Raw genomic sequence first — 118,669 nt, forward strand, 5'->3', positions numbered from 1 at the left:
CGGCAGAAGGTCCGGATCAAGTTTCTAATGCTGAGGAGTTATAAGGGATTGATCATGAACGTTCGCCTCAACATGCTACTGGGGGAGAAACGTTGGATACTGATGCAATATCAGCACAAAAGGAAAATGAGCGGAAAAAATTTAGTAATGGAGAATGTTATAAAGGTGGAGAGGTTTAAGCAGGATGTCTCGGGCGGGCTCGGCTATACCTAAACGTGGCAGGGGGCGGCCTCCTAAAAATGATCAAAATGCACGCAACCACAACAAGGTTCTTCTTCTTCAGCAAGAGAGTATTAAAAATCGCCTTCGGAAGGCAGTTGACGCAGGGCATCAGCCACGTGATTACATTGTTGATTATCAGGAGTCGGATAGCTTGCAGGCTGTGGACAACGTTGGGATAAGGAAGCGGAACTGGGGTCTTTTCAGTCCAGAATAAACATGTAATTCTCATGAATTTTTTAGATTGGAACGTTCGCGGTTTGTCGGACGAATCTAAATGTCTTCTTAAGGAGCATTGTCACTCCTTCTCGTCTTTAGCTGTGGGCATTATTGAGCCCAAGAAAAGCCTTCATAAAGTTCGCCAGAGCTATTAGAGGTCGATTAATATGATTCCTCGCCATCAGAATTGTTGGCAGCCTCGGAGGTCGAATATTTGGTTGCTTGCTAGTCCCTTTGTTCAGACGGTCATTTTACTTTCTCCAGATCAAGTTATTATTGCTGATTGTGTTTGGCAAACTTACAATTTTAGGGTCGCTATTGTGCATGGTGCTAATGATCACGTTTCTAGGCGCGCCTTGTGGATTGATCTTCTTTCTTTTGTTGATGGAAACACTATTTTTATCGGGGATTTCAATACCATAAAGGGCGCGCATGAGCGTCGTAGTTCGTTGGCGCCTCTGAGAAGTGCGTGCCGTGAGTTTTGTGATTTTATTAAGGTTTCGGCCATGATTGAGTCGCCTTCTTCGGGTATCCGGTTTACGTGGTCTGGTCAGAGATTCCTTCCTCGGCATGTGGAATCTCGATTGGACAGGGCTTTCTTTTTCATTGGTTTCGCAAATCTATGGGTTTCTATTAATACACATGCGCTACCGAGACTCACCTCAGATTATTCTCCTTTGGTCTTCCAATGCAATGCCGATATGGTTAATGAGAGACGTTTCAAGATTTTAAATATGTGGGTTTCTCATCCTAATTTCCAAGAGCGGGTTGCTTCTTCTTGGGACGCGGCTTAGCTAATCTGCGAGATTGAGAAAAGAGATGTATGAATATGGTTGCCTAGACACTTTTAAGAAAGTGTTTATAAATCAAGACAACCGATTTTTACAACAGCGTTTACTCTCTTCTTCGATTCAAGTTTGATTGCTAAGTAAGTGACTGACTCGATATTTTGGCAGAGCTTCAGCGTAAGTCTTTGAATCGGTGAGGTTGAAGGTTGTTCCTTGAGCTCTATTTATAAGCGGAGGATGAAGAATAGATCCGTTGGAGGATATACTTCTTCAAATACTGCCATTGACACTTGATTTGATTTATGTTCAGGGTCTTCGTCCTCTATCTTCTTTTTCGCCGAAAAGGGTATGGTCTTCAGGCATGGGGAGATGGTGTTACAGTGTAAAGGAACATGGATAAAGTAACTCTGCTCGGTGAAGGACGATTTTTCATATCCCAGCATTTAATGCATTGTCATTTGCATTTAATGTGGCGTGTACCAGAAGATATCATTTGTCTTTATTCGTCTAAGTGATATGTACTTGAATGCATCTTCAGTCCGTCTTTTAGTAGCTTCAGTCCGCTGTTTTCTTTTGATCCTTAAACAAGTCTTCAGAGAATGTTTCGACTAAAGATTGCTTGTATATTCCTGTACTAGTCCTTCATTTATAACCGCAATAACTTCAGGTGATCTTCAATTGGTCAATCTTCCAAACTTCAGTCCACGTTCTTCAGTCAACTCTTCATCAGTCTTCAGGTCTTCAAGCTTTTCTGCTTCAGTTTAACTAGAAAACGAACTCTAACACTTGAGTTCGAAAAGATTCTAGTCTAGAAAAATAAAATCTAAGATCATCAAAACAAGTTTAGGATATTTCTTCTATTTTCCAACAATGGTCAAGCCTTGAATGCCATAGTTTTGATTCATCTGCAACATTCACTTCGACTTCTCCCACCATAGTTTTTGCATCTAGATAATACAATTTGTTCTCTCTAATTCCCTTCATTACAGTGACTGGGCCTTTGTTTACTAGTAGTACTCCATTTTTAGAACTGAAAGTGTAACCCTTGGATTCCAGCATTCCTAGAGAAATGAGATTGAGCTTGAGAGATGGAATGTACCTAACACCCTGCAGAATTCTTGTTACTCCATCGTGCATCTTCAACTTAACGTTGCTTATACCTTTTACTGGACAAAGATGATCATGTCTTGGAATTATTGATCCTACTCATTCAGATTGTAAATCTAGGAACCACTTCTTATATGGACACATGTGGAAAGAGAAGGCTGAATCCATAATCCACCTATTACCAGCATGATGATTCACCACATTGAGCATTTCAGCATCTTCCACATGTTCTGTAACTTCTGTAGATTCTTGCTTATTTTTCAATTCTTTTTGCTTCTTCCATGAGAAATAATTCTTCTCTAAGCACCTTATCCATGAGGCATAAAATGATCACAAAATGCATTTTCTCGTACATCTCCGTTCTATCCATTTTTTTGCTATTATTGTTGCTACTTTCAGACTTCTCCGGCTTCAATGCGCCGGCAAGCCCCTGTTGCGTCAAAATAGCCCTGATTTTGATTTGCCATAAGCGAAAATCATTTTTCTCGGTGAACTTCTCGGATTCAAACTTTGTCATCGCCATAGCCGTCGCAATCCGATTCACTTATTCCCACATATGGCGCCAATTGTTAATCTTATTCCATAAGATTATCAATTGAATTAGACTTTGACGAACTACAAACAAAGAACACAAACAGAGCAATTATGTGGTTCGATTCACGAATGAATCTGCGTTCACGGGGGTCAACTGGAAGTGTACTATTAGATCAGGATGAAGAATACAAGAGTACATAATTTGGGCAAGAACACATACACAAAACCATGCTACACCAGTGGCCTCTCTTAGCTCTCGACTTGCTCACTCTCTTATACAACCCAACAATTGAAAATGAACAACTCACTAAAAGTGTAACCACTAATCTACATATATCCCTCACATCTCAGCTCAGCTCCATCCTCACCATCAGTAGTCAACAGATGTAGATTAGACGAGCCATATGCATGCTCTAGATGCATAAAGAACTTAAAAGACTTATTTGCAAATAAGCCATTTGATGTAATTGCCTTTTCACTTAAGCCCTTAACTGAAAATGTGTTTATGTAGATCACGATTATAACAATTGTTATATTTTTTATATTATTTATAATTTTTCCGATTTCTTACTTAATTTTGGGTTATTTAAATATGAACTTTTAATAATAATATAATTTAAACTTTTAAGAGCCCAAAATTATTATATTAAATGACGGCTATTAATTTTGTTATATTGATGATTTAGTGTTATTTGCTTAATCAGTGATATTGACTTAAATTATTTGATTTTATAATATATAAATTTAATTATTATTATTGGACATATTCAATCAGTATACAATAATCACTGAATTTAATATTATACTTATTAAGTTGATAACATTGTTATTACAAACTATTTTAAATCAAATACTAATATTTAAATTAACATAGTTTTTTTTATTATTAATTAATCAAACTCATAAGTAATTATATTTTGATATTTTTACATAATTTAAAATTTTAAAAACAAATTAATATTTGTGGCTAGTGCATCTCCCGTGAAGGTGTACTAATTGACATTGTAAAATAGAGTTAAGAAGGTCGATACACTAGTAGCTTCTTCAATTAAATAAGAGAATTTAAAATCGTAAACGCCCCAACAAGTTATTGAACATTGTAAATTAGAGTCAAGAAGAAGCTCAATATATTACTCTTCTTCAATCATCTAAGCCAATTTAAATTCATAATCTCTCTCTCTCTCTCTCTCTCTCTCTCTCTCTCTCTCACACACACACACACACACACATTATGAAATACAGTTAAGAAGAGAGAAGCTCAATATATCAATAGTCTCTCTCTCTCTCTCTCTCTCTCTCTAAAAATGGTGATAATTTCCAACTCAATATATAAATGGTGATAATTTGAAGACATGAAAATTCAAACTGTTATTCTGCAGCATAGAGAAGTAAAAGAAAGAATGGCAATATGTCTAAAATGTATGACTGCTTGCTGATTCCCTCGTCACAACAAAGCACAACTTAAATCAGCAAAAATTGTGCGTTTTAGATTTAGAGTGTAGAATTTTCTTTACAAACCTAGTTGAAAATGGGAGCCTAAAGCAATCAACTTTACATACAAAAATTAGCTTGAATGTATAACACAATTAGAAGAAACTCTAGTCACAGTAGAATAACCAACGACGAATTGGATGTAAGTACCTCAACTGCGCGACGCTTTGTCAGCTGGAGCTTCAGACACAGCAGCTCCCATAGTCTACGACCTCAGTGCTCGAACGTCAGTACAAGATTCTGATTTCCACGAGCAGAGAAAGACTGGTGATCGACATTAGCATTTAGTATTTGGTTGGCACGAATGTTTCAAGTCGAGATCAAGAATCCTTGTCTTCAGCAGATGGGGCGGCATTTTCTACTTGATCCGAGGCAGGAACGTCTATAATCATTTGCTCTGTTGTTTGCACTTGATTCGCGAGGGCAGAATCCGCTTGAGGTTCGGTTGCTCTCGAAGTATCCATTTCATCGGTAGCCTGCAGAGTATGATCAGCTGGTTCGACAAGATTCTCTCGAGTGGCCACTGCTGGATCAGAATCTTTTTTGTCTACTGTAGGAGGGTTGGAATCCCTTACATCTTTTGTGGCCTGGGATGGTGCAGACAGCGGATTCTTCTGCTCAGAGCTCGTCTCCATGGAGTCATATTCAGATAGGAGATCCATGAACTCGTTGAGTAGCCGTTGGACTTTCCTGTTGGATGCCATAGCAGGAAGAATGTCTTCGCGGAGGAGCTTGTGCTTATTCATTCCCTGTCAAACCAATTACAGGAAAGTAAATCAAAAGACCATACAGCTCCGAGGTAAGCATCTTGCATCTTGTGCACAAGCACGGTAGCAGATCATGACGATATGGCAGATAGTAAATATGAAACAAACATAGGTCACAAATCTGAATCAATAGTAGAGTACATCATGATCTGGAAAAATAGTGTCACATTGATCTTCTTTTGCATGCCCAGAATTCATCGAATTTCATATATCAGAGAAGAACATTTACTCATCACACCAAAGAAACTGATAAAAGTCAGTATGGCCAAAAATTACGATATTTTCAGTAGCCACATCAAAAAAGAAACAAATGAGAAATCTCAAGGCATCCGCTGGCTGTATTCAGAGGAAAACCGTGTTGAAAATAATCAATATTAAGAAAAAATTAAGAAAAAGGCCTTACAAGAATAGAAGGGTCCCATGATGGTGATTTCACATCCGATCCAGATTCAGCCATTCCGATGGGAGGTCCAAGAAAGGTCTCACAAACTTCTCTTAAACGGGACTCATCCGCCTCCCTGCAATTACAGTAAACAGTAAGGCTATGAAATGTCTGCAAGCATAAAATAATGCACAGCGGGTGAACAAGAAGAATAGTTAGTAATTGGCATTATCCTAGCATTTCTACTACTCATGAAAGTTCTCTATTTTAGGTATCAATAGCTGGAAACTCAACGATATAATTCTTGTGAATATTTTTTCTCTGTTTTGCTTACCATTATCCATATTATTATGCTTCCTTTGTTATTCTTTTTAATTTCCTTCTATCCACTCCATACAAGTACATATACGGAGATGGAAAATGAGAATACATAAATCTTTATCCTGATACTTATCAATCGACTACCACAGGCAAGATCTTACAGGTAGTGTGGACAAATAGGAAGAGCACAGCATACCTTGCTAAAAAGCGAACGTAAGACAGAAGACATTGGCGATATTCATTAGGAGAATTCAAAGCCAAAGCAGATGCCAGCTGAGCTTCCAAATGAGCACGTGTTTGCATTCCGTCGTCTGTCACTCTGCATTACAATAACATCCCAAGGTGAATGATATCCAAAACATAACAAGGTTCAAATGAATATATATATATATATATATATATATATATATATATATATATGAAACTATGAAACCTGACTTGCTAATAACTAAAGGCCAGAACCTTAGCTGTAAATGGAAAAATCCAAAAACTACAATAAATAACAGGTCAATAAAAGTTATAATTCATGCACAATTTTCAAAAAAAATTCCGACAATACACAAAGTCGGATATTTCTCTTCAGTGAAAGGCATACACATTTTCATGGAAAACAGTTTAAAGAAAGAAACAATGCGTACAAACCTGCTCCAACCTGGTTTCCGTGCCAGATATTTCCTGACATCAACCTGTAACGCGGCCAGCTCACCGCCAAGTGCCGAACCTAGGGTCCAGGAGCTAGAGAAATTTGATGCAGGAAAACAATCATCTACCACTCTCAGCCAACACTTAAGACTCATGTCAAATAGATATGCATGGCGTGTAGCCAAGACAACAAGGGGAGAGCCAGACTTGGATAATTTTGCAGATATAACTTTGACCGTACCTGGATGAGTGAAAAGAAGAGAAACATTACAAGTATATTGTTATATGATTAACAAAATTGCACAGCTATAGTTCATCTGTACAGTAAAAAATCAAATTTTGTGGCTTACCCGCATTGGAGTTGAGGTCTGTTGTTACCAGTGAAGCTAAGGAATCCTGAAGTAGACACGTCTTATTGAAAAGATCCCAAACATACAAGGACGCCTTCCTTGTGACAACTAACAATTTCCAGAATTCATCACAATCAATAAAGACTGCCGCAGAACCCATCATCAGGGTTGGCATGGCACGCCTCCCACATCTTGTGTAAACCTTCCCAATGATGAATATTTGCAATCAATAAATAGAACTAATATTTATCACATCATTCATGTGGAGAAAATAAAGTGTGCACAACAAAATAAGCTCACATGGGTCGTGGACACTAAATTATGGCAGAAACAGAAACCATATTGACAAATAAAAGAATAGCACAAATGACTACCATTCTGTATAAAATATTATTTCAGTACTTTTTTTGTAGCAACATACTGACCGTCCGAAAAAACATGATTCTTAATACCTAACAGCACGTAATTACATCAAATCATCAGCCATTAAAATATGAACTTTGGTGTTAAATAAAAGAATGAGGGGCAGACAATTAACCATATAGAACGCATAATAAATTTTCTAAGTAATGCGAAATTGGGAACTGAAGTTATAAACCTGGAGTGATCCATCTTCACCACCAACAGCCCAGAAGTTAGAATTTCCAGACAAGACAGTGACCTTCCCCGAGATCCTATCAGACCAAAGATTATGAGATCCTCGTGAACAAGAAAGTTCTGTTTCTTTGATCATTAAAGTGTTTCCTGCTCCCACCATGTCATTAACTGCATGCTCTCTCGGACGAGCTTCCAAGCAAATTGTATCTTCCCCTTGTTTCTTATCAAATACTCGTATTGAAAGAATACTATTAGAAGGTAGTTGACCAATCTGCTCGACATTAATACTTGTTTCTTTACTCCCAGAAGCTGGAGCCTTCTCAATAATCAAGTTCTCACTAATAGATGCTCTAGCCGTGACACCAGAACGCTCTCTTAGATCGGCACTCCCACCTACAACTTTTCTTATTGATCCTTCTCGAGAACCATTACCAGTATGTATCGCTCCGTTATTATCCTTGTTATGATCTAAAGATTTCACAGCTAAGTCAAGACCTTCAGAGTGATCACCAATAGACGTTCTCTCCTGATGGGCAGTGACACCAACTGCTTCTGGTATTATCCTTTTCCGACCATCAGGGCGTCTATATTCTTTCTGCTTTACAGGACTTGACATCCGAGCAGAGACCACCTTGTTTGACACCTCACTGATAGCATCATCAGTTTTCTTTCCATCATTTACAACAGTCTTATTAATTTTTGTAGTAACCCCTAAATCTTTAGAAGGTTTCAAAGATGCCCGACTCTCTGCAACAACTGCATGCGTCTTTTTACTCAGAATTTGCTTTGCAGAAGCTGCTTCAAGCAATAACTGTGCTGGAGTCTCAGCTAAGTTTCCCTGCCGACCTCTGACATCACCATAGCGATTTCTCTTCAAATCATCTAGTTCAGCATCAGTTAGTTTATATCCAATTTCACTCACATCAAAATGGAACGTCGCCACTGTCCCATCCAAGGAACAAGCAAATACCGAGTACCCATCAGGGCTCCTGCAATTACAGCAAAATTTGAAAAACTGATAAGTGCAGGTAAGACCAGAAAGATGCAAATTTAAGGATGTAGTAACAAAGGCACCATAGCATTGACAAATAAGAAAATGCACTGAATTTAAGTTACCAGGTGAGGTCCACCACGCTTTGAGTGAAGAAATGTTTAGCCACAAAAAGAGGTCTAGGGCTAGCTGTCGTCCATACAGTTATGGTGCGGTCCTGACTTCCTATTGCAATAACATTATATGGCTGTAAATCTTTTCCTTCAACCTTTGAAGAACCATTGCTCCAACCAACCAATGAAGTTTTTAAGTCCTCGGAATTGGAGGGAGTCCTCCTAAACATTGAATGATTGAACTTAGCAACAATGATTGGTGCATTATGTCCTAAGAAGTCAAATGTGGCAGACCATTCCCCTCTCTCAAGGACAGGTGCAGAATGCCTGGGCTTCTGAAAACCATGAGTCGTAGTTATAAAATGACCGCACGGTGACCAGTCAAGCCGTCTGAAGAAGGTGGAGCCAAGCTGAAAATGATAATTCAAAATATAGCATGTAAATGGCAGGTAGAAGGAAAATGAACAAGTATATGTTTTACTTCCATTTGTTAACTTACAGATTTAGCCCAGTGACCATCAGTTCTATGAGCAAGGCTCCAGTCACTAGTTCGCCAAATTATGACAGTCTTGTCGTCCGATTGACTAGCTATAAATGACCCAATAGGATCCCAAGCTACACCCTTTACGAGACTAGAATGACCACGAAGAACTGCAGTGCAGATTCCGTTACTCATGTCCCAAACATGAATGGTATTATCCAAACTCCCACTGGCCAATGTCGAGTCATCAGGAGACCAATTAAGATCCACCTACTTTAAGCATATAAGAAAATCAAAAAATTGATTAGAGCACACACCAAACTATAACAAACAAAAGGTGCCAATCCCTATGAGATTTTAGCTACCAACAAAAAACAAGGAAAAATAGAAATCGCAGACCAAAATATATCTTTATGGAACTTGTATTACCACATCAGCAGTGTGCCCTCTCAAAGTCATGGCAACTTTCCAGTTCTCAACATCAGGCGGCTCTCCGCTGCCAAATTCTGTGGTTCCCGAGCCAGGCTTCCGCTCATGAACAAGAATAACTTGATCATCAGATCCAGATGCAATATACCGCCCATGCTTAGCCCACCTAACGCAGTTAACAGAACCAAAATGGTCCCGCAGAGTTGCCAGAAGCTTTGAAGCTGAATCATCAGTTTGCATCTCTCTGCCAACAGATTTTGTGTTCCAGATGCGAACCTGAAAATTTAGCAGATTACACTATGAAGATAACTCCAACGGAATTTCAGTAGAATAATAAACTAATACACACTTATAATATAATGCATTAAGATGTCAGAAGTTAATTCCAAATTCGAACACAATAACCGGAAGCATTGAAAAGATTAACCACGGATTCATCTGTGATTTTGACATTGCTGATTATAAGTCAAACACATCTCAGCCCTGTAGATATGTCTAAAATCATCATAGTTTATAGTTGTAATCCACAGAATGTCGCTCTGTCTAAGCTTTCTTGATCTTCTTCATAACTACATCAATTCGAATACATCGTAAAACAGGTCACACTGCTCAAGAATCGATAAAGTGAACATCAAATGCCATTTTCAAAAATACATTAACACTGTGAATGTCTCTCAATGAGTGCACTTCTCGAGTTAGTGTCATCAAAATCTCGCATTACGCAGTCAACAAAAACATATGACAAGCTAAATAGTATGCTGAAATTGCAATTTGAAGTTCTGAAGATAAAGAATGCATTAGAGAGGACGTGACATTACCTTATGATCACCACCACCAGTGGCAAACCTGAGGCCACCAGGCTGAATATCAATGGAGAAAATCTGAGTGCCACCATGCTTAATCCAACTGGGTTTCTCTGCTATCATCTTTAACCACTCCAATAAAACTTTGCCTCAGAAACCTAATTAATTTTGTAGGAAGAAAATGGAGAATTAAATAGGGTTTTTCTCTCAGTTAAAACCCTGAAAACCCATCCAAGTTCATGCCTTGCAACTCAAACAGACCCTAATGAGTACAAAAAAGCAGTAGAAAACGGCCCAAAAATCCCTAAATTGGGAACTCCCTCAGACCCAGAAATTCAAGACTCGAACAAATTCATGAAAGCATGAAATTCGAAATTGGTATTAGGCGGAACATTCATAGCCAATTTCAGTTTAGCGGAAAAAAAAAGTAGAAAGGAAAAAAAAAGTAAACGTTTTCGAGTAATTAGCAATTAAAGAAAATATTAGTGTATAAAAAAGAAAATGAAAAAGAAAATCTTGAGATTGGGAAATTGGGTAAAGGGTTGAAATTTCGGTGACCAGCTTGAGAAAAACCCTAGTAAGAATTTGTGTCGGTAAAGTAAATCAGTGCAAGAATTTTCTACGAAGAACAGGCATAGAGGGAAAAAAATTCAATGAGTTGAGAGCAATAAAAATGATTTCTTTATTGCTAATATGGAGTATTTCCTTTTAACGGTCCAATCTTTGATGGAAGATTGAGAGTGAAGCAACACACTGAAAAGGGTTCAGTTATTGAAGAGAGAATCGATTCATCCAAAGAAAGAAAAGAAAAGTAAGAACCACCGATTTTTATATTTTGTGACAAATAAATGATAAATATAGATATATGTATTTATTTATTTTATTCTAATAATTTTGTTTTATATATCTCCAACACGTGCTAATTTATTGATTCCAATTCCAATATTTAATTATAGCAAAGCTGAATTTAAGTAGTGTAGATGAGATCCTTGAAATGTCATATAGATATAGGTCCGTCCAAAACTATAACCTCTTTCACTTCACAAACTTTAAAACATAAAAGTATATTTTATTTTATTGATATCAATTATGTTAGTCATAAAATTTAAGTCTATACTATCACATCACCATTCAAATCAAATTGATAATTTCTTGTATATGTCGTTATCTTTTATTATGGTGCATTGGTGGGGCATTTTCAAATATAAATTCTATCCGGATTCCCAATTTAAAAATAATAATAATAAATAAAATACAATGAATTATACATGCAAGGAAAGCTTTTATTTAGTTTCTAAAATGTCTCAAACGAAATTAGGTTTTCCAATTTCGGTAGGAAAATCCGAAATTCAAAAAGGAAAGAGAGTTCATAAAATCATTTTATGGGCAGAAGAGAGAAATAACAAAAATTGAGGAGGGCAAAATTGGGTTTTCACACTGAACCTCGCGTAAGCATTCATATTTGGCCCCAAATTTTGAAAATTAGTTCAACAGAATTCTTGACTTCCGAGTTCCAGCTACATTAACGATTTTGAGATGTGTTCCGACATAGTCTACCACACCAATCTCTACGTTAATGTCTGCTAGTTGTTACTCTTCTCTTTTGTGAATTCAAATTTTGAGTTAGATTTTTTGGGGATAATATATATCAAACTGCCATGATAATTCATAGGCCAAGTTCAAGGAACCTCAAGCCTCTTTCCAAATTTTCCTGCACATTTCGATCGTTTGATGTATTCCGCTCTTCTTCAGTTGAAGTGAGTCCAGAAAAATGCGGTGGGCTGTCGAAATTTTCAAATTTCAAGAATGCGCAGAACCCGTTTGATGAACCTCCGCAGAGAGATGTCTCGTATTACAACCATTTGCTGTTCGAGTACTCTCGCGATGGCCTAAATCAAGAAGTGTTGAAAACGTACGCGTTTATGAATCGCGCGGGTGTTTTGGTTGACGGGAGCAGCCTATCTTGCATCTTAAAGGCTTCTACGAGATTGCAAGATTATGCTTTTGGTAGGCAGATACATTGCCACAGTCTTAAAAATGGGTTCTTTGAGGATGTCAGTGTCGGAACCTCGCTTGTCGACATGCATGTCAAGAATGGGAATTTGGATGACGGGAAGAGAGTGTTTGATGAGATCAGAGTGAAGAACGTGGTGACTTGGACGTCGTTGCTCACGGGGTATGCTATCAAAAGGATGATCCAAAAGGTCGTAGAAGTTTTCAGTTTGATGAAGTCTGAGGGAGTTGAGCCAAATCCTTTCACGTTTGCAACTGTTCTTGGAGCTTTGGCAGGTGAAGGTGCAGTAGGGATTGGAGCTCAGTTGCATGGTATGACTGTGAAGAACGGGCTTGATTCGACCCGGGAGGTGGGGAATGCTTTGGTTAGTCTGTATTCAAAGTCTGGGATGAGTAGAGAGGCTAGGTATGTGTTTGATGGAACTGACTGCAGGGATGCAGTCTCTTGGAATGGGATGATTGCAGGTCTTATGATGAACGGGTTTGACTTGGATGCTATCGGGCTGTTCTATAGAATGAGGGTTGCTGGCATAGAGTTCACAGAAACAACTTTTGCCACTGCTCTTAAGCTGTGTTCTAACCTTAAAGAATTGGGTTTTGCCTGGCAACTCCACTGCCAGGTCGTGAGGCGTGGGTTTGGTAGTTTTGACAATGTTAGAACGGCTCTTATGATGTGCTACATGAAAGGTTCTCAGATGGATGATGCATTGAAGATGTTCTCACTGATGGATACAGTTCAAAGTGTGGTGTCATGGACAGCAATTATTGGAGGATACATGAAAAATGGTCGAACATTAGAAGCAACCAATATATTTCTCCAGATGCGGAGAGAATCTGTGAGGCCTAATCACTACACTTATTCTACAATTCTTGCAGCTCTTCCAACTAATTCTTTGTTTCAAGTGCATGCCGAGATCATCAAAACCAATTATGAAAACTCAACTTCAGTAGGAACAGCATTGGTTAACGCTTATATTAAAATGGGCAAGACTGATAATGCAGCGAAAGTTTTTAGGCAAATAGAAGAGAAGGACATTGTTGCTTGGTCTGCAATGTTAGTTGCGTATGCTCAGCAAGACGATACTGAGGGAGCTGTAAAGTTTTATGGTCAGTTAGCCAAGGAAGGTGTCTGGCCAAATAACTTCACTTACTCTATTATAATAAATGCATGTGCGACACACTCGGCTGCTACAGATCAAGGAAAGCAGTTTCATGCAAGCTCAATCAAATCTGGTTATAACAACACTCTAATTGTAAGCAGTTCCCTTGTTACTATGTATGCAAAGAAAGGGGATATTGAGAGTGCCAATGAGGTCTTCAAGAGGCAGAAGGAAAGAGACTTAGTTTCTTGGAACTCGATGATCTCGGGGTATGCACAACATGGTTATGGTGAAAAGGCCCTCGGTGTGTTTAAGGAAATGCAAAAGAGAAATTTAGAGATGGATGAGATTACATTTATCGGTGTAATATCTGCCTGCACCCACACAGGATTGGTAAATGAAGGTGAAGTGTATTTCGACATGATGGTGAACAAACTTCAAATTTCTCCCACCATGGAGATATATTCATGCATGGTTGATCTGTACAGCAGAGCTGGGATGTTAGACAAAGCTATGGCGCTTATTGATGGAATGTTGTTTCCTGCTGGTGCAACTATTTGGCGTACTCTCTTGGCTGCATGCCGAGTTCATCGAAATATAGAGATTGGAAAATTCGCAGCTGAAAAACTTATTTCCTGTCAGCCACAGGATTCATCTGCTTATGTTTTGTTAGCTAATTTATATGCTGCCACAGGAAACTGGGAAGATAGGACAAAAGTGAGAAAACTGATGGATGAGAGAAAAGTTAGAAAAGAAACTGGCTATAGCTGGATTGAAGTGAAGAAAAAGACGTACACTTTTATGGCTAGCGATGTTTTACATCCACTATCTGATCAAATTTATAGGAAACTTGGAGAATTAAGTATTCGTTTGAAGGATGAAGGATATCAGCCAGATACAAATTATGTACTTCATGATATTGAAGAGGAACAGAAAGAAGCCATCCTTTCTCGGCACAGTGAAAGGCTGGCTATTGCCTTTGGGTTGATTTCACTATCTCATGGCATTCCGATACGGATCATAAAGAATCTCAGGGTCTGTGGTGACTGCCATATGGTGATTAAGCTGATTTCAAAAATAGAAGGGAGAGAAATTATTGTAAGGGATTCAAATAGATTCCACCACTTTAGCAAAGGCTTATGCTCTTGTGGAGATTACTGGTAACACTTTTATAAGTTACAAGAAGTAAGGAATTTGTGATTTTGGGGAAGCATGAATAGATTTTGGGGAGAGCTTTAGATCTGCAGTTAAGTATACCTCTGCTGTGTTGACTTTTTATGCCCGGTTCTGCTTTAGGAAAAGATGTATACTAGATTCCCTCTTTTTTGTGTTTCTGTTTTTATGCCGAGTATCCTTTCAAGTAGAAAACACAAATGACATACTGATTTATATTACAAACTTGGTTACATTTTGATGAGGTGGAATTCAATGATAAATACATGAACATCTATCTACAATACCAATAGCTGTTTGATTGGGTTATAACAGTATCTTATACTTGCAACCTTCAGGAAAAGAAAGTGGTGTTACTCATTCATGGAAAGATGACTTGTCTCACTCACACACTTCTTAGAGAGAGTATGTTAAGACCAATCGGGCTCCTGACGACATGCATTCCATCAGTCCATGTTAAAGCTCCAAACACAAAGTTCTCTTCACTGGTTTTATAGGGTGTGAAATTTATCATGAAAGACATCTTTTCCCCCATCTTTTTGAAGCTGAGTTTGTTAGGAGTGACTGAGACATATACACCAGCTGGAGAGTCGACTTCTGCCTTGTAAACAGCAGGCCCTTCCCCATAATACGTAACTGTCCTATGCACTGATATATTTCCTTTCAGGTTCGAGATTCCAATTGATGGATAATTGAAATCGTATGAGGATGTTTTGGTGTTTCTGCAATATGTGGTCTCACCGGTGAGGTTTTTCAGCTGAGCAGGGCTTGCACCAGTGCTGCACAGAAAACCAATGATGTCGCTGCTATCAAAATCATAAACTAATCCGGGATCAACTGCTGCAGCTGGATTGACATGCCCGGATCCATAATCGAAAGGTGAGGTTTGAGTTCCATTTGGATGTCTTCTAATGAAGCTCCTAACGTTATCTTGAGTTGTTGCTGTTTCAAAACAACAACAAAAATGGCCAGAGTAAAAACAGTGAGCAAACGTCGTAGTTTTCAGCTAGTGTTTATATTAGTTAAACGTTACCTGTTGTCATTATTGCAGACTTGATCGCTGCAGGGCTCCATGAAGGATGGACTGATTTGACTATAGCAGCTATAGCAGAAACATGTGGGCAGGACATTGAAGTGCCCGAGATTATGTTGTAGTCGATTGATCTTCCAGCAGTGTTAGCAGTAGCCGATGGAGACCATGCTGCCAGGACGTTCACGCCTGGTGCTGTTATATCCGGCTGAAATCAATAGGTGAAAAACATGAGTTTTACACATCATTCGAAACTTCTTGCTTGTGAAATAGCAAAAGTCTCAATTGGATTCATCTCTTCTCCACTTGTATGTTTCTGAAAACTTCCAAACACGTACTTTAATTAAATCCGGGCTGATGACATTAGGACCCGCGGATGAGAACATTGCCATTTCAGGTGCTGGTTTAGTCGGCAGAACCGCCATTGTCCGGGATATTCTAGCCACCGGGTTTCTGTTACAACAGAAAAGGTATAGTTACTAATTGACAGATTGATGATGTTTACATGCATGAAAGTTGAAACTTGAACTTACTGTTGTGAAACCATGTGTGCTTGAAGCTTTTCTGCTTCCTGAATGCTGATTAATGCGCCCGGTATTTCAAACTGAAACCCGATGTCTTTGGCTAGTGGATCAACAAGTATTATCCCCACACCGCCAGCTTGTTTTACAGCAGCAGCCTTTTCATTTCGGTGATCAAGAATTATTTCAAGTGTGCAGACAACAATCTTTCCCTTAACCAGAGCTGGATCTAGGGTGTTGCTCTTACAAAAGCTGACAGATAAAGCAGATTCAAAGAGTCGAAGATTCAAGAGCGAATAGGTAAGTACATGAGCTGCAGATAAGCAAAGTACCTTGCGTTTTCAGAGGAAACCCCGAGGGCTGCTGCTGCACTTCCGGCCACTAAACTGTAAAAGTTGTTCATCTGAAATGGGTTTATACTAAAACCCTTCAAAGAAATAAAACTCCATATCAGAATCATGAAGATTGATAGGTGATGTCTTGTTAAGAGGAGGCCTTACCTTTATAATTTGTGAATTTCCTAGATATATATTAGTTTGAATCTCACGATCCATGGTGCTTGCTGCAACTGTGAGAATCCAAGGAGCAACGTTCGCTACAGTTCCGGGGAGAAAGCTGTTGCCTGCTGATGCAGAAACGACTACTCCTTTCTGGAATGCGTGAAAACTTCCAATTGAGATTGCATCACTGAAGTAGATAGGCTGGGGTGGATCTGGTCCAAGGGACATTGATATGACATCCACACCATCACTAACTGCATCATCTATGGCGGAAAGGATGTCTGCATCACTACAGAAGTCAAACCAACAAGCCTTATAGATTGCCAGTCGAGATCCTGGTGCACCTCCTCTTGCAGTGCCTTTCCCTATTCCGTACAAGCTAATGTCGGGAACCACTGAGCCAGCAATAGTGGATGCAGTGTGGGTTCCGTGACCATCAGCATCTCTGGCTGAGAGGAAAAATGTCTCGTTGAATGACTCAAGAGGCCCAGATTCTGCTATGAATCCTTTATAGTAAAATCTGGCTCCTACTATTTTTCTGCAAATAGGGATCAGAATGCATCATCAACAATCTAGAAGAAAACTGTGAGTTTGGACGTGCTTATATTGCAAATCAGTTGACTATTTGAGTTAATCTGTGCAGTACCTGTTGCAGTTTGACAGAGTGAAGTTTTCACCAGTTGAGCATACACCCTTGAATTTGGCGGGCACGGGACCAAGCCCGTAATCATTGAAGCTCTTAGATTCGGGCCATACTCCTAAACGTAAGATTATTCATGTTTTTTTTTCTATAGTTAGTTAATATATAAACAGAATTTCTAGGGGAGAGAGTTCAAAGGATGTGTTGCTAGAAACGTCTACCCGAATCAATAACTCCAATGATCGTGTCAGATGTTGAATCCATCAATGCTTGATGGCTTTTTTCCAAGTTGCTTATACCCAAAAAATCCCACGAGTGTGTTGTGTGGATGTGGTTTGTCTTGCTCTCAAACACAGATACTACTGAATCACTCACTGCAGTCAAGGGAAACAATTGTCAGTTTTATCTGTGGTTTATTTCATGATTTGGTTTAGCAAATTCGATATCTCAGCAAGTTGAGATATGCACAGAAAGAATTGCATGTGTAGAGAACAGAAAGAAAAACTGCAAGTTCACGGCTGTTCAGTGTGTGGCTGCATGTGTGTTTTGTGTATCTGATTTGCACATTTAAGAACACACGGATGATTCTTTGTAACGATTATTGCATTTAGAATCAGACGAACCTTGGAGTTCTCTTGCTTGATCCAAGGTGAGCATTGCAGAGAAACCTCTGAAGGTTTTCGTATAATGGTGGACCGCTGCACCCTGTGCCCCCTCATGACTGAAAAACCAATCAGGAAAAGAAATGTTTAATCCAGTATACAGTGAGCTTCTGATCCACATTTCTCGACTTCTGCTCACAGGTGGAAGAAGCTCAAGCAGCATGGACTGCAGTCAAAAAACTGATGGTGCAAAGCATACCTTCCCATTACTGAGGTAAGCATCTCATGGTTAGCTGTGATTACTGATTCTGAGTCCTTGTATGAGTGCTCCCCCATGTAAACTACATAATGCTGCATGATTCAAGAAGTATAAATAAAAATAAAAATGAAGGTAGCAATAGCATCGATCATCAAATTACAATTCCATAATCTTTTTTTATACTAAAGTAATGATCTATTCATTGTTTAGTAATGTGGCATTCTCACTCATAGTGTAGACATGAATCTTGAAAGAGAAAACATGAGTTTGCCTAGTGAGCACTGAGCGCAAACATGAAGTTGTAATGCTGCATGTACGAGCTCTAGTAATACGAGTTTATGCATTTTGTTACCTTTCTATTAGATGCATCTCCATTAGCTAATGCAAATCTGAACAAGAGAAGTAAGCTAAACAGTTTCACCACATCCATGCTGCTGGAATGTAGTGAACAATTGATTTTGATTTTGAGAAAAAGAATGATTATGCTTTGGGAATTTATACACCATAATTTTATGTGTTTTAAGCCGGCTTGGTTGGCAGAGTAGAAAACATCAAATAGATTGTTCAGAAACTCGATGAAGCATCTTAGTATGGGTCCAAATGGAATTCTGAAGCCGGCTTCTGTTAGTATCCTTTCCGATTATGTGAATTATATATCATCAGAATTTTGTAGAGACATCCATTTGGAGCAGCATATATCATTGCTGCCTTCTGTTTATCGCATTTGCAGAAAACAAAAGTTTACAGATTGGTGAAGGACCAATTCTGGTTTTGCTGCTTCAAATCACATCACAGAGAGAGCGAGAGAGTCGGAACCAAATAAAATATTGGTTTCAATGGTTTTACACTTTTACTTGGTCAATAGCTGGTTTATATTAATCCAATAATTTGTCCCCTGATTTTAATTGAATCTATTATATATAACAGTAGCAGAGTAAATGAATAGGCTTCGTGGCTTCCTCTAAATACATGAAAAATGAGGACGATGTTGAACCTTTGCAGGCGATAAGAGCACAGTCTCATCTCCATCACATTAGATATTCCAGAAATCACGTTTGCTGCTAGAATGATATCAACTGCACCAGAAAAAAGAAAATGCCACCTGCAGCTTTTGCTCAATCGGGCTGTCTGAGGGAAAATTCTACGCTACCATATGCTAAAAACCAAACAAGTAATCGATAAAATAAGCCTTTCATGTAATGCCACTGCATTTAGTTGCCTCACATGAACACACAATATTGACAACGTTTCTTGGAGTAGTTTTAATGTTTGTAAATAACAATAAGTACAGCAATTTGAGAAGTGTCGCCTCATTTCCTGGCCAAATATGCTGGAGGAAAATGCAAAGTCGTCTAACCTTCCCGTTTGATGGGCTAATATCTGAATGCAGTAAAAAAACATAATATACAGAAGGTCACCGGATACACACATCGCAGCAGGGTAAAGCGCCTCAAGTTTGTCAGCCTTCCTCGCCAAATTCCTTTGTGAATCTCTCATGCACATCGAGATCAGATTTGCTCACAGTTGGTCTTTGCCTAGCAAGCACCTTGTCAAAGTCTGATTTTGATATAGGAGGTGGGTTGATCTACAGAAGCATCATGGCATAGAGATCATTTAGTTGCTAATGAGGAGAAAGAGACTCACAGAAATACATACATCTAAATAGATTTCTGTTAACAGATTACAACTGTACTGACATGCATTTACTCACATTTTAACATCAGTATGTTTTACACAAATTACAATATACACATGTGCTTCAACTAAAGTTAATACCTGTGCGGCAAGTCCTTTTGCAGCAAGCTCCTGCATGGTTATCTGGATGGCACCTGGTTGCTTGGGTCCACATGGCACCCATGCGCCATTAGGTGTCTTAATGAAGAACATTGCATCTTGTGTTTTGCGTACAGGTTCAAACAAGACATCTTTAACCTATTAAAGTCATTCGCATCAATTCTAAGGCATAAAAAGATATGTGCAGGTTCTAATGCAGCAGTCCAAATTTACTATAGAGCCTTATCAAAACATCATTTACAAATAAACAGTTGCAGACTTACACAAACAGCAATATCTGAACCAGAAAAACCTTCTGTTTTACGAGCTAGGCTTTCAAAGTCGCTTTCATTCAAGTTATGAGGAGTATCTCCAAGATGCACCTGTAAGCGTAACAAGCCACAATAGATTATATTAATCTGTAATTAATAATTCTGGTTCCAATTCCATTAGTGAGATGAAAAATGCTTCTTACCTTGAACATGTGCTGCCGTGCCTTCACATCTGGTAGAGGTATATAAATGCGCTTGTCAAACCTCCGCCTTATAGCCTATAGGAAATAATCATACAACAAAGAAATAATGAAGTTGGATGAAAAGTACCCATTTTCTACCATCAGTGTGCAACTAACTATTACCTGATCAAGAGCATAAGGAGTATTTGTGGCAGCAAGAACAAGAACTTTGTCATCATTGTGTCCCACCCCCTGATGTACATAAGATAACAATAGAACTGGAAAATGTCAAAAGTTCATTTCAAATGATACAGGCTGGCAAACCAAAACCACCACAGACAAATATCAATGGTACAGGACAGAGACGAGAATCCTAGGAATCTAAAATTAATTATCATCCTAATGCATTGTAAACTGAACATCACATAAAATAATTTTACAGTTTGAGATACAATCCACATTTATTATGTAGTGTTTCTTGCTCAAATGTATTATGATTATTATCTACAGTTAATATTGGAGTCGGATGTTCAATATCAAATAATATTGTCCGAAGTGAACTGCATGAGAAGAATATAAACTTTTCTCAAACAATGTTTGTAACAACAGAAACCAACAAGAAATCCAGGATAACAGTGAAGGAAAAATTCCATACAAAACCTCCCTATATTTGGTTCGAATAACCCATAATAATTGAATCTACAACATAAACCCAACTTGCAATCCATTTCCAAAGATCTCAAATGTAGCAACAATTAGAAAAGTCAAAATGTACAAAAATAAAAAATGATTTCGAAGAATAGAGGGCTGAAACCAATCAACGGGTCCAAAAGTCATATCCAGATGAAGCAGCAAGTTCGAGAGGTGAAATTTTGCAGCCCTCATTAAGATGAAGAGTTCTAGATGCAGGGTATCCATGTCCATGAATGGTAGAAATTCTACTAAGACATCTTTTTAAGAGATGCAAAAGAAATTGCTAGGCGTGATTTCAATCATTTGGACCTTGAACTACAATTACCTGCATCTGCACAAGCAATTCTGTTTTAATTCGTCTAGATGCTTCACTTTCATTTCCTTCTCCACGTGTTCCACAGAGGGAATCTATTTCATCAATAAATATGATCGAGGGGGAACTTTCACGTGCCATTTGGAAGAGATTAGAGACTAGCTTTTCACTTTCACCCATCCATTTTGAAACCAAGTCTGAAGAAGAAACACTGAAAGAAAACAGCAGATGCCACTTACCAACTTTGCAACTTGATCATTGTTCATTGAAAATGAAGAAAGGAAAGTTTGAAGATGTGCACGCCTTTTTCACAGACAAAACAGGATAATGGTTTTTTCAAGTAACATTGAAAGCTCACAACCATTCATCTATGAACGACAAGCAGAAATTACATATATCGAGGAAGATAAATAACCTGAAAAATGTTGAGTCAGCCTCAGTGGCAACAGCCTTGGCCAAGTATGACTTTCCCGTTCCAGGAGGACCATACAAAAGAAAAGCCCTCCAAGGGCGCCTCTTACCTAAAAAACAAAGAGAAAGCACATTAAACGTAACAATCTAGGCTAGGCATACAACTAAAGAACCATGCTCCAAACTGAATGTGCTTCCTCTATTTATACATGGTACAGAGTAGGAACTCTTTTAGTTAAGTACCCAAAAGTATTACTAAATCTCTAATCATAATATGAACAACAGGCTAAATGTCTCTTCGACAAACATAACCCTTTTTTATGATCTAAATCTTCCACATACCATTATCCATTGTAAGGATGAAAATAACATACGATGAACTACGTTCCACACCACAAAAAATAATGAAATCAATTTGAACTCACAAGTCACAACCATAGCATCTTTCTCAATGTCTGCTCAAAGTCTCTTAACCTTAATCTACATGCCCTTAAAATCATGATTCCGACAACATTTTCTTAAAACAAACGCATGTTCACAGTTCAAAACCACCACGAGCTTACTACAAGAAAACAGGATAAGCGAATAACCACGTAAATCAAAACACAATCGCAAAATTGTACCAGTAAAGAACTGTGGGAACTTCACGGGGAGAATCACGGCCTCCTGCAGCGCCTGCTTTGCGCTCTCCAATCCAGCCACATCATTCCACTTAACATTGGGCTTCTCTCTAACAATCGCGGAGTTGAGACCGGCCCGGAGCTTCTCCTTATCGCCATCCTCCCCTTCCCCGTCCTTCCCGTCCTTGGGCTTGGTCTTGGGGCGGGTCGCCACGGCCGCGTCCCCGTTGGCGGCGGGGCCCGATCCTCCTTCGTCGAGCACGGCACGGATCTCCTCGGCCCGGCGCAAGTACTCGGTGAACTTCTGCGTGATCGCCTCCTTGATCTTAGGGTTCTTCTCGTACTTGAGGTGCGTCCTGAAATACTCTAGCGCGTTCATGTAGAGCGGGAAGGCCTTGGCATAGTTTCCGGCGTTGTCCTCGGCGACGGCCTGCCGTACGTACTCGATCGCTTGCTCCTTGAAATTGCTATACATCGTCGCCGATCATAAATAATTGAGCTTCTTCCGGAGGTCGGATTGGTCGATTCAGCTCGATTTCGCGTGGGATTTTGGGGCGCTGAATCGGAAAATGATGAAGAATTGGAAAATTAAAAAATTGGGGTTTCCTTGGATTGAAGTTTGGGAGATTTTGGGGTTAGGGGGAATGGCTTGGCTGCGAGAATTACACGCCTGTTGACTTCAAAATGAAATCGCGTTATAGCAGACGCGTTTTATTGGGCTTTCCTCTTCAAAATTTATTTGGGCTTAAGCAATTGCCTAATTTGGGCCAAGATATGAATATAGGCACATAGCTGGCGAGGAAGGGTGACGAAGGGTGATGCACTGATTCTATTCATATTCCTCATTTTACTCTTTATAGTTTTTATTTAAAATAATAATTGAAAATTTCTCATTTTAGGTTATACTTCCTAACTTTAAATTAAATTAAATTAAATTTATAATAAATTAATAATTTAATTTATTTAAGTAAATTGAATGAATAAACACGTATAATTTTCAATTTATAGTCTCTTATCATAATATGATAATATATATATATATATATATATATATACACTCCCTTCGTCCACAGACGGCGCCAGTTGTTGTGCCCAAAAATAACACCTATAAAAGAAGCAATAAGAACACAGAGATTTATATGGTTCGATCATAAGATCTACGCCCACGTAGTTTTTTGGGAGGTTTTCACTATGTTTTGGGGAGAGATTACATTGTACAGAGAGAGATCGTTTGGGACCGATCGGATGCCCTAAATAATGAAAATACATGCCTTATTTATAAGTAAAATACTAAGAAACCTACTTAGAAAATGACTCTATTTAGACTTAGAATATAATTCTAATTCCTCATATTTATCATTTTTTCCATGATAATCTCCTTCTTTATCAAGAACTTGATAGTCTTCAAGATAGCTTCAAATCCCGGGAAATCAGGGCTGTTAAACCGTGAACAGCGTTGTTATCGTTGGCTCGGCCTTAATCTCCTGGTTATGGAGGGATGCATATTTTTGTCCTCATCACTCCCATTTGCCCTTAAATTTCTATCCACCAAATAAACTCATATTCTGCTTTTTGGACATATATGTCCTCCCTTCTTTTTTAGTTTTACTACCTATACCCTTAATTTATTTTAACCACACTTAATTAAATCCTACCAACCCTTAATTAATTACTCTACCTACCCACCCTATTCTTTACTTATTCGATCTTTACTATCCTAGGGGTTCCTATGTGATTTATTCCCTTTTTGGGAAAACATAACGTCTCTCGGCCTTTACTCTTCGTCGTTCTTCACTTCCTCTATCGATTTTCCTTCGATCTTCTTCTTCTTCGTTTCCGTTTCACTGATCTTCTTCTTCGTTTCCTATGCCGCCTTCCATGGGTGTGTGGTGCCGGAATCCAATTCTCTGGAAGAGGAAACCGAGTCGATGGTGCCTAAAACCGAGTCTATGGTGCCGGAATCCAAATTCTTCCACATGCAAAGCGATTCTCTTGATGAGTCGCAACCGCCGATGCCCACTCTTGAAGCTAGCGTTACGCCGCCTCGATCTACTCTTCATTTGGTCTTGGTGACAAGATCTACCATGGATCGGGTCCCGGTGATGCGAACTCTTCAAGCTAGGGTTTCGGAACCTAAATCTCTGGAAAAGGTAGAGTTCTATAATTTCACCCAATTTGAGAGTGCAAAATACACTCAATGAGTGGGCATCTCTGAGGCAGTAATCCTCGATGATGGTGGGTACGACGCTTTGCTTGCTAGCGGTGGCCGGAGCGTTGATGAACCGCCGCCGCCGCCCTTTGTACGAAATGAGCCAGAGTCCTCTGTCCGTGCTCGGAGGCTACAAACCCTAGGATTTTACTATCCTAGTGTCCTATCTCTGCCATAAACAGGTGAAATAGTTCTTTGTGGATTTTTTGAGGATTTTTGTGAATAATTGTTGCTATGAATACTTCCCATGTCTATATGTGATTTTTCATTGTATTTGGGGGTTGAAGATGCCATTTGTTGGTTATATATGGTGAATGTGGGCTGGTGATGCCATTTTTTGTTATTGAACTGATATTGGTACAATGATACTGCACTTAGCCTTGAGGAAACCCTATGATGATTGTTTTCTGAGGGTTTTTGTCAATAATTGTTGTTGTGATTACTTCCCCTGTCTATATGTGATTTTTCATTGTGTTTGGGGGCTGGTGATGCCATTTGTTGGTTATATGTGGTGAATGTGGGCTGGTGATGTCATTTTACTATGTGTGGGGGCTGGTGGTGCCATTAATTGGGTATTAAATTGATTACGAACAATGTTACTGAAATAAGCAAAATAAAAAGCCCGATGTTGAGTGTTTTCTGAGGGCTGATATATATTATACACTTGAATGAGCCACCACTAGGTTGTAAGCCTAGTTTTGGAGGTACATTAGGTGTATAGAAACTAAGTAATCATGATTTACATTCCAAACAAGTCAAAACAGAGATTAGCATCAGTTTGGGTTTGTAAACCTTAACAAAAAATAACTAAACCTACTATCCTAAGTGATTACCACCTGTTGTAGCCTTTGCCTTAGTAGATCCATGCTGCCTTATCCTGGATCTTCGATTGCCTGCGAAATTATGAACTGAATTGACTCATGTACTGGTTGTTCCTCAACAGCTAGTACATCTGGTAGAATATGCAGCCTGCTTAATCTTTCCTTGTTCATGTGGGGGATCTTGTAGTTGTTGCCCTCTTGTCTTTGATGATTTCATGGTAGCAACTTTGTAGTGTGAGGAATACATGATTAAGCTTCTTTGGAGGGTACTCTTCGTAAGCATCTTGCACATTTTTTAATAGTTCTTCCACATTTTTGGCTTGTTTCTGGTCTTTCAGTGTCTGAATCGCTCTAAAAAAGCCAAGGTCATTCACGTTAATGTCCGAGGAATTAGCAGGTTGGCAGGCAAGTTGGATATTAAGTCCATCTTGTCTTGCAACTGCTACAAACTCTGGGTCATTAGGCTTTATATGTGGCTTTGCATTGTCTTGTTGGATAAATATGTCCTTGCTTGCAAATTCAGGCCATTTAGCCTTATAGTGTGGAACCATCTGTCAATAAGAGAAAAATAAGCTACATGATGAACTCATAATGCGAAATTTGATAGCAAAGGATAAATAGCCGAACCTTAGAGATCATGCAGTCCCTAATTTTCTTTTTGGTTATGTTTGTAATTGAGTTTTACTTCCAATGTGCCTTTCACCCTGTTTTTTGAATTCCTCTGTGATGCCTTCTCTATTATGAAGGGATAAATCCATAGTTTACCATAAAAAATAATGTTTCCTTGTGCATATAAGATTGGCCTTGCCACAACACACATAAACATTATTTTTGGGATAAACCTCTTTGATTTGCAGCACCTATAAGGCTCTTTTCCGCCCGGTAACAGGTAGTATATGTCCTTATTCTTTGTCAAGTAAAACCACTTTTCATCAATGTGCATAGTATTGTACATTGACTAAAATTTAATGAACCCGTCTTCATTTACTGCACTAAGCTGATTCAGGCTCCATTTAAGCTTACATAGCTTATTTTCAACAGTCAAGAAAGGCTTGATTGCATTAGTATGAGGTTTAAGATTCTTTTTTCTTTCACCCATACATGAAAAAGTGATTTACTAACTGCTAGGTTATCTGTCATGACTCTTAGGGACGATTTTTCTAACACCGATAATTTCTTCACTTTTTCAATATCAATCTTCCACTTATCCTTCATGTTTTTTAACTGAATAGGTAATCCGAGTGCCTGTTGCACGGTAGCAGATGTCTAGATCACCCAAACTGTCCTCACATCGATGTGGAACATCTCGGCAGCCTCTTTCTTCGCACCATGACGAAGCTTTCTGTTCGTGTTGTGTTGGAGTAGTTATTATGCGATGGAGTTCTTTTCTTCATTAGTTAACTTAGGCCTAGCTCTTAAATTTTGAGTAAATGGTGAAGTTAATGATCCTATTTATTGTTGTTTTCAAGGTTAGTGAGAGGTAAAAGTATTCCCTCCAAAATTTTGGGTGGGATAAATTTATAAATTGACTTTTAGCACTTGAAGAAACTGCCGCCACTTTTCTGCCTCCAATATCAGTTTTTTTTTTTCAGATAAAAAATTGGCATTTATGCCATTTATTGAAACCTTACAGTTTCCGATGATGCCATTTTTTAATTGCAAGATTTACACGTTATTTATTAATTTCAGTAAAAAGAAACTAGATTAAAAAAAATACTTTGGGGTTAAAGAAAAATAAAAATGTCTGCCCTTCATTTTAATTAAATGAAATAATAATAATAATAATAATAATAATAATAATAATAATAATAATAATAATAATAATAATAAAAGAATCAATACTTTCAATACCTTTATGTAAATTGGATTAACAAAAGTAATCAAAAGTCATTAGCACTACCCTTTATTCCACTCAATACACCTTTATCAGTTTTTCTTAGTTTTCGTGCCGAATCCCATATGGGAGTTTATTTCATGGACGGAGGGAGTATGTTTCTGCAAATATAAACCCTACAGAGAATTGTACATCCTTCAACTTAAAATTTTGAGAATTCAATAAAAAGAACTATCGATAAATTAAATTTTTTGAGTGCACAAATTGAAGCCTATTTTGATTATGATTTTGGTTCATATCGTATTGGGCGTGGCGACTATCATGAATGACGGCATGCGCCTCCCAATTTTGGTGGCCTACAATCTTTGTGATAGGTTCGAGAAGAAAATTGAATCTAAAACACGAAGAAAATGTGAAAGATTGTGAAGAAGAATTGATTTTCTCTTTTTGTATTTATTTTTTAATGAAGAATGATTAATGTCTTTACATTTGATTTTTTTATACTATTTATAGATTAACTCATAAACCTAATCCTAAAACCTAATGCGAATGGCCCATTAATGAAGGTCCCTTGGCCCAATACTCGTTAAAACCTTTTACTATGAAAATCCAGTGAAAAAAACACCAATAAAGGAAAAAAAAAAGTATCCTGTCTAAATAAGAGAACTAAAATTACATATATTTTTATCTTTCAGATCTGACGATGATGGTAGATATTTTTTAGTCAGATTTGGTCAATCTTCGTGTCTGCTCGATATATTTGTATCTTCTTTAAATTATATTGTCAGCTCTGCCGAACCTGAATTTATAGTAGCTCTAGATCTGACAAGCGTGGTTTTAAACATGCGGCAATATCAAAGTGATACAAATATAATTACATGAATTTATAATGACCTATAAATACATGAACTCACTCACTTTTTTGGTATTTAAGCTCAAGTTTGGTTTGTTTAGTATCGAATCGAATCTCGAACTTTATTTACCGAATACTTTGAGGCTCGCGAGCGGCTCACGAGCCTAATCAAACCTATACGAACTTTCTAAATTTATATTTATATGCAAAATATTGATTATTTTATTTAAAATAATAAATATATTAATTATTTTCTTATGACAAATAAAATTAATTAGAGATTTAATACAACTATTATTAATTTTAGTGGATAAATATAAGTTGTATATACTAATAATTTATATTTTTCAAGCTGAATCACTTGACGAACATGTTCACGAGCTAACGAGCCGAATACTACTAAGCTCAAGTTTGGTTTGTTTATTATCGAGCTTCTCTAAACGAACTTGAACGAGCTTTTTTCGAGCCGAGCTCCGAATAGTTTGCGAGCAGCTTGATTTGTTTACACCCTATTGTAAAGATATAATTTTAAATTCATATAAAAAACATAATTTAATGAAATTTATGTATTTAGGTGAAATTGTCTTGACAATAAACCTCATTCCTTTCAAATGAAACGAAAGTAGTTTTTCTCTTTTGTTTATGCTTTTAAAGGGAAGGAAAAAGGGGACGGGTTAGTTATAATTTATAACATGAAATTTCAGTGAATTTCCATTTACAGTTTCAACTTTTTTTTTATGCTGCAGTGTCAACTTTGATATGTTGTTTATATAGCATGAACTTTGAAAATTTATTTAATTCTAATTACAATTGCATCAAAATTATAGCAATAGCTTTTATTTATCAAAATAGTACTTAAAACGATGATCAATGTATTATATATTAAAGGAGATTTCTAATAGTGTGTGGGTCATCGTTAATAGGCCAACAGTTTGATCGGAACAAAGCCTGAAAATTCGGTGTAATCGAAATCAAAAATTCGTTAATAGACCAACAGTTTGATCGGAACAAAGCCTGAAAATTCGGTGTAATCGAAATCAAAAATTAAAGATAGCGTTGTTGCACTAATTTTTAGGCGTGATTATGATCACATCGGTTGTCCGATAATGATAGGCTACCCACCATTTTATTTTGATAAATTAACATTATTAAATAATGAAATTTAAAAGTCGAGTCATAGAGTATTCGAACCCAAGATCTTTGGCCTCAGACATTAACCTCTTACCGCTTAGCCAACACACGCACACACAGGCTACCCACAATTAAAAATCCCTTTTAGTATAGATCACATTATATGCTATAGTTTCGTGACGATTGATCATCATTCAAGTATAATTTTGATTAAAAAAAATTATAGTTATAATTTTAGTGTAATTATGATTATAATTAAACAATTTTCCAAAATTCAAGCTCTATAAAAAATAAATTAAAATTTGTTAATTTTTCTTTTTTGTTAAAACTAATAAAGTTGTTAATTATGGTCGCTCTATAATTAACCCAAATTGAAATACTAATAAAACTTACCAAAGCGGCAAAGCCTAAACTGATAGAGTGGAAACTAACTCGGAAGTATAAAATCAGTCCGAGCTGCCCACCGCCGCCTCTCCAACCGGAAATGGGAAAACACGGCAAGAAGCAAAGCCTCAACCACCGCCGAGGAAAAAAATCATCCTACGCTCTTCAAGACAACGAAGAAGAAGAGACTAATGGTTACCCGTTAAACCCTTCTTCCGCTCTCTCCGATTCCGACCAAGAATCGCAGGAAGAAGATGAAGAAAATCAAGAAAAAGATAAGGGTTCCGAGACTAGTGCAGGAATCGACAGTGGGCTACCCTCAAAATTCTCTCTTTATCAACAGTCCGTGCAGGTGCGCTGAAACGTTCGAACCTTTACTTTCTTGAAATGCATTGTTTTTGTTATCTGTTATGTTTTAATGACTCTCGCATTGAATGGAATTATATGCCTTACTTGAATTGCAGTCGCCAAAAGGGGATATAAGCTATCTGCAGAAGTTCTTTTTGATGTATGTGGGTGGGAGGGCGCCCCTCCATTTACAAGAGGACTTTTGTGGCACTGCTCTTTTGAGGTATATTGAACACTGCCCTCAGTCTTGATTTTTTTTTTTGGTAATTGATTGATTATGTTCTATGCATTTGTTTGATGTGTGATGATCATGGAGGGCGTTTGACCTGAAAATAGAACGAATTATAATTTGATTGTTGCTAATTTTATAATAATACAATGCTTTGCGTATTGGCTGGTTATATTGCTAAATATTCGCTTTGACATTGTTTTTGAATAGATGATCTGAAGTCAGTCTAACTGGCTAAGATGATTTCGTGTTTACTTGTATATTCACTCTTGCGTCTTCTTTGGAAGGTTTCTTGTAGATTTTTGATAATTTTGCATCTGGTCATGCGCTTTCATTTTATTGTTGTAGTTACTATAACAGAGAAGCATTGCTGCATGTATAAGTTAGCTCGTGTATGGGAGCGTACACTTCTACTACTGCTATACTTGTCTAACAGGCCATTATCATGTAGTTTAGTTGCTGCTAAATCAGTTTCCTATCAACTAATATACCAATCTGTCAATATAGGAATCTGTTCGTGTTTATTGGTTCCAAATTAAGTACTAATTTCTTGATCATGTAGTTTAGTTGCCACTAGTGTATTCAATCTGCCAATTTAGGAAGCTTTTCGTGTTTATTGCTTCCAAAATTAAGTAATTTCTTGATCATACTACTTGATGCTAAGTAATTTCTTGTTCATGTATTTTACTTGCCGCGAAACCTGGTTTCTATCAAATAATGTTCTAATCTGTCAATTTAGGAAGCTTTTCGTGTTTATTGGCTCCAAAATTAAGTGATTTCTTGATCATATACGACATAATGCTGCGTGGTAACTGCTAATACTAAATTTATTATAAGTTAGATATTGAATATGGAACCATTGGGTCTTAGAAGAGAAATAATGTATGTGTGATTATGGATTTAAACAATTCTTGGATGCATGCATGATTTCTCTGCATTCGTTATACTTCCGAATTTCTTTTTCAAAAAGGACCAAAATACTTTGATTTCTTGTGTTTTTGCAACCAAATCATACCTTAGCCATCTCAAACTTATTAATTTGAACTTATTTCTAAATATTCAGTTTTCCACTGATACAATGAAAACTATTTATTCAACAAGTTTGATTGGTTAATACGAGTTGATTTGTTTGTCACATGTGGTTGCAATTACAAGGATGTAATCCTTCCAATCTTATGCATTTCCCCAGTGTAGAATGGCTTCACGGTGATGCTAGGAGAACTGCCATAGGCTTAGATTTAGATGTCGAGGCACTCAACTGGTGTCTGGAGAATAATGTCAACAGAATCGGGCCTGATGTCTGCTCCAGAATATCCCTGCTTCATGGAAATGTCTTGCAACCTCTCGAATCAAAATTGGTTAACTTTAGCCCTGACGAGATTTTGCAGAAAATGACTTTAGAAGATGATGAAGGTGATTCAATGGATGGCACAACGAGTTCTGGTGTACAGGATAGCGCTGAGGCCGGCCAAAATGCTAATTCCTTAAACGACGTTCAGTTGCCTCCTAGAGACATAGTGTGTGCTTTCAACTACAGTTGCTGCTGTCTGCACAATCGTAAAGAGCTGATTTTGTATTTCAAGCACGCACTCAATACCCTAAGCCGGAAAGGTGGTATATTTGTGATGGATTTGTACGGAGGCACATCTTCAGAGGGTGTGCTGCGGCTTCAGAGGAAATTTCCTAATTTTACAGTAAGGCACTCCTAATCCTGAAAATGTTATGCTCGTGATCTACTGATCATAGGTCTTATTTTACCTTGATTGAAGAATCTCCAACTCTTCCAGAACGATTATGATTTCACCCATATCGTGTTTCTATCTGTTACAGTATGTCTGGGAGCAAGCTGAATTCGACATAATTCAGAGGAAAACGAGAATCAGTCTACACTACAACCTCCACAAGCAGCAAAGGAAGATTCGACATGCATTTAGCTACAGCTGGAGACTGTAAGCTTGCTTGGTTTTATCCTTTAACGTGATTCATATGCTACATGCCGTCATAGCTAAACTCCCTGCTTTCCTAGATGGTCGTTGCCCGAAGTTAAAGATTGCTTGGAAGAGGCCGGATTTCGCTCAGTTCACTTTTGGATACGTAATATGCCCGACAGCGAGCAAATTAGGCGCACGGATGGGTTATCAGCTGGGCGAGATATAAAGTACGAAGAGGCTACGAGCTTCCAACAGCAGGATTCTTGGAACGCTTACGTCGTGGCTGTTGCATAGTCAGGTGAGCAATGCCTTGCCTTAGTTGGTTGTTTGAAGATGGAGAAAGACATGCACATGGCTTCTTCATTTGCTTTTTGAATATTTCCCTAAGTGTGGGGATCGACATATGATAAGGTTGTGGATAACTTTGTTTTCACCAAATTGGGTGTAACAGTATGCATGGAATTATTTGAGCTAATCATGGGGCAAAAAGAGTATGATGGTTTTTGATGGCGCATGACACTTGACCACCATAATAATATAGGTAGGAAGGGAACATGATTTGAATGTTGTATTTGTAACAATAAAAATATAAAATTGTATTTCATCTTCTATGAGTGTTACATTAAGCATGATTCTAGTGCTGCCTGTATGCAATCTTCACTTATTATATGAGATTGTTTCCCGTAGGGGTGTATACTTCTTGGAGAAAAGATAAAATATAATAAAGGATTCAAGTCAAACACCAATAATTAGATTTGAATTTGTGATTATATTCTTGCTAAACTTAGTGGTTGAATTCGTAATATGATGCATTTTGCGTGCATAATGCCATTATTGTTTTACTTGAGTTATTTGTGATTGTCGCTTTAATCTGTCTACGACGTCAAATGAGCCAATATTTACCTTTTCTCCTAATGCATCATATAATTTTTTTTAATATATTAATTCCTTGATATCTTTTTTAAAGTGAGACTACGCAAATCAAAATATTCTATCAGAGGCCAGAGCATTGCCACTTATGGGAATAGATTTTGAAATTAATTTGGATGAGAATAGATTTTGAAATTAGTCCCTTCATCCCATTTTTTAATATTCATCTTTCTTGTTTTGATTATCTTATATTTTAGTATTTATTTTTATTTTTAACAAAAGTGGTGGAATCCTTACTCCATTTTAATTATTTTAACATTCACATAAAAAGTTGACCATTATTTCATTCACAATACATCCAATCATTTTATTAAAATAAGTGCATTTATCAAATGAATACTAAAAGTTAAGACGGAGGAATACTGCTCTACTTATATTGGAATAGCCGAGTAGATAACAAAAGAAATGCATCGAAAGATGTGGATGTATTTGATTATTTATTTCTATTTTGAGAGCATATTAATTGAGGGAAAGATGTTAAATTCATGGTTGCACTTTCCGAAGGACTTCAGTGACTCCGACATGACAATTGACAATAAATTCCATCCCATAAATCTTGAGTCATTTTTTTATATGGTAAAAAAAAATCTCTTTATTAATTTTCGTGCCAAAAAGAATTGCCTCAAGATTCACGGGACAAAGAGCGTAATATTTTTCCTAGAGTCCTAAATGTTGGGTTCTTTCTCTATTATTTTAAATTTAAATACTCGTAGTATATTAATCTTAGACTAAAAATCTTTAAGTTGCATCATACATATTGGAACAAAAAATTAAATACATGAGTTTTATAGTTTTTTGAGATATCATGGGTAGACAACTTTTCCCAAATAACAAATATATTAGCGGCCTTCACTAGGTAAACCTTGTTTAAGAAACACCAAACAATTAATTATTACATTATTGAATCATAAACCAACATGATCTGAGCCGCGGCAGAAAGTGACAACTAAAATTTAAATTCTTATAGAAAAGGTAAAATTTTCGTAAATCACAATTAAGTTCTTTTGACTTATTTGGTGCATGGGAAGAAACGAATTTTTGCAATTAATCAAGTTAGGTTACAAGAAAAGGTAGATCAACCCCTTTGTTTATACTCCCTCCGTCCCAACTTTTAGTATCCAACTTTCCTTTTTTGGTCGTCCCATATTTTAGTATCCATTTCTATTTTTGGTAAAAGTAAGTGGGGCCCTTACTCCACTTTAATTATTTTAACTCTCACATAAAATGTGGGACCCTTATTCCATTCACAACATATCAATCACTTTATTAAAAGTGGGAATTGACATTTGTAGCCTAAAGCACATAGTTTATGACTTTTTTAGCCACCTCTTTTAAAAAATGACTTTTCTAGCCAAAATCCTATTTAAAGACAATTGCGCCCCTAGGTCGACTGTGCACGTTGTGATTCAACTGTGTACAAGTATTGAAAAATGGCTTAATTATAGTGCTGATCCCCCGCTTCTCAAAATGCTATCAGAGCGGGTTTTTAATGAGGAATTATATCATGTTTAATTTATTTTATAGTTAACCTAAGTGGATTAACCTATGTGGGAGGAGACTCCATTGAATTGGTATGGATCCGGACGAATGTCCGAGATGTCTTGTATACAGGATATCTTTCCAAATTTTGGAAAGAGAAGCTAGGCACCTAATGGGTGTATTACGATGGTGTTGGAGAGCACTCATGCTCAACCTCACCGAGGACGAGGAAACTGTTCGTGAGATCATTACGGACATGAAGGAGCATCTTGATGCCCTACTGGAGAATGCCGTGGCCAAAGCGGCAAACAGACAAGCCAGAGACAACCTCCATCAACAATATCATATTTGATGGAACACAAGGACAAGGCGGGAGTAGCTTATCCAAGCTACCACAAGATCGAGCCAAACTCTTCCGACAACGCTAACTTGCGGGAGATTCAAAGAACGGTGGAATATTTTGGCGTTAAGCTGTATGATCTACCGATGGAGTTAAGCAGAATATCACTCAAACAAGAGGAAATCCTAACCCTCTTGCGTGATATCCAGAAGAAGGTGGAGGAAATAGAACGGAGAAAACCATGTTCCGGAATGATTCGGAATAAATGGTCTAAAGACCCGACGTATCCACTACCGATCAAATCCGAGCCCAAGGATTTAAGCCCGGAGGACATAATCCGAATCATGAAAGGCAAATCTCATGAATAGCCTTGATCGAATCGGATTGGAGGATCTACAAGAATTAGCATAATCATTTGCTAATTTAAATATGGTAGATCTAAAGATGAACCAAGGAGAAATGCCTAAACAGGAGTATCAACCCGAAGGATCATCCAGAGGAGATAGGGTTCGTGAGGAAGTAATTCATCAACAGCGAACCAGAAAAAGGAGATGGCCCAAAATGCAGGATACACCTGTAGGAAAGGTCACACTAGAACCAATCCACCCCTATGGATTGATTCTCAACCTTGATGAAGCCAGTTTTAAAGATTGGGAAATTCTCATCGACGACTGGACTTCAGCTATGAAGATTGTGATTGCCACGATGGAGTATGATAAAGAAGAATTTGTCAAAATCTTCGAGGCAAGTTTTTCCGGAATGGTAAAACAATTCTGGGAAACAGCGTCAACTGAGGCAAAGAACGAGCTATTCAAAAAGAATCAGCTCTGGAAATCCTCAATGTTGCTTCACACCAGGTGAAAATCCATTTCCTTGGAATGGGTTTCTTCGAAGCGGCAGGAGACGAAAAGTGCAAGAAGTATCAAAAGGCACTTTACAATCTAAGATTGGTGGTGCTCGAGCCAAAAGCTCTTGATCAATTTCTGCGTCTTTACACCCTATATACTCATATGGGGTCAGTTGATGATCAAATCGCCAGGGACCTCTTTTTCACAAAGTTTCCGAGTCCATGGAGGGAAATGCTCATCAACGAATTATCCACTGGATAGTACATCAAGGCGGATGTCCTATGTTCACAAGAAGCTGTCCGAATGGTGCCAAAAGGCGGCGGACCAGAGAAACCTCAAGAAATTGAGGAAGCTCAATAAAGACTCTCCATTGATGTGCGACAATCTTGATCTTCCGACAGAGATTGGAGCCGAATTGCTGTATCAACGGAGGAGCAGAAAGAAACATAGGTATCAACCCTATGAAAGAAAATCAAGGAGGAGTTCTTGGAAGCCAAGAACTATGTGGACCAGACAGAAGGCACGCTCCTACAAATCAGGCCAACGGAGCGGTCCATCAAGAAGCCGATTTTCATCCCAAAAGCGAATTCCGGCAAGGAAAACTTTCAGGCGTACCCAAGCCAAAACAAATGAAAGTTTTAAGGATTGCAACTGCTGGACATGCGGTGCAAAAGGGCATATTTCAACTAATTGCCCAGACAACGAGAAAAGGAAGATAAGAAGATTCGAATCCACACCGGATATCGAAGACGCTATCTACCACCAAGAATTGATACCCGTATATCAGTTCGAAGATATATCCTCTGATGAGAGTATATACGAGCAGGAAGAAGTCTTTAGTTCTGAAGATTCGGAGATGACCGATGGATTAACCGGAGACGAGTCAGACTAAAGAAGAACACGAGGTCTACCACACCCAGAAGGAGGATCAGAATGGATTCACTAGACATTTTATGATTCCACAAGAAGAAGTGGTGAAGAAGCTCGTGAAAAAACTCAAGAAGGAAACCGAGGCGGTACAAACATACCAAGGGTTTTCTAATGGGCGATTGAATCAAGTATTACACAACTTGAGCCCATTCAAACGGAAGCACCATGTCTATTTTGGCGTTACCAGTCAAGAATTGGCGCTTCCAATTGAGATGACAAGCAACCAGGTGGAGATCCAACTTGTTTCAGCCGGAGATATACGGAGGGATCTTCAAAGAATGAAGCCAGAAGTCGCGAATACGATGAAATGGATTCATATTGGAGCAATTCAGTTGGTAATCAAATCTTCCCTCTTCCCAGGGACAGACCAACCGATTGATGTTGCACTCTGCGACAAGAGGATAAGGGGTGCCAGAGAATCAGTTCTTGGAGCTTTTTCGGGCAATCTTTATGCTAAGAAGATTATAACCGAATTCTACCCACAAATCGCTTATAATCTACAGGATTCATCCTTCAGTCGAGCCCTGACACTCTATCAGGACTACAAAAGGAAGGAGCTTATGACGGGAGGAAATAGGCCATACTCACTGACTTATCAAGTCTCGTATGCCTTATCAAATTCCCATCACACGGAATTATTTCTGGGAAAAGAATTTATTGAAATTCCAGAAATATTCAAGGAGGTAGCCAAGGCAGTCAATCCAAACCGAGTGGAGATTCCCCAGATCAAGGAAATCGACATCGACGTTGGAGACAAGCAGGTGCTAAGCCACGATCAGAGTCTCAGATTGGGAGCACCAAGGCTATCATTCCAGGGAAATAGGCTAACTTCAGGGCCTATTACAAGAAGCTTCTCTCATTCGTATGAAAGAAGGGCGATTCAGGAAACACCAGTACAGGACATGAGAATCAAGCTCAAATGTCCCGAAGAATGGAGAAAGGTTTCCACAAGATTCGATACAACCGAAAGGAAAAATCAATTTCCTTGCGATACGTTGTATTATCTGGTAAATCCAGAAAGCAACCGATATATCGGAATTCTGGAGGTCGGAGGCTTTGAAATCCAAGTCGAAGGCCAAGCCGGACAAGAAGCTGACGTCCTGATTTTAGGACGAGATTTCCTTGACAAATATCCGCCATGGTCATGGAAAGCAGGAGGAATGGAGATCACAATCGGACGCAGAAGATTGATGATCCAATGACAAGTCCATTCTCGATATACATCTCTGTAGGGATGATATACGAGAAATTCAAACCAGAATATTTTGCTGCTTATGTGGATTCAGGAGCAGGAATCTGTACAGCAAAACGAGGAGTTTTTCCAGCAGAAGTTGAAGAAGAACTGCCTCGCATTGCGGGAAGGGATTTCTCCAAAAAGATTTTACTCCTATCAAAAGGAGTAAAACAGACGGAAATACTGATCGGCGGTGCAGGACAGACACCTTGGTACAAGGTCAAGACTCCACCGATATATTTCCATGATACCGGAGCAGATATATTATTTGGAAATAATTTTCTGCAAACCTTCAAGCGGTACACACAGGACAATGAGGCCAGGAGGCTGGTGTTCACAACCAATTGTGACCACAAGATCATTGTGCAGAGGCTCAACGGAGCTTTTAATCGCTCGATGCCAATCAAATTCCGCAGCAAGCGTGGTGATGATGGCAGACTCCGACGACCACAAATGAAGGATCAACGGAGATTCGGAGAAGTTTTGCTCAAATGCAGAACTGAGGGATTCCCAGATCTCTCCGAGGAAGAAACTCAAATCCTCAAAGTCTCCCTGATATCACACAAAGATATCAAGGAAGAAGAACAGGTGTCCATAGCCGACGTCAAAAGGAGGATTCAGAGGTGTTACCATGAAAATCCTTTGGCATGGTGGGACAAGAACCAGCTCAAAGCTACTTTGAAAGTTAAAACTGGAAAGGAGCATGAGTTCGTTAGGTTCAGACCTATCCTGATGAACCCTCAAGATCAACAGGATATGATGAGTATAATCAAGGAACACCTTGATTTAAAGCTGATCAAAGAAGGAAGATCACCCTACAGTAGTCCTGGATTTCTGGTGAGAAATCATGGGGAGATCAAGCGAGGAAAGCCAAGATTGGTCATTAATTACAAAGGGATTAATGATATTCTTGAGTTTGACAGATATTTCATCCCGAGTAGAGAACACCTTATCAACTGCATCAGAAGTGCAAGGGTATTCTCAAAGTTCGATTGCAAGTCAGGTTTCTACCAGATTCGCATGGAGGAAGGGAGTAAGAAATTCACAGCCTTCTCAACTCCACAAGGACATTATGTCTGGAATGTCATGCCAATGGGGTTAGCCAACGCGCCTCAGATATTCCAAAGGAAGATGGATAATCTCTTCAAGGATTATTCTTCGTTTATGTTTGTTTATATTGATGACATTCTTATTGCATCAAAGAACATTCATGAACATGTCAGGCATCTGGAGATCTTTGCGGATGTTTGTCAACAAGAAGGACTAGTGCTGTCTGAAAAGAAGGCAGTCATAGCCACCCAGAAGATGGAGTTTCTGGGAATTGAGATCGATGAATCTGGAATAATTCTACAAGACCATATTGTGGAAAAAGTCCAGAATTTCCCGGAGGATCTCAAGGAAAAGAAACAGCTCCAAAGTTTTCTCGGAGTTGTCAATTTTGCAGGGATGTTTATCAAAAACCTTGCAGAACAAAGAAAAGTCTTCAGTCCATTACTGAAGAAAGATGTTCCATTCATATGGAAGGAGGAGCATCGGGAGGGTATGAAGAAGTTGAAAGAGATTTGTAAAAATCTCCCGAAACTTTCAATACCACAAGACGAGGATGACTTGGTCCTCTACACCGACGCGAGTGATTTCTGGTGGGCAGCTGTGCTCACAAAGATCACCCCTTATGGAGAAGAACCTTGCAGATACTGTAGCGGTCTTTTCTCCGACAACGAGGCTGTGCGATGGCACATAAACGAGAAAGAATTTTATGCAGTCAGAAAGGCGTTTAAAAAATGGCCGCTTTTCTTACTTGCTAAGAAATTCGTTTTGAAAGTTGATAACACTAATGTTAAAGCTTTCTTAACAAAAAAGATAGAATCTAAACCTGAAAAGGCTAGATTACTTAGATGGCAAGCAGAATGCCAATATTATGATTATGATATTGTCATCTTGAAATCTGATCAAAATGTTCTTGCAGATTTCCTAACAAGGGATGGAGCTCCCTGAGGTGGAGGCCATCGAAGCAAAACAGGCGCAACTCTTTGAAAGTTTAGAGTTGCTACAACAGGAATGGCAAAAGTGTGTTCTACACACCAAACAAGCAGGGAAGATACAAGCGGCTGACGAAGCTCAAGTATCTAACCAAATTGATGCATGCTTCATGAAGATGTTCAATCTTCAAGAAGTAATCAACAAGCCGCTCTTGCGCGTTATCCGAGATAATCGGATTAAAGCAATGCTTTCCGTACAGGGCGGATTACCTATAGCAGGGGATTCAAGTACCCCTAGCCCAAGTCCTAAGGCAATGGCTTCACAGCCGGACCCTCAAGGAGAAGATGTTGTTAAGGGGTCACACCCTGAATCAACATGTCAACCCTCCACCTCTGGGGTAAAAGAGGAAGAGATCAATCTTAGGCCAATGACAGGCCAAGTTAAGGTTGATACTGATTTTATTGAAATTTCTCCTTCTTGGCAGATGTACCAGGACAGGTGGGAGAAACTTCTCACAAGAAAGGGCATTAATCCGGGAAATTGCCGGGTTGATGTTGGAGGAAAATATCCTCGGGTTTGGACGACTCCAGGAGCCAATCCAAACGACGTTAAAGAATGGTATGAGTTCGGGGCGTTAGCCTCAGTTTATACCACCTCTCCAGCCTTCACCGAGATCAAGGGTCTACCCAAATGGATCCAAAAAACGGTGTTTGATGCATGGGAGAACAACGAGTCCCTCAAACGGGGAGATGTTCTGGAATTGTACTTTTTCAGTGCAGCGCCAGAGCCAGTTGGAAAAGGAATCCATGAAGCTTTCCACTTCATCAAGCTTCGGAGACCTGACACGGGAGCCCTAAACCGGATCAAAGTTCCCGATTTCCAGGCCGCAATCGTCTCAACATTCAAGGAGGATCAAATCTCCACTAGACGAGCATGGGGTCTATGGGTCTGTCTCACAGAGATGGATAAAATGAAGTCCAGATTCAAGTTCTACCAAAGTTCAGATCTGGGAACGTTCCTGGTTAACACAATGACAGGAATTACGACCCCTTTTGCCGAAAAATCTTTCGAGAAAAAACGGCAAATGTTGTGGGAAAACAAGATAGCGGGGAGCAAAGAGACTCGTCGCAAATTTTGCAACATGGCTCATCTGGGCCATTGGATTGAGAAAATCTGCGATCAATGTTCAACGCAGAAGGAGCCGGAATTCGGCAAAGGATTCTTCCCAAAGCTGACAGAAGGAGGTTCCGGTCTGATGAACATGATGAGCATCAGACTCCAAAGGGAAGAAACCCTCGGGCACCAAAAAAGTAGGTGGCCAACAAAGTAAAGTGAATCATGTGATTCACAGCAAGGAAGGCACCCACAAAGAAACGACAAAAGTGGGTGAAAGACATGACGAATCAACTATCCACTAGCAAGAGTGGGTAATTCTACAGGAACTCCACTCACCAAAAGCAGAAAACAAGGTTGGGTGGAAAATAAAGAAGCTGGACCACACCAACCATTATCACAAAAGGATAAAGGAAGGTTCAACTCCATGTGAAGGCACTAACTAGTGTCGGCAATCAGGGCCGACAAAAGATGGTAGACGTCACATTCAAGATAGCTGGCCACGAAGAAAGAATCAAGGCCAACTGCCAAGCAATAATGGAGGGGATCAAACCTCTATATAAACTCAAGCTCTGGAGAGAAGAAGACATCCGAAAATTCACAACCATTTCACACAACACACACTCTCTCTAGAAAAATTATCCTTGTATTTTAATTTTTGTTTTCAAAGTTTTTCAGTTTTAAGTTTTGTATTTCTTTTATTTTATGTATACAAGAATTAGCTACTATGAGTAGCTAAAACAAGTTAGTCTCCTCCCTTAGGGAGATTATTATGAAATAAAATAAGTATTTTATAATTCCTCTTTTAACGCTTTGTTTTAGCCCAATTTCCGATTTAGTAAAAATATTTTCTTTTCATTTATCAACAAAAGTATTGGACGTCGAAACACAGTGAAGGAGGAAGGTTGCAACCATCTCTTGCGAGTGCGTGGTTGGACGAAGGCCGAGGAGGCAAAAGGTCTGTAAAACGCGACGTGAACTGACTCCTGAAGGTGACCATTCGGCGGAAGGTATACTGTTGATTTATGTCTAGAATTATTTTGAAGTGTTACGGAAGCATGTTGGGCCTGGTATTACTGTTTGCATGTACTAATTAAGCATGAATTGTAGACGAAGGGCTATTTGGTCATTTGATTGGCTTTTGGTTACTAAAGTCTTGCTTTAAACCTTGTGGCTATATAAGTATCTAACTATGTGAGTTTGGCTAAATGTGTCTTTTTCCCTTATTAAAACCTGTGTCGTTCTCAACTGGATACCAAAAGCCGGGACGGAGGGAGTACTATTTACTACTACTATTTTCTTGTATTTTTAACGAGGACATATTTTTGAAGACATGCAATTCATCTTTGCCAATACAATAAAATACTATTATATCAGTAACGTGAAATGATGAATTCTTGATCGTAGTCTTAAGTTCAGATTCTTTTTTTTTTGTGCATTTTTTTGTTTAACTCTAAAATTGTTTTCTTAAAAATGAACACCCCACCAAACATAGACTGCACCAAAGATTTGGATAGCTCTCAATCAACAAACACTTCATAATCAAGAAGCCTATGCCTACCTATATCATCAACCTCAACCTCGAATTGATTGGTTTCTATTCAAAAAGTAAATAAGAATGAACAAATAAAAAAATAGTTAAAAAATTGGTTCCACCATTCCATAGGTAATAATGGCAAAAATACAATTATATTAGGTCGTAATAAAGTAACATGACCCCCTAAAGAGAGAGAGTATGTAATAAGTAGGGTTAAGTACCAAATACCCCCCAACGTTGGGCCCCTATCGCGTATAGAACCCTATAGTCAGGGTCCGTGCTGTTTACTACCTCAACGTGGCTAAATCTAAGCAAATCCCCCCCTCAAATACCAAATACCCCCCCTGCATTAAGTCACCGTTGGGGGGGGGGGTATTTGGTACTTAATACCTGACTATAGGGTCCTATACGCGATAGGGGCCCAACGTTGGGGGAGAGGGGGGATTTGCTTAGGTTTAGCCACGTTGAGTTAGTAAACAGCGCGGACCCTGGCTATAGGGTCCTATACGCGATAGGGGCCCCAACATTGGGGGGTATTTGGTACTTAACCCTAATAAGTAAATAGCAACCAAAACCCAGTCACGCATTCTCATTTGCTCCGGATTCGGACAATTAAAAATATTATTATTATATAATAATTCTACTCCTGCCGTCCACGAAATGAGTACCCATATTTCCTTTTTCGTCCGTCCACGAAATGAGTATCTATTTTCCTTTTTGGCAAGTGTACCCCACAAAACTTTTTAATTAATACACTAAAAAAGGTGGGACCCTTATTCTATTTACACTACATTCAATACATTTCTTAAAACCCGTGCCGTCCACAAATGGGTACTCATTTCGTGGACGGAGGGAGTATTTAATATTTATCAGTAAAAATTGAAATTAAAAAAATATATATATATCCTAACTTTGAATTAATTAACCCAAATAAATCATTATTAATTCAAATAAATATAAAAAAATAATTATAAATCCTAATTATATGAGTGAACCTTGTTAATTATCTTTAAATTGTATTAAAACATACTCCCTCCGTCCATGATGTAGTTTCCACTTTATGGACGACACATACTTTAAGAAAGTGGTGGATAGTAATTGATAGTAGTGGATAATGTGGTAAGTGGAGTTTATGGACCTTATTGCTATAAATAAAAGTGAAAACGATATTATGAACGGATCAAAATAATAAAGTGAAAACGATATCGTATATAAATAGAGTAATAAATTAAGATTGAAGAAAATAAAATTATAACAAATTGAGAGTGGGACATATTTTACAACAAATTGAGAGTGGGACACAGTAAATGTAAAATAAGAGATCCCATCTGCTTGCAAGTTCGTGTATTTAAAAATCAATAACCCATCTTTTTTTGATACATTTTGCAAAACAGTCACCACCACTCAATCTATCAATGCTCATCTCAATATGATACATTTTGCCAAACAGTCACCACCACTCAATCTGTCAATGCTCATCTCTAAATGCTAAGGTACAAATCTAACATAACATTTATAAATTTACAAAGAAAATGAAAAGAAACTGTTATAAGACTACTTTTGACTTTGTCACCAAATTTATGAAAAAGGATAAAAGTTAAGAATTACAAAATAAATATAAATTGCACTCATTTGTGTGATATTGAGTGGCCATTCGCCCCAAGGTCATGACTCATGAGAAAGGTCTTAGGTTAATTAATTATTATTTTTGGGATTTAAATCCGCAACATTAAAGATGATAGACAAAAAAACATACTATTAGACTAACAAGTCTTATTTGTAGATGATCGGATAATCTTTATTTATGATGTTCTCACTCGCGACATTAGAGATGCTAGGCGAAGAAGTGTACCATTAGACTAATAGGTCTTATTTGTAGAAGTTCAGATAAGACATATCGAACCCACGATATTGAAATGGTTGGCGAAGAAGCTTACCATTGAGCTAACATCGCATATTTTTTATTTATAGTCCCCTGATGAGAATTGGTCTCATTCAATGAGACAGGAGACGAGACTGACTCCTTTATAAATTAAGTGCAAATGTTTTATAGTTTGCATTTTAAAAGAAATTTTTATTTGATCAAACCCATATATTGTACTCTCTCCGTCCACCAATTCGTGTCCTAGGGAATGGGGGCACGAGTTTTAAAAAAAATGTATTGTTTATTTGTTGAGTGTAGAAGGAAACACGACTTTTAAGAAAAAATGATTTATTTGTTAATGAAATAGTTACTAAAAATGGATAGGACACGAATTGGTGGACGGAGGGAGTAATGTACAATTATATTTATAAAACCAAACCATTTATAGACATATATTGGGTTATTGGTGTATAAATACACCAACTTTGACTCGATTCAGATTTTTTACATGAACTTTTAAAAATGTCAAAAAATATACCAACTTATTGATTGTAGTAATTTTAACACGAATTATATTTTTTTTGAAAAAAAATATAATTCGTGTTAAAATTACTACAATCCGATTTGTCCATATCCCAGCATGTTAAGTAAGTTATAATATGGTCGAAAATAAAATTTGTGTTAAAAATACTATAATTAATAAGTTGATGTATTTTTTTGAACACTTTTTAAACTTCATGTTAAAAACCAAATTAATTAAAAATTAATGTATGTATATGCCAATAACATATATATATATTTATATTACACGGACATACAAAGTTTGATTTAAATCATAAGAAGCTTCAGTTAGAAGCCACTTTAATATATCGTCAAATAAATTACACTCAATTTCGTTGCTCGATATATTTCGAATTAACTTTAGAGGGTGTTTGGCTGAACTTATTTTAAAGAGCTTATAAGCTCTTGGAGTTTATAAGATGTTTCAAGAGCTTATAAGATGTATTTTTTAAGAGCTTATAAATTGTCAAAATGTTTGGATAATTGAGCTTATAAGCTAGAGAGAGAATTTTTTGTTAGAGAGAGAATATTTTTTTAGAGAGTGAAAATCGAAGAAAAATGAACTTGAATGATATATAATAAAAATAATAAATTATAGTTGAAAAATATTTGTAAAATGATTGTTGCATATGAGATTATACAAAAATAAGTTGGGGTAGAAGAACTTATTTTTTGGGGAGCTTATAAGCTGTTTGAGAGCTTATTTTGCCAAACACTTTGAAGGAGCTTATAAGCTTCTAAACAACTTATAAGCTGTTTTGAGGAGCTTATAAGCTCAGCCAAACACCCTCTTAATCCAATCTTAACATCAAGGCCAAGCAAGATCAACTTATATTTAATTAACATAATACAACTTATATTTAATTAACTCCGCACATTATGAGATTATTAAGCCTCGATATCGTGAAACATTGTCATCGATGTTTTTAAATTGCACAGGAAATCAATAATCTATAACAATTTCAAGTTCAAAGCAACTCTAAAAAACTAAAGGCCAAATCTAGGGTACACCCAGGTGCACGGTGCACCCGGGTCGTACCCTGACCCACTTAACCCGTATCTAAACTCAAAAACAAGCAATTTATACATTAAAAGCATGAATTAACTAAACTTCCGTCTACTAGCTTAGTTGGCTGGGCATTCATTGCCCTTCTTAAAGGGGTGGCAGTTCGAATCCCCTTAGCTTCACCCCCTGCCAGCCCATTTTTCACTTTCTTCTTCTTTTCTAAGTTTCTTTTCCTTCTTTACATAGTTTCTTTTTTCACTTTCTTCTTCTTTTCTCAGTTTCTTTTCCTTCTTTACATAGTTTCTTTCTTCCCCTTCAGCGCATTTCCACTTTCTTCTTCTTTTCTTAGTTTCTTTTCCTTGTTTACATAGTTTCTTTCTTAATTCAGTGCATTTCAACTTCCTATTTTTCTTTTCTTAGTTTCTTTTCCTTCTTTTCTTAGTTTCTTTCTTAATTTTTTTTATTTTCAATTTTTTTTATTAAATGATACTATTATATTTTTATTTGAATTACACTTTTATTTTCAATTTTTTTATTAAATGATACTATTATATTTTTATTTGAATTACACTTTTAATTATGTATAACAATACTAATTCTATTATTAAATTATACTATTTAATCCTATAATGATACTATTGTTGTCAATAAATTACACTATCTATATTATTAAATGATACTATTATATTTTTATTTGACTTACACTTTTAATTATGTATAACAATACTAATTCTATTATTAAATTCTACTATCTACATTAATTATTGATACTATATTTATATATGAATGACACTTTTAATATATCTAAATAATATTAATAAATAATACTATATTTATATTTATATTTAAATGATACTTTTAATATATGTATATAAATGACACTACTACGACATACAAATGACATTATAAGATTTTAAATGATACTATAACATTTAAAATGACACCTTAATATTTCGAATAACACTACTCCTTAAAAATGCCACCATTTTTCTTAGTAAATGAATCTATTTAGGTTTAGGATTTAGGGTTTAGGTTTAGGGTTTAGGTTTCAGGTTTAGGGTTTAGGTTTCAAGTTTAAGGTTTAGGTTTCAGGTTCAGGGTTTAGGATTTAGGGTTTCTGATTTAGGGTTCAGGATTTAGGGTTTAGGTTTAGGGTTTAGGTTTCAGGTTTAGGGTTTAGGATTGAAGGTTTCAGGTTTAGGGTTTAGGGTTTAGGGTTTCAAGTTTAAGGTTTAGGTTTCAGGTTTAGGGTTTAGGATTTATGGTTTCAAGTTTAGGGTTTAGGATTTAGGGTTTAGAAAAGTTGAAGTGTCATTTGAATTTCTTGAGTGTCATTTGAATTTCAGGTTTAGGGTTTATGGTTTCAGGTTTAGGGTTTAAGATTTCAAATAACACTTTAAAATTTTATAGTGTCATTCGAAATGTTTGAAATCTTGTAGTGTCATTCGAAATCTCATAGTGTCATTCAAAACGTTATAGTGTCATTCAAAATGTTATAGTGACTTTCGAAATTTCATAGTGTCATTCGCAATGTTAAAGTGTCGTTCATTCGAAATGTTATAGTGTCATTCGAAATCATGTAGTGTCGTTCGGAATGTTAAAGTGTCGTTCCAAATATTATAGTGTTATTTGAAATGTTAAAGTTTCATTCGAAATCTTAAAGTGTCATCCGAAATGTTAAAGTGTCTTTCAAAGTGTTATAGTGTCATTCAAAATATTATAGTGTCATTTTGTTCTTAAACGTGTCATTTCAAATCTCATAGTGTCATTTTGAAATGTTAAAATTCCGTTACTAATCTTATATTGTTGTTTGAAATCTTAAAGTGTCATTCCAAATTTTTTAGTGCCATTTGAAATATTATAGTGTCATTTCAAATAATGTAGTGTCATTCGAAATCTCATAGTGTCATTTGAAACGTTATAGTGTCATTCGAAAGGTTATAGTGTCATTTCAAATCTTATAGTGTCATTCGAAATCATGTAGTTTCATTCCAAATGTTATAGTGTCATTCGAAATATTATAGTGACATTCAAAATCTTATAGTGTCATTTGAAACGCCATAGTGTCATTCGAAATGTTATAGTGTCGTTCCAAATCTTATAGTGTCATTTGTATGTCGGAGTAGTGTCATTTGAAATACTGAAGTGTCATTTGAAATATTAAAGTGTCATTTAAAATATTGTAGTGTCATTCGAAATGTTAAAGTGTCATTTGTATATTAGAGTAGTGTCACTTGAAATCTTGTATTGTCATTTGTATGTCGGAGTAGTGTCATTTGAAATATTAAAGTGTCATTTAAAATATTGTAGTGTCATTCAAAATGTTAAAGTGTCATTTGTATATCGGAGTAGTGTCATTTGAAATGTTATAGTGTCATTTGAAATCTTGTTGTGTCATTCAAATGTTAAAGTGTCATTTGTATATCGGAGTAGTGTTATTCGAAATGTTATAGTGTCATTTGTATATCGGAGTAGTGTCATTTGAAATGTTATAGTGTCATTTGAAATCTTGTTGTGTCATTCGAAATGTTAAAGTGTCATTTGTATATCGGAGTAGTGTCATTTGAAATTGGAGATTGAAATTTGTATAATAAACCAGGGGGCTTAGCCCACTGGCCACCGGGTCCTCACTTAAGTGAAGTGACCCGGGTTCGATCCCTCTTGGGAGCGAATTGGAGATTGGAGATATAAGGTGGATTTGGTGAATGGAGAGATAAGGTGGTTCTTGGAGTGGATGGAGAACTAATTACTAACATCTAACATGACTTTGCCCGATCAAAAAAAAAAAAAGTAGTGTCATTTGAAATGTTATAGTGTCATTTGAAATCTTGTTGTGTCATTCCAAATGTTAAAGTGTCATTTGAAATCTTGTTGTGTCATTCAAAATGTTAAAGCGTCATTTGAAATCTTGTAGTGTCATTCGTATGTCGGAGTAGTGTCATTTGTAGAATAGAAAAGTGTTTTTTATAATAATGTTAGTGTCATTTTTTATATTGTGTTATTTGTAGAACACGATAGTATTATTTATATAACATGATAGTGTTAGTGTCATTTCCATATAGTGTTATTGTCATTTGTATAACATAAAAGTGTTCTTTATAATAGTGTTAGTGTCATTTTCAGATAATATCATTTGTTCAACATAATAGTGTTATTTATATAACATGATAGTGTCATTTGTAGAACAAAATGATGTCATTTAGTGTCATTTCCATATAGTGTTATTTGTAGAACAAAATAATATCATTCAGATACTATGAATCAATTCATTATAGTGTCATTTGTAGAACTATATAGTGTTATTTATATAATATGATAATGTCATTTAAATATAAATGTAATATAATTTATTAATGCATGTAGTGTTATTTACTAAGAAAAATAGTGTCATTCAAATATATTAAAAGTGTCATTTGATAAGAAAAATAATGTCATTTTTAAATATATTAAAAATGTCATTTATTAAGAAAAATAGTGTTATTTAATATGAAAAAAAGAAGTTATTTTTAGATATATTAAAAGTGTCATTATAATATAAAACTAAGAGAATAAGAAAAAAATCAATTTAAACTAAAAAAAGAGTCCAAAAAGAAAAGGTTAAAACCAAAAATATAATTTAATAAAATGAAAAAAGAAGAAAAAAACGAGAAATCAAATAAGAAAGAAGAAACAAATGATTTAAAACAGTTAAAAAAAAAAGATAGCAAAATTGAAAAAAAAACGAAAAAGAAAGAAAAAAAAAGGTTTAAAACAGTTAAAAAACGAAGAAACGGAAAAACAAAAAAGAGAGAATAAAAAAAAATTGAAAACAGTAGAAAAAGAAAGTAAATTGCGAGAAATGAGGTTTGAACCTGTGACCTTCAAGAAATATGGTATGGGTTCAAACCAACTGAGCTACCCATTCCACTTGAAATTGTTCTACGCAATTAATATATATACCCTCTTTACTCTGGATCCGGGTCAAATATGGATCTTGGGTAACCCGGGTGTACGGTACACCTGGGTGTACCCAAGATCAGCCCAAAACTAAATATATATGTTGCCAAAAAGAAGTTTGTGTGGAAATGAAATTAAAATATGAAGAGATACATAAAAGCGCAAATATAAAAAGTAAGTTGAACCTCCTCCCCAAAATCCCCATCATTTAAAAAAGTAAACTAAAAAGTTAGGAAACTCAAACTCACAAACATAAGCACACTTCATTAAATTAAACACCTTAATTTGTCTCACTCTCTCTCTCTCCCTATGCAATTGCAATTGCAATTTGCAACCCCATCTTCTCACTATAAAATTCAATACACAATCCCCTGCCGACACTCACCATTTCTGCGAGCTCAAAGCCAATGCCTCTACGCTCCTCTCCATCATCATGAATCACAACAGATCCCTCCTCATCTCCTCCAAATTCCTCCACATAATCTGCTCGGAGATTTAGTGCTTTCGTCATTCGTCTAGAATGTACCACTCGATGAAGCGCACTCTGCGGCCGCTCTACACCGTCATGCTGCTCCTCGTCCTCGCCGGAACCCTAACCCTCAGAGTCGTGCTTCATCAGAATGGATCCTTCTACCTCAGATACGAAATCGCATCTGCTCCTCCCACCCCTAAGATTCCGCCATTCAACCAGACCTTATTGAGATTCGCCGCCCTCGACGTCGCCGAGGCCAAATTGAAGAAGGAAATCGAGGATCTATTGGAGGGGAATTTCGCCAGCCGCGGCCGGCAGCGCTCGTTCCTCTCGTCGGGGAAGTACCACATCGACGTCAGGCTGCGGACGTCGCGGGGGATGCCGCTGCAGCTCCGGTCGCCGGAGTTCCGCCGCCTCTGGCAGAGCTTCCGCCGCCAGTTGAGTGATTGGTCGAGGAACCGCAGGTTTTTCTACCCGGATATAATGTCGGAGCTGGCGAACGAGATCAAAGCTTCGATCGATGAATTCAATGGCGTGAAAGGATCTAGGCCCAAGTATAGAAGCTGCGCCGTAGTCGGAAACAGTGGGATTTTACTGAAATCCGATTACGGCGGGAAAATTGACAGCCACGAAGCCGTGATCCGGTTGAACAACGCTCGAATTAGGGGTTTCGAGCGCAATGTAGGTTCGAAAACAAACATCTCCTTCGCCAACAGCAACATCTTGCATCTCTGCGCCCGCAGAGAGGGCTGCTTCTGCCACCCTTACGGCATGAACGTCGCCATGGTCATGTACATATGCCAGCCCGCGCATTTCCTGGACTATCTAGTCTGCAACGCCTCCCACAAGTCCCCATTGATCGTCACGGATCCGCGATTCGACGCGCTGTGCGCAAGAATCGTGAAGTACTACTCGTTGAAGAGGTTTGTGACGATGACCGGGAAGGATGCGGCGGAGTGGGCGGCGTTCCACGACGCCGACAACTTCCACTACTCGTCCGGGATGCAGGCGGTGATGCTGGCGCTAGGAGTGTGTGAGAGGGTGAGCGTCTTCGGGTTCGGGAAATCGAAGGCGGCGAGGCATCACTACCACACTAACCAGAAGGCGGAGCTGTCGCTGCATGATTATGAGGCGGAGTATGAGTTGTATGGAGATTTGATGGAGGGATCGGGGGCGGTGGTGCCGTATGTCTCAGATAAGTTCAACTTCCCTCCTCTTGTAATGTACCATTGATGTGCTTGTTTTGAATAGTGTAGCTTTTTGTGAAATTGGTTCATTGTTTTGTTGGGATATGAAGATGAGGCTGTTGTTGTCTTGCTTTTGCTGCTCAATTGTAAAGTCAGATTAAAGATTATTTACCCGTCTTGTAATTTTATCATCACTTCTTCTAGTTTCTGTAGTAATATCCAACTGCTTCGTGAATAGACATCTTCGGTGCTTGATCATATATTTATTGTGCAAAATAGACATCCAAGTTGCGAAACAGAAGACACTAGAAATAGAGTATATCAATAAAGAAACAGAACAACAGCATTGATGATCCATTCAAACTGACACAGTCTCATACCAAAGCATACTTGTCAATTTTCTCACGGAGACAAGGCAGAAACAAATTATCAAACACGCAACACTTGGAAGAAAAGAACATTAAAGGTAACCTTGAAGCATCAATGCAGTTTCCCACATAAGAAATTATTATTCCATTTAAAGGGTGTAGCAAGAGAGAGCTTCAAGGAAACTTAAGAGCAGAAAAAGATGATAGTTAAACATACTACATCCAAATATTATATCTACATGGCTCGTACAACAAGCCATTCTAGGTAATGGCATCTATAAACAAGCAAAGCAATGCCATCACCTCAACCTTGTCCAAACTTATCACACCCAAAATGTACCCTCTCCTCCTCCTCATCTAAAAGGGAACGAAAACATTTACTTATATATTTAGGAAAGGCTAGCCCTACTCGTGCCGTCAGGGCGAGGCAGTATCATACTCGACATCCTTCTCCTCAAACTTCACAGCCACCAGGAACTTTATACTCACCTGTTCTGGATCGTAGACAGCATACTCGTTGTACTCGAGGGGGCTGTCCTTATGCTCCGATGGGACTAGCTTACCACAGGGCACCTTCACATCATTCCACATAAAATGCTCCGACTCATCTGTCTTCTTCCTCCCTAGTCCGATCACCCCACATTTCTTCTCCTCCAGCTCTGCTGCGTCCTTCGGAGACCACAGACCAAAGACCACATTTGATACCATGATAAAATGAAACATGAATAAGCAGAGATGAGATTAGGAACAAAAATACTATGTACCTCTGGAGCACCAGTTAGTTCTGTTACATCTTCACCTAAAGAAGCAACTGCCAATACCAGAAACCCCTCTGGCCTGTCCACTGCTGTGAAACCGTACCTGGCCGCTTCTGCTGCAGCATCAGAGCAGACTATCGCCCTCCCAAACTAAGCACATACACTAGTATCAGCGACAGGAAGTCAAAACGATGAATATACTCTTCACTACATCTAGAAAGCTTACCATGTATCCAGGAACAGGCAGAAAACACAACGAAGGCAAGAAACTCTTTTGCAGATGCCGCAACAAATTGGAGCTTCGCGTACCTAGCAATGCAAACAAAATACAAGCTTAGGACTAAAAACCCAAACCACAGCACTATGCGGTAAACAGTGTAACATCTCCAACACTCACCACACCATAGCAGAACTTTATTTGGTAGCTTCTTGATTTCGTCAAAGGAGGGACCAGCGCTCACCTCAACTTCAAATATATCCTCAACTGATACCCCATAACTCTGCAAAAAGATGGTTTATAATGACAATGATTTGATACGAGGATATGATTCATATGACGATCACGGACTTACAATCTCTCCAACTTTAGTAGGTTCGTAAGTCTTCTCCAGGTAATTAACTACCATCTTGTAGTCATCAGTATCTTTTTCAACTGGAGAGATAGAGCAACCCAGCTTCTTGTACCGATCAAACAGAGGATCATCTAGAGTATCACCAGACATGTCGCCTATCAGTCGTGAAGCCACGTTTATATCTCTGATCGTCTCCAATGCAGCTGCTCCCTGCATTGTTTTTTTCTGATTAGGCTTGAGAAACTCAAGGTCACATTCATGGTTTAGGCCAGTTGAAGACACTCACGTGATCAGCTATATCAGTGAAATCCCGAAAAACATAAGGTCTCGTACTAGGCAGAAGAGTGAACATTCGCTGGCTGAAATCAGCCCATAAGGCATCCCTTCTCGGCCCCGTCTCCTTGCTTGTCCTGAGCATCTGTTCGAATTCGAGTAGAGTATCCTCACCTGGACATCATTATACAGAGTCAGATATACCACCTACCAATTATCCAGATAACAAAGCAAGAGTCTGATAAACCTTACATCTTTTCAAATGTATATCAGTAACCATACCCACAGGCAAGTCCGGAAAATCCAACCCCATTTCCATCATAGCATACCTACATCAACATAGAACCCTCAGCTATAAGGCCACAAGAAATTGATATCCATGTCGACCAATCAAATCGTAGCTTCATAACTCACCTGTAAACCTGTTGGCTACACAGGACTTTCATGAACTTCGCAACCTTCGGCTCGAGCTTGCTGTGCAGTGCGGCAGCTCCAAGTTGTCTTAATCCCAGACCCCCATGTCTCACCTCGACTCCATCATCCTACAAACCACATTACTTTACATTCTATTTTTAAAGTACTATGGATTTGCAGTAGCACAGTATAAGCACACACCATATCAATGGGGAATAACTTTAGAGATTTCTTCTGTATCTTCTTCTCTCTCTCCCATGGTTCGAACTTGTTACCTGTCACCCCTTCAAATTGTTTGGCGAACTCTTGGATTGCACCGTCTACATCATCCCGTTCCTCCAACTTCTCATCTGCTCCGCCGAGATCACCTATCCTGCCCTTCTTGTAGTACATGTAAAGCTGGCCCTCAGGTACCGTTATCAATTGCATAATGCAAAACCTATGTCAGATCAATTGGTCAGCAAACAACTGAGTAACAACGGATAGCGGTAAGTAGACAAAAGAGCCATACTCATTTAACCCCGCCCCTTTATCCGATAGAGCAAAGGCACAATTGTACAAGATTCCATCATTCTCCAAAATTTGGCCACCACTATCCTGCAACTTTGTGTCCTTATGCACACCTCTCTTCCCATATATCTTAAGCTGAAGTACCAAACAATTCAGAAACAAGCAATGTAAGCAAAACTGAATAACACAGCAAGTCGATATGTACCTCAGATGTAATGGTTTCAAGAGCCTCCTCAGAAGGATCCTGCTGATACAAGGGGATGTTTTTTCCACCTACAGCAAGATCACTAGCTATGTCATAGGCTTCGAGAGGCCGAGGGTCCCCCTCTTCAATACTGTCGCTTAACCAAGCTTCTCGTACTACTGGGATTCCCCTCTCCCTGTAATCATATGTCGCAAACCCTTGAATTCAAAGGAATATCACAAGCATCCTGAACTCCCAAGTCCTATGAGCAGACAAATGAAATGCTCCAGAATTCTTACATTGCTTCAGTCAACTTGGATGAGCCACCACGTTCCCGCTCAGCTGGAGACACGACCAGGCAAGTTGCCCCTGGAAAGTGGCAACACCCTGCTTAGTACCAAAAAGAGATGGCGCAACAGTATCCTAAACTAGCAAGCTCTCTATATATTTACCCATCACAGAGTTGGCAACTTTCCCTCCAGCCTTCTCAATCTTTGACTTCCAATATTGCTGTACCAGACAAAGAGAACATACTAAAGAATCAGTAGACACGCCTCTTTTGCGACAAAACACTAAGAATTGCATCAGAAGCAACTAGAGAACATACATGTGTTCGAGTCAAACGGCCCGCCAGAGAAATCATCATTCCCTTAAAAGGTCTTTCAAGGAAAGAGGCCGTAGTGCGAGGGCGAGATTCAGGGTCGTGGTGTTTTTTCAGCAACTACACCAACAAGAATCAATTTTCACACAGACAATCCACCATGTATAAATCAGATTGAAACAGAGGTAATAAACATGAAATTTACCTCAGCAACATGAGAATCATTGACAAAGTCCGGCAGTTTAGTTGGCTCGTTCCTTCGGGGAGGATCTTTAGTGTTATATGTGCAGCTAGACCACTCAGTATATACACCTGAGCATGTAAAGGTCTTATCGGAGATCCTCAGAGCGCCACCACATGCAGGACAATCATCCAACGGCCCGTAAAATAGAACATCTTGACTGCAATCCAAGTATAACGACCACCATTGTAGTAAAATGTTTGATGAAAAGGGAAAGAGGAAGTATGATCACTTACCATCTAGGCACTACAGCATCGTCCGATCCGCTTGCATCCTGGCCATTCGCCTCCAGAATCTCACGCATCTGCTGAAATGATAGATACTCACTTGTGGCTTTACAGAACTTCTCAAACTCTGCTTTGATTTCCTCAGTCGACTTCTCATTCCCATTTTCCTCGCCCTTGGTTTTGTCCTTCTTTGCATCCTTGGCTCTCTCGTCAGTCTCTGTTTTGGCCTTCTTTGGGGAATGCTCCGACCCGCCTTCACTTGCTTTGGCCTCAGCCTTCTGCTTCCTTGTCGCCACTTTTTCCTCATTACCAGAGGAATAAGAGTGCGATCTCGTCTCATGAACCTTAAATTGCAATAACACACTCTTGATCAAATTCAGACACTTAACCTACCACATCAATTTACTTGCAATCATCATCTGCTGCAAGGCATAATCACACATTTATCCTCCAAATTCCGCAAAAATGCAACTAATTGCTTATTAATCCAGACACATGCATAATAAGAAAATCATCTGCTACTAAAATCATAAAGTAGGGAGCATATAAAAAAGCGAGAACAAAGCTTCGGCTAAACCAAAGAATAGATATTCCAAGAACTGCTCACCCTAAATTCAAGAGTCGAATTATACATACACATGAACCCTAAAACTATTTCACATTTCTTCATCAAAATACATTCGTGATCAAAGATAACACAACATGCAGCAGAAACAGAACAAAACCTTCATTTTCCAACAACTCCGGTTAAGTCACCCCCAAATTTTTCACCCAACAGTTGAAAAGAAGAGTAATAAGCTGAAATTGTGGTAGCAAAATACAATTCGGAGTTATGGCGACTTCTTTTTACAGAGTGATATCGGTGGCGGGAGCTAACCTCGGAAAGCAGAGCGATTACGTGTTTTTGTGAGGGGAAAACAAGTGTGCTGCTGTTTGCCACGACTACGAGATGCTCAGCTGCAGTTTGACATGCTTCGTGACAAGTGTTGCGTGTTGTTCCCCGCGCTGTGAGGAGTTGTACCTTATCGATCTGCAACAAAGTTTAGTTATTGGGAATTGGATTAGGTTCAGCAAATTTTCTTCCTATTTTTGGGGATGGATGGATGGGGACACTGCTTCAATTTTCTGCCATTCGGCGGCATGCAAGATTTCTTGGGTTGTGTGACTGAGAGTGACCTTACGAACAATACACATTTTGTAACGGTGAAGAGGTAAAAATGTCCACTTTCTTATGTTTTTTTTTCTTGTAAAAATACCCTAACTTATTATACAAAACATTATATGTCTTAATTATGTGAAGCGCAGAAAATATTCTTTGATTGTGATGGGTATGTATTATTTTCCACAAAAAGTCTTACACATCTGTAACAAAAGTTGTTAAAGTATAAGAAAAACATCAATGTCATAAATTTAAAGACTAATTTCGGTCAAATAAGTGTTGGAAAAAGTGAAAGATGGTGTACAAAATACAATATTAATTTATTTTTGAATTAAATCAAGATTTTTAGAATTAAATCGTACGCTAATTAATCAATGGAATAGAAATACTAAAAATTAAAACAATTGAGATTGGCACTCAACACACATAATGGTAAAAAAAACATGTGTCCGACCGGAGAAAATCAGTGTCCGGCCGGTAAAACCTTGTGTCCAGCCGGCCGGTCGGACAAATTTTATTTATTTATTTTTTAGATAATTGGTGATAAACGACAAATATGATTTGAAATAACCTTGTCAATAAAGTGTTCACGTCAAATGCTCTAATTTCATTGAAATTCATGTGAAATGAAGGAATCTTTGTTTATATATGAGATCTCGACGGACACACTCCATTGCAAAGTGAAAAAACACTCAAACTCAATAGAAATTATAATATTTTCCAAGTGGTGAAGCTATTATTTGTGAATTCTCTCATCCCAAATTTAAAGGTATGTCATTTTACATTTGAAATGTAATTAAAGAAGTGCTAAGTTGATTATTGTTTATTTTCAATGTTTTGTTTGATCCTATGTTTATGTGGATTATTAGCATATTATAGCATACTTTATGATTTAAAGCTACGTTTGAAGGAATATATGTGAATTAGAGCATATTCTATCATGTTTTAAAGTATTAATTAGTAATTATTACTTACATTTTAGTTATATACATATATTGCTACATAATTCATGTTAAAATGCTCGAAAAACATATGTCCGCCCGGAACCTGAAAATGTGTCCGGCCGTGTATCATTACAGATTATGTAATACACGACCGGACACATTTCCTCGGAAACTTTCTCGGGCGGACAGATATTTTTCGAGCGTGTTAACATGTTATATGTTGTATTTTTACATTTCATTCCATTTACATCATATATTTATTTATTTATTATTTTTTCTGTATATAAATGAATATGGAAGATACTTTATGGTTAGTTATGGAGATGCATTCAATGGTTATGAGTACATCGGCAGCTCTTCTAAGGGTTTGCGTATTTTCGGAGACACCATGGCTACTACGTTGTACATGATAAATCAATTGATGTTGGAGAATTCATTGAGCACTAATTACAGCTTGTATTATTTGACGAAGAGATTAAATGATATGGTCTACAGTAAAAATCTTCTTGCTGATGATAATGATTTGCTTCAGTTGTTGGTGTCTCAGCCACATTTTCCTGAGATTTATGTTGTCGAAGACGAGTCTAGTGGAGGAGTGTATGTTCATTCGTTCGATCTCCCTCAATCTTCCGCATATGGAGGTGAATCTAATGCAATATTCGAAGGTGGGGACGGATTGGAAGCAATCCAAAGATATGCTTATTTAGACATATCAGTTGGAGATTCACCAGCGCAAGAAATAGTTGAACCGTCGGTCACTTGGGGTAATCATCAGTCAACGGATTGGCCTTCATGGGATGAGCCAAATCCGAACGTTTACTATCACCAAACAACTGAGCATTCTTGGGGTCCAGCTGATAATCAATATACAGACGAGCCTCAGTTTGTGGAGAATGATGATGATGTAGATGAAGAATATGTTCCATCGTCTGAAGCCGAGACTGATACAAGCGCCTCTGAAGACTTGTCGGAGCCAGAGAACTTGAGAAGGACGGGGATTGAATATGCATGTTAGGTGAATTTGCAGATCGATGACGATGATGATGAACAGGTTCTTGGACCAGATGAACTAACTAATTGGTTAGTTCCGGTTATCCCGTTGGACGCTGCAGCGTCACTTGTGGATATTAAAGATTATCAGCTACTACCTCGGGAGCTGTCAAAGAATTCTTATTTTAATAGGAAAGATGATCTGATCGTTGCAATCGGTCTGTGGAACATGAAGCAGGGCAAGGAATATTCTGTCACCAAATCAGACAACAAATGAATTTACATTAAATGCAAGCATTCAGATACGTGCCCCCTCAAGCTCAGTGCATCGTCTCAAGATGAATCCATTTGGGGTGTGTATAAGTTTACCAATGAGCACTCATGCGACGGTGATCTAGGGCGCGTAAAGCGAATAAAAGCCCCCGCAAAAGTCGTTGTAGCATATTTAGCTCAGAAAATACATGACGATTGTGAGATCTTGAAGCCGAAGGCCATCCAGCTGGAGCTGCAACGTGAGTTTGGTGTACACATCAAGTACGATGATGCATTGTGAGCCCAGAATCGAGCGACTGAGATGGTTTATGGTCAACATGATCAATCCTTCGAGATGCAACCTAAGCATTTATACATGTTGAGACAATCCAATCCCGGTTCGTTGGTGAAGTGGGAAGTTGACCCTGATGGCCGATTCAAACACTTATTTGTTGCTCTTGGAGCTACAGTTAGTTGTTTCATGTTCAACTTACGGCCAGTGATTGCAGTCGACGGCACACACTTGAAGGGCAAGAATAAGGGTATTCTGTTTGTTGCAGTGACCAAGGATGGCAACGAGAGTTTATTCTCACTCGTGTATGGTGTTGGCCCGAAAGAGAACGATGAATCGTGGATGTATTTCATGTCGCGCATTCGACGTGTTTATGGGCAAGCCAATCTACTTTTGATTATCTCTGATCAACATATCTCCATTGCCAATGCTATCAGGAATGAGTTACCAAATGCCACCCACGGCCTATGCTACTACCATTTGCAAAATAACATGAAGCATTACGGTAAGGCAGTGGTAGAGTTGTATCGACAAGCTGCATTTGCGTACGAGAAATCTGACTTCACTAGGGCTATGAACGCCCTAAAGGTTATAAAGAGAGCTGCGTACGATAAACTAATGGGGATTGGGCCGGAAAAGTGGGCTCGTTCGATGTGCCCTATGCCTGTGCGATGGTACAGTTTTTTGACATCAAATGTTGCTGAAGCTTTTAATGCGAGATTGTTGTGGGCAAGAAGACTTCCTATCTGCTCAATGTTAGAGGCAATCAGACTTGTTATTGAGAAATGGTTCAGCGAGCGACTGAGAGCTGCACAACAAAGCGAGGAACCCTTGTCTGCTGAGGCCGGTAAAAAGGTAGCTATTGAAGTCCAAAAAAGTCGTCGATACACTGCACAAAGGTTGAGTGGCCGGAAGTATAAAGTGCAAACTTGTGACAGGAGCTTTAAGGTGGATCTAGAGAAGAAAAAATGCGGATGTCGAGCATTTCAGCTAGACCAACTGCTATGTTCTCATTCTATCGCTGCAATAAGGTACGAGCATTATTTCCTTGGTGGGTTCATGTAAATGTAAATATGTTTTAATGTTCGTTGTATTGATTATTGCCGGATGTTGTTTTTATAGTGAGGCAGGTGATACTATCGCGGAGTATGTAGACGATTACTACACGAATGAATTTCTTATCGATTGTTACTCTGGTTCTGTTAATCATCTCCCGTCGAGACACCAGTGGTTGATTCCTGAGTACATTGCTGAGAGTTTTGTATTACCTCTGATTGTCACTGGACAATCGGGGCGCCCAAAAGAAAGTAGACATCGAGGTGGTGGTGAAGGCAGTCGCACACAAGCAGAGAAGTCTTCTAGTATCATGCGTCGTAAACCAAAGAAGTGCAGCATCTGCCATGAAGGAGGACACACCAAGAGAACATGCGCTGGCAGGGCGACTGAGAGCAGATAGTAGTGGTTTGTATTTGTGTGTTGTAACAGTGAATGATATGGATTGAATTATCTTATTATTTGGTAATATGAAATGATTAACTGGAAATAAAGTTCGTTGATTAACCAAAAAAACCACACATGAATTTAACAATATACAACACTAAGCAAAACTAATTAAGTCTAGTGCATCTACTCTTCTAAGTTTCACACAATTCAAATATAGCTCTAGCGATCTTGCTCCTATATGCCATCACGTTTCTATTACCCCACTCAATGGATGGAGAGCCAGATATCAGTCGTTCTGCATACATGCAGATGAAAGGCCCGCAGCTGACAACGTCCTGCTGCTGAAACTGATCCTCAAGTGGAGCAAACACCGTCGACATATATGGCCACTTCTCCTTTGCCACTGTCGAATCAACGGATGTGTGGTCTAGCCACATCGACCACTGAAGGACACGTGGCAACAATCTCAGAATATGTAGTAGTTGCGTCACTCGAAAATCTCACCACTTGTCATTAAGATTGTGAGCTACTGGGTCATATACCTCGCAAACGGCTTCGCCCAACCGAATACGACAGAGGAGAAAATGGTGGTCAATAATAACTGGCATGAGAACCTATGACGAATCACAATGAATTGGTTTAAAACAATGATAAATCACAAATAATTATCTAATATATCTTTAATTATTACCTGTGAGGCATCCATCCATCCAATCTTTTGACTGGGAGCAAGTTCATGGTCCGAAAGTGCTTTTCCACGTACAGCGGAGATCCAGTCTATGTGAGGCTCCCAATCTTCAGCTATTCCGGTATGCGTCAATACATGCCACTCCTGGGCAGAAAATTCATTTGCTTCATATTTGGTCAATAAAGCTTCCTACTCATTCTTCAGGTATATCTGCAAATCAAACAAATAATGAATAATTTATATCCGTACCAATGAAAACATAAAAATAATTAAAGTTTACTTACAAACCAATCCTTGTCTACTATGACTGTGTTATTCTTATTGACTCCATCAAGTAAATCCTCGCAGCTGGCAAGCCTATGTCTCAACGTCAAAAAGTACAAGTCAATATCTTGCAACAAAGTTAAAATCAGTAGGTTAGTACAAAATAATGTAACAAAGTTAAAATTAATAGATTATTTACCCCAATTGTGAATTCCTTAATGGGATTCTCCACCCGCTCGAAGTCAGCATATACCCGCAAACCACTACTGTCCCTGACATACACCTCAAGAGCCTTACCACCTCGACAAGTATTCATCCACTTCTCATATGTATCACTGCAGTATTGTGTCACTGGATGTGGAACTGGGCTATTAACCCAAGGCGATCTCCGAAATGTAGACGGACGTCTCTGCCTCTGGTTGCGACAAGGTGGCTGCTCTGCCTGTGGCGCTTCTTCTGTCACACTCAAACGACGCACTTGTGACTCAGGCTTCTCCGTCTGAGCCGCCCTTGATGAACTAGATTCTTCCCGCTCATATGGTGGAACAGCAGTGATCGGCTCAACAAAGTATATCGGCTGCTCAGTCCTATACTCCGGTCGTAGGAAGGGGGAAGATCCATGAGGGTAGACAAAGATCGACCAGTCAAAATTCTGCATAGCTGGTGTGCTGTAGCTCTGATTCTTTATAATGTCCTTCCACTGCTCGTTATAATCCCGGGTATCTGAAGGGTGAGAATCATAATCTGAAGGGCGTGGATCATAATTCTGGGTCTCTGGAGGGCGTGGATCTTCATCGCGGGGATCATCGTTGCGGGGACCTGAATCGCGGGGACCTGAAGCTCTGGGACCGGCTATGTTCTTTGGAGAAGACCGTTAATGGTAATCATCAGGGGATTCTGACCCTCGAAAATGTTTGCTCTTGCCCTTGTCCTTTTTGCCTTTGCCCTTCAGTTTATCGTATAATTTGTTAAAGAACTTCTTCAGCTCCTTACGGATTAACGTCTTGACCCATTTATGGTCCACCTCACCCTCGCTGGGACTGGATACTGGCCGAGATATGCTCGACGATGAAGAAGTATGCGCCCTTGGCCGCTTTCCTAGATCAACATAATGACAAGCCGGCTCGTGGGCTCGATCATCCCTCAGAGGGCCCCGAACACTCTGGTTGCGAGTCATACGAGGTTGTCTAGCTACCTCCTCCTCGTCCCCGCGCTCATCCACAACATGGGCTCTGGTGTGCTGTAGAAATTGGACACCCTGACCTAATGGGTTCTTAGGGGATTTTGAATCTCACCAAGAGTTCGCCCGGTGTCAGCGCTGATATGAAATAGTCACTCTCCATCTCATGTTCATCGGGGTTCAAATCCAGGACACCACCCTAGAAAGCAACATAATAATATTTTAGAACATATGTAAAAACCAGTAACACTGAAACACTAAATTTGAAATAACTGATTACCTATCCCTCAAATAGATCTTGTAAACCGTGAAGCCGGGGCTTACCCCTAAAAGTCCATCTCAAAAATCTTGGGTGCGCTGTCGGATCACCACTAGATGCTGCCGCCATCTGTCCGAAGCCCGGGACGCGCTCCAATGTCCAAACAAATAAAGCCCACGAAGGACCATAGAAGTGATACTTCTCGTTGCTTCCTATCTCTGTTGTATAATGGCGTAACATTTTATATGAATACGCGCCCCAGGAGAATCTATCAAATGCCTCCAAATCGTCCACTACCACCCAAATCCACGGTTGTACACACGTATCCAACCTAAGAATAATGGTGTGAGCCACACACACGAGCACAGCACGAAGGTACAGGCTCTCATCATCATCATCTACTTGACGATCCAAATCGCACACGCATTTAATGAGTGCGTGTACAGTCATAGTTCGTCCACCGCAAAATCTTCGGTAAGTAATGTTGCATCAAACGTCGTTGGACCGAAATTGAGCCCAGTGACTATTGCATAGTCTGCGGGGGGAAAAGTTGACTCGTGCTCCGCACAGAAAGAACCACATCTCGTTATTTTCTGACTCAATCTACCTCGATATAACCTGGTGCAATGCTCTATTGCTCTTCATGCCAGGTCTCCAATCAGTGAAATGACCAAAACATGACGCTCTAAACCTTTCCAATAACCCTTCATTGCCGACCAACAATAAAGTGCGCATCAGCTTCGAAAAAGAAGTATCCCTATAGTATGTGCTGATCAATATCTCCGTCTGATTAATAGTCTCGGAAGATATGAGACATCCGCTTATTCATTTACAAAATAAAAATAATATTAAATTCAGTAAAATAATAAAACAAATAATATAATCAGAAAAATTCATAAAAAAACATGAAAATATGGATAAAAAACATGTGTCCGGCCGGTGAAGTGGCCGAAAACATGTGTCCGGCCGTAAACAAAAGTACCGGTCATACACATTTTTCCGGCCACTTCATCGGCCAAACACATGGTTTTTATCCATATTTTCATGTTTTACAAACAATGTCAAAGTTAAAAGTTAGAAAAAAAAAAAAAACTCTATATCAAAAATGCCTAATTCGAAACTCATCTATATAAAAATGCATAAACTAACATCTCATCTATATAATTTCATAAAGCAATACTAATTCTCGACAAAATGAACACTGTTAACTTCATATATAATTTCATACCAAGCAATATACATAAAACAATTCATACCAAGTAACAAGCAATTATTCGTTAAAAAATAATTAATTAATTAACTACTCATATAATTATTCGTTAAAAAATTATGAATTAATTAACAAACACTGTTAAACAATATAGTTAACACTTAAACAATATAATTCATACCAAGCAATACTAATTCAATAATTAACACTTAAACAATATAATTAAATTCAATAAAATAGTAATAATTAGTATAAAGATACAAGTAGATAAATAGAGGATTTTATGCCGACATAGTATCTGTCCGGCCGGTGAAGTTCCCGCAGAAATGTGTCTGGCCGGATACATTTTCGGTAAACAATGTACCGGTCGGACAAATTTTTCCAGCCACTTCACCGGCCGGACACATGGTTTTTATCCATATTTTCATGTTTTACAGACAATGTCAAAGTTAAAAGTTAGAAAAAAAAATCTATATCAAAAATGCTTAAACAATACTAATTCTCGACAAAATGAACACTGTTAACTTCATATATAATTTCATACCAAGCAATATACATAAAACAATTCATACCAAACAATATAATTCATACCAAGCAATTATTCGTTAAAAAATAATTAATTAATTAACTACTCATATAATTATTCGTTAAAAAATTATGAATTAATTAACAAACACTGTTAAACAATATAATTAACACTTAAACAATATAATTCATACCAAGCAATACTAATTCAATAATTAACACTTAAACAATATAATTAAATTCAATAAAATAGTAATAATTAATATAAAGATACAAGTAGATAAAATAGAGGATTTTATGCCGACATAGTATCTGTCCGGCCGGTGAAGTTCCCGAAGAAATGTGTCCGGCCGGATACATTTTCAGTAAATAATGTACCGATCGGACACATTGTTCCGGGCACGCTACCGGTCGGACAGATGCTATATAGACATAAAATATTCTATTTTATTCAATGTCATAAAAAAACCTGTGAAGAAGATGATGATGAAGATACCATGGATTTATTCTCGGTTTAGGTTTGTCTCTCGCGTGAATGAACTCCAAATATCTCTCTCTCGTGTCCGACCGTGCTTTGAACTCTTTATCTCTCTCGGTTATATTGGTGAGTAGAAAAAATGAGGAAAGCTAATAATATATAGATGGAATGAGTAGATTTGGCCGAGATATATGGACAAAAAAAAAGAGTGTATCGGCTTTATGTCTATCACAAGTGAATCTTTTTTTTCTTCTAAGGATTCACTCAAGATACAATGCAGCCTTGGAAATCTTAACAAATATAAAGTGGTCAATATTTTCTAAGATACACTCAATATTTTGTCCTTTTATGGGTCGGCTTCATGCTTGGATAGAAAGAAAAAATAATAATAAAAAAAGAAATAGAAAAAGTTAAAATTGCATGCATTCATAATACACGACCGGACATATTGCATGCATTCAAAATTTAAAAGTTAATTCAAAATAGGGTTGGCTTTTATGCATGCATAAGTGAAAATTTAAAATTAATTCAAAAGTTAAAATTTCAATCAAATTTGGAAAACCAAATTCGGTCAACTGACATGTTTTTTATTGGAAACTTAAAAAAAAACTGGCATGTGTAAGAGCTCAACATTGATGTTGACATGTAGACATTTATGGCATAGAATGCTTTGTATGATAACTTATGGCATTTTTACAAAAAAACATAAGGAAGTGGACATTTTAAATTTCCACTCAACTTTGTAATGTGTTAATTACTAAAAATATCCAAATTTATAGCTTATAATTAAAAATGTCATCTTTATATATACAAAAAAAAATTAATCTTATGTTCAAATTAATATAAAAGGCCTAAATTATCCTTAAATTTGATGGTTTTATAATGTTTTTTTCACATAAAATCTTATACTTTTCTTATTTGTAATTATATAAGAAAATAGTACTCCATTCGTCCATGAAAAAGAGTCACATTTGAGATTCGGCACGGATTTTAAGAAAATTGTTAAAGTAGGTGTAAGTGGAATAAATGTACAATTTGTTGGGGTAGTATTAGTATAAAAAAGTAGAATAAAAGTACTCCCTCCGTCCCAAACGAAATGGCCTATTTCTTTTCGGCACGGAGATTAAGAAATGTATATAAAGTAGATAAAGTGAGTTAGTGGAAATTATTTAAATATTAAGTATGGAGAGAGAGAGTGTATTGCCAAAAAAGGAAACAAGACATTTCGTTTGGGACAACCCAAAAAGGAAAACAGGACATTTCGTTTGGGACGGAGGGAGTACATTTTTAATTAAAAAGTGGAATAAAAGTACAATCTATCTATATATATTAAAGCAAAATATACTCTATCCTACGTGGCGTCATATAATCACTTCATTCCAATTTTCCTCAATCCTAATTCATTCTTATTTTTTCTAAATTTTTAGTCAACAAATTTGGATATCTAATAAATAATATATATGCTAGAACTCCAACTCAACCATTATTCTTTTTGAAAAATTCGAAAGAGAGTGAAAACAAAGAAAATGAAGATATCCGAAATAGTTAAAATTTGTATCCGAAATAGTTAAAATTTGTATAAGAGAGAATGACGGGTGATTATATCCGAAATAGTTAAAATTTGTTATAATTTATTGAAATAATATTATTAAATGATAATTATTGATTTTCATTATATTCAATGGTTATTTTACACCATTAATATATATATATATATATATATATATATTAATGAAACTTGTGATTGTTATTTCTATTGAGACGATATGTTGTTCGCATGTTCCTGTATATTTGTATGGTAATTTATTTTGAATTATTACAAGAATATACAAACAAATTCTTTTACGCATTCGTATTATTCACGCATAAGGATGTATCAGTAATAATTTTTTTTAAGAAAACAATAATGGATAATTTTAGTACATTGTAATAGTTGTAGCTATATTTTATCATTCTAATTGTCATCTAATTTTCTGTAGTTGATTTTATCAGTATTGTTTGATAAGCAAAGTCTTTTTTATTTCGTTGGCCATTTAATTATAGAGTCTATAAATTTTGTAATTTCAGAATTACAAATATTTGTCACGCAGTTTACTCATTTTCAACAATTTTTTTTAAAATTTTTAAAATCTATACAAAAATAAAAGAAACTACTGGGCCTATAAGTCGCGTTTCAGCCGAAGACTGGGTACTTCTAGCCCAATGCATATCAAACCACTCTATTCCATTTTTTCACTAGTCTTATTTTAATACTATTAATTTTTGTATTATTACGTCATATACAAACGATAATTTAAGAAGCCAATTTCCAAAAACAGAAGACAAAAGAAATAATGACAACTCATTCAAAAGAAATTGATCGTACATATGATTTCAAAGTTTACAAATAGAAGTACAGAGAATAGACTTTTCTACGTGAATTCAATGTTTGCATTAACTTTTTTAAACAGCAAATGCAAATGTTGGGCAAAAGAGCAGAATTAATTGGCTGTTTGTAAACAAATTTACATAAAAAATAAATAAATGAAAGCAGAGGGTGAAGACAGATAATCGCAAGAGATTCGTGATTCTACATCAAGTCGATCCGTGAACAAATTCAGACATTAATTTTGTCTGCCTGTGTAATAACCGATGGTTAAAAATGTATCATGCAAAAACCGATGGTTAAAAACCGATTAATTATTCTTGTTGGTGCATATTTGACATTTGACAGTAGCTAGGCCAGTAAATAATTGATAGTTGACGATATTTACTGCTTTTTCATAATGCTTTTTGACAAAAGAGATAAATCACGTGTATATATAATACTTTAAATTCTTCTCTTCGGAAAAGGAGGGAACGGTTTAAATTCTCGAAGTGGTAATGCATGTTTTACTATTTCTAACAGTTTAAATTCTCGTATACTCGAAGTGGTAATACGTGTTTTACTATTTCTAGCTAGTTTAAACATATGACAACGCCAGGACATTCTGACTGATTTCTTTATTATTATTATTATTATTATTATTATTATTATTATTATTATTATTATTATTATTATGGTTTGTGTTCCTAATGAGTTTAAAATTTAATACTCCCTCCGTCTCACGAATCTTGACACGTTTGGTTTCGGCACGGAAATTAAGGAGTTGTAGATTAGTGTTTTAAGTGTGTAGGTAATAAAGTATAAAAATGATAAAGTAAGAGAGATAATGTAATTAAGACCCCTTATTTTTAGACTAATTAATTATTATTTTATTTGAAAATGTGTCAAGATTCGTGGAACGGCCCAAAAAGAAATACGCGTCAAGATTCGTGCGACGGAGGGAGTACTAGTGAAACGGTAATACATAAAGTCAATAAATTTAGATTACACTGTAATGAATTAACCTTATTTTTTTTTTGATCAATTAAAAATCTATTAAAAAACTGGGGCGGTACCAGGAGTACCAAAAACATCATACAAGTGGTGCGTACTCGTTAGAGCACCACAAGGTAAAAGGAACATTGGACTCGACCACATGGAAGATTTTGTTCCAGCTCCAAAGCCTCCCTTTGACCTCATTAACAAGATTGGACACCTCTCAATTCTTGTTCTCAAACTTACTCTCATTCCTATACTTCCAGATCAGCCAAACAGTCCCGATCCAAAGAGCTTTAAGGAAGTTCTTGTTTCTCTTACCTCTTCCTCCTCCAATGAAAGACATGAAATGATGTTCGACTTTTTGTGGTTTAGCCGTTTTCATTCCGATCCATTGATTGATTTTGTCCCACACGCGGTCGACTTTCGGACAATGGAGAAAAGAATGTTCAGTTGTTTCCTCCCTCCACACACACGCATTGCACCACTGTTCTTCGGTTGGGATGAGGACATTCCTTTTGAGAAGGTTTTCGCATGTTGGCAACCGTGTTACAAATGCTTCTCCAAGCTGTCACTCTGGCTTTGTTAGGGGCCGGTGCCGTCCACAGTTGTGCGCTAGCTTCAATGTGTCTCCCAAAATGATCACCTTCCGCCTTTGCGCACTCCTCATAGGCCGCTTTAGTCGAGAATTTTCCCCCCGCTGCGTCCTTCCAGCTCCAGCCGTCCTTGAGGTCTGGGCAAGGAGAAAGCGCCCCAATGACTGACCGTAAATTTTCCTCCATCTCTTTCTCCCTCTCCCTCAGCTCCCTTCGCCACTTGAGATCCCACACCCACCCTTCCTCCGTCCATTTCCCAGCCTCTTCCACATTACCATCTTTAAAGAGGCTAAGATTAAAAAGTCTAGGGAAGAGGATCTTGAGGTTGCTGTTCCCCACCCACGTCTCACCCCAAAAACTAACCTCTCTACCATTCCCCATAATCCTTTGAATATTGCCACTAAACCACTTTTCTTCCTCCCTCCCCACCCTCCCAACAATTTTCGACCACCATCCCTTCATCCCGCCCCTTTTCTCCACCCTCCACTCCCCCCCCCCCTCCCCTCTTGACAAATCCCCGTACAAGGATTTAATCACCCTGACCCACAACGCCTCCCTCTCGACCAAGTACCTCCACACCCATTTAAACACCAAGACCTTGTTAAACCATTCAATGTTTCGAAAGCCCAATCCCCCTTGAAGCTTGTCGACACACATGTCTTTCCATTTGAACCAAGCAATAGACCTAGACACGCCACTTCCCCCCCACAAAAATTTTCCAAAAACGGAGTTGAGGTCGTGAATTACCGATTTAGGAATGAAGGAAAAAGACAATTGAAACACTGGGATGGCTTGAAGGACCGACTTCACAAGAACGATGCGCCCTGCCAAAGAAAGAGATTTCTTCTTCCAACCTCTGATTTTCCTCAACACTTTTTCCACCACGCAACTCCATTCCACACTGCTATTCATCCGTCCCCCAACCTTGATACCGAGATAATTGAAAGGAAGAGATCCCTCCTTACAGTTGAGATAACCTGCCCACCTCCTTAAACACGTGTTTTCGACACCCACTGCCATCAAGTTGCTCTTGTCGAAGTTGATTTTGAGCCCTGAAAGGAATTGGAAGAGAAGAAGGATCCTTTTAATAAAAGTCACATTCCCCTCGTTAGCTGCCAACAGGAATATTGTGTCATATGCATATTGAAGATGTGACACAGAAATTTTATCCATCCCCAAAACAGCCGGAGACACGAGCTGGAGATCAGTAGCTCTCTCCATCAAGGTGCTTCGTTGAGAATAACCACACCATCAAGAATGAACCGTCCTTTGATAAAAGCGCACTGTTTGTCCGAGATAATAGACCCCATCACCATTTTCAGCCTCCCTGCAAGGATTTTTGCAATGATTTTGTATAAGCTATTGATCAGGGAGATCGGTCTGAACTCATCCATCTTCTCTGCCCCTTCTTTCTTCGGAATTAGAACAATGAACGAAGTATTGCTTCCTTTGGGGATCCTCCCGTTCTCGAAAAACTCTTTCAGAACTTGGAGAAGATCATCCTTGACTGTCGACCATGCATTCTTCCAGAAGGAGAACGTGAACCCATCTGGACCAGGACTCTTGTCGCCACCACAGCTCCACACCGCTTCCTTAATCTCCTCCAAATCGAACTCCCTGCACAGCCAATTCCGCTCTTCATCAGAGAGTTTTTTCTTGAGGAAATCGTTGGGGAGGTTTGGCAGAACCCGTGTCCTTTTTTTGAAGAATACTTCGAAATGTTCCCGTACTTTGGATTTGACCTCCCCTGGATTAGACACCCACTGATTTCCAAAGTATAATCCCAAGATTTCATTCTTTTTCCTTCTCCCAAGAATCGCTCGGTGATAGAATCCCGTGTTAAGATCACCGCTTTTGAGCCACCGAACCTTGGCTTGCTGTTGCAAGACCCTTTGTTTGTCTTTCAGCTGTAGGAAAATATTCGCTTGGATTTCATTTCTTCGAATGATTTCGGACTCCTCAATTCCATGCTCTTCATCTTTGTGGTCAAGAGTTTGCAATTCAGTCTTCAAAACCTGTATCTTCTCATCAATATTCCCAAAAGTGGATTTATTCCATTCTTTCAGTTCCGTTTTCAATTTCTTCAATTTTTCACTGACCACAAAGCATCTCCATCCCGTCATTCCGTCCGCTGTCCACACTTTCCTAACCTGTTGTTCAAACTCCGGATGTGACACCCACACATTGAGGAATCTGAAAGGCCTTGTTCCCCAATCTTCTGCTTTTGACACCAAAACAATAGGGCAATGATCCGAAATGGTGCGTTGCAGACCACGTCCCATCGACCCCTCCCATTGACGCAGCCACGCGTCGTTAACCAAAAACCTATCCAGTTTACTTTTACACATCCCATTCGGCTTAAACCACGTAAATTTGCGCCCTTGAGATCTGATTTCTGTAAGGCCGCTATCACCGATGAAGCTGTCGAAGGTTCTTGCATCTGCTGCCCCATAAGAATCCCCACTTCCGACTCTTTCTTCCCGCTTCCGCACCGCGTTAAAATCCCCCATCACACAGACACCGCAATCGGCATTTTGTTCCACTATATTTTTGATAACATCCCAAAGTCTAGATTTCTCTTCCGAACCAACTGGTGCATAGACATTAATGATGCAACACCCAACATCATCTTGAACCCATTTTCCATTCACCACCACAGCCCCGCTCACGTCCCATTTGCTAGAAGCTTGGAAAACGTTTTTATTCCAAGCACTAACCAAACCACCAGACCGCCCTTCAGAATTCCGAACCGCAAGATCAAAATTATCAAAACCCCACCAAGAGTTACACAGCAATGAATCAAACTCAGTCATTTTTGTTTCTTGAAGGCAACAGAAGTCAATCTTTTGCATTTTTACAATCTCACTAACATCTTTCTGTTTCCCAATACTCCCAAGGCCCCGAATGTTATATGACAGTAAATTCATGAACACTTACTTGGTTGACTCCCAGCTTCTGTCCTCACGCTGCCTTCCTCTTGGTCCTCAATTTGCGCGGCCATCTCCTGAGCTGTAAGTTGGCTTGAAAGCCCCAAAGCTTTCCCTAATTTCCAGATTTCCAAACTTTCGGTTTCCAAATCCGCAATGAAGTTTTCCCAACCGTTGTTTTCTCCCTGTGTTTCGCACACCTTCTTCGATTTCTTGCTCTGTTTCTTTTTGTTATTTTCGAGAGCTTTACCAGCGGTATCTTTCTCGGTCATTTCCTGAAGAAAAAGTCTTCTCTCTTCACCTTCTGACTGTCGTGGTTGGCCCTCGCGTTCTTTGTCTTTCTCCGATCCAGACTCGGCTGAAAGCCTCGTTTCTTTGGCAAAAACTTGACAGGATGAACTCTCTCCCACCTGACCTTCCGCAAATCCATTTTCCCTTCCCATTGTGACTTCTTCCTCAAAAAGAGACGCTGATTTTCCACTTGTTTGGTGGCTCTGGGAGACCAAACCGCAAGAGTAAGAAAGGGCTGGGCCAAAAATGCTTCCTGATTTCCTGGGCCACTCTCTAGATAAAATTTTACTTAAAATTCAAAAATTTCGACGTTGTACATCATAAATTACATCACATAAAAAATGACGTATATATACTTTGATTATAATGATGTATTCATGGTCAATTACCGAAAAAAATTAAAGAGAATATTTGTCTTCTTACTAAATCATATGTATAAAAGATAGGAAAATGACAAGATTTTTCTCTTCTAACTACATAATTAATAACACATATATACATATATGTTATTCTAATATATAATTTGCGAATTATAGCACAAAAACTCAACACGTGATGGTATTTACCAATTAAAAAATTCAGCCGCTCAAAGCGTGCTCTCAGTATGACACAATTTAGGGTCATATTAATTAGAGGCAAAGTCCTTTTCACGCATTTTCAACTTTAAAATACGGAGTATAAAAATTACCCAATTTTTCTAGAACGTATAAAAACTATCCAAATGATCTTAGATTTTACTGCGGGAGAGGAAGAGGAAAGAATGGGGAATTAATTAATGTTGTTTAATTATCAGTTATATTATTGTGTTTTTAAATTTACTTTTAATTCATTATTATTATGGGTTATTTGTTCCTTCACTCTAAAAATAGCTAGTTTTAATAATTTACACTATTTTGATTCAGTAGCCATGAAAAATTCTCAGACAAACACGTTAAAAGTGATCAAACAAACACATAGAAGAAAAAAGTTTCTAAAAAATAAAATAAAATATGAGAAATAAAATAATAGTCGCATTATAATTTTGGTTAGCCCGAATCACGTACAACTAGATCAATCAGTTTATTCAATAGCGTAATTTAATCCCAAAAAATAATACTAATTAGAAAATCATATAAAAGTAAGTGAATTCGACGTAAATATTTTGATTTATTTTGTAAATTACCAATAGTACTCATTTTATTTTCCATGATATTTTGATTTATGATTTATGCAAAGATGAGTAATTTACATGAGTACATAAAATGAAGGAGCTAGGTAGGTAGGTAGCACGAAGAATACAAGAAAGTGGAGCAGTAGAGAGGAATTAATTTATTTAATTTAATTAATAATATAATGTAATGGGTAGGTAGGCTAGCGCCTTCTGTTGGCAGTTTCGCGCTGGCAGTTGAAGAAGACGGCGGCAACTGGAAGCCCCAACTCATTATCCTCTGCAAATTTCCTCGTATTGAATCCGTCTTTGCAAACCGGTGCCTTAATTCCGTCTCTCTTCTTCTGTTTGAACAGCAAGAATACAAACCTGTGGATTCCTATGTTCGGACGAGGCATTTCGTAGCTCACCACTTCTTTCCCGAATGACGAATCGGTGGTGCCTGGGATATCTGTCACTATCCTGTGAGTTGCTCAAATCACACAACAATTAATAATTAATTAATCTTCTATTTTTTATTACAATTTCTTCCAAAAATAGCATGAAATGAAACACTAGAAGGAATCTTAATTCACATGAATCGTGTACCTAGTAATTAATTGAAACACTGGAAAGTATCTCAATATACTACCGGCAGTAGCATATATTTAGAGAGATGCTCTCTAACATGTAGTAAGTGACACGACGTGATTTTCATTTTGTTTTTTGTTTTTTGTTTTTCTTCTTATTTTTTCAAAGATTATAGGGTTCAAACTGCTACTGCTACTAATATAGCACAAAGATTAAAAGTGACATATATATATATATATATATATATATCAGGTAAAATATTTCTATTTTTTTCCCTCAAAATATTTATTTTTATATACTATAGTAGTGTAAATTAATTTGAAAACCTTACCAGTGCAGGTGTTCCCTGAGATAGGGATCACTAGGACCAGGAACATCAGGGTCTGTCATGATCTGAGAAAACAAAAATGAACAATTAAATTAACATCACTCAAAATTAAGTACTCAATTAAACTCTGTCTCTCTCTCACACACACACACACATGATGAAATATAGTAGGATCGGAGTAGTATTTACGAGGGTGAAGAATGATCTCATATCGCCACCATGAACCTCAACCCTAGGTTTGGAGGCGACTAGGGAAGGGAAGAGCTCGTGCCCATTGTACACATGCTTGTTGGAGTTGTACGTCACCGACATTTTCACCGTCGCCGAGAAGTTATCCACCACATCTCCGATCACTCTTCCGATTATCAGTGGCGTCGTCGACGACATATTTTCGATATATATATGTATTGTGTATATTTATAGTGCTGCTGAGAATGGAATAGCAAACCCCATGTATTTATAGTGGCAATAACAACTATCACATTACTGAACAAAGACTCACTGGCTAGCTGTATTACTCTATTTTAGAATTTTAAAATAAATTGGGGTTTTAAGGAATAAAGAAAAAAGCCCAACTATGAGGCTAGAAACAAGGGATGTTATTGGAAAAGCAAGAATTGGAGCAACAAAAACTTGCTAAAGATGATTTGACATCCTCTCTCTCTCTCTCTCTCGGTACATTGATATGCAGGTTATAATATGAGAGGATATTCAATTCATCTTCGAATTCCCAATTACTATTAATTAACTATATTGTATAGTGGGGAATTAATTTGGAGATAGTACTGTTTGGGACTTCTGTAGATACTAAATGGAGTTGTGACCTTTGGTATTTTAGGTATAAAAAGGGGAAATTTCTCATGCAGTGAAGAATAGAAGGGACTCCACAATATTATTTTTGTTTTGTTTGTGGTGGTGGAATAATGTCATTTCAAGCAAAAGAATAAATTGTGGGAATATTTTCTTTTTGAAGTTTTGGGTAGCGCTTCCTGAATTGGAAAGTGGCAAGTGTGGAATTGGATTTTTGTGCTCTAAGTAGAAAGCCCTAGCTACATATTTTCTTCATCATTACACTATATAGTCCATTTGATATGCACTTCAATGAATACTTTATTAGGTTTATATATTGTTAATTTTGAGTCACTAATTCCTTCTTTTTATCTCTCCTAAACCCTCTTTCGTCGATAAATTTATCAAGAAAAAAAAAGATATATAACAAATTAACAATTTACCCTTTAAATATCTTTTTTCTTATTCCTCATTTTCTCTAAAATAGAATTTCACCATTTTTCATTCCTCATTTTCACTTCAAGGAGAATAATATTATCATACCAAAAATGAAGGGATAATATTATCCATTCTTCGACTGAAGAAGGAATGAAAGTGAATCTCTCTTTTGTGTGGAAATGAAGAAAAAGAAAATAAATACTTAAAAGAATTTTTTTTATTCTTTATTTTTTTATATGATAAATTTATCAACTAGAGACAAGACACGATAATTTGTTTATAATGCTTCTATGACGTGACTCCAATTTAGTTGCTTTTGTTATGAGACTAGATACGACCATCGTGCGATGCACGATAATAGTCATAGTTAAAATAAAAAAAAGTACTAAATATAATACATAACTAAGTTTGAAATGTTTAATTTTATACAATATTTATAGTTGTACTACAAAAAATAGAGTAGTACACTAACAAAATAAAAACTTTAATATTTCATAAGATTAATTTTTAAAAACGAACATTTATGAATTGGCAGAATAATCACAATTAATATTTTTGAAAAAGTCATAGCCTTTTCTATATATAGCTAATCTTTAAGTAAATAATACATGAACTCATATATATAATATAATATTGAACTAACTTCAATTAATACTACATATACTTATAAATTTTTTAGAGCAAACATATATATATATATATATATATATATATTTAATTTTAAATAGTAAGTGTTAAATCTTTTTATAAATTTATTTATCCTTATATTCATAAAAAACATTATACACATTATTGTTGATAATGATAATTAATTATATTGTAAGTGGATAAAGAGACTAATTTTTGTGGACGTCCTAAAATAATAATAAAAAAATGACTATTTTTGTAAACGAATGGAATATTATTTATTTTTTAAACAAAATATTAAACTAAAATTTCAATCTCCCTTTCTTATAACCTTAACAATTTTATTTTGAGCTCCATTGTGGTTTCTATATATCCATTTTTTTGACTCATCACTTGAGATCTTAACTAATGTTTTTAAAATGTTATTTTTTTTATATACACAAATATATATTATCGCAACACATAATATGTAATCATTAATTTTTCATTTATTTATGAATAATAAAAGTGACAAGTTATTAAATTTACCAAATATAACATGTAATAAAATACTAATACTAATATTATTAAAAGAGAGTTAGAGAATATTATTGTAAGCTAAAGTCGTGGGTGGTTGCTTTAAATATTGTTGGAAGTTTTTTAACTACTAATTTTAATTTACCCTTTAATTGAATTTATTTACAAAATTGCCATTCAAATCAATTTGAAAATGAAAACTCTCTTTTTAATATAGCATAGATGTTGCGCGTAGGAATGTCAATTAAGACAACCTGCTAGCTTCAAATTAATCTAATCTGATTTTTTTTTTTTTTTTTGAAATTATCTAATCTGAATTCTTAAGCTCGAACAATTTACAATTATTGGAATCTATAAAAAGCAATTATATGTGATTGAAAAATTAATTGAGTTGGTTTTTCGGTGTTTTTAATTATATGTTCGTGAATTAGATGTTTTAAAGCAATTATGACAAAATTATTAAGTATATTACACACAAAAAAATATTTATTAAGGCCAATATATAGAGCTTTGTGTGACATTCTTAGCTGCATGTATATATAAAATGATTTTGTTTTTATATATTTTAAACTATTTACTCCATATTGTGTTCTAGCTAGTACACGGGTAGTTGTAATATAAGGAAGCAATGTCGTATCCAGCAAGGATTAGTGGTTAAACTCTAGTGAATATCCTAATTCATTGAGTTAAGGCTATTTAGACTAAGTGCTAAAGTGAGTGGTTTGGTTATCTAATTGATTACTTAGCAATTTCAAAGACAATTAAAACAAACATGCAATGTGGATTAATTAAGTGATAAAGATGATTTAGGAGCTAGACGTCAATGGATTAGCAATAAATTTCAAACTAAATCAATATTAATCTTAACATGGCCTACTAATCTAGGACGATCTCCCCACTAGTTTTAGCTCCCTTCCGGACGACTAAAACAATATACTCCCTCCGTCCCGGCCAAGACGCTACATTTGCTTTTCGGCACGAAATTTAAGGAATTGTAGATTAATGTTTTAAGTGTGTAATAATAAAGTAATAAAGTAGGAGAGAGAAAGTAATAAAGTGATAAAGTAAGAAAGAGAAGGTAATAAAGTGATAAAGTAGGAGAGAGAATGTAATAAAGAAATACTTAATTAGTGTTAATTAAGTATTTAAAATTCCTTATTTTTGCCAAATATAGAAATGTAGCATCTTCGTTGGGACGGCCCAAAAAGGAATATGTAGCATCTTGGGCGGGACGGAGGGAGTATTACGGGTTATAATTGTCGTCCCCGATCAAAATCTAATATATAACTCCCAAGAGCACAAAAGATCAATAAGCCCTCACCTAACTCTCAACCTCCCAATTTATTGAGATGATATGTTTCAAACTCCTAATCTGTTGTAATTATCATCTCCCGATTCAAATCACAAATTAGAAAGCACAAAAGGTGGACAACCATTCATTCAAGAGATAAGTCTAGGGTTTGAAAAGATGGTAAGCACAATCAAGATATGTATATCAAGTGAAGAAATCCATACATAATCCATCTAGTCTAATCCCAAAATCAAATGGGGGGTTTAGCCTAGCTAACATGTTTACAAATAAATTACCTAAATAAAAGAGATACATAACCAAAAGAGAGAGGTAGAAATTAAATAACAAATCATATTCAATGATGCTTTCTTCAATCTTCTTCATTCTCTCCTATTCAGTGTTCTTCAAATGGTAGTTAGGAGTATTAATGGAGGCTAGGGTTTGTATTTGGAGAATTGCCGGTGAATTGAATGTGTTTAGGTGATGAATTATGTGTAAAATGAAGGTGAAAAGGGGGTTTTAAGCTGAAATTTGCTTCTCGGACCCACAAAAGGAGAAAATCCATGTTTTGCCCGTGGTCACAACAATGCCTGTGGCATGGACCATGGCTGAAGAGGGCAGGAGCCCGTGGCCACGGCCCGGCCGTAGGGCCATTATGAATTGGTGGTGCATGAGCCGATGGCAAGTCTTTCTTTCTACGACTGGCTACCGCTGGGGCACTGCGCAACTGGTTTGCTCGGCTCCGTTATCCCTCATCCGAGCTCTGATTCGATCTCTGTTTGCGCTCACAGATTTTTCTCGAGATGTACTTCAACCTCATCCTTTCACAATTCTCCAATTTATCAAAGCATCAAATCTCAACAAAACACAAAATTGGGACACAAACAAGCATTCACAAGCACAACATGAAGAGAAATTACAACAAATCATACGTAAATGAGGTATGAAGCCCATGTTTGTCAGCCAGTTAAATGAAAAAGAATAAGGGTTTTCTTATTATAATATTATATATACTATATACGCATGAACAGTTATTCAACATACTTTTAATAAAGTAAATCAAATAAAATTTGAGATGAAATCGCAATTCGCATAATAGGAAGTTGGCGTCACATAGAAGAATTTGTGTTGTAGAAAAATAATCAAACACCACGTGGCATGCATACGCTAGTGCCTAATTATAGCTAGCTATTTGGTGGTGAGCGCATATTTCCATTTAAGGAACAACTTGTAAAATAACAATCAATTTCATAGGATTATTAGATTCTCTTGATCCATTTAAAACAAATAAAACGAGGCCATATATATACAATTCATATATTTTCCACTATATGAGACAAGATAATGAAAACTATGAGGAATCTCTTTGGTTGAAATAACATGTCATAAAAGTCATCAATTTTCTTTCCATTGATGTGATCGAAATTCTTCAATATCTTCCACACTTGCTAGTTCTTAGTTTTTGTAATCACATTTGTCTATTTTTCTTAACAAAGTTTGTTCGATGTATTCCTTATTGAAAATTTTGGGGCTTTATAAATGGGAAAGGATAAATAATTAATTAATGGTGTTATAATTGCAATTAATATTTTAATGTGTGAAATTTATAAATTTGATAAATATATCGCGTGTGATAAAAACGTTTTTAGGCGATCCCCTTTATTACATCTCCTCCAAAAAGCTCAATTTATGAGTAATGCTTAAAAGCCCAATAGTTAATCTACGGCTTAAAACTAACAGTAAAATATCTATAAATTATCTTAAATGAGATTACAGGTTAAAGAGAAGCTCAGGTTTGAAATTCTTGGATCTAAAAACAGCCTCAAATCTGGACTCGTCAGAGTTGATAAGTTATGCGAATCAAAATATGCTATACATAGAGATATATGTTCAACTATTTTTAAGAAATAGAAATTTCATTCGCTCTACCTTTTCTCTACTTTCTCGATCTCTACAATTCATATTACATTCTTAGCTCGATTTCTCTTAATTCTTTTACAATTTACTGTTGAAATTAAAACTGGATTAAACACATGTTATGTCTGTAATTAACCCTAAAGTAAAGTGGCATGATGAAATAAAAATTAGTTGAGCGAAATCGGATACCTGAAATTCTAAAAAGAAAAAGAAGAAAAGTACTCAGTGAGATATTTGAGATGCTCTTGCACAATATATATATATATATATATATATCTAGAATTTACAGAATTTGTGGTAGCTAAAAGGGTTTATTCTTATTCAGATTTGCACTTAATCGTATATGATGTTTTTGTAGAATTAATAAGCTAGTTGTGATAAGTATGTGCGTGTCACAAATTAAAATATGATTAAGCCCATTTTTTGATTGACATATATATAGTAGAGATTTTAGTTAATTTCACTTAATTATTATCTTATCATTTTAGCGTTTTCTTAAGAATATCTCACCGCAAAGATATTGACAATGTAATATTTAATTTATTGAAAAATTATCATTTGTGCCGAATAAATTTTTTCTAATGCTTGATATTTGATATGGACCGCTAGATCTCCATCCTGGCAAGCTGACTTTAAAACTTTTAACTTTATCCCCTAGTTGGCTTCTAGATATCGCTCATCAAGATTTAATAAGCTCCATTTTTGCCTTCAAAAAAACTTCTAATTTTACGGGACAAATATCAAGTTTCATAAGAACGAAAAATTATATATATATATATATATATATATATATATATATATATATATATATATATATATATTGATAAATTAAGTATCGTGTTGTTAATATCTCTTCAACGAGATATTTTTCATAAAATGTTAAAATAACGAGACAATAATTAATCACTTTTTTTTTTCTTTAATTTTACCCCCCTCATGTGACGTGGTTGCCGTCGTATCGAGCAAACAAGATTTTGACTGGGAGAATTATCCATGACAAAAAGTTGAAATACAAATCAAATTACTTGATGATTATTTGTAATTAATAAATTAAACATGCATGGTTTGGATTTGGTCCATCGCAAATTAATTGTGGAATAAAAATGAGCGTATGAGGGAATAACTGGGGACGTGAGCCTATATGTAAGAGGATCACATGCATTTTAGCAATTATTACATGTCTTTTAAATCGTACTAAGTAGTACGCACGACATTTTTTAGTGACAATAGTTACATTGGCAATTGCAAAATTTCTTCTTTTATGATACAACAACGTTTGACGTGTCGATTTTTCTAAGGCGGCCTATCAACCTATATATCAAGTACAATCTGCATGCAACCAATAACTTGTGTACTTCTCCTTTTTCGGTATATTTACGATTTCTCCTTCGTATATATGAGTGTGATTTTTTTTTTTTGGTTCTTTCATGATAAGTGTGAAGTTTTTATTTAGATTATATATTTTTATATATTCTTATACTTTCATTTACATAAAAAAAAATCATCAACAATTTAACTTTAGTTTGTGACCTTCTATCCACACCATGTACACTCATTAATCATTATTAATGAAGGGAGTATTTGATACTATACAATTTTCTTGTTTTTAGTTTGCTCGTTTTACTTTCTCGTTCTAGATTAAGTGTTTTTAACTATTAAAAATGTATATTAAAAACTAAAATAATATATATTTTATATACCTTGAATAATGAAGGGTCTAAGGTTCTATAAAACGCGAGGTCATATATATAACCTTCCGAAATGGAAGAAAACAGATGAAATGTCGGAACGAATGTTCCAACAATCCATAAGCAGTACCATCCAAAAAAATGGGTTCGAAAGAATAATGCTACTTGTCTATTCTAAAAGCTAGCATGTCAAGCACATGGTACTTTGATAGTTGTTGATCTCATCACATGACTGAAACACGAGATTTTCTTGATGACTATCAATCCATAGATGGAGGGTATGTTACTTATGGAGGGTGAACAAAAGAAATGATAGTAGGTAAAGAAATTGATCTCAATGTTTCATGGTTTCCTAGATTGAAAAATGTCTTCCACATCGAATGATTTAAGGCGAATCTTGTGAGCATAAGGCAACTATACGACGGTGAACTTCAAGTCAAGTTTAATAAAAAGTTGTTTGAAGTTTTTGATAAACTTGGTAATCGTGTTTTGACTGACTACTCGTAAGTTGATCAGTTGGACTGATAACTGATGCGCTTAATGTGGCGGTTGCTTTAGCTCATTTTCACAAAATCTTTTGAAGTTATCTTTTCAGCTTAAGTATGCTGAAAATTTATTTTTAATGGTTGTGATGATTGTGATGTGTGAGGTCAATTTGCAATGCATATAAATAAAGTAGTACCAAAATAATAATATTGTAAGTAAGTACACAATCAGTTGATTAGTCAATTTTGTTAGACTGGTCCAAAGGTTACACACCTGTGACCGTTAAAGCAATTTCCTCAATTGCACCTGAATTCAATTCTACAGTTATCATACTACAAACTTGTAGCTTACTTGTTGATTTCCTTCTAACAATAACAGCTAACTTTTATACAAGGTGAATGGTTTTCAAAGGGTTACCAACTAATGAGCACATTATTACAATAAGAACAATGAGTTTGGAAGTGTCCTGAAATCTAGTCTTAAGAATTAAAATACAAAGAATGATTGCTTAGAACTAATGAAAAATGTTTGTATGTTAATACGTGGAAGAACTTATCTTGTATTTCCAGAATCAAGCTTAATTGTAAACACTTAGTGATTCCCTTCTTCAAAATACGCCGAGTTCTTGAGAATAAAATTGAATGCTTGATTGCTTAGAGATTTCAAATTCGTAGTGTTTTCAGTGTTTTTCCTTTGGGATACCATGAGGTATCCATACATTGAAGCTTTGAGCAGATCCGGTTGGAAAGAGTGCTTCAAATCCTCGATGGTTGGGGTTCAAATTTTTCCCGTTGGACCCAAAGATCGGTTGTGTTAGATTTATGCAGGTATATACTATGTAGTCGTTGACATTCTACAAAATCCTCGTACTCTATCTGTCCTTTCTCCTATTTAATTAAAAAGGGGATCTTCCTTAAATACCAAATTTGTGACATTAAATGTATGGTTTTGTCTGGTACGCTACAAAGGTTGACTTCGTTTTTGTATCTCTAACTTTAGGGCTACGTGGCATAAGTGAATCTGAATACGTGTAAACGTTTGTGCCCTCAGTTAGTTTCCGCAAGTTGATAGATCATCAACTAATCTTCTTGTACTTAGTAGTAAAATTTTCGAATACTGGAGACCAAACTTCAATGACAATCTTTCGAAAATGTTGAATAACAGATGAAAACATGGGAAAATATGGCTAAAATGCTAATATTTCGAAAATAGCTTATTTGTTTCGATTTTAACCGAAACCGAACTAAAATTGATAATCGGTTTCGGTTCAGTTCCATCCTCTAAATTGGTCCTAGTCGGTTCCCATTTTCTAGAAATTTTGATTCTCGATTTGGGCGATTCGGTTTGATTCGGGTGGTTCGAACCGAATGCACACCCCTAGAGAAAATAGTATACCATGCTTTGATTTTTATATAGTAATTTACAAATTTGATGATTGTAATTACAATTTCAAAATTATAAGAATAAGAAAAAAAAATACTAATAGAAGTTCACGATAAGTTCTCAAAAATAATGATCACAATTTTAAAGATATAAGAATAAAGAAAATAGAAAAAAGATACTAATAGAAGTTCATGATAAGTATTCACAAATAGTATATGATCGATTCTCTATATATTACAACACGATTTTAGAAAAATAATACTAGTAATAAAATGTTCGAGCAAAGGGGTGAAATTGTAATATCATAGAGCAGAAGATGGACTTTAAAAGAGCCCATTATTAGTTATTACTACTACATTGATTGGGAAGGTTTAGTAATCACATATGGCCCAATTTCCGAAAATTTTAAAGCCCATTACTTCAGTCTTCCCTTCTATTTGTCCAACAATCTTTTTTTCTCTTTTATATGTTAGTCTATATGCATTATCATTTTCTACGAATTATAATAACTATTCCCTTGTTTTTTATTAAGTGTTCTATTTTAATATTATATTTATTTGTAAATAAGTTTTCTATTTCAAAATTTAAGAGTATAATCCTAACATTCTTTCTATTTCATTCTTATTTAATATTGTTTAGAATATAGTAATTATTGTACATATGTATTTATCATGATAATTAATAAGATTATAAATACAAAATTTATTTTATTAGTATGTGTAATTTAATGGTCGATGACACTTAATAAAAAAACGGATGGAGTTCTCAATGTTTGTACCAACAAAAGTAATGGCAAATAATAAGTTCCCCGATAAGTATGGTTTTTATATGAGTAGATTTCTCAATTTTTGTTTGTCTATGAAAATTGAGAAAATTAGATACAAGTGTACAATCACATAGAGCGGCCCACATCGAGACACATCAAGGTACAAGAGTTGTGTCGATCAGATTGGATAATTCTGCATGAATAAAAAAAATGAAAAAGCACCGAAAATGGCACATACAGAATATTCTTAGACATTAGAATAATTCTAGAATTAAGATCTGAGTATTCGAATAAATATGAAAAGGATATACTTTGATCCAAACCCAATTAAAAAAATTGACTGGGAAAGAGTGTAAAAGGGTTACAAGTAAACGTTGATAAACGATAAGTAATGTTGCTTGGATAAATCAGTTTGGAAATATTGTACGTCGCCGATAGTATTATTTTATTCATGATAATTGAACTAATTTCGTTTCTCAATTGAAATTTCACAATTCAAAGAAAATTCATGTGCGTATGGTACGAGTTCAACTCTAACTAGCACATTCTACTGTTTCTAGATTGAGTCTTTTCACAATATTTTTTTAGTATCATTTCATTTGTCATGTTTATGTAGCTTGCCATCTAATATATATTACATATATAAATTTGAGATATTTCTTGAATAAATTTTAAGATCGCAATCGTGAATTTTACTCTAAAATATAAATATATATATATATATATATATAAGTAAATAAATGGTATGCTATTATATATAATTTCTTTGTTTGACTTAATTCTGTTATTTCCTAGACATACTACAAAAAGTAAAGTAATTAATTATAAGAATAATCCTATTCAAAATAATTAAGTAACAATTTCGAAGAATGAAATAATCAATCCTTATAATAAAAAGTAACAAAAATAACTCAAGATACTAATAAACCCAAATTATAAACAAAAATCAAATATTAAAGCTACATATAGCTCCCAAATTTGAATTATCAACCGTAGTTAATAGGTGCAAACTAAAAACATATAAAAATGAAAATATTGTGTAGCTTGTAATTTCGCATTTAATATAATTTTGAAATATGGAGAATATGATTGGCCTTTGGTCCCTCGAGAATTTAGAGTTTCACGTGATGATTAAATATGAAACAGAAGAGATAAATAAAGGAAGAGTTAATTAGAAAGCCAACTATGTATTGGCAAAAGCTTTTGTCGTCTACTTTCAACATGTCGGAAAATGCCAGATTGGCTAATCTTATTTATTTCTCTAATCATTTCTGCTACCCGAATTTCCTATAAAATCCTTCATTTTACACACAAATAATGAAATAAATATTGCCAATCAAACAATTATTAAAGACACAATCATCCGAGGAGAAATTTTAATAAAACAATTGAGAAACTTGAAATGAAGAAGAAAAACAAAGAATCTAAAAAAATGAAAAGAAATTGAAAATCTAAAAATAAAATATGACTTAATTTTCAAAATAATGGTAACAAAAAGTTGCCAAGAAGCCTTTCATGGAGCCGAGAAGTCGAGGCTGCAGCGCATTCTCGTGTTTTTCTTCTTATTTTTCAATTATTAAAGACACAAATCATCCGAGGATGCCCTCCAGTAATCATTTTAAATTCTTTAAACCAATTCTTTACGTATTTAATTGATTCTTGACTAATATTAATACTACAATAATACAAGTTGAGAGAGAGAGAGAGAGAGAGAGAGGGAGGGAGAGTAATTTACAAATGAGTATTTGGGCTCCCACCATTCCTTTGAAGCTGAGTTTCAACCCACATTTCTCCTCAAATCTCAGAAGCCATAGATGATAGAATAGAACTCCTCCAAGAATCAAACTGCATATTAAAACTGCAATCATACGCAAAAACAAACCTTTTTTTTTTCTTTTTTTGCAAGCCGACGGCATTTTCAGATGCTTAAAGTGGAATCTATTGTCGGAGCAATCTGCATTTTCAGACGACTCAAAAGTTCTGGAAAAAAAAAGAAGCTAATAACTGAGAAGAATCTGTGAAAATCAAGTCTCCTGCAAAAATATCTGTACGGTATGCCAAGAGCAGAGAATCTCATTCTTGAATCATCTCTACTTTTAAACATTCATTTTCAGTTAAAGATTCATTTTTTTTCCTTTTTGGGATTTGTGGGCAGCAATGGTTTTCAAGAAAATGTTAGTTTTGATGATGGGCTGTTTGGGGATGTCGAAGCAGCCCACGCTGCCTGCTCCTCCAGCTGCAACTGGTGAATCTTCATCCATTGATGTCCAAATTTGTGGATCAAAAAGAATCAGGCTCAGTGATGGCAGATTCTTGGCTTACACAGAGAGAGGAGTCCCCAAGAATAAGTCCAATTACAGAGTTATTGTTGTTCATGGATTTGGAAGCTCTAAAGAGATGAATTTCATGGCCTCCCAGGTGGATAATTTATCCCCTTTTATTGAATTTTTTTTTATCTTGTCTATGTGAAATTAGGGTTTGATGGATTTAGGGTAGTTGCTCTAGTTGTGAATGGACTTTGCTTTCATGTGTATGTTCAAATGTTCAATAATAGTTTGTGATTGTTGGAGGTCTTGCTTGCATTTGCTGTGAAGATTGAATCTTGGTTTCTTGATTTTTTGATTCAGTTGTGGTGGAATTAGTTTTTAGTGTTATTCATTGAGAAATTATATTAGGGGTTGCTGATGTGACTTTAGCCTCTAGGAGTTTCTTGAGGGGTTGAAGATATGTCTTCTGTTGTTCGACCGGGCTGGATATGGCGAAAGTGATCCCAATCCGAAGAGATCATTGAAGAGTGAAGCATCCGACATTGAAGAACTAGCTGATAAGCTGCAGCTGGGATCAAAGTTCTTCGTGCTTGGGGTGTCGTTGGGGTGCTACCCCGTCTGGGGTTGCCTGAGACGAACACCAAACAGGTAGTGTAGATGTAGCTGCTCCGTTTGATCCAATTAGGCCATACATTTTGTCATCTTTTGATTAATTTGTTACTGTTGTTGTTTTGTTACTTTGTGATGTATTAGGCTAGCAGGTGTTGCATTAGTAGTTCCTTACATAAACTATAAATGGCCATCTCTTCCTAATGACCTAACGAGGGATGACTATCGCAAGGGCCTCTCCCGGTGGGCTGTCTTCGTTGCAAGCCACGCTCCAAGATTGCTGTATTGGTGGCTGACACAGAAATTGTTCCCTTCATCGACTGTTCTTGATAGGAACCCTGCATTCTTCAGTCGAAAGGACTTGGAAGTGTTGAAGATCACACCGGGCTACCAATTGCTAAGCCAGGTAAATATAGTGATTCATACAACTTGGCATCATCTATAAACTATCTAGATCATGATGTGTGGCAATGCAGAACAAGATAAGGGACAAGACCGTGTTTGACTCCCTACGTCGTGACTTTGTGGTTGCCTTTGGCAAGTGGGACTTTGATCCGTTGGAGCTTTGCAACCCCTACCCTCAGACAGAAAGCACGGTGCATATATGGCAAGGGCACGAAGACAAGGTTGTGCCGTTCCAGCTGCAGAGGTACGTCTCTGGGAAACTGCCTTGGATTCGGTATCATGAAGTCTCGGATGGAGGGCATTTGCTAGTTTATGATTCTGATGTGTGTGAAGCCATCTTGAGGTCTCTTTTGCTTGGAGAAGATCCTCAAATATACAGACCTCAATGCTAGTTTGGTTGGATTTTTTCTTTTTCCCATTCTTGTTCATCACAAAAGTGTTGTGATGATCTTGTAAAGTAGATTGGAGTATTGGTATTTTATTTGTTTTAAGAAACTTTTGGTTGTCAATGGAGTTGCAGTTGTTGGTTTTGTGGATAAAATAGTTTTAGTAGTATTAGGGTCCTTTCTGAATTATAAATAGTTTTTTTTTTTTTTTTTGAGAAATTGTTCTATAGTACTTGTGCCCAAGAGAAACATGATTTTTTAGGTGGGATTCGGGGTATATATTTGCAATTTAATCAAAACTTTTAAGTTTCAAATCCACATTAAAAATCATACTCTGTCTGGTAAATAAAGCAAAACGCAAATTCTTACTCTTCAATAGAATTTCCTATTCAATAACTCGATCTCAAAATATTTCATAAACTAAAAATTTATATATAAATCATAATAATTCCAAAATGTACGTGTATTTGTATTTTGCTAAACCTTAAAAGGTGATGTGCAAGTAGTATTTGGGCCTACGCTTTCTTATCAACCCACACAGTAGTGCATGATTTCGGACCAGAGCCCATTTTGAATTAGCAGAACCTTTTCTTATACTTATATTATATTTTTTGAAGGTAGCATAACCAAAAATTTTAAATTACAATTGCTTTACTTTTTAGTTTACGGATTATTGCTTGTAAGTTTTTAAGTAATAGTACTCTTCTATAATTCATAATTATTTAGGTTTTCTATCGTCCAATTAATACGTGTATATATTTATATAATATTGCACCTTGTAACTTGATAATAAAGGTACATGAAATAAAAATAAAATCCCATTTGTTGCAAAACATACAACAATTAGATCTCGTAGAAAGATATTTGCCGTATGATAAAAGATCACACCATCTAGGGGTGACGAACGGGTCGGGTACGGGATAACCGTATCCAAAATTCGGGTACCCGTATCTAATATTTAACATTTATGTACTCGTATCTGAATTCGAACGGTATTCGGTTACCAGTTAAACCGGACGGTTATATGGGTCGGTTAAACGGGTAACTGAAATACCGTTAAAAAAATTTAGCTATGTTAGAGGATAGCCATTTAATAGAACTTATTTAATCAATTCACCTTCACGATTTCTCGTGTGATGATGTCATGAACAAGTTAATGATTTTATTGAATTGAGTTAATACTTTAATAGGGTTTAATAGTTTATTATTGACCGTTCTATTATATTTGATTATTTATAAGTTTATTTAATTATTAATTTTTGAATTGATACATTTCCTTTCACGTAAAATTGTAATTATATTATAAATATCAAATTATATATATTTATATTAATAAAATTATATTTTATAATTTTAAAAATAATTAAAACGGTTAATCGGGTATACCCGATAACCGAAAAATCTCAATACTCATACTCATAACCGTACCATTTAGTTAAATATCGGGTATCGGTTATTCGATAACCGATAAATTTCGATTCGGTTCGGATATAACTAATACCCAATATCCAGATAAGCAGCCCTGACGCATCCATTGAATTATTATATTACTATGGTCAATATACTCAAAAAAGTCCAATCATTTATGTTTTTTAAGCCGAAAAGACCACTTTTAATGTTTTACTTTAGGGTGATTCTATTCCTAGCCCTCATTTTACTCAATACAGCCTCCCATTTAAAATAATAATAATAAATAATTATAAATTTACTAATTTACCCTATAGTCTATAACCCCCAAATTAAATACTCCCTCCGTCCCGCCCAAGATGCTACATATTCCTTTTCGGGCCGTCCCAAACGAAGATGCTACATTTATATATTTGACAAAAATAAGGAATTTTAAACACTTAATTAACACTAATTAAGTAGTATTTCTTTATTACCTTCTCTCTCCTACTTTATCACTTTATTATTACACACTTAAAATATTAATTTACAACTCCTTAAATCTTGTGCCAAAAAGCAAATGTAGCGTCTTGACCGGGACGGAGCGAGTACTTTATTCATAGCCTCCAAATTAAATACCCTATAATAAGCATTATCAACATGCGAAACTTGAATCTGATCAGTTGCTTATTGATTGACAAAGCAGAACAACGACATTGGTCAAGTTGCTTATTCCGAATTCTAATCTCAATTCTGGAATTGTTTACATCGTTAATTTTAGTAATTGATGTTTCTTTGATCTAACACAGCCATTTTTGCAGCAAATTGCCGCCAAAAGAGTAAAGAGCATGTGGTGTATATGTTTATTGTGTTGAACTCCACAAATTTGTGAATACTTATGTTGTTGAATAATAGTTTACTTATTCTATCGAACCTCTATTTGTAGATTTATTTTCAAGATTTATATTGTGATGTTAATCAAGTTTCGTTAATGTCTATCGAAACACATTTTAGATGCATATATTGGATTTTTATATATGTAGTAGAACTAACCCACACCCCAATCTTTGAGCAGGTGAATAATACTTCACCATTAATGTTTCTTCTAAATTTCACATTTGCCGCAAATTTATTGTTATTGTGTGTGTTTCTTGGTTGAAAATGGAATAAGCCATTATTATAAAACTTAGTCACATACAGAGCGGTGCTATCCACCTTAATAATTCTTCTAAATTTCACATTTGTTGCATCTTCTTATTATTGTGTGTGTTTCTAAGTTGATAATACAAGAAGTCACTATTAAAACTTAGCCAGATACAGAGTGAGTGTCATCCTAATCTGTGAATATTTGGGTAAGAAAGATTGGGCTCTCGTTATAAATTTCAAAACCCTTTTTTGGGGCTATATTGTTGGGTCCCGGAGGGTTGACTGAACCGGTGTATGGGGGGGAGAATACACCTGAAGGCTATTTTTTGCGGTGTAAAACAAACTAACCAAATTTCAGTTAGAAAGATGGTCAAAGACTGATACTGAAGTGACTTCAGTAATTTAACATCAGTCGAGCACTAAGCTTAACTGATATCCACGTAAGGCTCCAGTCTAGAGTTTGTAAAGCAGAGTAGAGTTATTGATCTCACTGACTATCAGTAGATTGATCAGTTAGACTAATAACTCAGCAGTGGAAATTTAAACTTAACGCCAATAGCCTTTTGAAAAGGTTTGTCACTTGTAAAATCCTGAGTTACACTTTTTGGTTAATCCAGTTCAGTTGAAAATAGATTTAGTGCAGATAAGGAAAAACTGAAAGCAAATTATAAAGAACGCAAGGATTTTTACGATGTTCGGACACAACGTTCCTAATCCACGACCAGATGATTAGTCTGAGAAACACTCTGGGCTAATGCTTAAAGATGCACATCAAACCTACCAACACTCTGGGTTGGATTTCTCGCTCGCTCTTAGCACACTAAGACACACTCGTGCCCTTGTAGCGCTTCGCTAAGATCTCTGGAGTCAGAACCCTGGTCTGAACTCCTCTCTACTCAAACACTCTTTTCGCTCAATTAAAAAGGGGTTCGAACTCTTCCAACTAAGACTGCTGAGAACAGGCTCTCAAGTAATCTATTTTAGGCTGAAGATAAAACAAGGGTCGCCTACATTTCTAAGAGAGTTTATATAATCAGCTAGACTGATTTTACAATATTTGAGTACTCTTTTCTTCGATTCAAGGTTTTGTCTAAGTAAATGTTGGCTTGTGATTTTGACAGAGCTTCAGCGTATATCTTGAATCGATGAAGATTGCTGGCGTTCCTCAAGCTCTATTTATAGGCGAAGTCTTGAATAGATCCGTTGTAGAGATAGTCTTCAGGATTTCTGCCGTTGTGAGACAATGTCACTTCTTAGGCTGAGGTGGCGATCTTCAAATACTCCTTATAGCAAAGGTTTGAATCGTCTTGACCTTGGAGTATGGTGTTTCTGCATTTTTACACGCAAATAGGAATTATGGTACTTGCAAGGGCAATCTTAAAATCTTCGCCATTTAATGCACTTGTCCTTGAGCATTTAATGCGGCGTGTCTAATACTCTTTACTTCAGTTTAATGTAGAACGTCGACTAGTACTTGATTAGAACTTCAGTTCAACCATGACATGAATTGTATGAGTATCTCCGACTGGTGACTGATGATTTTCAGTCAGGATGCGTTCTTTGGTAGTCTAGTTCAATACACTTCAGTTGTGCTGCCTTCAGTCTTCAGTTTTTCAATCAACTGGTCTTCAGACAACAGTCCTAGTCTAAGTAGATGAACTATAACACTTGAGTTCAGAGAAAAGACCGAAGTAAGAAGATAAAACTAGGTGTTTTGGTATCATCAAAACTAGGGCAAGGATATTTCATAAGTTTCCCAACATATACATTATAGAGTATTTTATTTGTAGGATAAATTTATAAATTCATAATTATTTATTATTATTTTTTAAAATAGAGGACTATACTGAGTAAAATGGGGGTTATGAATAGAATTACCCATTTATAAACACTTAACTGGTTCCTAAATGGGCTTAGTTCATTTTTAACGAATAATGAAAATTCATTTTCGAAAATAAATACAGCAATATATTTGAATCAGTCCACTAGTATCTAATGAGGCTTTCACAATAAGAAATCGGAACTAAAAATTATATTTTTGGCCCAAAAAGCATGTAACTCTAAATTGACGATATCGTCGACATGAAGTATCACTCTTCACATTCCTTTTTTTCAATTGGATAAACAAATAATTTAAAGAATATGATGTAATCCAATTTTAAAATTTTGACTTCAGATATTGACATATTCACATACTCAAATCTTACTCCAAAATCGAATCCAATCCAGCAAGAATTAGTTATTGTACTTAAAATTATTAGTTCTTATACCGAAAATATATTAGTAACACTAAAAGAGATTTATATAAAAACACTGAAAGAGATTTACCACAAATTCAATTTTGAGTAAATTACAAATGAGTAATGCTATTTGACCATAATATGGGTGACCATAATAGCTTTAAACTCAATATATTTAAATATTTTGTTTAAAATAAAAAAACAATGTTTCTAGTTTTATTATTTAGTACACATTGTAATTTATTTTGCATTTTTTTAAAATTTTTATATATATTTTAAAAAATATATAAATTATAAAAAAATAAAAAAAAAATTAGTTACAGTGTGTAAAAAATAAAACTAATCAGATGATATTTTTATTTTAAACATAAAAAATTAAATACATACATTTTATAAATTTTTTGGGGGTTATTGGCACCTAAACACACTAACTTTGGGTTCATTTTGATTTTTTCCACAAACTTTGAAAGTTGTCAAAAAATACACAAACTTTGATTCATTTTGGTTTTTCCCACGAACTTTGAGAATTGTCAAAAAATACACAAACTTTGGCTCATTTTGTTTTTTCTGCAAAATATATTGTTATAAAAAATTATTCAAATAATTCTTTTATAATTTACTAGCTAGCTTAATTAATTTAATTAATGATATATGACAATTAGTTATGTTGACATGATTTTTTTAAAAATTTTAAAATATATTTCGTAATCAAAACAACGTCGTTTTGAAAAAAAATTAAAATAAAAAAATTATTTAGATCATTTTTTATAACAATATATTTTGTGGAAAAAAATAAAATGAGCTAAAGTTTGTGTATTTTTTAATAATTTCTAAAGTTTGTGAGAAAAAACAAAATGAGTTACAACTCGTGTATTTTTTGACAACTTTCAAAATTCGTGGAAAAAAAATTAAAATATGACCAAATTTGATGTATTTAAACGCCAATAACCCTTTTATTTGCCATATTATGGCTAATCATAATATGGCCAAACGGCTTTTCCCATTACAAATAGCTTACCGCTTTATCTATGATTAGTAATTGGATTTTGTTATCGGTAATGTCTTTACATGTGACACTTTTCTAAATAGAAAGTAACGTTTTTAGTGATAAAAGTTAACCTGTTGGACAGTGTTACACATTTTTTATGTATGTATATTAATTACTCCATCCGTCCCATTATTTATGGCACATTTCTTTTGGCCACAAAAATTAAGTAAAATTATAGTGTAAAAATGTGTGGATCCATATATTTTGTTTTGTAGTGTAAAATTATTGCCTAAAAAGGAAATGAGCCATTTATATTAGAACACCCCTAAAATACATGTCATTAATAATGAGACAGAGGGAATGGATTTCATTTTGTATTAGTATTTCTCGAAGATTCAGTCGTGTTTCCACTTTGAGTACTATTTTTTTTAATTAAATGTATAATAGCTTTTAATTCATTCACTATGTGCCGTAATTAATTTATGAGGCACTCTCATGTGCAACCGGTTGCACCGTGTAACTGGTTTATGAATGACACTACTTCAATATACAAATGACATTTGAAGATCTTTAAGTGTCATTTGTATGTTGAAGTAATGTCATTCGAAAATGTTTAAGTATCATTTCCCGAATAAAGTAGTGTCATTCTGGCAACCAGTTACACGGTGAAATCGATTACACAGGAATATTTGTGTTAATTTTATTTGGAGAAAAAACATCTTGCTATTTGAGTTGCATTTCGCTGTCGTAATTATGAATTGGTTGTAAAATTGCAACATCTCAAACGATTTTTCCCCCCTTTGTAGAGGAAGTTTTACCAAGCAATATTTTCGTAAAAAAATACTCTCTCCATCCCTGAAATAAGTTCTTCTTTTTCCTTTTTGAGACGTCCCCCAAATAAGTTCCTCTTTCTTTCTTTCGATTTTCGGACAACTACCCCATCACTAATAATACTTTATTTATTCTTACTTTTCACTTTTTCACCACTCTCAATACTAATTATAACACTTTTTCACCTTTTCACCACTCCCAATACTAATTATAACATATTTTTCTCCACTATCAATACACTTTATCATTTTCCTTAAAAAGATAAGTGACTCAAGAACATCTTAACATAAATTTGACTAAGAACATCTTAACATATATTTTTCCCAGCACGCTAACCTAAATTTGACTAAGAACATCTTAACATATAATATTACATATACATGAACGAAGATAAAAAGATAAGTGACTCAATTTTTAAAGCAGATTAATTAAAAATATATACTAAAAAAAGTCAAACCTTTCTGATGGTTACGTTATGTTAATAATAACAGCAGGGGGTTATATATAGTTATATACTATACTACACTAATCTTTTATGTCGGCAAAAATAATTAATTAAACTGTCAATGATTAGCAGATTAATTATATTCTACTTGATCAATTAGTTGTTTATGTTTGATTTGGAAAGTAGTAAGTAATAATTTACATTTCATTTGTGGTATAATAAGGCTGCAGGCATTTATTCCTTGTGTTGTGTACGGTTGAGCTTCTTCAATCATGTGTTTAGTCTTACCACGCAAACTGTTAGAATAATAGTAGTACTTGTTAGTATAAATTTATAATCATTATTTTCAGTATATTAATTAATGTTGATGATTAAAAACACCATTAAATTGTAGAATGAAACAAAGTGTAATTTGTACTCCCTTCGTCCCGGCTTTTGTTATCCAGTTGAGAACGGCACGGGTTTTAATAAAGTGATTGATGTGTTGTGAGTGAAATAAGGGTCTCACATTTTATGTAGTAAGAGTTAAAATAATTAAAGTGGAGTAAAGGCTCCACTTACTTTTACCAAAAATAGAAATGAATACTAAAATGTGGAACGACCAAAAAAGAAAGTTTGATACTAAAAGCTGAGACGGATGGAGTAGTTATTATCATCGAGATTTATTAATTCAACACAATAATTTCAAACGAGTTAGTGCAAATATGCTTTTGGAGGAAAAAAAAATCCAAGAATAAATAACTAAAAGCGGAGAGAAAAAAGAAAATGAATATAATTAATTTATGCTGATACTTAATTTAACTTTTAAACTATTAATCCAACTATGAAATAATTGAGTACATCACCCATGGGATAACAACTGAATATTTATATTTATGATTATAGTAGTATTATGTTTTTCTAATAAAATAGTTTATATTTTCTTTATTAATAAAACGACCACCGAAACTAAATTTAGCCAAAAGAATAATGAGTAGTGCTATTTGGATAAAATATATCCAAACAAAAAAGGCTAAATATTTTAAAAAATTAATTTATTTAAATTTTTTGGTTCAAATTTAAGAAGAATTTAGTTTGTGTTATTGTTTTATCCACATTATAGATTTATGTATTTTTTTTATAATTTTTAAAAAATTTTGTAAATAAAAAATAATGGAGTAATAATTAAAAATAATATTAAAAAATTATAAATAAATTATAATGTGGAAAAAACAGTAAAACTAGCTAAATTGTTTATATTTTAAATCAAAAAAGTTAAATAAATTAATTTATTAAATATTTAATTATATTTTATTCGAACATATTTTAGATTTTTATCTAAATAGTAAAGGAGAAAATATTACGATAAATGATTACTATTTCGAATTTCTCGCAAAATACCATTTGCACAATTACGAATTACGAATAACTTTTAAAAAAAAACACTGAAAAACATGTCACGCAACTAAAAGTCAGTTAGCAAATAAACCTTTACACTTTACAACTTTATTAAATTAATGTGATAATTAGGTCACCTTGTGTGCCCAATAAACTAACTTAATACCCAAAAGCACGCGGAAAGTGACAAAATCTTACCCTTTTACAACCAATTTATTTGTAATATTTTGATTAGTGTAGGCCATAATGAATTAAAAAGTGGGCATTTTAAAATTGTTTTTTTTATTTTTAGGGCAATTTAAAATTGTTTTTTATTTTTAGGGCATTTTTAAATTGTTTTTCTTATGAAGATTTAATCAGCGAATCTAGCATTTTCAATGCGGCTAAGTCGCTACATGATTATGTTAGTTGATGTAGTTCGCTTGTAAAAGAATAAAATAAAGAAACAAATATATCGCACTTTTATGAAATTGCTTATATGTTCGTTTTTAACGTTTTAAATGAAAATAACGTGATTTATTTATTTATTTTAATTTTGAAACAAAAGACATACTTTCCCACTAAAACTCCCAATTTCCAATTAAATACGTTCAGCAAAGTCATGAATTCAACGTAGATCTTCTTATTTTAAGGACTAAAAATAATTCTTATTTTATACGATAAACATATGGTCTCATTTGAACACAATCTATTAAATATATATATTAAGAATGCGAATAAGATAACTATAGACGAATTAAAAGAAGGAAAATGTATGTTTAAATTTCTTCGTTTGAGATAATGTATGCTAAGATTTGTGCACTTAATTACAAGTTTCTCTATATTTTAAAAGGTTAAGTTGAAATTATATATAGGTAGCCAACAACCTCTTTTTTTCTTTTTCTTTTTTCTTTTTCAATTCAATAAGAACTCGTATTAAATATTTAAATTCAATAGTTGTAGACCCTGAAGGGCACTAGGTGGAAAATTAAATATTCATTTGGAACGGATAAGATATATTTTTGTAGAAGGGGGAAAATTGATATAATTTTTTAAGCGAAAGAAAACAAATGTATAAAAGACAAATCTTCATAACCTCCCCATGAACTTCTTCTTTATTTGCTCGTCTTTTGCGCTTTAAAAAAATCCACCTAGCAACTACTACAAATAAATGAACGAAGAAAATTATGCACTAATAGACAACATTTTGTTTAAAGATTTGGTAAAGCAATAATAGATATATCATTTTATTTATAGCACAAACTACAAAACCTATTTAATAAAGATTCAAGAAAAATTACATAGTAATGGAATTTTGGAAACACCATTTATCTATCTATTGCAAAGTCATAATTTCCAACTAATTGATTAAAATAACAACATTAAGAAGGTACTTTTAATTTAGATAAATACTTATTCCATCCCAATTCAATAGGGCACATTTTCTTATTTGTACGTTCCATTTTAATAGGCTAAAATAAAAAAAATTAATATATCAAATGATGTGATATCATTTAACTTATTATTTACTATCATGACCCACACATAATTATCTATCTCCTCATTTAAAAAATATATCTTTATTTCTCTCTCTTAATTTTTTTGACAAATACATCCACAAAAGAAGTTTTTTTTTTCGTATTTTATTATAAATTATTCGTTTCTTAATATTCGTATTCAGGTCTTGAGCCCTATTGAGATGGGATGAAGATAATATTATTTTATTTAAATTAAAACCAAAATTTTTGTTTAGTTGCAAAAAGGGGGAAAGGCACATCTTTAGCCATTTTTATGTATTTTGGCAATTTTATCTTTAAAAAAGTACCTTGGCAATTTTAAGAATGCCAACGACGAACTTTAAAATTATTGCATGATCCCTAATTTCATTTTATAATATTCAAATTCTTGTCATTTGTGTGCGTGTATTGATCAAACGGTAAGAGGTTAATGCCTAAGGCTAAAGGTCATAGATTCGAGTCCCATGTGACGCGATCTTTAAATTTCTTTATTTAATATAAAAAAAATCATGCCATTCCGGCCATGAAATTGTCACTTAATCAACTTTACTATCCATAAAGACTTAAACGTGATAAATTCTTTTTTATTTTTGTATGCCTAATAAATTATATTCCTCGTAATCCGAGATAGTGCGTATATGGGTAACTTTACAAGAGTGGAGTGCCACGTGAAGTTGGAAAAATTCTAAAATTCCCCACAATTTTGAAATGTTGGACAAGAATGGAAAATTAATTTGCATAAATATTGATATACATTTACAAGAGAACATTGTAGTATGTTGACATTAAACCAAAAGCTACATCAAAATTATAGGAGGAAACCTATCTTCTCTAAAAGTAGCAGCCCTAAACAACCTCAATGCTCCACATTTAATCTAATCATCAAGAAATAACAATAATAATCAGAAGTTTGAGAACTGATTTTGAGAAGACTGCACCATTTGCAAATCCGTCGTCGTTTGGCAAGAATTGTCATCTGCAATCATACTCCTGAAAAAAAAAAATTTAAAAATTACTCAAGAACTGCAAATTTGCGCGCGATCTTTAAAATTATTTGTTCATAAATTGCAATTGTGAATTGTGATGCAAAATGATCTTACTCTCTTGGTCTTGAAGCCCACAGGGAGCTCAGAGCTCGTAGTCGGCCATAGTATTCTCCGATCACCAGGAAGCAACGCGCAGCTTGCCGGATTGTCAGTAAACGGTGCAGCTGATGAAGGGTCTGTTGCCTCAAATTATCTGCCTACGTTTTTGCAAATGCAGCACGAAAATCAAGTCAAATTTAGACAATTTCTTCAAGATTTGAACTAGTTAGATAAAATCTTATCAATACTATTGAGAATAATAGTGTCACATATTAATCTGCATCACCAAGCTTCGTCTAAGAAATCGCCACTTAACTCGTCTAATTAAACCAGATGGGTTAAAAGAGACGCCGTTGAAAGAAAACGAGCCTCTATAATTGGTTCGCTATCAAAACTATGAGTGGGGTTCCACCAAAAATGGACTGATTTGTCATATCATTCCAAAGCAGCTTTCATGAAGGCATTTGCTTTCTTGAAAAGGAAGTATTTTAATCTTTCCTTTTCCAAGTAGGCATCAATGGAATATTTCCTTTTGTTAGTATTTAGTATATCGATCACCTCTGAAAGATCAATCAATATCACATAAATAATTAAGCAATGCTACAAAAGATTTAACAATTTTCAGATGCTGTTTTTGACAAATACAAGCCAATTGTGTGGTCCAGAGATAAATCAAAATCTACTTCGTTACAACTTACACGTATATACTGACGACGAAATTTACCTAAATCTGTTGAAGTCCCTCTATAAAGTATAGTTGAGACCTCACTTGAAAGAGAAAGCAGGATGTAAAGCCAAAATGGGAGGGAATGATACACTATCATGCTACTACTTTTTCTCTTGTTGCATCAGTTTCCGACATCTGCTTTCTAATCACTTATCGCTTATCTCACTAATTAAAGTCCGAAGGGTCACATTTTAGCATCAAACCACAACACCGTGTGCCCCTAAAGCGTAACACCTCAACTTTCAACAACTTTAGATAAGGGATTAAATTCCACTTTCGCTCTAATTTCATGATCGGATTAATCTAAATGAAAGAAGCAAGAGGGAGTGCGATGTATGAACCTGTCGAACAAAGCCTTCAAGATTGGCGAGCTTGCCCAATGCGACGGCCATGTGATGCATGCTGTCATTGGCAGAGCCATTAGCAATGGTGTCAACTAAGGATTGTTGCAATTGTTCCAACCCTTGTGAAAGAGCCTCCTCTGCCTGCTGGGAGGAATGCTGGAGGCTGCAAATCCCCATAAATTGCTGCTCTGTTAAAGGGTCTAATTGTGGTATTAACATCTGCTAATCAAGAAAATCGAGGATTATCAAACAGTTAAAATGTACATGGTGACAAATGACTTGTGCATAGAGATGAACTAAACCTTGATTAGGTCTGATGGCCGGAAACCGCCCATCCAAAGGAAACACCTCTCTGCAGGCGTAGTCCACATTCCGGTGATGAGGTGGAAGACATCAGATTTAGCAGCAGCACCTTTCAGGCGAAAGACCTCGTCATAATGAGCAATGTATCCGTCGACTATAACCCTCAAATCACCGTCGGATAGGTGAGCTTGCAATGCAGTTCGAAGCTCGGACATGTGCCTGTGATCATCATCTAGCCATCTCGAATATTCCATATCGAATATTGCTCCACCTATAACGGAAAACATAATATTATTTTCATTATAATCTGTAAAACACATAGTCCATTCAAGGCCATGAATGTTGCATACGCAAAGTAAAGACACAGTTCAACAAAGCACAAACGGACAGCCTCAACCACCAACTACTAACATTTAACTTTTGTATGATTTTAAATTTTATTTTTTATGTTTATCTACATAACTATAAAGTAGCCTTTCTGAAAAATGTACAAAGGCTTGGTGCCAGAATTCAAAATTCTGTGGGCACATATGAGGTAAAAGACTGAAACTGAAAAGATTCCAAAATTCCAAATATTTACATATTGATAGAAACCAGCTATTGGGGAAGAAAGAAAAAAAAAGCGCACACACACACACATACATAGTCAAGGACACTCTTGCTGACCATGTGGTAAAAGTTGCAGCCTTGGTCATACAGATATTTGATTTGAATCTTTTTTCCCCTGAAACAGTAATTAAAATCTGACATGGCCTTGAAGAAGCAAAAACTTCTAGTCAAAATTAGAAGTTTTTGTTTTAGTTGAAAAAAGTTTACAAGCCTATTATGACTTGAAATCTCTTTTAACTACTTAATTGGACAAAAATCTAGTCGAAAAATTTGAAGATTCAGATTAAGTAAGACTATGTTATGGTTAAAAATTGGATCTTTAATGAAGAAAAGCCTAGCTAATGTCTAAGAATTGAAGGGTTTGACAATTGTGATGTTTCTGTTCACAAATGGATTGAAATTAGACAAATCTAATAATGTCAATTAGGTAAACAAAAATCCCATACTAATGCAATAATTAACTAGCATGGAAAAGACCAACTCCTCCCTCCTTAACAAAGTATTTAAAAAATTCACCTTTACAAATATTCTCAAAGAATTAATTAAAATATTCATGGGAAAGGGGAAGAAGTCTTCAATTCAGACAGAGGGTATTTTAGTAAAATCACTAATCAGAAATGTAGACACATACCAGAGCTAATACTCCCACTTGCAGCCCCACCTCCTCCTAAGAAAAGTCCCTGTTGAATATAGTGATTGAGAAAGGGAGTGAGTCAAGAAAATCAATTATAAAGAATTAGACACTAATTATTTAATTAAGATTTTTGGATTGGCAGCCTTCAATAATTTTATATTTTAGGACATTAGATGTCTTGATTTTCTTTAAATGTTACTGTTGTTACCTGTGACCTTGCCCTCTGAAGGTCTTGTTCCAACTGAGCAAGCCTGATCCTGCTTGATTCTAGCTGCTGTACATACGCCTGTACACCCACACATATATATGTACATAAATACACTACTTTGGATTTAAAAAAGTGGGGAAATTACAAGAGAAAATGAGAAAATAATATTTTTGCAAGTTACCTTTTTTCTAAGTCTGCTCTTCCTAGCTGCTTCCCTATTTTGGGCTAAACGTCTCAATGTCTGCAAGGAGAAAAAACATACTCAGCTTCAAGATCAAGATTTCAAGGAATTTAAATTTGGCAAGAAAGAAAAATATACAGAAATTATAAAAAAAATCAGTTCATGCATGCATGTGAATAATGTGGGCTCTTTCATCACCTTAGCATCAAGCACTTTGTCTGAGTTAGAACCAGGCCCTCTTCTCTGCATTATTTTTAAAAATTAAATTCAACAGAGACAATTGTTAATTAGTTATACTTTACTAGAGTCAAGAAGAGCAGCTAGAACAAACAAATTTTATAAGGAAAAAATTTGAACTTTTTAATTTTAGAGAGGGGAGGAAGATAACGTGTCAGCAATGGCAGAATCATTTGAAAGATTTCAAATTTTTTATTTAACAAAATCAAGTTGGTAATTATTAGAAGATCTGCTGGCATTTTTGCAACTGTTTCTTGAAAATAATAATGTCTGGTTAATCATTTCCATTGTTTCTATCTGCAAAGTCTCTCTAGATTTTGTTTTCCCTTTTCCCCATGAAGATTATCACAAAAAAGATCCCCCCATATAAGAGAGAGAGACGAGAGAGAAAGAGAGAGAGGTAAAAAAGAAAGAATTAAGTAAACTACAGTTCTTGGGATGGGAAAAAGTAGGCAATTATGAACAAGGACTTAAACTGCAGTCGTGGAGATTGAGCAATATTATAATAGATCAAGAAAAGATAAAAAAGAAATACTACTACCACTGTAAAGATTCTGCTTTTTTCCTAAGGTTTTTATTATATGTCAGAATATAAATCAGAAAAATCCTTCAGCAATCAGAAGGAACAGTGCCCCTTTGCCAACAAATCTTTCTTGCAGCTATTGGGATTAGAGAGAGAGGGAGAGAGAGATTAAGGATAGTAACAATGAAAAGATGCGACCTTTTTCCTGAGCTAAAGGAAGAAAAAATTCAACCAAGAATTAGGAAAAAATTCGACTGTTAGCAAGACCTTTTCTGGGGCTGGCTTGGCAGCTGGCTGTGAGTGTGAGCCACTTAACCTCGGGCTGTCAATCCCACCGGCGGCGTCCATCTGCGGCGGCGGCGGAGGTGGCTGGCGGTGGTCGGAGGGAGACTCGGGAGTGTTGGAAAGTGTGTTTACAGCTGATCCTGAATCAGTACTCTCCTCTCCTGATTTTGAGCTTCCCTGTATTAAATGACACAGACTTTTAAGTCAAAATGGCTTTCATCATAACAAAAAAAAAACTAAAAAAAGGAAATCAAATTAGAATTATTTCATTAAAAAACTACAATAAACCTCCAAAACACATTAAAGAACACTCATGAAACTTGAGAGAGAGGAGCAAGAAATAAAACTTAGTTTTGAAGAAATTGAGGTTTGTTATGTATGTGTAATAAATGAAGAGGAAATAAAACTGGGTCAAAGATTGAAAGGAGAAGTAAATATAGAGTACTCTTGGGGTATGCTGCTGGAATCTCATAGGCCAAGAAGGGAACATATCCAGAGTTGCAGCAGGCCTGATTGCGGTGTATAAAGCTGCACAAAATCAAAAGCAATATCTTCAAGAATCAGCCAGCAAAAAAAATAAAAACTACTAGGAGAAGGAAAAAAAATTCTGATTTCTTTGTTTTGGGTTATTTGAAAGTTTCAGACTTTGGTTTAAAAAAAAAGGGTAAGAAGCTAATCTCCTTTTATGTATGATTTTGGGTTTGCAGTTATGGAGTCAGTAAAAGAATCATGCAAGCAGGTCTGGTTTTTTCCATATTTGAAACACACGCCATTCAAATCCCTTGTCCAAGAATGATTTCTGTGCAGGATATGGAAACCCCTCTTTGCCCTCCTTCTGTAGACACGTTCAAACTCTCTCTCTCTCTCTCTTAGGAGTTGGTTACACAAAGCAACGTAAGAAAAAGAGGAGGGAGAGTAGCATACGTTGTTTTTTGTCATCATTATTGATCTTAACTCCTTGCAGAATAATGGCCTCCTCAAGCTCTCCGAAATCAAAAGCAGACCCTTCTTGATTTCTTCTCAAATAAAAACAACTCAGCTCAGAAAAATCAAATCTTGGGGAAAATCAAATGACTTTTTTGGCTTACATGAAAGTAGAGTTGTTGGGGTGGTGAAGCATGTGAGGAATCGCGTAGGGGATGTGGTGGTGGTGTGGAGCTCCCGAGTCTGCCTCACCGACTCTGTGACTCGCCATGCAAACTCACTTTCAGACCATTTGTCGTCTTCTTTTTCAGACACCTAAAATTGAGGTAGAAATTAAAATTGATTTTCTTGATGTTTTGAGGTTGGTGTTGAGGAATTTGAAGACAGAAAGAAAGTCCACTTTCTTGAAATTCAAACTGGGAGATGGACACTTGAGATGATCAGCAAAAGATCAGGGCTTTCTTGTCTAAGTATATATGCAAAAGGGAGTGAGAGGGTCCAGTCCCCCTCTCTCTCTCTCTCTAAAATGATTTTTACAAGTTTTGAGCTTTTGGAGGGGTCTCTATCGAGCTTTCTTTTCTCTCCTTCTCTATGAAGAAATCCGTCTGATTATTCTCTTTGATAATTTTCCCTCTCTCTACTTTATAGTCTCGCCTCGCGCGTGTGGGCATGAAGAAGGAGTGTAATAATTAGTAGTATCAGAAGAATTGAAACTCAAACCATGGGTACACAAAATCTTGTCCTAGACAACCCAGGCTTATTTTGTGGGGTTTGCAACAGAAAGTTAAATTTTAAAAAAAATGTAGAAAAGGATTGAAAATTTGTGCCATGAAAAATAAGCAACATTCAGTTAGTAGTGTAATAAAATATACTAGAAGAAAAGGTGGGGTCTTGGGCAGGAAACCACTAGAATCACTGACTCCTACTCCACTCTTTCTCTCTAACCGCCTGTGCTTTCTTATTGGCCCTCTTTTTCAAAAAATAAGAAAAAATCACTTCATTCTCTCTCTCTCACTCTAAATGTCTCATTTTCTATTTTGGGCTGTCCCATTTTAAATATCTCATTTCCTTTTAGGTAATATACTCTCTCTTTATATTTAATAATTAAATAATTTTCACAAATTCACTTTATCTACTTTATACATATTTCTTAATCTCTATGTCCAAAAGAAAGAAGACATTTGGAGTAGGACGGAGGGAGTATTTTTTTTAAAGAAACGAATATTCAATCTTTAGATAATTTTTGTAATGAAAATTGTTAGGCTATTTGAGATTATTAGGAATTAAATTGTTTCGAAATTAATCTTGTTATAGAACTTATAGAATAGCTTATTATACATAATATCATCTCAAATTTAAGCATAGGATTGAATCTATCAATCTTTCATTAAGATTAAAAGAGTGTTTGATTGAGCTTATAAACTCTTTCAGAGTATTTGTCAAAATAAGTTCCTAAAAATAAATTCCAGGAGCTTATAAGCTCCTCAAAAAATAAGCTTTTCTATCCCCAACTTATTTTTTCATAATTTTATGTGTAATTTTTTTTGATCAATAAAAGAACTTTATTGAAAGAGGAAAGAAAACAAGGTACCAGAGGTACCAAGAAAATTACAAAAAGGAGAGTTTGTGTTCACTTGAACACCATGAAGAGAAGGAAACATTTTCATCTACAAGGTGAAAAATCTTGTTCCAACTCCATAATCTACCCTTCATCTCCAAAACAAGTTGACTGGCATCCCACACCCTACCTTCGAACCTACTCTCGTTTCTGTATTTCCAAATCAGCCAAATAATTCCAACCCACAGTGCAAGGAGCAGTTTTCTCCCTTCTTTCCTTTTAACTCCAAGAACAAAGGATTTAAAGTGTTGTAAGATACCTTTTGGCTTGGCTGTTTTTAAGTCGATCCATTGATGAATTTGATCCCACACCATCTCGACTTTGGGACAGTGAAGGAAGATGTGCTCCGCTGTTTCCTCTTGCATCACGCACGAATTACACCATCTCTCTTCGTAACCAATGGAGACATTCCTTTTAAGCAAATTATCGCATGTAGGCAATCTATTGATCAAGCCTCTCCAAGCCGTAACTATTGTCTTATGGGGTGCCTTAGCCTTCCAAACTTTTGCTGCCTCGACTTCCTCCTCCGGGAATTGCCCATTATTGGAGGCCGCGATGATATCGTATGCCGCCTTTGTTGTAAAAACGTCATCTTTACCAGATTTCCAGCTCCATTCATCTTCCTTACCTGCACAAGGAAAAACTTGAGAAATAAACGTCGTCATAGCCTCCCACATCTCTCTATCCCTCTCCTCTCTCAACTCTCTTCTCCATCCAATCTCCCATTTCCACTCGCCATTCTCCCAGTAGCCCGATTCCCCCACCAAACCTCTTTTGTCCAGACATAGATTGTATAATCTCTGAAAGACGAATTTCAAAGGTTTACCCCCAGCCCAAACCTCCTCCCAAAACCTCACCCTCATGCCATCACCCACCCGACGACAAATATTACTCGAAAACCATCTCTCCTCCACCTCCCCCCCCCTTCTCGACAATTCTCGACCACCACCCCTTCCTACTGCCCCTATTCTCCAGCCTATATTCTCCCTCTTCCCCCCAGCTCATCTGCCCATACAAAGAATTAACCACCCTAGCCCAAAGAGAACCGCCCTCCGACAGATGTCTCCATAGCCATTTAAACACCAACGCCTTGTTGAACCACTCGAGATTCCTAAAACCCAGCCCCCCCCACTTGCTTTTTATTACAAAGGACCCTCCATTTTACCCACGCAATGTGACTCGACTCCCCATTTCCCCCCCACAGGAAATTACAGCAAATAGAGTCAATCCTGCAAAGCACATCTTTTGGGATAAAGGAGAAAGACAGTTGAAACACCGGTATGGCTTGCAAAATCGATTTGATCAAGGTAATTCGTCCTGCAAGCGACAAAGTTCTACTCTTCCATCCTTTGATTTTCTTTTCAACTTTGTCTACCAGAAAATTCCAATCTCCAATGCTATTACATCGACCTCCAATCTTAATTCCAAGGTAGTTGCAAGGGAAAGCACCCACCTTGCATTTAAGAATATTTGCCCATCTCAACACTTTTTCTTCGTTCACCGAAATCCCCATGATGCTACTCTTGTCGAAGTTAACCGCCAACCCCGACAAGAACTGGAAAAGCAAGAGCAGATTCTTGATAACCGTCGCATTTCTCTCATCTTCATCGAGAATGAAAATTGCATTTCTCTCATTTTATGTGTAATAATTATTTTATAAATATTATTCAATTATGATTAATTATTATCATCACATACCCTCTCAAATTTATCTATCTTCGATTTCTAACTTGTAATATTAATTATCCTAACACTTTGAGAACTTATAAACTCTCTAAAATAAACTTTGTCAACCACCTTGTCATACTCATATCCTGATATGCAGAATCCAACATCCCTAAAGTAATTGCAATAATTATTTGAACATATTGTAACATTCATCATTAATCATACTCATTCTCATGTCCTCATATGCAGAATCCAACATCCCTATAGTAATTGCATTAATTATTTGAACATATTGTAACATTCATCATTGTCAATGTTCAATCTAAAGTCAGAGATACTTGAAGTTGAGATGTTATACTATTTGAGTTTGTCGTATTTGTATAAAATTCAAGATCACATTAAATAATCGTCATATTTCACATAAAAGAGTTTCATGATTGAATTATGTATCCTGCTAAGGACTAGCAATGATGCAAGTATAGCAGGAGATATGAGACAAGTTATGCTGTGAATTAACAGATGAAAAAAAAGGCGAAAAAGCATTAAATTCAAATATAACATATGATAATTAAAATAGTACTCTATCCGTTTGCAAAAGCATTAAATTGAAATATGACATATGATAATTAAAATAATACTTTATTTGTTCACTAAAAAATTATTATATTATAAATGCTACAAATTTTAATACTAAAATATGAGTGGATTTATTAATGAAATAAGAATCTTATTTTAAATATGAGTGTAATTGTATGGATCCTACTACTATTAAGTGAAAATGACAAATTTTATGTGAAAGGCAAAAAAATATTACTACTATATGATAAATTTTTTGTGGCCAGAAGAGAGCAATTTTTTAGTTGTTTTCTTAATCTTTAATATTTTATGTTGCAGGGAGTGGTTTACTTTTTTTTTTTTTTTGGTGCTATTTTGAGAATTTGACAACTCACACACTCGACTATATTTAATTATGCATATATTATTCAAGATGTTGCTCGATCAAAAGCCTTTCAACCAAAATAAATAATTAGGAAGCAATCACCAATAAAACATCCACTTATTATTATTAATCCAATTTTTGAAATGGATTTGTTTGGTGTTATCCCATTTGTTGATAGGTCAACATCAATTCTTTGTCATCAACCCTAAGCCATGCCACATCAAGATTCTTTTTTCCCTTAATTGGAATTATTTTGAAATATTATTTCTTTAAATCCATGGTTGGGGTTTAATTAGAGGTCCATGATAACTAAAGTGGACTTCATCACATCCTTTACATATGTTAGGTATATTTGATTTCATTCATTTAACATTATACTCCATATATTTTAGATCACGTATGTTTATTTATTTTTACTTGTTATATATAGTTTTATTTACAAACATTGAATTTCTATATAAATGAAGGTATTATCTAAGAATGGCAAACAAACAAACTTACATAGATCTAATTAAAATAAGCTGAAATTGCATAATCCTAAAAATCATATCCCTTTGTTTTTGTATCTTGGCTGGATAATGTTACCTGAAAGAACAAAGTTTAATATGACTATGTAAACTGTCACTTTGCCTAATATTGAGATTTAGGGACTTTGTTTCTATAATAGGAAATGGGAAATAATTTTTATGAATATCTATCATTGTGAATGGACAAAACACTAGTTTGTGAATTAGGTGTGACTGCTAGAAAGTTGCTAGATTTTAATAGTGGATATTATCATATGATGGGCTTAAAATACTGCCGAGTTTTGCACGAATTTGGACTGAATCAATCTGAATTTGATTAGCCGAATAAATTAAATCCATTTTTTTTCAAGGTGATAATAAAGGTGAGAAAGGTCGTTCTGCTTCTGCCCCGTTAAAGAAAATGAAAAAGTATTGCTTTTCTTTTCTTTAATTCATCACATCTAAATCAGATTTTCTTCTTTTCATAAAAAACAAAGAATAAAAATCGAATATTGAATATATGAGTGTATGAGTATCACCGTCTGATTTTGCACCCAAAGGGGCCGTTTGATTTGCAGTTTATGATTGATTAGGATTAAAATTATCTTGAGAAATTAGTGTGGATTAGTGTGGATTTATATTATTTCATGGGTGTTTGATATCATGGCTACTTAATCCTATATTATGTTTGATATCCATAGGATTATGTTGGATTATATTATCTAATACCAAAACTATCCTCACATAATTTTAAAAATATCATGTGTGTCCATCATTACTTGGGCATTTGCATCGATATGCGTGAGGAAGGGTAGCAGAATTTTTATCCAACTTCTCAGTATTAAATTTATCCGAGGGGGGTGGGCGGATTATTAGTATGGGTTAATCCCACAAAATAGCATGGAGAAGTAGGATTAAGTAGGAGTTGACCATATTAACTGCACATGATATCAAACATCATTAATTTAATTTAGGGTAATTTTAAACATAACCCCCAATTTTTTCACTATAGCCCCTTATTTAAAAAAATAATAAAAATAATTATGATTGTACCATTTTACCCCTACAGCCCCATTTAAAATTTGTAATAAATTATAAGTTATAAAGATTAAGTTAAAAGAATATTTACGTACAATTTTTCACAGATAAAATCATATAATCCCCATCCTGATCTAATATTAAAATACTGATAAATTTAACCCTAATAATTTCATTACTATAGCCTCCAACAGAACATAATCGTGAGCCAGAAGACGCACGAAGAAGTCTTTGAAGAAGACTGTCAAAATAATTAAGCAAGAACAAAGTTAAACATCATCTTCGATTTATTTATCTTGTGGTTTGAAGATAATTTGCTTTCTAAGATGCAAAATCTAAATGAGAGTTATGAAAACGAAAGAAATAATATGTTGGGGGTACGTATAAATTTTTCTTTCCCAATGAACTTAGTATATATATGTATGAATTTTGTTGCAATTTCCATGTTATTTTGTGTGAATTTCTCTGTGAAATTGTATAATATCAAGTTCTACATCTCCCTGTTCTTAATTATTCTTTGGCGCGACCCATATAATCAAAAATTCGAAATCAATGAACCAATCGACTTTGTTGTTAGATTTTTAATTAATTTTGATACAATTATTGTTTAATCTATTGATATAAGAAATATTAGGTAGAAATCAAAACTTACAGAATCTTGAATCTCCTCTTTCGCAATGTAAAAAGGGTCTTGAGCTGATGACATAATTAAATCCAAATAGAGAGGGTCAGTGGAGAAGAATTAGAGAGAGATAAGAGAGTCCAAGCGAAGAGGATGTTGTGGTGATGGTTTCACGGCGGCCTTCGCTGGGAATCGAAAAAGGAGGCTGTTGTGTTCACCGGATCTGTGAAGAAGAAACGTATGAGTTATGTTTGATGATATTCTTAAATTTGGAGTTGGGGCTACATAACTAAATAAAGAAATAATAGTTGGATTGGGGCTATATAAATTTCAAAATTGTACGTAAATATTCTTTCAATTTAATCTTTATAACTTATAATTTATTACAAAATTTAAATGGAACTGTAGGGGTAAAATGGTACAATTATAATTATTTTTATTATTTTATTAAATAAGGGGCTATAATGAGAAAATTGGAAGCTGTGTTTAAAATTACCCTTTAATTTATCCTACCTATAAACCCATATCAAACAGGCCCAAAGTAGAAAGTTCCATAGCATTTTTGAGCCCATTAAGGCAGTTACTTAAGACCTCTAAAAAATTAAGGCGTCGTATATATTTATATTTATTTTTATATTATGTGTTTAAAACATAATAATGAGAATAAATTCTAGCAGTCAGGGCTTTGTAATTCACGCTTTAACCTATGGAAGTATATGGTTCAAATGTAAATTTTAATAAGTAATTTAACAATTGAAAAACAAAGTAAGATCAAATGTATATTCATAAGAAATATTATATATATATATATGAATGTATTCTCTTGTATAAGTTTCTCTAATATCTTACGAAAACTCCACCACTAATTTCACACATGCACAAACGGACACGCCCACATAAAATGTGCCAAATTGTTTGAATTTGTACTCGTGAGTTCAATTTGTTATAGATATAATTATTTTATTTTTTATTAGAGTTTTAGGACTTTTAGATATTCCAAAAATAATTTGAAGGAAGAGACAATTGGGCATCGGTTGATGGACCCATGGTCTATTCGTGAAGAGATAGATTATTGGTGAATAAATATTTTATACAAATATGTGTTTGTTTCATCTACCACTTTTGCCTATATGCCCCATACCAATTAATTATTCTCATTCCTTATTAATGATTGCCTTATAAATTTTAAATTTTTGGGTAGGGATTTGTTCTATATATGGATTAGGTGTTCATGCATCTCAACTCGCCATCTGCTAATTCGTATCCATGAAATAATATAAAACATTAACACATTTAAAGTTTCATGCATTTAAGCTTTAATGGTAACAATTAACATTCCATAATTTTTTTTCCCCTATATAACCCTAGCCGCCTAGGATTTTGATAACACTCACTTTTCATGGTTTTTAATGTTTTTATGATGTTAATTTTATAGGGAATTGAGTGTTTGATGATTATTTTGTGCTTAAATTGCTTTATCTTGTGAAATATGATATTTGCTCGTACTTTGATAACTTTTACATAAATATGTAGTTCGAATTTGGACTATTGGTCTTAATGAAAGTTTTAGTTCGTCTCTATAAGAGTTTGTAGGCGCAAACAGTTTGCAAATCCGAGTTTGGACGAGGAAGATGTGACCGAAATAAGAAAGTCGCGCGTAGCAGAAGTGTTCGACGAGAATTTCCGAATTTTCGAGTTTTTACGGAATTTTTGGATTTTCTCAGTATTTTCGAGTTCTACACTGTATTTATCTCTTGTGCCTATATATAGAACTTCTTTTGACCTATTTAGGGTTCCCAACTTTAATTTAAGTTCCATAGCTTTAGTTTTCATTGATTTCCAGTTTTTAGAACTTGGATCGGATTTCTGCAAGGATTGAAGATTCAAGATTATTTTTCCAATTTTATTTAGAGTTTTTATTTAATTCAGTTATTTCAATTGCTTTCTTATTAATTATGTTTATGTTTTTTTTACTATGTCTGACTAAGTTTTTAATCTGATTCTAGGGTTTGTAAATAGTTAATTAGATTCATGTGATTAATTCGTTAATGTCTATTTGCCTTCCAGTTTATGATTCATAATTCCTGGTGCTTAATTTCTTGTGGATTATCTGATCAATAATTTGCATGTGTAGCTATTCGGTTTGAGACATGATGGAGATAACTGTTTAGCGGATGCAGGAATGTATGATATGATTTTAACCTTGAGACATGACGGAGATAAGTAGATCATAGGGAGCTATTCTTAGGAGCTATTGAGAGTTAGTAGATTATCTTGAGACCTGACGGAGATAGATAATTTATTAATCTACGATCTTTGTTGCTCTAACGAGAGTAATTGAATAAATATGCGATCTCTCATCATAACTGGATTAAATTGGTAAATAGGATTAATAGGTTGATTGTATGGATTTAGTTAATGAATTTACTACCCTAGGATCAATTCCTTTATCATTTTATTTCTTTACTTGAATTTTATTTGCTATTGTTTGCAATTTAGTTTTGATTAAATCTTCTTCCTATATCGTTTGCCTGGATACTGTGATGGTTTAGAATCTTTAGATTAGGAGTACTTAGAGTTATTTCGTTTATCAGTCCCTGATGATACGATACTCGGTTGTTATTTATTACTACAATTACGTTGTATTAGTTGCAGTTTTAATTTGCTAATAAATTAGTGATCAGATTTCAGGAATGTACAGTTTTATAGCTGACAGGGAATTCTTCCACTGTTTTCAAGTGTGTAATCTAGTGCGAGAAGGCTATTAGAGGCGAGAGAATGCATCCCAAAGAGATGACGCGTAGAATTGTCGATCTAAATCTGTCAGTGGAGGCCAAAATGCACATTGCTATACTGACAGACTCAGATATACAACATGGATATAAGAGGATGAAGAATTTCATATAGTAAGGAAGATCTTTTCAGAGAGACAAGTGAACCGAGAGGCCATAAGAGAGAAATTACCCAATCTACTTGACATACAGGGATCAACGGAGGTAGAATTGGTAGGCCGCAATACCTTTGTTCTATGCCTAGATCTGGTCACTGATAGGGAGAGAATCCTATCGGAAGGACCGTTGTAGTGACCCGCTCTTTTTATTTTATTTAATTATGGTATCGCGATAATTAATATCGCATCTTTCAGTAAATAGAACCCAGATGCCAGTTATATATGAATCCAGTTTATGATCCTGATTTTTTTTTTATCAGAGATAGAGTATTATATTAGCCGTATGCTTTTGTATGCATGAGAGAAACGCGACGAGGATTATTGAACTATTCAGTAATTATTATTTCCAAGTTATAACTGACTTAACGAAGTCAAGTTATTTATTAATCGAGAAACAGAAGCAGTTATATTTTATTAGTGCCACTAGAAGTCGAGGAATTATTCCGACTGCAAAGCAGATTAAATCCACGGATTTAATTTAAGACATACTACAGTTTATCAAGTTGGCAAGCAAGGAAGCAGATATCAAACAGATACAGAAATGCGATGATTAGAATTCATAACCAGTATTTATTTACAACGCAGTACTCGATTACATTAATTTTTTTTCCTGTTGAAGAGCTCGTTTGTGCCTCACGTAACAATCATGGGCTTTAATTTGCCCCATTTCCTATCTTCTAAGTGAGAACACCCAGAATTGCAAACAACAGGAGGAAGAAAGTCAAAGAGAGAGAAAGTAAAAAAAATAAAAGTATGCTGCAGAGTAACCGACCACCTCTGCACTCCCATCTCTTCAGCCGCCCTCCAATGGCTGCCATGTTCCCCCAAGTCTCAACCTCCAGCCACCCTATCTCTGCACACTTTGCTAGCATACTCAAGTATGCGATGCTCATCTTCCTATTAATGCCAAACACCCAACAAATGCAATATTCACTCTCATCTCATTTTCATCCAAAAGTTCCGAGATCAGTTCCAGTTCGTTTCATCCGAAGCTCTCAAGGTAAGGCTTGGCTTCAATGCTTTCTTCTCCTTTGATTAAGTTCACCTGCAATAACAGAAGGAACAATGCTCATTTCAGTTATTTCCCCAGCTAAAAACAGTACAGCAACTAAACCAAGCAACTTCAAGTTATTGTACAAAACGTTCAACCTCCAACAGCAAGCAATCAGTCCAAACATTTGAGGTAATTCACAATCTCAAATATCCATTCCAGTACGCATTCATACCAAGCATGATCATGAGTAGTTTCACGAGCATAGACGAGGAATAAACATCTTGAACTTAGTAAACACCCCAACTATGCGATCATGAGCAATTGACAGTTCAAGTATGAGTTTTAATCGAGCATATGAGTTTATGCAAAGCAAGAAGAGATACACCTTATCCTCGCCTAATTTACGCTAAGAACCAGTAGAAAAGGGGGCGACTGCCCTGCTCTGAATCGGAAGTCGGCGTGACGACGGAGCTTCCGTTGGCGTCGGAACTAGGGCGCAATGGCAGCTGACGCCGATCAGACCTTGGCCGAGAGAAAGGACAGCCGGCGCCGACTGATTTCATGATTGAGACGAGGGGAGAGATGAGTGTGGCCAACGCCTACTGAATCGCCGGGTTCCAGACGAGGACGATCAGCTCCAAGGCCGGAGCAGCGTCGCTCCCAGACGACAGCAGCCCGTCGGATTTCGGACGAGGATGCGGCCGCAGCAGCGACCTGGTATTTAACGATTAAGGCTCTGCAATGAAGAGAAAAGGGCGGCGCTGGGATAGACGCGTAGAAGGCCGACGCCGGCCGAAGCAAGCGACGGCTGGACGGCCGAGGAAGAGGAAGCCGGCCGGATTTGAGAGGTGGCCGAGCGTAGACTTTGAAGAAGAAGGACGAGCGGCCCTTGAGTTTAAGATTAGAGAGAGAGACCGAAAACTTGAAAAGAAAGAGAGAGAAAGGAGAGACCGACAGTTTTGAGAAAGAGAGAGAGTTGGGCTTGATTTATTTCAATTGTTGGGCCTTTTTCCTTATGTTAATTGGGCCGATGCATTTTAAGTTGGGCTTGATTTAATTTTAATTGCTTGGGCTTTCGCATTTAAATTCGAACTGGGCCAGTCTTTTATTTAATTGGGCCATTCTCATTATTTTTATTGGGCTTGAATTATTTTAAGGAGTTGGGCTGATGCTTATTTTATGATGGGCTATTATTCTAATCCCATTTATATTTCGTTGGGCCAGTTTAATTCATCATTGGGCCGATTAAATTGCCTATTGGACTGAGATTTATTCTTTCCAGCCCACATTAATTACTATTATCACTTGGGCTGAAGTTACTTCTTTTAGTTAAGCCTAGCAGTATCTATTTTTTTTTTTTTTTTATGGAGCCCAATTATTTATCAGTGGGTGAGCCGATTCTTATTCAGTAAATGAGCCGCCCAGTTTATTAAATATTGTTTTTGGACTTCAGACTTTAAAGCAAGCCATTACTGTTTATTTCATTAAAGCCACTGGTTTATTTAATTAATTGGCTACTCATCTTTTGAGCCTATTAATTATTTGAGGTTACGTTAGTAATTATGTTTCTATCGAAAAGCCCGATAATTTCTACGAGGTCACACCTCGTTTAAAGCCGAGTTAGTCCTTTTCCGATCGAGTACAAATGCGAGGTTTATTTCACAGCTAGAATATTCCGATGAGGAAGGAAGAATCACAGCTTTATTCGACCGCGTTATACGAGAATTAGTTAAATCTATTAACAAGGATTAATAGTAGAATTTCCGATTATCGCTCAGAAGATTAGCACATGCATACCAGATTCATGCATTGTTACAATTACGCTTTCTCATTAATTGAGAATTTTTCCTCGAGGCAATGTCTTATTTTACATTCTCGTGATTAAGGTCAAGTGCGAGAGTAAGAACTACACAAGGAGTCACAGTACCTTAGCAAAACCTTGCTATCAGGTGGGCAATTTCTTACGCGTAAAATAAGATGCTATTAAAGAACTATGCAAGTCTTATGCTTTATTATGCCTAAATGAGTTAAGCTTTGTGATGCTTTACGCTAAATGATTTACGCTATGCTATTTACGCTTACTTACGCCTTATGTGATTTACGCTTATTTATGCTTGAATGCTTTATGCTAATAAGTTTATGCCTGTGAATGATGCTTGCGTCTGTTGGGGGAGGCCTCCCTCAACAGTACGATGCCGTGTCCGCTGAGGAGGGCCTTCCTCACGGCGCGATGCCAATATGCCAGTATGCCAGTGTTCCAGCGTCCGTTGGGGGAAACCACCCTCGACGGTACGATACTAGCGTCTATTGGGAGAGGCCTCCCTCAATAGTACGATGCCGTGACCGCTGAGGGAGGCCCCTCTCACGGCGCGATGCCCGTGTTCGTTGGGGAAGGCCTTCTCCACGACACGATGCTTGTTTATGATTGTTGATGATGAAGAATGCGCTCATGCTATTTATGATTTTGGAAATGTTTAATGAGCAAAGGATTTGAAAGAACCTCATGCCTCTTATGCAATGTTGTGACCTTGTTGATGATGTTACGTTATGCTTTAGTTTTGGCAACTGCCCACTAAGTACTCTTGTACTTAGCCCTACGTATGTTTATGTTTGTGCAGGTTGAGCTGTGATGGGCGATGAAGTGTTGCTGAGTGGAGTTTTTGTCGAACTTAAAGTAGGCTCAGAAAGGATACATGTCTTCATACATGTATCTCAGTTATGCTTTCCGCTGTAAACACTGATTATTTCAGTGACGCCTTCCGCTGCAAACGCTGATTATGTTTTAGTCAAGCCTCTAGCTATGCCTTTTCCTTTCAAGGAATATGTCACGCTCATTCAAGTTCTTTGAGTATTCATTTATGCGCCCCTTTCTAAACCCGCTTCTTAATTTCCTTTCCCCAGTCATGGTTTTCCCGGCTTAATTATCATTAATTAAGGCCGGTCGTGACAGAATGGTATCAGAGCAGTTCGTTTGCTCTGAGCCTAAGAGTTTATTTAAGCCAAACTTAGAATGGATCACTAAAGTGTCTAGAGTTCAATCGACAAAGCTCAGCACTTCATCGCATCACACTCAACGAAGCAGAATGGTAAGCTCTTCCAAGTTTGGAGTTAATGTTTACGAAAAGTGAGAATTATCGTAATAGCAAAGTGTGTAACTGTTAATAGCTATGTTATGTTGTTGTTGAATGAAATGATTTACGCAAGCACGATTAAGTAGGCCTATGGAATGAATCCCTATGAACATAGAGCTATTAAGTTATGAGATCACCACTACGATAGAACATAGAAGCAAACATAGAAGAAGTTCGACTATATCTTTTGGTGGCTATAGTGAAGGCAGCAAGATAAGAGATACGTAAGGAATAATTTTTAAGCTCATGATTTTATAGCCGCTATAAATCTCCATGACTTATGCCTAAGTATCCAGTTTAGATGATGTGATATTATATGCTTAAGAATTGTTATGACTCATGGATTTGAGATGCTAAGGACCCTTAAAGCTTACTACATCAATGTTGTCAATTGAAGTCATGACTTGTTTACAAGTTATAATAAGTTGACCTTTACAAGAATTCTTTTGAGGCTTGTATTAGATTATGCTAGAGTGTACTAATTGACACATCCCTGCTATCAGAATGCCGCCTAAGAGGGGTCGCCCGGTGAGAATCAATAACAGGATTACGAATTCATCCAACATGGTTACGAATTGTGAAAAATAAATTTTTGCTACCTCTGGGATTCGAACCCAGGACCACGAATTCATCCAAAATGGTTACGAATCAACCGTAGATCTTAATGATCTAAGGGCTGAAAATCATTTATATTTTATACACTTAAGAGTGTTTTTATTCTAGCCCCCCCTATATATATATATATATATATATATATATAATATGCACTCATACAGCCATATTGAGCAATGAAACTCAATTTTTGGCCAACCATTTAAAAAGAACAAATTATGACCATTTTTTACAATTTCGGTCCAAAATACCCTTGCTCGCGCGCCCCTTCTCTCCCTCACTCACTGCCCCACTGGGCGACCGCTGGCATAATTGTACCAAGTGTACCTAATGAATGACACAATTGACACTAATAGTGCCATTTGTACCAACAGCCAGCGGCTGCGCCCTTTCTTTTGGCACAATTGGCACTAATTGTGCCAAGTGTACCTAATAAATAACACAATTGGTACTAATATTGTCATTTGTACCAACTAGTTGTGGTCGCCGGAAAGTCAACGGTTGCGCATCTCTTGGAAACAACGCCCTT

At 36.1% G+C, this 118,669-nt stretch overlaps 12 protein-coding genes and 1 long non-coding RNA gene across 20 annotated transcripts; 6 read left to right on the top strand and 7 right to left on the bottom strand.

The window, feature by feature from the left end:
* Nucleotides 1–4,256: 4,256 nt before the first annotated feature.
* Nucleotides 4,257–11,042, bottom strand: LOC131021083 (protein HIRA). Of its 2 annotated transcripts, XM_057950173.1 has the most exons (10): nucleotides 10,250–11,042; nucleotides 9,432–9,707; nucleotides 9,021–9,272; nucleotides 8,534–8,931; nucleotides 7,419–8,406; nucleotides 6,821–7,022; nucleotides 6,471–6,711; nucleotides 6,025–6,147; nucleotides 5,529–5,643; nucleotides 4,257–5,107 (listed from the first exon to the last, which is right to left on the bottom strand). In XM_057950173.1, the coding sequence occupies exons 1-10, from the start codon at nucleotides 10,355–10,357 to the stop codon at nucleotides 4,679–4,681; spliced, it is 3,132 nt and encodes a 1,043-aa protein (XP_057806156.1). In that variant the 5' UTR covers nucleotides 10,358–11,042; the 3' UTR covers nucleotides 4,257–4,678. The 2 variants fall into 2 exon arrangements, with proteins under 2 accessions (XP_057806156.1, XP_057806157.1); XM_057950174.1 differs by lacking the exon at nucleotides 10,250–11,042 and having other exon boundaries at nucleotides 9,021–9,275; nucleotides 9,432–9,571.
* A 505-nt stretch (nucleotides 11,043–11,547) lies between these two features.
* LOC131021091 (pentatricopeptide repeat-containing protein At2g27610) lies at nucleotides 11,548–16,338 on the top strand. 2 transcript variants are annotated; one of them, XR_009100885.1, is made up of 4 exons: nucleotides 11,548–14,593; nucleotides 14,859–15,399; nucleotides 15,587–16,020; nucleotides 16,110–16,338. XR_009100885.1 is itself a non-coding variant. In XM_057950188.1 (1 exon), exon 1 carries the CDS (start codon nucleotides 11,893–11,895, stop codon nucleotides 14,509–14,511), a length of 2,619 nt encoding a protein of 872 aa, XP_057806171.1. In that variant the 5' UTR covers nucleotides 11,548–11,892; the 3' UTR covers nucleotides 14,512–14,738. The 2 variants fall into 2 exon arrangements, 1 of the variants encoding a protein (XP_057806171.1); XM_057950188.1 differs by lacking the exons at nucleotides 14,859–15,399; nucleotides 15,587–16,020; nucleotides 16,110–16,338 and having other exon boundaries at nucleotides 11,548–14,738.
* On the bottom strand, nucleotides 14,709–19,196 carry LOC131021103 (subtilisin-like serine-protease S). 2 transcript variants are annotated; one of them, XM_057950195.1, is made up of 11 exons: nucleotides 19,067–19,196; nucleotides 18,073–18,164; nucleotides 17,835–17,932; nucleotides 17,433–17,585; nucleotides 17,218–17,329; nucleotides 16,572–17,109; nucleotides 16,404–16,498; nucleotides 16,084–16,323; nucleotides 15,889–16,003; nucleotides 15,554–15,758; nucleotides 14,709–15,462 (listed from the first exon to the last, which is right to left on the bottom strand). In XM_057950195.1, exons 2-11 carry the CDS (start codon nucleotides 18,147–18,149, stop codon nucleotides 14,906–14,908), a joined length of 2,190 nt encoding a protein of 729 aa, XP_057806178.1. In that variant the 5' UTR covers nucleotides 18,150–18,164; nucleotides 19,067–19,196; the 3' UTR covers nucleotides 14,709–14,905. The 2 variants fall into 2 exon arrangements, with proteins under 2 accessions (XP_057806178.1, XP_057806176.1); XM_057950193.1 differs by lacking the exon at nucleotides 19,067–19,196 and adding an exon at nucleotides 18,425–18,545.
* On the top strand, nucleotides 17,015–19,193 carry LOC131021119 (uncharacterized). Its single transcript, XR_009100886.1, has 4 exons — nucleotides 17,015–17,156; nucleotides 17,227–18,087; nucleotides 18,803–18,911; nucleotides 19,075–19,193. It is a non-coding gene; the product is annotated as an uncharacterized LOC131021119 (long non-coding RNA).
* A 48-nt stretch (nucleotides 19,197–19,244) lies between the features above and the next one.
* Nucleotides 19,245–23,026, bottom strand: LOC131021112 (protein SUPPRESSOR OF K(+) TRANSPORT GROWTH DEFECT 1). Its single transcript, XM_057950205.1, has 8 exons — nucleotides 22,340–23,026; nucleotides 21,721–21,826; nucleotides 21,318–21,516; nucleotides 20,483–20,551; nucleotides 20,321–20,395; nucleotides 20,130–20,228; nucleotides 19,849–20,004; nucleotides 19,245–19,657 (listed from the first exon to the last, which is right to left on the bottom strand). Exons 1-8 carry the CDS (start codon nucleotides 22,809–22,811, stop codon nucleotides 19,532–19,534), a joined length of 1,302 nt encoding a protein of 433 aa, XP_057806188.1. The 5' UTR covers nucleotides 22,812–23,026; the 3' UTR covers nucleotides 19,245–19,531.
* A 6,546-nt stretch (nucleotides 23,027–29,572) lies between these two features.
* Nucleotides 29,573–32,685, top strand: LOC131021124 (uncharacterized). Its single transcript, XM_057950216.1, has 5 exons — nucleotides 29,573–29,920; nucleotides 30,033–30,139; nucleotides 31,335–31,839; nucleotides 31,976–32,094; nucleotides 32,172–32,685. The coding sequence occupies exons 1-5, from the start codon at nucleotides 29,669–29,671 to the stop codon at nucleotides 32,368–32,370; spliced, it is 1,182 nt and encodes a 393-aa protein (XP_057806199.1). The 5' UTR covers nucleotides 29,573–29,668; the 3' UTR covers nucleotides 32,371–32,685.
* A 17,330-nt stretch (nucleotides 32,686–50,015) lies between these two features.
* Nucleotides 50,016–51,728, top strand: LOC131021149 (beta-1,6-galactosyltransferase GALT29A). Its single transcript, XM_057950243.1, has one exon. It carries the CDS (start codon nucleotides 50,355–50,357, stop codon nucleotides 51,537–51,539), a length of 1,185 nt encoding a protein of 394 aa, XP_057806226.1. The 5' UTR covers nucleotides 50,016–50,354; the 3' UTR covers nucleotides 51,540–51,728.
* A 233-nt stretch (nucleotides 51,729–51,961) lies between these two features.
* On the bottom strand, nucleotides 51,962–56,818 carry LOC131021132 (protein ADP-ribosyltransferase PARP3). Of its 3 annotated transcripts, none has more exons than XM_057950235.1 (17): nucleotides 56,519–56,818; nucleotides 55,651–55,985; nucleotides 55,379–55,574; nucleotides 55,180–55,293; nucleotides 55,025–55,082; nucleotides 54,872–54,941; nucleotides 54,594–54,768; nucleotides 54,390–54,523; nucleotides 54,080–54,317; nucleotides 53,879–54,006; nucleotides 53,717–53,793; nucleotides 53,478–53,638; nucleotides 53,192–53,401; nucleotides 53,017–53,119; nucleotides 52,846–52,928; nucleotides 52,626–52,769; nucleotides 51,962–52,530 (listed from the first exon to the last, which is right to left on the bottom strand). In XM_057950235.1, the coding sequence occupies exons 2-17, from the start codon at nucleotides 55,716–55,718 to the stop codon at nucleotides 52,279–52,281; spliced, it is 2,211 nt and encodes a 736-aa protein (XP_057806218.1). In that variant the 5' UTR covers nucleotides 55,719–55,985; nucleotides 56,519–56,818; the 3' UTR covers nucleotides 51,962–52,278. The 3 variants fall into 3 exon arrangements, with proteins under 3 accessions (XP_057806218.1, XP_057806212.1, XP_057806205.1); XM_057950229.1 differs by having other exon boundaries at nucleotides 55,025–55,070; nucleotides 56,367–56,818; XM_057950222.1 differs by having other exon boundaries at nucleotides 56,367–56,818.
* A 2,490-nt stretch (nucleotides 56,819–59,308) lies between these two features.
* LOC131006641 (uncharacterized) lies at nucleotides 59,309–60,734 on the top strand. Its single transcript, XM_057933814.1, has 2 exons — nucleotides 59,309–60,309; nucleotides 60,401–60,734. Exons 1-2 carry the CDS (start codon nucleotides 59,309–59,311, stop codon nucleotides 60,732–60,734), a joined length of 1,335 nt encoding a protein of 444 aa, XP_057789797.1.
* Nucleotides 60,735–73,653: 12,919 nt separating this feature from the next.
* LOC131021158 (protein CENTRORADIALIS-like) lies at nucleotides 73,654–75,092 on the bottom strand. The gene is made up of 3 exons (XM_057950251.1): nucleotides 74,714–75,092; nucleotides 74,528–74,589; nucleotides 73,654–74,088 (listed from the first exon to the last, which is right to left on the bottom strand). Exons 1-3 carry the CDS (start codon nucleotides 74,909–74,911, stop codon nucleotides 73,830–73,832), a joined length of 519 nt encoding a protein of 172 aa, XP_057806234.1. The 5' UTR covers nucleotides 74,912–75,092; the 3' UTR covers nucleotides 73,654–73,829.
* A 10,882-nt stretch (nucleotides 75,093–85,974) lies between these two features.
* On the top strand, nucleotides 85,975–88,247 carry LOC131021167 (uncharacterized). Of its 2 annotated transcripts, none has more exons than XM_057950260.1 (5): nucleotides 85,975–86,477; nucleotides 86,581–86,843; nucleotides 87,129–87,340; nucleotides 87,446–87,707; nucleotides 87,778–88,247. In XM_057950260.1, exons 2-5 carry the CDS (start codon nucleotides 86,583–86,585, stop codon nucleotides 88,096–88,098), a joined length of 1,056 nt encoding a protein of 351 aa, XP_057806243.1. In that variant the 5' UTR covers nucleotides 85,975–86,477; nucleotides 86,581–86,582; the 3' UTR covers nucleotides 88,099–88,247. The 2 variants fall into 2 exon arrangements, with proteins under 2 accessions (XP_057806243.1, XP_057806250.1); XM_057950267.1 differs by having other exon boundaries at nucleotides 86,108–86,472.
* A 10,465-nt stretch (nucleotides 88,248–98,712) lies between these two features.
* Nucleotides 98,713–104,981, bottom strand: LOC131021183 (transcription factor TGA9). 2 transcript variants are annotated; one of them, XM_057950278.1, is made up of 12 exons: nucleotides 104,226–104,981; nucleotides 104,062–104,153; nucleotides 103,583–103,665; nucleotides 103,120–103,314; nucleotides 102,291–102,335; nucleotides 102,093–102,152; nucleotides 101,912–101,989; nucleotides 101,701–101,749; nucleotides 100,460–100,731; nucleotides 100,155–100,376; nucleotides 99,102–99,244; nucleotides 98,713–98,991 (listed from the first exon to the last, which is right to left on the bottom strand). In XM_057950278.1, the coding sequence occupies exons 1-12, from the start codon at nucleotides 104,330–104,332 to the stop codon at nucleotides 98,904–98,906; spliced, it is 1,434 nt and encodes a 477-aa protein (XP_057806261.1). In that variant the 5' UTR covers nucleotides 104,333–104,981; the 3' UTR covers nucleotides 98,713–98,903. The 2 variants fall into 2 exon arrangements, with proteins under 2 accessions (XP_057806261.1, XP_057806270.1); XM_057950287.1 differs by lacking the exon at nucleotides 102,291–102,335 and having other exon boundaries at nucleotides 104,226–104,890.
* Nucleotides 104,982–105,669: 688 nt separating this feature from the next.
* On the bottom strand, nucleotides 105,670–106,542 carry LOC131006656 (uncharacterized). The gene has a single exon (XM_057933823.1). The coding sequence runs from the start codon at nucleotides 106,540–106,542 to the stop codon at nucleotides 105,670–105,672; it is 873 nt and encodes a 290-aa protein (XP_057789806.1).
* Between the last annotated feature and the right edge of the window lie 12,127 nt (nucleotides 106,543–118,669).

This window comes from Salvia miltiorrhiza, chromosome 1 (genome assembly GCF_028751815.1).
Source record: "Salvia miltiorrhiza cultivar Shanhuang (shh) chromosome 1, IMPLAD_Smil_shh, whole genome shotgun sequence".
Classification (NCBI taxonomy): domain Eukaryota; kingdom Viridiplantae; phylum Streptophyta; class Magnoliopsida; order Lamiales; family Lamiaceae; genus Salvia; species Salvia miltiorrhiza.

Excerpts from the sequence above, each read along its gene's own strand:
- LOC131021112 (XM_057950205.1), bottom strand. The coding sequence starts at position 22,811 with ATGTATAGCAATTTCAAGGAGCAAGCGATCGAGTACGTACGGCAGGCC. Across the intron at positions 20,552-21,317 it reads AATTGCTTGTGCAGATGCAG|GGGGTGGGACACAATGATGA; the intron begins GTAATTGTAGTT and ends TATGTACATCAG. Across the intron at positions 20,396-20,482 it reads CTCCTTATGCTCTTGATCAG|GCTATAAGGCGGAGGTTTGA; the intron begins GTAATAGTTAGT and ends TATTTCCTATAG.
- LOC131006641 (XM_057933814.1), top strand. The coding sequence starts at position 59,309 with ATGGTTTATGGTCAACATGATCAATCCTTCGAGATGCAACCTAAGCAT. Across the intron at positions 60,310-60,400 it reads CATTCTATCGCTGCAATAAG|TGAGGCAGGTGATACTATCG; the intron begins GTACGAGCATTA and ends TTGTTTTTATAG.
- LOC131006656 (XM_057933823.1), bottom strand. The coding sequence starts at position 106,542 with ATGAGGGTGAGGTTTTGGGAGGAGGTTTGGGCTGGGGGTAAACCTTTG.
- LOC131021149 (XM_057950243.1), top strand. The coding sequence starts at position 50,355 with ATGTACCACTCGATGAAGCGCACTCTGCGGCCGCTCTACACCGTCATG.
- LOC131021183 (XM_057950278.1), bottom strand. The coding sequence starts at position 104,332 with ATGGCGAGTCACAGAGTCGGTGAGGCAGACTCGGGAGCTCCACACCAC. Across the intron at positions 104,154-104,225 it reads CCCAACAACTCTACTTTCAT|AAATCAAGAAGGGTCTGCTT; the intron begins GTAAGCCAAAAA and ends TTATTTGAGAAG. Across the intron at positions 100,732-101,700 it reads AAGTGGGAGTATTAGCTCTG|GTGGAGCAATATTCGATATG; the intron begins GTATGTGTCTAC and ends TTTCCGTTATAG.
- LOC131021158 (XM_057950251.1), bottom strand. The coding sequence starts at position 74,911 with ATGTCGTCGACGACGCCACTGATAATCGGAAGAGTGATCGGAGATGTG. Across the intron at positions 74,590-74,713 it reads TGAGATCATTCTTCACCCTC|ATCATGACAGACCCTGATGT; the intron begins GTAAATACTACT and ends TTGTTTTCTCAG. Across the intron at positions 74,089-74,527 it reads CTCAGGGAACACCTGCACTG|GATAGTGACAGATATCCCAG; the intron begins GTAAGGTTTTCA and ends AGCAACTCACAG.
- LOC131021167 (XM_057950260.1), top strand. The coding sequence starts at position 86,583 with ATGGTTTTCAAGAAAATGTTAGTTTTGATGATGGGCTGTTTGGGGATG. Across the intron at positions 87,341-87,445 it reads CTGAGACGAACACCAAACAG|GCTAGCAGGTGTTGCATTAG; the intron begins GTAGTGTAGATG and ends GTGATGTATTAG. Across the intron at positions 87,708-87,777 it reads GCTACCAATTGCTAAGCCAG|AACAAGATAAGGGACAAGAC; the intron begins GTAAATATAGTG and ends GTGGCAATGCAG.
- LOC131021091 (XM_057950188.1), top strand. The coding sequence starts at position 11,893 with ATGATAATTCATAGGCCAAGTTCAAGGAACCTCAAGCCTCTTTCCAAA.
- LOC131021083 (XM_057950173.1), bottom strand. The coding sequence starts at position 10,357 with ATGATAGCAGAGAAACCCAGTTGGATTAAGCATGGTGGCACTCAGATT. Across the intron at positions 7,023-7,418 it reads GTGAAGATGGATCACTCCAG|GTTTACACAAGATGTGGGAG; the intron begins GTTTATAACTTC and ends ATCATTGGGAAG. Across the intron at positions 5,644-6,024 it reads TACGTTCGCTTTTTAGCAAG|GGAGGCGGATGAGTCCCGTT; the intron begins GTATGCTGTGCT and ends CTGTAATTGCAG.
- LOC131021132 (XM_057950222.1), bottom strand. Across the intron at positions 55,083-55,179 it reads GCCGTTTGACTCGAACACAT|CAATATTGGAAGTCAAAGAT; the intron begins GTATGTTCTCTA and ends TGTCTGGTACAG. Across the intron at positions 52,770-52,845 it reads TGCCTGTTCCTGGATACATG|TTTGGGAGGGCGATAGTCTG; the intron begins GTAAGCTTTCTA and ends GTATGTGCTTAG.
- LOC131021103 (XM_057950193.1), bottom strand. The coding sequence starts at position 18,502 with ATGGATGTGGTGAAACTGTTTAGCTTACTTCTCTTGTTCAGATTTGCA. Across the intron at positions 18,165-18,424 it reads GAGATGCATCTAATAGAAAG|CATTATGTAGTTTACATGGG; the intron begins GTAACAAAATGC and ends TGAATCATGCAG. Across the intron at positions 15,463-15,553 it reads GTCTGCAATAATGACAACAG|CAACAACTCAAGATAACGTT; the intron begins GTAACGTTTAAC and ends GTTTTGAAACAG.
- LOC131021124 (XM_057950216.1), top strand. The coding sequence starts at position 29,669 with ATGGGAAAACACGGCAAGAAGCAAAGCCTCAACCACCGCCGAGGAAAA. Across the intron at positions 29,921-30,032 it reads TTTATCAACAGTCCGTGCAG|TCGCCAAAAGGGGATATAAG; the intron begins GTGCGCTGAAAC and ends CTTGAATTGCAG. Across the intron at positions 30,140-31,334 it reads TGTGGCACTGCTCTTTTGAG|TGTAGAATGGCTTCACGGTG; the intron begins GTATATTGAACA and ends GCATTTCCCCAG.